Genomic DNA, 144,179 nt, shown 5'->3' with positions numbered 1-144,179 from the left:
GGCTTGAATTTGGCCAAACGATTGTCCATGGACAGTTGGAGAGTGAATGAATGACTGTGAGTTCCTTTTCTCTTTTTATCAAATAAATAAGAATTTAAATATATGTTTACATGATCATGAACGTGGCTCAATATTCATTCATTCATTCACTTGTTTAGCTAACAAATCTGTACTAAGTTCACTGCACACCACACAATGTTCAGGGTACTAATAATTCGATGTTGAACAAACCTTAAAAAAGCTAATGATAAATGCCATGAAGAACACTAAAACCGACAAATGAGATGGGACTTCAGCAGTGAGAAGAGACTGTAATTTTAAATATAGAGGCCAATAAAAATTCATGACTGAATAAATACCTTCAAGCTAGATGTAGAAGCCTGCAAGATAAAACAGGTATTTGGGGATGTGCCAGATATGTTAAGAAATACTGTTTTAAAGAACAAACAATATGCATAAGTTTACTGTTCACAGATTTTCTGAAACATTCATGGGTACTTTTTATAGATTTAAAAAAGAATATGTACTTATTGTAGAACTATCATAGCTATGATTAAGTACTTTACTTAAAAAAAACTCACTTAGGATTGTATTTGAGGTTCAAGCCAGAAAAAAAAAATGACTCAAACAGAACGTGAAGAAACAGAATCCAATATATTAATGAATTTCTTTAAAAATAAATAAAAATAGGATTTAACAAAAAGACCTGTATGACCTCAGAAACATCATAAGTATTTTCGCTAATATTTTCTCATTCAGTGAAACTGTCAATTGAGATTGCTGAGTTTGTTTTGTGGCTTTTCATTTAAGGGAATGTATAGTAGCTGTGTAATGGAGACTGTCATATTTAGTAACATGTGATTTAACTTCATGGCATTGTAAATTTCTATTTTTCTTTCTATTGTTGATTTTGTATCATGACTTTTCATTTAAGGGAATGTACTGTAGTTATGTAATGGAGACTAACATCCAGATGTGAGGATGCAGTGTGGTATGCATTTCTGTTTCCAGACAAAGATGGACTAACAGTGAAACTGTTTATATTATATTTTGACAATAGGATTCTGGACTCTGCCCGCAATGATGGACATATGACTGAGTATGAAGAACTATATGTTAGTAATGATATAAAGGAACTAGGTGGGGGGGGAGGGAATTGGGGAGAGGATAAGGGAATACGGAACTGTATCATAAAATGATAACAATAACAATAAAATGTTAAAAAAATTTTTTAAAAGAAATTAAATGTTTAAATATGTGTAAATCATCATAATGCTGTTACTCCTACATCTTAGATTATGAAATAATGGCCATAATGTGAAGCTAGTTACAGATAGAAGGTATACAAGTCATTTATGTCGTTAAACCCTATCAGGAAATTTTATGTTTTTTGTGAAAGCACAGGGGTACCATGACATAAGAATAACACTAAAAATTATCCTGGAGAAGTATTAAAGCTACATCTTCAGAAAAGATGATATGTTAGACCTGAAAGCATCTTTTGGATTACCTATCTCTGCACAACATTATACTATAAAACATAGTAACGTTAACATACTGTGCTCTAACAGGTCTGTGCTTAATGAGGTACTCCTCCAGAGTGTTTTTTTAATTACCATTATTATTATTATTTACTTATTTATTTGAAAGGCAGAGTGACAGCTGGATGGAGAGATTGCGAGAGAGAAAGAGATCTTTCATCTGCTGATTCACTCACTAAAATTACCCACAGTAGTGGGAACTGTGCCAGGCTGAAGCCAAAAGACAAGAATTCCATTAGCGTCTCCCATGTGAGTGGCCGGGACTCAAGTACTTGCATCTTTTCTCTCTGCCTTTCAAATGATGAAAACATGAAAGTAACCTGTAAGATGTATGTGTTTTAGTACACAGATTATAAGTTTAATGAAATGTTCTCAAAATCTGCATTTTTTTACTAATATTTTAAGAATCTTGTTTGTTAAGAATCGACACACTATGAAGAAAAAAGGCCACCAACAGTTATATGAAGACTTAAAACCTTCTTATCTTTTACAAATATATATCTTTATGAAGTAGAAATTGCTTTATAAACTTCAACCAAGATAGTATTGAAAGAGATAGAGGATAAAAGTTTTGAGAGCCTACGTGTCCTCTTTCAGGGATATGCACTGCTAATTAATATATGCATTGATAGCAACAGGTGATGGCCCGAGCACTTGTTTCTCTTTAACCAACATAGGAGATTCAAATTGAGTTCCAAGCTACAATCTTTTTTTCTGACTTAATCATGGCTATTATGAACATCTGAGGAGTAAATCAATAAATGGATGATATGTATCTTCCTGTTTTTGTCTTGATGCCTGTGTCTTTAATATATATGTCCTATCAAATTCATTTGAGTTAATTTTTAAAATATTTATTTTACTGTTTTTATTTGAAAGGCATAGTTACAGAGAGAGTGAGAGATAGAAAGGTCTTCCCAACCACTAGTTCACTCCCCAATTGGCAACAGCCAGAGCTGAGCTGATCCAAAGACAGGAATGAGGAGCTTCTTCGGATCTTCCATGTGTATAGAAAAACTTCACCATTTTTAAGATATCTTTGTGGATATTTTTCTGTCCCCTATATTTAAAGAAATTTATTTCAATGCAATTTTTCAGACCAGGGCAAGAGTTCCTCATCCTTTATCTCCAATCTTAATTCTTTTATTCTGCTTGCAATAAAAATGGTTTTTGAGAGGCAACAGGATTTGTGGGAGGCTAATTTTGTTGATAGATAAGCATAAAGAACAAAAATTTATTTGTGAATATTTGCATTGTTATTATATATACTCATTGTTGATGCATTAAGAAATTGTAAGATTAGGCCTAGATTATTGTAAAGATAGACCGTTTCTAAATAGCATTGAAAATGTAATGATTAAAATAGAGGGTACCAAGGTAAACCTGAATGTCAGAAAAGCAATGAATGGTATTTTTGTTGGTTTTATGTTTTTCAATTTTTTTTAAATTCTTTCATTTGTGAGTACTATTTGTAGGCTAAGTATTTTCTAATACATTTCATGAGCCATACTTAAACTACAAAAGTTGTACATTGCTTATCTGAAATACAAATTTAGCCTTCTACTCTGCATTTCACCTGATGGTCCTATGTACGGTCCTTAAAGTTGTTAAGAATTTTCAGGAGGGAAGTTTCAAAAAGTATCTAGCCATATCTAACATTTGAAATTCAAATTTTATTAACTACTGAGAAAGTGATTACAGCAGAAAATAAGCTGGTGTGACATTTTCCATTTGAGAGACATTCTGATATTTGGTAAAAGAATGGAGAAATGGAAAATACAATGTTATAGTATATTGAACACGTAGTGTCTTGGCAAAATTGTTCATGATTTTAGATGAATGGATTTACCTTTGTTAAATAAACTATTTAATCATTTATCACCTTCTTAACATAAGTCCTCATGAAACAAGGAAGGAGAATGATTGGAGCATTGGAAATCCTAACAATTTTAAGAAGGGTTGAGGTAATCTAGACAAATCCTTTATGTGCTTTTTATATTTTTGGTACAAATCTGAGGCTCCAGTTAGGAAACAAAGTTAACTGAGAATCTAGAGAAATTAGAGTGGTGTCTTCTGGAAACTCCACCTACAGGAAGAAAAACTGGATTGTAGACAAAATTTAAAGCCCACCATACCTAAAACTTTTTATACTTGTCTTTTAAATCAAGCAAGAGGAATGTTAGCAAAGTTTTGCCAATGCAAATGTAACCTTATTTTTAATTTTTCTTCCCTTTTATTTACTTATTGTTTTTCTTATAAAAGTTTGCTCTGAAAAGTATTTGTCTAAGGAATGTCACAAAACTCTCTCTGAGGTTAGCTTTTACAATTCCTACAACAACAGGAAATATAGAAAAAAATCCTGAGAACAAAATTAGTTTGGTTAAATTGAATCTATTTCTAAATACCATGACATTCTACTAGACATCCTAAGCCTAGGTGGATTTTTCTTTTTAGTTCTGCAGCTGTAATTGATTTCATTAGATGGATGTCTACTATTTGGAGGTTTTATACACTATTCTTATAAATGCAAAATGTTAAATCTGTATTAAACTCTATATATTAACTGATGAGTTAATTTGGAGTTTGTAGCTACTTAGGTTACGTAAACATTTTCTGGTTACCAGATAAAAGAATTTATAGTTAAGACAAGTTTGTAGTTGTAGCTCTCTCTGCTCCTTCATTGTGAAAAATGCACTTGGCAAATTTTTCTCGTGAGAAGTGCTACGGTTTGGTCTATATCATGTTATTTATAAAAATGTATTTAGAACATAAGCTCTTTGATTGGTTCTCATTTTTATTCAGATATTATACTCCATACCATAAGAAGCAGGAGTGCCAACAACTGCTATTTTTTATGGTTGATAAAAAGAAGTGCTACAGTGGAGCTAAAAAACAAATGTAGCTGACTTGCAGACAGCATCGTGTGAAGAAAATTTCCACACTCTTTTTGATTACACAATGTGAGAAGCTTACCAACAAAGGTGAAATATTCCCTCTTCTATTTTAAACTCTGCTAAAAATCTTTCTACTTAGAAAACAAGCATTTTTATGTTTCTGTGTGACACACAGAATTTTTTTGAAAGATTTAGGAAATCAGAAGAAATACTTTGCAGTTCATAGAAAATACAGATCACCAATACTCTTCCTTTGGCATTAGAGCATATTTCGAATGAATTCCACATGAAACCATTTATTCTGAGCACAGGTTACTTATGAGCCCATTTTACTCCAATGTTGGTTGTTCAAGAAGATAAAGACAAAGCACTCTGTCACTGGACAGGATGTACTGTAGTATCTGGACCTAAGTAACATCATTCTCTCTTATTAGCCATGGCCCTTGAAATGACAATAATTTTATTATCTTTCCTCATATGGAAAGAGTAATGTACAACTCCGCCAGGTGGGAGCAGGTGAACAGCATCATACCAAAATTTCAAAGATTGTATGAAAAGAAAAAGCATAGGAAGTTAGAATATTCAAAATATAGTTTGATATCTATTGGCAGAAAAAGAAAGCAGAACCCCAACTTCATGGCATTTATCATCTTTGTAAATGACAGACATAGTTATAAAATTAATGAAAAATATTATAAGGTATTTTAGTATAATATGTGCATCTAATTTTTAGACCAGCTTGTCTTAAGCAAGGCAAGCATCCCAAAATTCATAAGTAAATATATATATATAAAGATTTCATTATTGCAAAAGTATATTTCATTCAAATCTACAGACAAATGAAAACAAAGAGAAGATAAAAACAAAGTATCTGCATTGCAAATGCTTTTTGAGACAAGTATAGATAGTGGATATACAAAAGATCCTGGCTAAAATGGTGTATCAGCCATTAAAAGTAGAAATACAAATAATCAATTCGCAGCAGAGGGAATGAAGACTATAAATGCATTAAAAATACTGAAGAGCTCTAACAACAAGAGGTAAGATTTAATATGATAAAAAAATTTCCATCAGAATATTATAACTACTAAATGACTAATATGAACGGATGGGCTCAAATAAAATTAATGAGTATAAATATCTATTTATCTAGTTATTTACTTGAAAGGCAGAGGATCAGAGAGAGAAGGAGAGGCAGAAAGAGATCGAGACATCACCCATCTGCTGATTCACTCCTCAGATGATCACAGTGGTCAGATCTGGGCCAGGCCAAAACCAAGAATCAGGAATTTCATCCAAGTCTCTCAAATGGGTGGCAGGGATCCAAACACTGAAATATCTTCCACTGCTTTCCCAGGCACATTAGCAGGTACTTGGAACTGAAACATAGTAGCTGGCTGTCAATAGGAGCCTCTCTATGTGATGTCGGCATCCGACTTCTGCATCACAACTTCAACTCCTCATAAGTGTAAATAATACTTCCATCACTTGCTAATTTTGTAATCTAGGGCTAATTGAAAAGCTGTCTTTCTGAATCAGCAGATTAATCTGTAAGACTGGAAATGATAATAGTTCCTTTATTACATACTCATTTTCAGTATTATGTCCTTGCAATAGCTTGTGGCACATTACAGATCTTACGAATTGGCTAATGTTGTTATAATTGTTAGCAGGACTGGTAGGGCATCTGATACTCAATGTCTGGAAAGCAATCAAGAAGCAGCATTTTTAAATTATAAATCTACATTTTCTTTAAGCTAGCAGTCTTACATTTGCAAATTTATGTAGTGATTATTTCTACATTGATTGTGGCAGTAATAAAACTGTGACTTTGAAGCCTATCAACAGGAAAATGTTCCAGTAATGCATGGTATATTGGTGATGAGATATGATGCAGCTATTCAAAATAAAAGTGAAATGTATGGAAATATTTGAAAGCATGTCCATGACATTTTGTTAAGTAAAACCAGTATATAAAAATATGCAATATAATGTCATGATTTTGACAAAGCATGATAAGTATTTATTTATAGATATATTTTTATAAGGAAAATAAATATGTGGAAGGAGATGCATTAAGGCTTTGATTACAGTTCATGGATAGGACAGTGTGGTAAAAGGCATTCTGTAAATTGTACTTTGGTCACTTCTGGCCTGTTGGAACTGGAACAATATAGCTCCATGAAGAGAGGGCCATGATAGTGTTTATGCACTGGATTCTTCTTATATCAAGTATTTTTCTAAGAGAATTTTTTAAAATCAAGTTTTCAATTTTCTTGAGAATATGTGTTGAGGCCAAAATTGTGGCACAGAGGGTAAAGCCAACTCTGGTAACATTGGCATCCCACAGAGGTGCTGGTTCATGTCCCAGCTGCTCCACTTCCAATCTAGTTCCTTGCTAATGATCTGGGGGAAGTAGTGGAAGATGACCCAAAAGTCCTTGGACCCCTGCCACCCATCTGGGAACCCAGAAAAAGTCTCAGGCTCCTGGCTTTAATCCATTGTGGCCATCCAGGGAATTAAGCAGTGGATAGAATCTTTCTCTTCCCAGCCCTTTCCCAGTAGCTGTGCATTTCAAATAAATAAATAAACATTCAAACAAAAAATATGCCCCAATCTAGGCCATTTTATAGCCCCTGAATCCATTCTTAATTTTTCAAATCTTCTGTACTATCTTTTCAGAGGTAAAATACACAACTTCAAGTACAGTCTTACTATACTGTCAGGAAGAATTTTCTATACAGAACAATATGAACATAAAGCTAATGTGATGGATGAGCAACAGTTATGATGCCAATTTCAAGTTCATGTTTAATCAAAATTAATAAATGACAAGGTAGTTTAATGATTCATGTTCTGCATTTCCTTTTTATCATTACCAACTCAAGGACATAGGCTTTTATATTGAGGACTCTACAGATACGAAAGGTTTTCAAATGCATTCTCCTTCGCACAGTATATTAGTTCTGTCTACAAATTTTGAGGCAGAAGACCTGAAATTTTTAAAAGCAACATACTGAAAGCTTCATCTGTGCTAAATGTAACTAAAGCACTCTAAAAGCCTAAGCTAAAAAAGATTATAATGAAATTTCTTGGCTAGGATAATTCTGTACCTGAAAGAGCCAGAAACCTTTTTGAGGTCTTTTAGTGTCATATTAGTTAACAACATTTTCTGATGTTGCTCCTTCTTAAAGTGCTGTACAATAAATCTAATGCATCTGTGAGCCAAGTAGCAATTTAAACAGGTAAGACATACTTTATTTCATAACAGATGCAGAAATATCAAATTGCACCACTTGCCCTGATATATATTATAGTCACATTTGATAGAATTCATAATATATTTTCTTTTGGACCCATATTAACATGTAAAATTCTAAGGAAACAATGTAAACAGCTTTGGGTTGCAAATATAGACTTAGTTTGTGGGAATTTTCCAGGTAAAATGATATTATCTGTCAGCTCTAGTTATATATCTTTATTCTTTTCAAAAACAGAAAATAAATATGATCTCTGGACATACTGGGATTCCCATACATTGTCAGCACTTCATTTTGTATAGTCTGTTTTTGTGCTTATGGCCATGTTTGCCTTTCCTGTGTCAGACAAATGGAAGTCTGAATGAGCTTATCTTTCCCTGACTTCCTGACAATATAACAATAGTTGAATAGTGTAGGTAGCAATTGGACACCAACTCCAAGTCTTTCAAAAATTCTAATCACATCCAAAACTACATTCTTTTTCATGACAATTGCTCTTCCAATACTTGTAAATGCTTATTTGACATTAGAAAATCCTGAACACACACAGAGGCACACACAATTTCAGAGAATATATTTTACTACACAGAGGTTAATATTTTTAATACAAAAATTCAACAGTATAATGCAGCTTAGAATGAAACAGCAAATTGGAGATCGCTCTCTTTCCAGCTGTTTCAAATAAATAAATCCTAAAAAAAGGACTCATAATTGAAGCCTATGGGTCAAGGCACATAATGCTTTAAGACATTATAATGATTTCTCATGAAAATTAAAGATTTTAGAATCAGATATTTGTTAAAGATTTTTATGCACTCCATGAAGTGAGTCCTAGTGACTTGTTTTTTTTTGTTGTTTGTTTGTTTGTTTTAGATTTGCTTTTATTTGAAAGACAGGATTTTACAGAAAGAGGAGAGACAGAGAGCTCATCCATCCACTGGTTCACTCCTCAAATGGCCACAATAGTCAGAACTGAGCTGATTTGAAGTCAGGAGTCACAAATTTCTTCCTGGTGTCCTACATGAGTGCAGGGGCCCGAGGACTTGGACCATCCTCTCTGCTTTCCAAAGTCATATGCAGAGAGCTGGATCAGAACTGCAGCAGCTGAGACATGAACCAGTGCCCATATGTGATGCCTTTGCTATCAGGCTGAGGATTAGCTTGCAGCACCACCATGATGGCCCCATGGAATTTTTTTTTTTAAGTTTATCATGAAGTAAGCTTATAAATGAAGTAAGATAGGAAGTGTTCATATTCACTAAGTTTGGAAAAATGAAACTATTCAGAGTGCAAAATAGAAATAACCACTGAGATTTATAAAGCTGTTTCAGTGATAGTCATTGTTTGGAGCAATCAGTATATTTAGTAAGAATATATTTCTACTAAAGTAAAAAAAAAATCCTCTAACTTTCAGTAGTCTTAAAGGTGTGTGTGTGGTAATTATATTGAGAGTAATATGAAAATTGAGAATTCAGTTATCTTTGTATCCATGTCAGGATTTAAAAAGACATACATTGAGTTCCTGGAATAAATGGGGAGAATCCATGTAAGCAGGCAAAGATTTGTGGAATCTTGAAAGCCTTTCTTCCCAACTGCAACTTTTTAATTTATGTCTTTCCAGCCTTTCACCTAGGTTCCTTTCTATGATATCCCATTATCAACATGTGTTTCTGGCCACATGTTGACAAACTGATGATGATTAGTGCTATTGCTTAGTAAGTTTGGTTTACTGTTGATTTCACAGTTATCAGTTACAATGGTCTAAATCCCGTCGCATTTTATTATTTAGACTATTTAATATGGCTTTAATTAGATTCTAACTACAAAATTATATTTTGTATATATATATACTCCCACTGTCATGAGAAGCAGGTCAATAGTGTAAAATGAGTACTGGGATATAGATAATACATTTGCTACAAGGAAGATTAAACTATGATTCTGTCTTCTGAAATGGATTGATGACTTTGGGCTACTTTACCTGTCAGGTACATTATCATACAGGAGCCATCTGGAGGCAGTGCAACAAAGAAGTTATTCCCATGGACTCAAACAGGCTCTCTTGATTAAAACCCTGACTCTGCTACTTAAAAATGTTGCAAAACTGGACAGCTTATTTAATGTCTTTCTCCTTCAGCTTCCTAACTTGTAGAACGGAGATAACAATAGCATCTCAAAGGGACCCAGGTCTCTTGTGCTCTTTCTTCTACACCACACTGAAGTACCTTCTAAGAAAACTCACTGAGATAGGCAAAGTAATATGAATTATGAATCATTACATGAGAAAAAATTTTTTTCATCATCAAAATAATGAATAAATCCATGTAAAGCAGGGTTGTGAAAAACTCATCCTGCCGCCTCACTGGGAGAAGCCAGCTATTTCCAAGAGATTCCTTTGAAACTTCTTTTTAAAACAAAAAACAACAGTGATTATCTGTCAAACCACAGCAGACAGGAAATGCCAAAGATGTTGACCTTCCACGGGAAGCATGTGACTTCCTTTGTTGGCAGTGTAAATCTGGGAACCTTTATAGGAAGGACATGAGCATATCTTACTTATCATGAGGCTCCATAAGTATCCAGGTTTAAATCATGTAAGACTTCACAGAATACAGCCATTTAGTTTCAGAGCATGGAAAACAAATTAGAGAGAGTGAGATTTTTTTAAATACGTATTTTACTCAAATAATGGAACCTAGGCTGTGGTGAGATAAACAATAAAATCAGAAAAAAATACACGTGGTTCTGTAATAGCCAGATCAGTGAATTATTCAGCCAAGTGAGAAAAGAAAATGTTAGTTTAAAAACTCAGAACAAAAATTGAGAATCTTACTATCGACATTGCAATGATAAATGAAATAATTAAATGAAACCATCTACTTTTAAAATTATGAACAGATTGTTTATGAAACATTTTTGACAATGACTAAAAGTTGTTCAATATGGGAGCAGGATCATGAGACCACTGCAAATTTCAATTGTTCCAAGCTTGTCACCATAGACACTGGTAAGATACCTAACTCAAGTCGTACTGGCCTCTGTCCAAAGTGACCTTGTCAGTTTTCCAGTTATAAATATCTATGTGCTGGTGAAACCCAAATCTCTGATTCCAGTCATAACTTACCTAAATGGAATTTGTATGTCCAAATGCCCAGTCATCTGGTTAGATGATTCATAGTTTTCTCAAATTTGTTCAAAACGGTAATTGATGTTTTCCCCTATTTCTGCCCATCTTTCACATTAGAGTATATTGGACTATCATCCACCCTGTTGATCAAGACAAACCCAGAAGGCTTCTTTGATTCCTGTGATTTCTTCACTCTGTCACACCCATATCTAAATCATCCCTTGGCTTCTGGGTTTTATCTCTGAAATATGTGCCATCTAGTTCTACATTTCATTCCTTCTGACACTAACATAGTCTAAGCCACTATCATCCGTAGTCTGGACTATTCCAGAACTCTCTTGCATGGTCTCCCTGCTTCTATGCTTCTAATTTTGTCATTATTTGATCCATTTTAATAAAAAAAAATTAGGCTGAGTGCTTGATCACTGGTTACGATACTGCTCGGGATGCACCAACATCCCATATCAGAGGGCCGGCTTTGAATGTGAGCTTCAGTTGAGATACAGCTTTGCATTAATGTACATGTTGGGAAGTGGGATGTAATGGCTCAAGTGCTTGAGTCCCAGTCACTCATATGGGAGAATTGGATGTGTTTCTCAGCTCACTGTCTTCAGCCAATCTCAGTTGCAGTTGTTGTGGGCATTTGGAGAGTGAAAGGACCGAGCGACCTCTTTTCTACTTTATCTCTTGAGTAAAATATAAATCAATAAATGAAAATATAAATAATATGAAATTACCCCTAGACCTGAAGTACCTTTAATTTTCATTCCAATGAGAATGAAATTAAAACTCCTTTTTGCATCTTGCAAAATACTACTTGATGTGGTTCCTATTAATTCCTTATCCACATTTGATACCAGTCCACCTTTTACTCCCTATACTTCTGCTCTCTCTACATTAGTTTTCTTTCAGTTCCTTGAGCCCTACCAGGTTCACTCCCACTTAAGGGCTCTGGCACTATTCTTATTTTTCTCCTTCTGTTGGCTCCTTTCAGTTTCAGCTTAAATTTTACCTTTCAGTAAGGCTTTATGTATTAACACTACACCTAAAGTAATTCCTATTCATTATTTTCTGTAACACATTCTGTTTGATTCTTCAGAGTAATCATAATAATTTGTAATTATATTTCAATGATTTATTTGTTTATTGCTGTCTTTACCATCAGAACATAAGCTCATGAAGGCATAAGACTGTCTGTATTATTTGCTGATGACCTTTCAATGCCTAGTGTATTGTTAGCTATAAGTAACAAGTAACAATTATCCATTGAGTGAAGATATAATCATTCAGGTGCTTTAATTTATAAAATAGTTCCCCAGAAGCCAGAAAAAATATCAATCCCACAGTAATAAAATATTTCCTGGGCAGAGATGATCAAATGCAAAAGAAATGCATGAACTTCCAACAACATGATTCACTGAAGGTCTAAAAACATAGTTGTTTTGAAAGATGACCTCAGGTCATGTACCAGCATGCTATCATACTTCATGAGAATGGACCCTAACGCTCAGATTCTTCTTTAAAGTGGATTATACTTGGTAAAACATATGCTTTTCCTGTAGGTTTGGTCTTTGTGTATCTCAAAGTCCAATAATAATAAGCAATTGCCTTTTCAAGCAGTTTGGCATCACCTAAAGGGGAGAATGGAAAAAAGGACTGGACACAATATTTTATTGCGAACATGAACATCATGCGAAAACTATTATTTGTTGAATGAAAATGCAAATGAAAGCACAAAAGAACAAGGCATTCATAGAGCGCTCTAATTATAACATTGGCAAATAACTCACTTTATTTCAAACTGTTTAATGACCTTCAGGAAAGTAAAGCATGATTCAAAACTTAAAAAGGAGACTGAAGGCAAATAGTACTTCCAGTTGTCAAATTCATTTGAGAAGATTAGGAATTTAACTAAGGCAAAGCAATCTGCTGCTGAAAACATTTTTGCATATGCGAATAAGATGGAATCAGGCAGAGAAGTAGTGATTTGGAATTTTTTTATTCTTCTTTTTACCATTATTTCATTACTGCAGTATGTTCTTGCTGTACTTTTAATTAAGTAAAACTAGGAAAATTTGAGATAGAAATAAAGAACCTAGAGTGAATCAAAAGATGTTAATTATAATAAAACTAAGGAAACAGAATAAAATCCATCTTTGTTTTGAATCATTATACACATAAATATTTTTTCTTTGAATCAGGATATATGCTCATTTTCCATCAATATGTAACTGCACATTAATTTATTACTATATATATATTTGCAAATATTACTGCTGAAATAGACATGATACATAAACACATAATTCAACAATAAGGAATAATCTCTAGCCTCCCACATAAAGTCAGACAATTAAATGTATCTATTAAAAATTATATTGTATCATATCACATATTGGGTTTACTTGTTAAATAATTAATATCTTGATTTTGACTAGGTAATTGATGTCTTTTTTACCATAAATTAAGACTTTTTTTTTAACTGATAGCTATCTTTAAGATAAGAAACCTTTGTTTCATTGTAACAAAGGAAATAATAAAAACCATAGATACAATTAGTGAACATTAAAATTATACTGATCTCTTTCTGTTTTCTTATGATTTTCTCTTTTTCTTTAGAAATACTTGGGGTTTTTTTGTCTTGTTTTTTAAGATATTATTTTATGTGAAAGGCAGATTTACAGAGAGAGGGAAGAAAGACCTTTCACCTACTGGCTTACTCCCCAAATGGCCACAATGGCTAAAGCGGAGTTGATCTATAGCCAAGAGCTTCTTCTGGTTCTCCCACTTGAGTACAGAAATCCAAGCACTTGAGTCATCCTCCACTGCTTTCCCAGGCCACAAGTGGGAAGCTGGATATAAAATGGAGCAGCCAGGACTAGAATCAATATTCACATGGTATGCCAACAATGCAGGCAGAGGATTAGCTTGCTACACCACCATGTTGGCCCCAAAACACATGTTTTTAAAGAGCTTTACTTTAGAGGTTGTACAGCATCAGCATCTCATAGGCGTATGTATTAGAGTCCCAGCTGTCCTACTTCCAATTCAGCTCCCTATTAATGTACCTGAGAAAGCAGCAGAAGATGGCTGAAGTATTTGGACCCCCACCACTCATGTGGGATTCCACAAAGAAACTCCTTGCTCCTGACTTTGTCCTAGTTCAGCTCTAGCTATTATGACCATTGTGGAGAGAATAAACAGATGGAAAGCCCCTCTCTATCTCTCTCTATAAATCTGCTGAGAGAGAGAGAGAGAGCAAGAGAGAGAGAGAGAGAGAATTGAGAGATCCTCCACCTGCCGATCCATGCTCTAAGTGACTTACAGTGGTATGGACTGGGCCAGGCAGAATCCAGGATCCAGGAGCTCTGTCCCTGGCACTTACATGACTGCAGGGGCCCAAACACTTAGGCCATCTTTTGTTGCTTTCCCAAATCATTAACAGGAATCTGGATTAGAAGTAGAATGGCTAGCACTGAAACTGGCACTCATGGGATGCCAATGTCATTGCAGGCAGCAACTTAGGCACAACAATGACCACTAGAAACATATTTAAATCATCCCAAATAAACATTATACATTTGTTATGGTCTGAAGTTCCCAATCGCAACTTTCAGCCCGTTTGTGTTTGAATAGAACTGTTTCATAAGTGATATGGCCTTCTTCTTCTTCTTCTTCTTCTTCTTCTTTTTTGTTTTTATTAATCAGCTTGCCACTTTAATTACCTCTGAAGAGTTTCTAGATAAGAAAAATATTTTGACTTACTTTTGAGGTTCACAGTTCATGACTGGGTGGCCCCAGTTCTGGAGTCTACTGAAGTCTGACAATGGCAAATGTTTGAGGAAGAATGTTCACATGGGCAATAAGGAAGTAGAGAGAGAGCTGAACTCAGTTCAAACAACCAATATTCTCATAAGATTGCCTTTTGTGGGCAAACCTCCAATGGCTCCCGGGCCCTTATGTCACACATCAAAATGAAATCAAGTGCCCACCCTTAATCTATCAACTCTGTGCAACTCATCTTCATGAGCTTCGGGAGTCAAATCCTCTTGAACCCATAGTATTTCACCTATAGTTTCAATAGTATACCTTGTAAAGATAATTTTTGAGCATTATGCTAATTTGGGACTATGTAATGTCAAACTTAGTGAGTGCATTTACCGTTAATATTATTATGCACTTTACAAGGCCCATATTTTTCCAAGGTGATAAACATAACCTAAAATTCAGATAATTAGCAAGTATGCCTCTGCAAGCACAAGGCACTATTTGAGGCAGAAAGATGAACAGGAAAAAGGCTTCATCATAAAGGGGCTAGTTTAAGTTGTGCCAAGCATTTTATTTTCTCACTTCCACTGCTGGAGAATTTATTCTCTTTTGGATGAAGACATGCAGACATTGTAAATTTTACAAGTTCTCAGATTTATGAATACTTTAACGACTACTAGTAACATTGAGACAAAGTGTGGGCCATAAGAGTAGGCCACTCTAGCACTTATCTCATCGATTCTATTTTCTCTTGTTAATTAGAAAGACAAGTTCATCTGATGAAAATGAGCAAGAGAGGTGGTAAGGTGGTTGTAGAATTAAAGAAGTTGGGAGAATCATTTAATTAAAGAAACATACTGAGACTATAAACAGCATTGCAGGATCACTCAAGCTGGTCAAGCACAGTTTTATAATGTACAATTAGGTTGGAATGGAAGTTATTGAAGACTAGAGGGTAAAGCTAGTTATTCATGGGGGCATTCAATGCATCCATTATGACTCAGGAATGGCAAGCATGTTACTTCTCTTAGTCACAGGCTAGATCTACTCAATACCAAGTGAAGGAATGAAGCTGACAACTTGAATAAGGTTCTCTGCAAAAGGAAAATGAAATGATTAATAGAAGTTGGGAAGGGAGTACACAGTTAGGATGCCACTTGAAACTCCTGCATCCTATATCAGAGGGTGTGTGTTCAAGTCTTGGTACATCTTCGGATCTTAGGAGGCTATCACCTCTGGTTCTAGCTATGGTCTGACCCAGCTCTGGCAATTGATGACATTTGGGAAGTAAACCAAAGACTGACTGACTCTCTCTCTCTCTCGCTCTCTCTCTCTCTCCCCAAATAAATGAAGCAATTAATTGAATTAATATTTTCAAAGATGAGTTTAGGCAACAGAAAAAGATGTATAAGACATCAATTTATGTATATACATTTTAATTTACATAGCTTTTGTTGGCAATTTAGGAATCTAGACTCTGTACAATATGTTTTCTATGAGAAATATGGAGACAAAGATAACCAATCTATTTATGTACTTTTTGAATGCTGTAAAGTGAGCAATGTGTGAAATGTTGTAGAATGAGGAGTGAGCAACTTTTTTTGAAAAGCACTAGATATTAAACGTTTTTTACTTTGGGGTTATATGCTTTTTGTTACAACTACTCAAGCACAGTATTGTACTGAGAAAGCAGCTATAAACAACATGTAAGTAAATTAATGTGACTCTGTATCAATAAAACTTTGTGGATATTGAAAGATAAATTCATTGTCTTCTTTACTACATGTGTCACAAAATAGTATCAAATTTTTTGCTAATCATTTAAAAATGTAAAAATTGGAGTTGTAGTCCTGGTGTAGCATCAGCTACTTCCTGCAGTCTGGACATCCCGTACAGGTGTTGGTTCGAGACCTGGCTCCTGCTAATGTGCCTGGGAAAAGCAGTGGAGGGTGATCCAAGAACTTGAGTTCTGCCACACACATGGAAGATTCAGTAGAAATTCCTGGCTTTAGCATCACCCACCCTGGCCGTTGTGACTTTGTAAGGAGTGAACCAGCAAATCGAAAATCTTTTTCTCTGCCTCCCCAACCTCCTACTTTAAGAATAAATAAACGCAGGTTTAAAAATGTAAAAAAGTATTCCTAGTTCAGGGGTTATATGAAAACAATAGATGAACTAGGTATGATTTGATGTGAGAAATGAGTGACTCTTATCTTTTTTTTTAAAGATTTATTTATTTTATCGGAAAGACAGATATACAGAGAGGAGAGACAGAGAGGAAGATCTTCCATCTGATGGAGATCGGCCACAACGGCTGGAGCTGATCCAATCCAAAGTTGGGAGACTCCTGGTCTCCCACGCGGGTGCAGGATCCCAAATTCTTGGGCCTTCCTCGACTGCATTCCAAGGTCACATACAGGGAGCTGGATGGGAAGCAGGGCTGCCGGGATTAGAACCGGAGCCCATATGGGATCCTGGCACATGCAAGGTGAGACCCTTAATTGCTGATCTATCGCACCGGCCCCAGTGACTCTTAAGCCTTATCAAGCTAACAAGACTGATAGTTCTGTTCATAGCTCAGTTTGTCATGTCTAATCTTGTGGCTTGGATTGTGTGCCCTCAGCATTTGTTACCACCTTGCCCTATAGCCTGAAATGTAAGCATAGTTGGATTTAAGGCTTCCAAAGTGGTGACTACGTTACAATAAAACCCTAATTCAATCTGACCAGTGGCCTTACCAAAAGAGAAAATTTGACTTCAGGATGTACACATACAGAGAAAACAACATGTGCAGACACAAAAGAAGATGCCAATGTGCAAATCAAGGCAGAAGGCTACAATCTGAAATTAATCATCTCAACACCCTAATCTTGAGCTTCAGAAGTGCAAAATAATCCATTTATGTAGTATCAGCCACCCTGCCTATGGGATTTTTCATGTCAGCCCAAGCAAGCTGTTATTTCCACTTGGACACTGCTATAGTCATAGTTCTTCTTGTTAATCTGAAATGTCTTTTCAAATGAATTTAACCCAGGCTTTATTTCTAGTTTCTATCACAGCATCTTTCATATTTGTGTTGACCTGCTCCAAGGTGAAGAACATTCACCAACAACATATAATCCAAACATAAGAGTGATATCTTAAAAAGAGAGAAATTTATTTATTTTTACTGGAAAGTCTGATTTTACAGCGAGAGAGAGACAGGGAGGAAAAACATATCTGCTGGTTCACTCTCCAAGTGGCTGCAGCGGCCAGGGCTAAGCCAATCTGAAGTCAGGAGCTTCTTCCTGCAAGAACGCATGGTCATAAGATACTGGGCCATCCGCCACTGCTTTCCCAGGCCAAGAGCAGAGAGCATGATGAGAAATGTAGCAGCCGGGATACGAACCGCCACCCATATGGGATCCTGGCACATGCAAGGTGAGGACTTCAGTCACCAGGCTACCGCACCAGCTTCGAAGAGTAATATTTTAAATCCATCCCTTTTAGCTGATATTTTACTTTTATCTAAAATTACATTATTTTATATATCTCAGTTTATACTTATGCTTTGTATTTTGAACAATACAATACAGTACAGCATGTAGACAAATATTTGTGAAAGATATGGTTCCTTCTTGGAAAGTTTTTCTTTACTAATATGCTTTCAGGCAACTTTAGAGTGACGCCTTACTGCCAAGTCAATGTGAAGTAAGGAATCATACATCAATTTTGATTCTGCTTTCTTGACTCGATAAAGCTAGCAGAGTTGAAAACAATCTGCAATTTGATGTTAAGTAAAAACAGTCAGACAATGTCATTTATGTTGACCTACACTGTAATTCAAAGTTGGTGCTTTTAATGATTTATTAGTTTATGCACTGAAATTAGTCAGTATTCATATTTTTTTTGTGGAAGTAGTAACAAAATATTGCTTTGCTAAGCATTTTTCCTCTGCATATTTTTGAGGAAGTCTATTTGTTATACAATAGATGTTCAGTAAGAAATCACAATTATTATTACATATAGTAAGGAGAGGACAATAAGCCAGTATTTATTTCCTTTGCTAATTTATTTGTTATGATTTCTAGCTTTCTTCGCATAAATTTTAAATCATCTTATTAGTTTTAACAGTAAATTTTTAAAATTATTTCAACTTGAAGATTTCAACTTGGTACAATTCCAAGGTAAATTTTTTTAAACTACTTTTCACTCGAAGACACTCTCATAGCAATTGGCAGATAGCCAGTATGACTCTCTATGACTCTGTGCCAATATCCAAGATAACATCCTACTAATAATACTTACCTCCTACTCTGCGTGCCTTTCTGTTGTCATTTCCCATATTTAACAAGACTTGTGTGTGTGGTGAATAGGATATTATAAAAATCACATTGTCAGACTCAGTGCAATAACTGAAATTCTCACCGTGCATATGCCAACATCCCATGTGGGAGTTGATTCATATTCAACCTGCTCTACTTCCCATTCAGCTCCCTGCTTGTGGCCTAGGAAAGCAGTAGAGGATGGCCCAAAGCCTTGGGACCCCTGCACCTGTGTGGCAGACTTGGAAGAATTTTCTGGCTCCTGGCTTCAGATTGGCTCAGCTCTGGCCATTGCGGCCACATGGGGAGTGAAATCAGTGGATGAAAGATCTTTCTCTGCTTCTCCTTTTCTCTATATATCTGCCTTTCCAACAAAATAAATAAATCCTTTAAAAATCACATGGTGTGTCTGCTGAAGCTAAGCAATAAAATACATCATAGCTTCTGCCATGCTCTTCTTTCACGTGGTCTGGTCAGAGTCCACCAACAGGCTGTGAAGATCTGTAGTAATACAAACAGATACAAATGCGAAAAACTGAGAGTGTCATGTGCCTTTTGCGCTCAAGTTTCCCTCTGAACTCTTAAAACTAAAGAGGGGAGAAGAGCACAACTTGGCTTCAGAGATGAGAAAATAATCTACACAAATTTAAAATTCGTAAAATATGATCTAGCAAAATGTTTTTACTACATGTACCAAATGGAAAAATAGCATGATGAGGGAAAAGTATTGCAGAAGGAATCAGGAGATCTGGATTCTAATTCTGATTGCCAAAAAGAACTCTCAGTTCTTTTGAAGACACTAGACTTTGGTTTTATAAGTGATAAGTCTTGTTTAACCTAGATAGGCTTTAATTTTCTCATGCTTTCATTGTTAAGCTTCCTGTTTTTTTCTGAATCTATCACTTCAGAGTTAAAAACTAATTTGGATGAAACCCTGTTTTAAAAGAAACAGAAGTAGAAAAACAGAAAGACTTCAAAATAGAAATAACACAACACATTGCTTGATATTTTAAACTGATGGGATCTGTACTCGAAAACGTACAGAGACTTTAACCCTTTTATAATTTAACAATAGCTTGTTACTGTTTATGAGTGAGGAGGCTTCCTTTCTTTTTCAATTTTCAAATGTATTACTACACCACAGCTGTGCAGATTGTGTCTGACTGAGGTCTGTTGGTTTATTTGAGTTACAGAGAAAAATGGGAGAAAGAGAGAGAGGAAGAGTGAGCGCATACGCCATCTGTTGCATTCATCATGTTCAATCCCCAATTGGTTGCAAGGCCAGGCCTCAGGCAGAACAAAGCCAGGAAGCAGAAGCTTCTTCTGGGTTTCCCACATAGGTGGCGGGGGCCCGACCACTTGAGCCACCTTCTCATGCTTTTCCCAGGCCATTAACAGTGAGCTGGATAGGGTGTGGAGTAATTGGAACATGGACTGGTACCCATACAGGATGCCAGCCAGATTTCAACTGCTACAACACAAAGTGTGCACGCAATTAATTTTTAAAACAAACATTTCAATAGAAGCCAGCGTGTGACATGAGATGCATATCAAAGCATTTAAATTTACAACCTGTAGTATTTATAGAATTGTGTTTGTGCTTTTTCACCTGTTCAGCTTTATTTTTTTTGACGAGCGCTTAATGAAATTTAACACTAACCAAGAGTGGAGGATGACTGCAAAATCCATTCCACAGCAGAGCACAGTTGTTCTCTTTCCTTAACAGAATATCTACCCTCTCACAAATTACAAAACCAAATGGATTGTAAGTAAAAACTCAATTCCCCAAAGCAATACAAAGATATGTGCATGTAGGAAAGCAGCAGTAGAGGTGACATATCTGGCACAGATGATGAATATAATGCCTAAAATTAAATTGGGGAGAATGCTTAATCATAATCTACTGTATAAATAGTACTTAAAGTGAGGATAAATTCATAAAATAATTCATAAAATTATTTTAAGAGGGAGAGGTGATAGGTACTGCTATTAAATTAATTCATCTTTAATTTCAGGCAAACCAGTAAAAGCACGAAACGCATGGGACAAAAACACACACATTCTCAAGCTGAAAATGTTCAGTTAGTGAAAGTTCAAGTCATCAGCAGCTGACGGCTGTAATTTAGTTACTGAGAATAAATAACAGAGTGCTAAGCAATAGTTTGAGGTGATTGAGCTACATCTTAAACATTCCTGAAACGAACTTTCTGTATTGCTAGGTAGCTCGATAATCGTTTCCTGCTCCCCCTCCCCAAGGAAACTGTAGATAATTCTTACTAAAGAAAAGAAACTGTCACAATAGGACAACCACTTATAAAGGAAAATAATAGAGGTTATGTCTCGTAAAGATTTACAAGTTTTCCTAATTGCCTTTTTATTTGTTTGAAAAGCAGAGAGAGAGAGAGAGATCCAGAGTGTTTTCCAGTCTAATAATTCACTCCAGAAATATCTCCAACAGCCATTTCTGGACCAGACTGAAACCAGGAGACAGAAATTCAATTCAGGCATCCTAAATGGGTGCCAAAGACCCAAGTACTTGGGCCAACACCCACTGCCTCCCAGGGGGAGCATCAGTAAGAAACTGGATTGGAAATGGGATTGGGACTCAAACCCAGGGACTCTAATACAGATTGTAGAAGTCCATGGCAGCATCTTAATCACTGTACCAAATGTCTACCCCATTATATTTCTTACTTTTTAAAATATTCATTCATTTTGATTGGAAAAGTATATTAGATTTACAGAGAGAAGGAGGGACAGAGAGAAAGATTTTCTATTAATTGCTTCACTCCCCAAATGGCCTCAGTGTCCAAAGCTGAGCTGATTAGAAGCCAAGGGATTCTTTTGAGTCTCCCACGAGGGTGCAGAGTCCCAAGGCTTTGGAACATCCTCTACTGCTTTCCCAGGCCATCAGTAAGGAGCTGAATGGGAGGTGAAGCAGCAGGGGCAAGACTCAGTGTCCGTACAGGAATTCGGCACTTGCAAGGTGAGAATTTACCCACTGAGCTACTGTGTTAAGCTCCCCACTGTTTCTTTCCTCAAGTGATAAAAGAAATTTCTCTATTTTGTGTCACTATAATGAAATACCTGGCATTGATTACTTATAAAAAAAAAAAACAGATCCCCCCCCCCCAATCACCAGCCACTGACATTTTGGTCACCACAGACCCACAGACTCACGGGGGCCTGAGGGTGTGAGATTGCAGGGGGCCTAAGGGATAACACCAGCATGAATGAGTAGAGACCTGGGGTGGCAAGAAAACAGAATGAGCCCAGAAATTATCCTACATGCTTGGTCCTGGGAGGTGTAGAGTGAGGAGAGGGAAGGGGAGGGGAGGGGAGAGCCCTAGGTTATCATGCTGGCTTGGTGTACTGTTGGATTGGGCTTGGGAAACTTTCAATGGGCTAGGAACTTGAGTGAGAAGAGGGGTAAAGTCCAAGGCCAGCACAAATGCTAAGCACTTGAGACCCTAATGGATGGGTAGAGCTCCAGGCCAGCACACAACCACACTGAAAGACTGCACTTAAGAAGGCTGAGATGGGGCACAGGGACTCTTAGATTCCCTAGGGAAGGGGGTCTGGGGGATCTGTGGGAGGGAGCACCCTTACGGGAATATGTTGCAGGTGAGGAATAACATTTTAAGGACTCCCATCAAAAAGGTCACTGTATTTGCAGGTAAGTGAGGGGGCTGAGACTAAGCAGTTTGCAGAAGAAGACTGGAGGACCTTTATGGGTAAGACTGATGCACCAACCCACATGGGAAACCTGAGCTTGGCTGGTTAGCATGAATCACCACTGATCACCATTCACTGACACACACTAAAGCTAGGGCTGTAGGCCTACCTGGCAGGGCTAGATCACAGTACCGAACAGTGAGAGTTGGAACAGAGAACAGGTCAGTTTAGGCTGGGGCATGAGATTAACTACCACATGAGAAAACCAGATATAGGGGCAGATTCTATAGGGGATATATGGGCCCACCCCTATGGAACTACAATTTTTGCTGGTTAACTTAAGAGCTCGGGTGGTGATGAGTATGACCAGGGATCCCTCCAAAACTAATGGATGCTGTGGTTGGATACAGGGCTGCAGGTCTAGGCTGCAGCACCTGCAGATGCACTCAAGAACAGGGTGTAGGGCATGCTGGGACATAACATCTACAAGCTCATGCAAAAGCTGAGTCAGAGGAAGCAGAATATGCTTCCTCATGTGAGATCTGGGTCTGGGAATGGGCCTGGTGGGGAAAGTTAGAAAATTCTACTGGTGGGCCATGGCTCCCACTGTGGACCATAGCTCCCACTGGTGAGGTGATTCAGGCCTGAATGTTTGTCAGGTAGGGCAAGGTAGCTCCATCCATCAGAGAGTACATGTGTTGGTTCTGGAGGGAGGCAGACCAGGCAGGGCCAGGCCAAACCTAAGCACACTGGCATGTGTAGGAGTCAGGGAGGAGTGCATGTCATGCCAGGCTATGATAACACAAATGCCTAGTTACATGAGCCAGGAATGGGACCAGACTAGGCAAGGCTACACTGTAGCATCCACCAATGGGATTTGGAACTATAAATTGGTCAGGACAGGAGAGGCTAGAGCATACGATGACAAAAGCCAAGACATGGGATGGGTTATGCTTAACTAGGTCAGAGCAACTACTGGCACATACAGAAACTGTGGGTGAGAACAGGCCTGGTTGGAAAGCTAAGGAGATGCCCCAGTTGGGCTGTGCTTCCTTACGACTGGTGAGTGCGAGAGAAAGGATGGGGGCAGTTATTTTGGCTGAACATTGCCGCAGTGTCCTTTGGCATGGATGTGGACTGAGTCTGTAGTTCACCACACTGGGCTACAATCCAGCACCATCTGTGCTCATGAAAACAAGAGTGGATGTAAGTTGGACTGGGCTGGGTCTCTGCCCCTGCTGAACCATGGAAAAGCTGTGTCTGGGCAAGGACCAGGTGTGGCTGGGTTGTAGTAACCAACAGTAAGAACCAGAATGAGCTGATAAGGCAAGGCCTCTGTTCCTGTGAGAACAGGACATGAACTAAATAACTCTGGGCCAAGGAATTACCAGTGATTGTGAGATCTGCCACTGGGAAGAGACATGATGAAGGAGATTAGAGATCCTCTGCCAGGATGCAATCCCTGTAGGTGAACACAAAAACCAAATCTGGGAACAGACCAGACCAGACCAGGTTACAGTGCCCACTAGCATACATGTGGATCAGGTCTGGGGATTGGCCAGGTTGAGCCACTTTGTATCACCCAATGGTTGATTTGAGAACCAGGACTGGATGCAGAATGGGCCAAGACACGGCGCTGGCTGGGCTAGGGTACAGTACTCACCAACATGAGTTGGAATCAGGTGGAGATGGGACTAGGCCAGGCTACATCACCTACCACCAAATGCCAAGGTGAGACAGGCCATACCAGACTGGACCACAGCACCCTACTAGCATATGAGACAGGGGAAATGGCTGAAAACCTGGTAGGGGGAAGCATAGGCTCCCCTGCTGGGTCACTGCTCCCACTGATGTGCATGAGAGCTGGGACTGAGACAAGACCAGGCTGGTCAGGTCTACAACACCTATTGGCCTGCATGTGAACCGGATGAGGGATAGAGCCAGGCTGGGCTAACCGTCTATATCCACTGGTGGTGCATGCATTAGCTAGGGTAAAGGCAGGTTGTTTGGGTTTTGCTGCAGGCTCAGGGTGCAAGTGCTAGGACTAGGGGAAAATTCCATTAGGCTAGACTACAGAACACCCTGGAGAGTGCAAGATCTGGGACTTAGAGTGGGCCCAGTAAGCAGACTGTGGGCACCTCTCTAATGGGCTATAACTCCCTCTGATGAGCATGAGAACTAGGCCTGGGATAGGCCCTGAGTAAATGATGGTGTCACCTGCCAGCATGAATGTGGGCTGGATAAAGGGCTTGGTTGGATTGAACTACACTTTGATGCCCATTAATGTCTAGGAGAGCAGAATGGGATGTAAGACAGACTGGACCAGACTGCTACACATATTGGCAAGCACAGGAACCAGGGCTAGGGGAGAGCCTGGTGGGGGTGATTCACCATGACTAGGCTCCAGTTGCCACTGGTGTATGTGAGGACCAAGTGTATATTGGGCTGGATTGGGCTCGGCTACAGCATCCATTGGTTTGCAAAAGAGACGGCGCTGGAGACAGAACTGACTCAGCAACTGAAACCACCAGTGTGTGTGTAGGCTGATTTGGGTGACAGAGCCAGACTCTGCAGTAGCAAACACACACAACAGTCGGGTCTGGGATCATCTCAGATGAGGTTTCTTTGGTGATCCTCCCAACTGAACCACTGGATTCAGAACTCTAATCACAGGGAAAATTGCAGAATCTGCAGTCTATCCATGGAATGCATGTTTCAGACCTGGACCTCCTGCAGCAGAGCAGTGGAATGCATGCCCCGATGTACATGAAGGATGTGGCAATCCATTGTAGCCCTGCAGAGGATGCCCGGCACCATGGGAAGAAGGACAGAATGAACTGGTCAACTACTCTATCCAAAAGTTGACAGCAAATATCTGGGCAAATAAAAACTCTAAGGTCAACTGTGTCAGCCATCGGACCTTGGAAGGATTTCCTCATTCTTGGACTGGTGAAACTGACAGCATTTCAGAACGATTAAAACCACTTAAGCACAACCCTTGGAGCATGCCCCTCATAAGGCATCCTGGGATGATATCGGATAGCCATTCCCCATGCCCAGGTACTGAGGTAGTTGGGAGGTTGGGTACGGTTTCTCCTCTTATCTCCTCCTTTCCCCCAGTTACAGGAGGAAGAAAAAGAAAATTTAGAAGCAATGGTCTCATTCACTTGTCCTAACCCTTGACCTTTTCCATCCTGATCAGCTATACAAATATCACCAAATATTAAAAGAAAGAAAGAAAGAAAAAGAAAGAAAGAAAGAAAGAAAGAAAGAAAGAAAGAAAGAAAGAAAGAAAGAAAGAAAGAAAGAAAGAAAGAAAGAAAGAAACTTTAAAAAAAAAGAGGTATTTGCTCCTTGGCTTCATCATCTCATAGTATGAATGGCAATGGTAGGAATACCTCCAGGAACAAGCAAGAAATTGCATTTAAAGCCATGGGTACAAAAAGTACAGAGTGATTAGTGTCCAGTAGTCCCTTTCTAGGGGACATACTACATGACTCAAGGATCTGCCACTGAGGTCTCAACTCTTAAAGGCCCACACCACTTATCAATTGCTCTACCCGATAGCAAAATCTTGGAGATAGTCTTTAACATATGAACTTTGGGAGGACATAGTTAAACCATTGTCTCGCAATAGATCATATCTAAATTATACCAGCCTTTTCTCCCATTTTTGAAGGTCCATGGGCATTTTGAAGATTGCAGTTGTTCCTTGCAATGCTGATTGGAAACTTACATAGTATTCTTTATCACAGTCCTTCTCAAAGTCTTCAATGTGCTAATGCAATTTTTTCATTTCTTACAAGGTAATATAATATGAATCATTCATAATATAAGAATAATAAATAGCAACAGAATCTATTTTGAAAAAATCTAGTCCAAGACACAATGTGTGGGAAAGTCTAGTAACATTCATCTTACAGAAATAATTTGAACTGTCCACAGTACTTACAACTCCAGAATTTTTGTATAGATCAAAATATTTTTATGTAGATCAAAATATTTTAGAATTATCTTGAGACCTTTTTGCTCATGTATTATTAAGAAGAGTGTACATTATATAATGCAATATATCAATATATACATTATATATCATATATAATATATGCTATAGTATATGTAGTATATATTATATATTATACACACATATAAAAATGAAATTAAAATGTTGCTAGTTTATATACAACCAGTTTCTATACACGTTAAAATGGTTTTAGGGTACTATTAGGATGATGGCCCAAGTGGTTGGGTCTTTGTCTTCCATGTGAGAGAACTGGATGGATTTTCACACTCCTGACTTTGATTTCACCCAGTCTAGGCTTTTGTGGGCATTTCAAGGAGTGAATCGCTGATGGAAGATATTCTCTCTCTCCTCTCTCTCTCTCTCTCTCTCTGTCTCTCTCTCTTCGAAATAAATAACTAAATAAATATATATACAAAGGTATGCTCTTACTATAAGCCTGATTAGGGAAAGCTATCACTTTACTGTTCACAAAATCTTACATTTACACAAGCTCCATTTCCTAAGTCTCTACGTCTAATAATAAAACTTTTTTTTATTATTTATTTATTTGTATTATTTATACAAACTTCACTTTTTTCACAACACAGATTTAGGAGCTTGGTAATAATTCCCACTCTACCTTCCCTCCTGCCCACATTCCCATCCATCCTCTTTCTTTAATTATTTTTTTCTAATTTCTGCAATGGCATACTTGCATATTACTTTACAATCACAGGCTTAACATTCGTTTAGGTAAAGAAACCAGCATGAAGCATGTAGAATATTAAAGAAAATATTTCTTAAGAATATAGACAAAGATTATAAACAATAACCCAATCCAAAAATGTTGATCTTGCTCATAAAGATTACCTTTATTTTTATCCTGTCTTAATTATCACAAATCAACGAATATGTACAATGTTTGCCTTGTGAAAGCTTGCTTAACTATGCTAATCATGATGGTTTCCAATTGCACCCATTTGTTGCAAAAAAAAAAGGGGGGGGTTCTATTCTTTATGGCTGAGTGTATTCCATGCTGCACATACATTTGTATTCTTTTAAATAAAGATTTATTTTCTATTTATCGGTACGTTAGATATATAGAGAGGAGGAGAGACAGAGAGGAAGATCTTTTGTTCGACGATTCACTATCCAAACGGCCGCAATGGCTGGAGCTGCGCCAGGCTGAAGCCAGGAGCCCAGAGCCTCTTCCTGATCTCCCATGTTGGTGCAGGTTCCCAAGGCTTTGGACCACCCTTCACTGCTTTTTCAGGCCACAAGCAGGGAGCTGGATGGGAAGCACCTGGGAAACGAACCGAAATCCATATGCAATCCTGGCATGTACAATGCAAGGATTTAGCTGCTGACCCATGGGGCTGGGCCCTGTTCTTGGAACTTAACTCTCCAGTTGTACTGTGAATTTTTTGAAATAGCCATCATGCTCAAATGAGTTTGAACAGTTGCTTATTAATATGATCTAAGAATTGGTCTGTAAGGTAAAGAAAAAGAAAATCATTGAAATCACTGTAGATGTTGAAAAAAGAGAGTGATGAGATTTAATCTGATCTAGAAAGATGAATGTGACAGTGTATTAAAAGCTCAATGAAGTAGTGAAGGTTGGAAACTGGAGATTGATTTGGAAGGTGTGCTCAGGCTGAGAATGCAGAGTGACTAAAATAATCAGGATGCTGTAGTTTCTTTTTTTTATATAGCAGTATTGTTGTGCTAAAGAAAATAAAGGTTTTGCCAACATTGTTAGAATATCTATTAGTGTGCTCACTCCGGCAGCACATATACTAAAATATCTATTAGCAAATTGTAGTTAAATATGGAAGGGACTGGGCATATGTGCACATATACATATGTTCATTCCATCTATATTCTAATTCATATTTCATGCTTAAATATTTGGTTTCTGATCCCATATTCCTGTTGATGCCCACCTCAGGAGGCACCTGGTGATGCTTCACCTGGTTAGGTCCCTGCTTTGAACACAGCAGCCCAATACTGAGTTCCTAGCTTCTGGCTTTGATGTGGTCTGACCATGGCAGTTTTAACTGGGGAGTGTGAGTGACTCAACAGATGGCAGGCCTCTTTATCCCTCTCTCTCTCTCTCTCTCTCTCTCTCTCTTAAATAAATGCGGGGGAAAGTTAGAAAATAGAGAAATTTGTATATTCTGAAGGAAGGTAGTATAACTATGGAACAAAGGGAAAATCACAAATTTCAGTGATTACAATTCTATATAATATATAAAATCTTAAGAATAAAACATGCAATGATTATTCAGCATCTTCCAAACTTGTTGAATTAAGTTTATTTGAAGTATTTTCAAACTGTTTAAAGATGGATGTGCCTTTTATGTGATCAAACAATAGCTTTGAAAATTTTTATCAACTTCAATCCATAAAGTATTTTCAACTTGCGCCCACAAAGTTTGTTTTACCTAGCTATAAAACATACATTATTGGAAACTAATGATAAGTGACATAGAGATAAGTTATATTTCAAATGATTGACAATTTGATGGTCACATAATTTTGGTAAAGATATCAAAGTACAATTTACAATAACAAGGTTTTTTCATTGATGATAATTGATACAAATTCACAGTTTAAATAATCTTGATCATCTTTAATTTTTGACTGATTTCTATCTACATTTCTTTAAAAAAAAACAGTTTTTGCTCCTCCTTAATCTTCTATATTCAAGTGAACTTTAAAAGAAAACTCCCATATGTGTGGAAAATCATGTAGTATTTGTCTTCATGTGTCTGGCTGGTTTGATTTAATACATTGACCACCAGTTCCATTTATCTTGCTGCTTTTGGTGGCAATATAATATTTCATTCTGAGTATTTGTATAATTTTTACTCAATCACAGCTGATTCTATATCTTGGCTATTGTGAATAGTGATTCACAGATACAAAGGAATGAATTCCAATAATCCTCAGCAAAGTGGGCTGAGTATACTTTATGAGAAGTCTTTTGTTGGGGGGGGGCAAATAGAAGAAAGAAGCAGACTGCTTCACGCATAAAAGGAGAAATATTAGCTATTGATTTGATCAGTACATTTGTATGAATTTTCTGAAATAGCATACGGTTTAATCATCAAGTGTTAGTCAAAATTTTAATAAAATGAACTAAGCAAGAAAGGACCAATAAATGGAAATAAACAGATCATTCATACATTGATGAATGGATGAAGGAAATGTGGTATATATGCATAGTGAAATAAAAGGATGAAATTTTACTATTTTTAACAACTTGAATAGAAGTTGACATCATTATGTTAAGAGAAAAAAGCCAAGCATAGAAATAGAAAAATCACATGATTTCACTTGTATATGGACTTATAAATAATAAGTGATTTCATGGATGCTATAGTATGATTGTCTTTATCAGATGCTTTGGACCAAAATGAGGAGAGATACATAGTGAAAACATTACTAGAAGATATTGCGTTATAGCGAGGCAGGCATAAGAAGTTCTGAGGTTTTGTTGTACATTCTGTGACTATAGATATTAACAGACTATTTCTCTATAAAAATCAAATAAACTAGGTCATAGTATTTGGGATTTCTTTCCCAAGAAGAAATGTTAAGACTTTTGCAAAATAGATATAATTACCCTGATTGGACAATTGGATGTCACATATTCTGTAAATCAGCTAAAAATCACTTAGTTCTCCATATGTATACACACACACACATATATGTATATATACATTGTGTATACATAAATATGTAAATGTTACTTTTAGTAATTTTTAAAGGAGTTAGAAATGCTAGCCTAATTTGATTTTCATGCATTAAATACATGTATTGAATTATTGTACCATATCCTATTAGTATGCATGATTCAGCTAATTTTTTAACTCAGTTCTACTATAATCTCTGGGAGAAAGCTGAAAGGAAAACATGGTAGACGGAGGCCAGGAACAGATCCCATTTTCCATAAGTTGCAAAGATCTTAGAAAAAGCATGATGTAAGAAAAAAAAAGGGTTAAAACAAATATGATTATAAAGCAGGGAGAATCTTACAGAAACCTCAGGGACTACAACTGAAATTCATCATGATAGGTCAGGACAGCATGACCAGCTAGGGTGAAGAGAGAGAAAGGTTGACTCAGGGTGAAAAAAAGCTGCATAGAAGAACCCAATTTAGATCACGATTTTAAAGTGGCAATTTATCAAGCAGTAAAAGAGTTCAACGAGGCCAGAGAGGTTTTGATGCTTAGGTCTTTTCTGCTGTTGAATCCTAATGTCATCTGTCATTACTTTTGACTATGTCATTTGGGGAATACTTTTAAAAATCCTTTTAATATTTTGTTTATGAGAGAGTGTGCTTTGAATAATGAAAAATAGCTTCTTTACCTTTCATTTTAGCAAATAGATTACCAAGAACTGCAGGTGAATTACCCATAATTGAAATAATTTAGTCAAGTTTAACTGCAAGTAGACTTTCCACATGTTTGAAAATTAAAATATACAAAAATTCAATAGTGGTTGAAAATTAAAACATAAACTGAGTTTGGAAACTGCTTAGAATAATATAGAGTTGAATGTTTGGCAGCCCGCAACCAAAAAGCGATGCTTCATTGGTTATATAATTTTAAACATGCTTCCCATTGGTGCCAGTATGGTGTCCCAGAACACTAATCTTCTACCTGTGTCACCAGTATCCTGGCTGCTCCATATCCCCTCCAGCTTCCTGCTAATTGTCTGAGAAAGCAGTGGAGGATGGACCAATTCACTGGGACCATGCACCTGCATGGGATACCCAGAAGAAACTCCTGGCTCCTGGCTTCGGATCAGCTCTGCTCTAGCTGTTGTGGCCACTTGGGGAGTAAAGCAGTGAATGGGAAGATCTCTCTCTCTCCCTTTCTCTCTCTGTATCTCTGAATTTCAAGTAAAATAGATAAATCTTTTAAAAATGTTTCTTATTACAATTAATTACTCTGCAAGTTCATATATGTATCTCATGGTATCAATAAATCCGTTTTCCCAAATGGATGATTCATGATGCCTTTTAAATTTCTTTTTCAGGCTCACTGGATTTTAAGTGAAAAATTACTCAAAAGTAGAGTGACATAAGAAAAAATATAGATTTTATTTTTGTAAAAGATTCACTTTGAAATTTAGGTTTACAGAAAGTGAAAAGGGGAAACAGGAAAAGAGAGATCTTACATCTGCTAGTTCTCTCCCCAAGTGACCACAGTGGCCAGAGCTGGGTCAGGCCAAAGCCAGAATCCAGGAACTAGCAGCTTTCTCTGGGCCTCCCCTGTGGGTGCCGAGGCCAAAGTTCTTGGGCCATTTTCACTGCTTTCCCAAGCATGGTAGCAGGAATTGAGATCAGAAGTGGAGAAGCAGCACCCACGTGGGAGGTTGGAGCCACAGATGGGGGTATTACCTACTATACCAAACTGTCAGCTCAGCACAGACTTTAGAGAGCAAGAGTATTGTGTACACCTCCACTAGTATGGGAAAGGAGCAATGAAATTTAAGCACCAATTTTAGGAAACTTCATACAACTTTCTCAAAGGCATTTCATCTCTACCCTCCACCAAAACATGGCTCTCTTTGGTGCTTGCTAACCTGAGGTGAAAGATACTGCTCACTAATTTCCACTTAACAGTAGGTATTTGATTTCTGCAAAACAAAAACATTTGAGATTTAGAATGATAGAATAACTTTGGCTTAATCCATTCCTCTGTCAATCCTCTAACATGCTTTTCTCAAATGTCTGATTTAAATAACTGAGTTATCCATTAGGGCATTTAATTACTCTCTACAGTTTCCTGACACTATTCATATAGCCAAATGACCCATGTCACTTACGCAATTTCTCGTAAGATCAGTGGTCAGTGCTGTAAACACTGTAACACAGTGTAAAACACTGTAACACAGCTATAAAAGCACATAAAACACTATAAAACTGCTCTTAAATCACTGTAAAAATGCTGTAAAAAAAGTGCTGAATTTTCATGCGAGTTTCATTATTTGAAATTATTTCAGCTATGCTTTTAGTTGCTATTGCGCTGTATATATTTTTAAAGTCTTGTGATATGTTTGACATAATCCACCTATTTAAAATGTACTATTGAAAAGATTTGTATCTAAAGATGTGGATAATCATCCTTTTTCTCTTAGTATCTGTTGAGCACGCTCTGCAGGCACTAAGTGGAAAGCAGGAGAGTGGAGGGCCACAGGTGCTGCTCTAAAATAGGAATGTAGAGGTCTGTTATTGCTAGCTCTTTATTCCCCCATTTTATTTTTTCTGTTTCAATGGTGCAAAAAAGCTCTTTCTTCTTTCCATAACCAATTTTCCTGGGGATGTTGTCTCTACCCCTGCCTTCCTTGTATTCTTAGCTCTGGGTGCTTTTTCAGCACGTTAGCATTTTCTCCATCTGTAGCATCTGTCAGACTGCTCATTTGTCAGACTGAATTTCTGTTTGGGGGCTCTTTGACTTCTTGTGCGCTTTGGGCATACTGCCAAATGAAGCTTTCTATTATGCTTTGTTTTGTTTCACATGTTGGTGACTCATACAGTGAAAAAAAATCTCAGCTCATTTCACATTAAGTAATCAACAGCTGTCTTAGAGTAGAAACTTACATCATATTTAGCTCAAACCTGATTTGAAGCAATGATCTAAAGAAAGAATATGGTAAAAATGGTCCTACCAGTAAGTCTCCTAATCATTTGTTTTCCTCATACACTTGTGAATGTTAAAAAAGTATTCTATTTAATGCTGAACTTACATCAAAAAACTGTAAAACTTGTCATTAATCCATAGAATGTAATGTTATTTTGAGTTATTATGTCCCGTTTTTAATTACCAAGCATTCTCTCCCTCCTCCAGTAAAGTACTATGCCATATATGTACTATTGTTAGGTGAAAGGGAATGCAAACGTTGAATCTTAATTTCACTTTCACTTCACAGCCATTGGTACTATTATTGTGCTAATATAATTTTCTTGATAGTGATTCTATCTCATGCATTTTGTGATTTTGAGACTGACTTTCTCTAGGACGTTGAAAACATTTCAATAGTGGAGATATTCAGATATTTTGCATAAGCTGAGTCTGAAAACTATAGAGGGAAATAACCTCAAATTAAATTGGATTATTAGAAATTGTGGAAGATGCTTGCTATAAAAAATAGAATTTATATTGTGGAACATTATTATAACAAAAACCCTGATATTAGACTAGTTATTATTACTTAACAATTGGCAACATGCAATTGTATCTCTCCTCATCCTCTCTCATCTACACTAAAAAGAAAAAAGTTTAATTCAATATTTTTCAATTAATGATAATCCCACCTACTTCAGCAGGAGTCCCTTGGGACTGAGCTACATTTATCTGTAATTGTGTGACTTCCTAAACGTGTTTTCGCTAACACTAAATATACATATGTGTGTGCATATGTATATGTATATATATATGAATATGGTAACATCAAAGAAAGCATTAGTTTAGGTAATTCTCTTATTTCTATCTCTTTCAAGATAATTAAGTAATGATATGATTGTGTACATTTAACCTATATGTTACAAGGAAAATTTTTGAGTATACTTAATATTACACCTATCATGCTTATTCCTGGGCACCATTAGAAATTTAAAAATAAAAGTGGAAAACAGAAAAAAAACTAAAATAGTTCAGAAACGTTACATTGATAGGAACAAGAGAATTAGCAGAAAAACAGAAATTGTAGTAAATCATTTTCTCGTGGGAGCTGGATTCATTTTGTGTGCCTCCAAAATATTCTCCATCTCTAAAAGTGAAATGTTCTTAGTTGAATATTTTCAAGTGTTTCAAATGTTTTGTGAAACCTCACATAATATTTCGTAATAAACACACCGCCCATCCAAGGACACTTAAATTGAGTAAGGCTAATTATGGCAAGTAGGGTTAATGCCCAATGTGGCTTTGTAAGGGACTACAGTAGGGACATGAAAAATACAACCTATAACTTTGTCATTAAACAGTCAATCTTAAAGGAAAACACAGTGAAATATTTTAAATATATGTATGTATTTGTCTTACAGTATAGAAACATTTCACAAATGTTTGTTTAAAGTAAAGCCTCCCCCCATTAACTATGTAAAGATTGCCAAAATATAATAAAAATAATAATAAAATAAAGCCTCATATAGCCTAACATTTGCAAAGAATGCTGTAGAGCAGTTACATTTTATCTTTGGTATATGCTGAGAATGGATAATTAAAGTCACTTGAAAACCCTTTTCTAAATGTTCTTAACCATTGAAAATAGCTTTTAAAAAGAATGACTTACTTGTCTTGTATTATGTTAATGCAAAGCAATGTTATCTAGTGATTCTTTATGTAAAAAAAAAAGTTTATTTTTTCCTTCCAGAATAACTCAAAGACCTCTGCCACATTCTTTGAGAATCAAAGTGACTAATCACTGTGTCTGTGATCTGAGCTCTGTTTATAAATCTCAAAAGAATATTTCATGATTTCTATTCATGACATGACATGAAAAACATACAGTAAGACATATGTTCCTAAATCAATTAATAAAATATACTTATATGTCATAGTATACAGAAATGAAATATCAGGGGAGAAAGGAGTTTCAGAGTTCCTTCAATTATAGTTTCTGCTTGAATGTGAGCTTAAGATTTTTTAAATTTTATTTTCAATATTGATTACATAGTTGAGAGGGATGCCGATCCATGAGGGTCTCTGATTAGAGAGGGAGGGTCAGATATCATAGAAGGTGGCGGGCACAAAGCTTTCAGTTTTGTTTGCTTGAATTTGTTTCACTTTTTTTGTCTTTGGTGTTTTTAAAAGAAAAAAAGTCCCTTCACCTGTTCTAGTATTTCTCACCCTCTCTAATATTCCTATTTTTGGATGATGTTGTTATGGGAGCAGTCCCACATATTACAGAGTATTGCAGTGTCTACCTGGCCTCAATCTTGTAGTTAGCAGTAGTACCTTTCTGTGCTTGTGACTACTCAATACGTCTTCAGAAATTGTTAAATGTTTGGAAAAATACAGCAGTCGGGCATTAATTAATTAAAGTGACCTTTACAATATGAGAAACAAGGTCAAGATGACTGATGACTGCGTTAAAGCTGGTATTTCCATCTTCAATCACTCTTTCAATAAATATTCACAGAATACTTACTATCCATGAAACATTTTGATTAATTTTAAAGATACGATGAGCAAACAGAGTCTTTGTTCACAAAGAAGAGGCTACAACACTAAACAAATAATTATAATCCTATGTAATAATAGCTTCCCTGAGGGAGTGACATTAAAATAGATAATTGAAGAACAGATAGTCATTGGCCGTGAGAAGATGGTTAGAATTTATTCATGTTTTTAGACTATATATTTCTGCTGATGGGTATGTATTCTGAATCAGTTGTCATCACAATAGAACTTATAAATTAGTGGGAAACGCAATTATTTTCCTATAGGTGCTTCACAATATACCTCCTGTGAGTTTAATACCTGAAATCAAGGCAAATGTAAGGTAAGGATCATTTGTCTTCTTTTTGAGCAAACAGAAGTTTGGTTAGTTTTCAGGATCACAGTTTCAATTGAACAATAAAGTTTTAAGAAACCATTTGAATTTTTTTTTTTAGTTTTTTAACATTTATTTATTTTTATTGCAAATTCAGATATACAGAGAGAAGGAGAGACAGAGAGAAAGATCCTCCATCTGTGGACCCACTCCACAAGTGGGTGCAATTGCTGTGGCCGAGCCAATCCAAAGCCAGGGGCCAGGAGCTTCCTCCAGGTCTCCCATATGGGTGCAGGGTCCTAAGCCTTTGGGACATCCTCCACTGCTTTCCGAGGCCACAAGCAGGGAGTTGGACAGGAAGTGGAACAGCTGGGACATGAACCAGCCACAATAAGGGATCCCGGCACATGCAAGGCAAGAACTCCTGCTGCTAGACCACCACGCTGGGCCTACACATTTGAATTTTTTCTTTAAGATTTATTTATTTTTATTACAAAGTCAGATACACAGAGAGGAGGAGAGACAGAGAGGAAGATCTTCCATCTGATGATTCACTCCCCACATGACTGCAACAGCCAGTGCTGTGCCGGTCCGAAGCAGGGAACCCGGAGCCTCTTCCGGGTCTCCCACACGGGTGCAGGGTCCCAAAGCTCTGGGCCGTCCTCGACTGCTTTCCCAGGCCACAAGCAGGGAGCTGGATGGGAAGTGGAGCTGCCGGGATAGAACGGCACCCCTATGAGATCCTGGCGAGTTCAAGGCGAGGACTTTAGCCACTAGACCATGCCGCCAGGTCCCACATTTGAATTCTTACACATATCTGGTCATTAATGGTCTCAACTAGAGGCCATTATGCTCAGTGAAATTAGTCAATCCCGAAAGGCTGAACACCATGTGTTCTGTCTGATATAAGGCAAGCTTCATGCAAAATATATGATCAATATATTTTAATACTTTTAATACTGTTTTTGTTGCAATTCATGGGTTTTAATATTTTTGTTTTTCATTTCTTCAAAGCAGTTTATTTTATTAAATACTTTATTGACTCACAGCTCTACAGTAACATCATTTTCTCCAAGAAGTTCTTTTGTTTTCTTTTTTATTTCTTCATCAACATATTGGTCATTTCATAGCATGTGATTTAACTTTATGGTGTTATAAGTTTTTTAACTTTATTCCTGTTGTTGATTTTGTTTTATGGCTTTTAATTTAAAGAAATACATAGTAATGGCAAGATAGAGACTTTCATGTCCAGCTGTGAAGGTATAATGCAGTACACATCTCTGCTTCCAAATCAAAGATGGACTCCCAATGAGATTGTTGGATGTATCTTGATAATACGGTGCTGGACTGTCTGCCATTGTCTATACCAGCAGTGTCAGGACATATTTAACTGGCAAATTGATGAAGTTATGATTGTTTTTGAAAGGCTATACTATTGTAATCATATGGAGGAAATCAGTTGTGGGGAGAGAATTTGGGGAAGGGGTAAGGGAAATCCCAGAATCTATGGAATTGTATCATAAAATTAAAAATAAAACAGAAGAAGGGAAAAAATAAACCCAATAAAATTTAAATAAAGTTAACCATTTGATGAACTGTAAAGAATGCTTTTTTGTATAGCCACATTTCTCACAGAAATGATAGCATTAATCAATTTCTATTCTCTCATTATCTCACTGTAAATGTCCGTTCAATATAGTTAGAGTATTGAGGTACGTTAAGGTGAAAGACATGCTGCTACTGCTTTGATGCTTGATTTTATTTTCATCAGTTTTTGAATTACAATTATCATTTAAACACAACATCTGTTTATAAAATACCAAAGTTTATAACAGATACATAGCCCCAGATCAAAACTATTTTGGAGATTTCCAACTAGCATATGTACATTATGAGTGACACAATGTTTTTATTATTTATGCTGTGCATGGCCCTTATAAAGTTTTCAGGCATTATAATACAGTGTAGAGTCAAAATTAATACTATTGTCTTTGCTAGAGGAAAAGGCAAAGTGAGGTAAAATGCAATTTTAAGGAGTTTGCTTGAGCAAGGATTCATGAATCAGTTTTCTCCAAACCAAAGTAGTTCAAGAGCTCCATTAATGGAACACAAGAATTAGGATTTCATTGAAAAATAAGCAACAACAGCAAAAAACAACAAAAAACAAACAAACAGGAAAAAACAGAAATACAGAAAAGAAATGCGTGATGTGAGACCAAAAGAACAGCAAATAAACAAATTACTACAGATTGTTTCTATTCCTCCAAATTCAGATGATGCAGCCTTAACCTTCAGTATGTTAGTAGTAAAAGGTGGGTTCTTGGAACCAGTGCCTGGTATAGTAGGTTAAGCCTCCACAGCATCCCCTGCAGGTGTTGTTTCTTGTCCCAGTTGCTCTACTTCCAATCTGGCTCCTTGTTTATGGCCTGGAAAGCAGTGGAGTATCGCTCAAGTCCTTTGGCCCCTGAACTCATGTGGGAGACTCAGAGGAAACTCTGGCTGAGAGCCTTGGATCCTTAGATTGGATCAGCGCTGGCCAATGCAGCCATTGGGGAGTGCCCCAGCAGATGGAAGCATACTCTCTCTCTCTCTCTCTCTCTCTCTCTCTCTCTCTCTCTCTCTCACTCCTTCTTCTCTCTGTAATTCTGCCTTCCCAATAAAAATGAAATAAATTTTAAAAATATGAGTTTATTAGAGTGGAGCCCCTTATGGTGGAATTATTGTCATTATAATAGAAAAGAACCTGGACTTGCTTCCTCTACCATAAAGACACAGTAAGAAGAAAATCCACCATGAGCCAGAAAGAAAACACTAGCCAAGAACGTAAGCAACTTGCACCTTGACAATGGACTTTCTAACTTCAGAGCAATGACAAATGCATGTTGCTTAAACAATTTAGTTTATGGCATTTTGTTGTAGCAGCCAGAGTAGACAAAGTCATAAATGTCAAATTTTATCTTTTTCATTTATTTAAAAATCAGCGACAAAGAAATCTGCCATCTGTTGATTCACTCTCCAATTGGCTTCAACAGCTAGCTCTGAGCCAGGCAAAAGCCAGGACCAGGAATTTTGTCTTGATCTTCCACGCAGGTGCAGGGGCCAAAGCACTTGAGCTATTTTTCACTGCTTTTCCCAGGCCATTAGCAGGAAGCTGGATTGGAACTGGAACAGCCAGGTACAAACAAGCATCTTTATCAGATGCCAGTGTGGCAGGCAATGATTTCATCTGCTAGGCCACAGTACCAGTTCTCCGTGTCTATAGGTTTTTTTTTTTTTTAATCAAGAACAAAAAGCTCTCTTTCTCATATTTCTGACTGAGAGACTACTCTATTTTCTGTCTTGAATTACACTTGTCTATACTTTAAAATTACTTTGTTTCATTCTCAGGTGATAGCCATGTTTATCAGCACACACAGAACAGTTTAATGCTATCATTAAGATGGATTGTTCACTTTTGGAAGAATGCTTTATTCATCTTTTTTGATGAGAGAATTATAACCTCTTTCAACTACTATAACTCTTAACTACCTTCCAGTCATCGCAGTGTCTATCCACCCCATCAGAAAGCAATTCACTTACACCGGAAATTAATTTTATGTAACTATTCATGAAACATAAGGATACATTTAAATAAATCCTCCCAACAAAAAACTAGTCTGAAATGATGGTTTTGTCATGAGAAATTGTATTTTTACATCGCCAATTTCTACATGGTTGCATATTCCTTATATTTTAAATAACTTTTCTTCACAACATCTCAGAAGCTAGAGGAAGGACATAATGGTCATTGGCTTCTTTTATAAAAGGAAAACCCTAGGCTCAAGATGCAGTTATAATTTTTCTCACATAAGAAGTCAGTAAGAGAACTGAAAACATAATCACTTCAAAGATTTCCCTCTAGATGACTACACTATTTCCAATTTTTGTCATTATTTACTCCAGATATCTCTGAAACCAGAGTCTGATAAACCTAGGCTGTTTTTTCAAATGGTATTTTTCTTAGGACATCTCAACTATAACCAATAAGCCTCTTGTGAAACACAATTTTTTTTTAAAGATTTATTTTTATTATTTTTTCATTGGAAAGGCGGATATACAGAGAGGAGAGACAGGGAGGAAGATCTTCCGTCCCATGATTCACTCCCCAAGTGAGCGCAACGGGCCGATACTATGCCGATCCGAAGCCAGGAGACTCTTCCGGGTCTCCCACGCGGGTGCAGGTTCCCAAAGCTTTGGGCCGTCCTCGACTGCTTTCCCGGGCCACAGGCAGGGAGCTGGAAGGGAAGCAGGGCTGCCGGGATTAGAACCGGCGCCCATATGGGATCCCGGGCGTGCAAGGCGAGGACTTTAACCACTGCACCACCGCGCCGGGCCCGAAACACAATTTTTGCATGACAAAATGAACGCTAATCAGATTTGAAAGAACCAAAACTGTAAATTGAACTTTTAAAATAATATTAGCTTCTGTACATACTCATTTGCTCAGCCTTGATAATAATTGAGATTTCCAACTACCTGTGGAAAGCTTCAGGTGAGAGTTCAGATATATATGCACAGCTTCATCTGTTGTCATAATTCATGTCTCAAGGACAGTGAAAAGTTCCATCTTCATCATGCGTGTTCTGTGAAGTTTTCCAGCTTGCACCTTAGTATTCCAAAATGTAATTCCTGTAAGAAGGGTCTCACAAAATACACTGACCCGGTTGCCATTCAGGTAAAACAATGTCACATCTATGCAGCTGTTTGAGTTTTCTTTAAATCCTCTGTCTTCGTAACCATGAACTCAGTCCCCATAACTCTGTTCCCCATAACAGAACAATATTGAAACTACCTAAGAGTTTTACTATGTCTAATTCCTTTACATTTGATACATTCAATAGCAACCTCTTTTATCCTGTGTGTCAGTTGAACTTTACAACCTAGGTTGAGATTTTGGATTTTCACTAAGGCATTCCTTAAACCCTCTCCTCTGATACCTCTTTGTTCTCTCTCTTCCCTCTTTGGCAGCCTTCTTTGAATAGTCTGAACTGTTCATAAGCTTTACAAGAAGATTAATTTTAAATTGATAAATATTCACTTTAGGGATATAATGTGGTATTTTAACATGTACATACATTGTAGAAAGTTTGGATCAGGCAAATGACTGTATCTATCACCACAAATACTTACCATTGCTTTGTGATGATAAACTTTAAACTCCTCTCCTTCAGCTCCTTCAAAATGTACTTCATCTTTAGTTATAGCCACTGTACCGTGCAAGAAAACACTACAATTTATTGTTTTTGTCTAACTGAAATTTTGCACACTTCTCTCTTAACTTTTGGTAATCACCATTCTACTCTCTGCTTCTACTAAGGTTTAACTGTTTAAGATTCTCCGTGAGAGTATAAGTGAGACTGTACTGTATTTGTCTTTCTGTACCTGCCATATTTTATGTAATCATAATACTGTCTGTTTTCCATGTTATTATAAAGGACAGAATCCTCTGGATTTTTTTTCCCAGTTTAAGAAACAGTCCATTTTTGTACTATGTTGTGGTTAAAAGTCCATCCATTCACTGTTAAACAATTAGGATGCTTCCAGGATTTTAGATAATATAAATAATATTTTAATGAACATGAAAGTGCACATTTATTTTCAACATACTGACTTCAACTTTTTTCAACATCTACCCAGTCATGGGACTGCCAGATGAAGTAGTGTCTGTATCAACATTTCGGGAACCTTCAATCCATTTCCCAGAATGGTTGTGTTTATTTACTTTCCCACACATCAGGTATAAAGGCTCCCTTTTCCCTACATCCTCTCCAACACTGCTGTTTCTGTTTTGTAAAATAGCCAGTTTTACTATAAGTGCAGTGATACTTCACTGTGATTCTGGTTTGCATATTAGAGACCCTGAGGGTTTCTTCATATATCTATTGATAGATTATATTGAACATTGTCGAATATCCATCCCCTCCTTGACCTCTGAAGTAAAGTCCATAAGGAAATTTTCAAAACTCATCTTGTATATATCCATGCCAATATTTCATTGAGACAATAAACTCAGTCTATCCAAGCTAAGCATGCCATTTCATATTCTCTGCTCTCCAAACTGACCTGGTCAGTTGTTCCTACGTTCCTCTTTACCACTTCCTCATCAACGTCTCAGTTACCAAAGGAAGAGATGGAATAATTGTTTGTGGTTCATGTCAGAACTTATTTCTAATCAGTCATCTGATGCTACCTCATGCTTTTTTTTTTATTTTCTCCCAGCTTCCTATTCTCATAAATCTGATTCATGTCTTTGTCATCCCTTATCTATGCGAGCACAGCAGCCTCCTGCTTTTCGCTTTTCCTCTCTTCGCTGTAACTCATCATTGACAATGTTGTGATGCTTACATTTCCTTCAGTAACATCACACTCTGAAATGTTATTTGTGGATTTTATTATACTACTTGTGGCATCTTGTTTTAGAATTTCGCTAAAATTAAACAGAATTTCACCCATTTGATCATAAACCTTTTGACAGAAAATTCACTATAAATATCTACCTTTACCAGGTAATAGATAGATGATAAAAATTTCCAGAGCTAAATTGTCTATGCAACTAGGGTGATATTAGAAACTCAAAATCGAGAGAATGCTAATATCTATGGAAATAATGTTTATAACATATTTATATTCAAAATTTATGCTGAATATTTATCTGAAGCTATTTATAAGAAATCTTTATGCTTAATTCGACTGCCAAACCTAAATCAAATCATCATAAACAATTTATATATTGTTAGGACTTACTGATGCAAGATATGTTACCAAAAAGTGGCACACTACATTTAAATTTCTTCTATATATTGTGATTATGAAGATATAAGTAATAAATGAGCATCTGCATTAGTATTTTTGAATACATTTCTTAATACTAAAGCATTTTGCTTAAAAATAGCATTTTGGGGCCCGGCAGCGTGGCCTAGTGGCTAAAGTCCTCGCCTTGAACTCGCCCGGGATCCCATATGGGTGCCGGTTCTAATCCCGGCAGCCCTGCTTCCCTTCCAGCTCCCTGCCTGTGGCCCAGGAAAGCAGTCGAGGACTGCCCAAAGCTTTGGGACCCTGCACCCGCGTGGGAGACCCGGAAGAGGCTCCTGGCTTCGGATCGGCATAGCATCGGCCGTTGCTCTCACTTGAGGAGTGAATCATTGGACGGAAGATCTTTCTGTCTCTCCTCCTCTCTGTATATTTGACTTTTAAATCTTTAAAAAATAGCATTTTGTAGACCTCATTTATATTCTGAGAAAACTGAACTTAACATTATTAGAGCCTCTAGTTCTTTCTCATGTGTCTAACCACCCAGAATCCATGTTCATCCATGTGGGTATGCCTATCAGTAAAGGAATGTGGCTATATGTTTATTTCAGGGTTTGTGTGATTATCTGTACAGTTTCATAGTGTTAGTACAAAAAAAACCTTACTATTTAACTGAAGTTATTGATTCAAGTATTTTTTTTTTATCTATGGCGTGTGATTTGGTGAGACTTTACTGAAATACATGCATGCCTCACTCTGTCAACATCTTCGCAGGCAGAGATGAAGTAGCTAGCCTTTGAACGTGCCTTGCTGAGAAGGGTAGGATTAGTTGCTAAAAGACAGGATTTTGTTGAAAATACCACACAATGCACAACTGATGCAAACCTGTGTGTACATGGCACTTCATGAAGTTCTTGGAAAGGGAATTGAAAGCTAATTTTATTTTTGTATGAAATGTTTTAAATCACAGATATGTGATGTTCTCAAAAATTTTATGTAAATAGCACATTATTTAAAAAAACAGTATGGATTTCTAACATGTTTGCAAAATAGACACTTGTCTTTTAACTTCAGTTTCTACGAACGTTTTAATTACCTTAGTACGTATACATATATACACACATAAAACCACTGCCTTACAATTCTATGCTACATTTTTTCTCTTTTCAAGTTTTCATCTGAAAATGAGGAAAGAGACTTCAGTCTAAAATAACAAATTACTCTGGTTTTATTGTTATAGTTAGATGTAAAATATAAAGTTGATATTTTTGTTAGTTCGATGATGATGGTGCCGATTTTGTATAATTTAGATATCCTTTCCTGCACAACATATTTGGGAAGTTGAAAACTAACAATTTACATTCTTAGTTTTTCACTTCACTTGTTTTGGAACTGAATTTAACTAATTTTAGTATGAAATTTCATTTTGGAAAAATCAAGATTTTTATGTTTCATTTCTTTTTAAAAAATATTCATTGATTTGAAAGGAAAAAAGTGAGAGAGAGACTTTTATCCCGTTGTTGACTGTCCAAATGTGTGCTGCAGCCATGGCTGGGAGGCTGGGAGAATCCCAACTCAGGAGCGTGGAATTGCATTCAGGTATTTAACATGAGTGTCAGGGGAGCAAGCGCTTGAGCCGTTATCTACGGCCTCTCAGGATTCTCCATCATCAGGATTGTGGATATAATGCAGAAGGGCTGGGACTCAAACAAAGCAGTCTGATATAGGATGTGGGCATCCCAACTGATAACTCAGCCACTGTGTCAGTGTCCCCCACCAACGCTACCAAGAATTTACTTATTTATTTGAAAGTCAGAGTTACTGAGTTACGGGAAGAGAGAGAGATAGAGACTCTTCCATCCACTGATGTACTCCCCTAATGGAACTAGCAGCCAAGAGCTTCATCCAGGTCTTCCACGTGAGTGCAAGAACCCAAGCACTTGAGCTGTCTTCTGCTGTTTTTCCAAGCCATTGGCAGGGATTCTCACCAGCAGGGATTTGGGTGGACAACAATTGTTGTCCATATGGGATGTTGGTGTCAAAGGTCATAGTTTTTACCTGTTTGCCTCAATGCTGGCCCTGAATCTTAATGAATTTTAAAATAAATTCTAACTATAGCTGTAGATATTTGTGATCCTGTTTCAAACACAACTAAACTTCAGTTTTCTTCCTCATATTCACTATGAAGTTTGAAAATAGAGGCATAGCTGATGCAATATGAAGCTCACTATTAAGAAGTTAAATACATTGGGCCCGGCGCGGTGGCGCAAGTGGTTAAAGGTCCTCGCCTTGCACGCCCGGGATCCCATATGGGCGCCGGTTCTAATCCCGGCAGCCCTGCTTCCCTTCCAGCTCCCTGCCTGTGGCCCGGGAAAGCAGTCGAGGACGGCCCAAAGCTTTGGGAACCTGCACCCGCGTGGGAGACCCGGAAGAGGCTCCTGGCTTCGGATCGGCGTAGTATCGACCCATTGCGCTCACTTAGGGAGTGAATCATCGGATGGAAGATCTTCCTCTCTGTCTCTCCTCTCTGTACATCCGCCTTTCCAATAACAAAATAATAAAAAATAAATCTTTAAAAAAAAAAAAAGAAGTTAAATACATCATGAGGGCAGGCATTTACTATAGCAGAGTGTTTACATTGATTCCCAACTCTTTTCTTGATTCCAACTTCCTGAGAGTTCATACCCCCGGAAGCAGCAGCCAGGGCTCAATAGACTGGTCCCTGCCCCCCACATGGGGGATTGGGATCAACTCCTTAGCTGTCAGCTTTGATGTGGCCCAGCTGCAGCTCTTGAGAGCATTTGGATAGTAAAGCAATGAGTGAGAGTTTTCTCTCTCTTTCTCTGTCTCTCCCTAATAAATTTTGAAAAGCTAAAAGGCATTACAAATTATATAATTAATCTAAGCAAAGGCAAAGAATTCACTTTCTATCATATGAGCAAATGTTAATTTTAAAAGTCAGATTTTTTAAGTTGTTTTATTAAATCAAAAGCATTTCAGGTATTTTATGGAAATGGAATTAAAAGATAAGCATATTTTGCTACCAAAAAATGTAGAACCCATGTACAGTCTTTAAAAATATATAATTTCGGGGGAGCCCAGCACAGGAGCCTAGGGCTAAACCTCTCACCTTGCATGTGCCGGTTTCCATATGGGCGCTGGTTCTAATCCCAGCAGCCCCACTTCCCATCTAGCTCCCTGCTTGTGGCCTGGGAAACAGTCATGAACGGACCAAAGCTTGGGACCCTGCACCCGCGTGGGAGACCTAGAAGAAGCTCCAGGCTCCTGGCTTCGGGTTGGTTCAGCTCTGACCATTCTGGTCACTTGGCAAATGAATCATCGGCGGCGGGGAGGGGGGGTAGATCTTCCTGTTGTCTCTCCTCCTCTATGTTTATCTGACTTTACAATAAAAATAAATAAATACATCTTAAAATGTAAAAATACACATGTTTTTCTGGGCTTATTGAAGGCACCTAACATGTATGGATTTCAAATTAGTCAACAAGTGTAGGTACTATGGTGAATTGATACCTCTATAGCTCATTTGGTAACTCCCAAAAATTTTTTATTTAGCGCCTTGATTGTGTATATCATTGTGTTATTGCTGTTGTTTATTCAATTTTCTATTTTACTTATTTAATTAGCAGAAATGTAAAAATCATGTGTATTTGTGGGATAATGTGTGATGTTTTGCTACATATAAACAGTGTAATGTTCAATCAGAATAAATATATGTATCCTTTCAAGCATTTAACCCTTTTTATAGCAAAAACATCCAAAAACCCTATCTTCTAGTGTGTTTTTTTTACAGACATTTACAGAAAATTAACATTATTTATCTTCACCAAAAATTGACAAGAACTCCGGAAGTTCTTTTTTTTAAAGATTTATTTTATTTTTATCTTTTTAATAAAAGATTTATTTTATTTTATACAGAGAGGAGAGACAGAGAGAAGATCTTCCATCTGATGATTCACTCCCCAAGTGAACTCAACAGCCAGTGCTGCGCCGATCCAAAGCCAGGAGCCTCTTCCAGGTCTCCCATGCGGGTGCAGGTTCCCAAAGCTTTGGGCCGTCCTCGACTGCTTTCCCAGGCCACAGGCAGGGAGCTGGAAGGGAAGGGGGGCTGCCGGGATAGAACCGGCACCCATATGGGATCCCGGGCGTGCAAGGGGAGGACCTTTAACCACTGCGCCATCGCTCCGGGCCCACTCCAGAAGTTCTTAATCCTGGCTAGCTATGATTCATCAATTAGTCTCACTCTCTCCACTCCCTTTCTATCCTCTGGTAACTGCAAATATATTTTCAATTCCTAGTGTGATCATGTGATATTTATCTATCTGTTCATGGCATATTTAATAGTCCCTGTTCCATGCGTGGTGTTTCAGATGGCAAGATGCCATCTTTTTTTTTAATGTCTGTGTAGTATTTCACAATATATCTATGTGCAACACACTACCATTATCTGTGACAGCCTGGACAATAAAAAAATCGTTGACAGAAATGCTAGATTTCCTGTTACATTTCTTGGACCTAAACCTAGATTTTTCAGAAAATTTTGAAAGGCGAGAGAAAGTGCTTACCACAAGAAAATATCTCATTCCAGGATGAGATCTTGCTTTTCTTTTATAGCTCACATGGTAAGGTGGTTACCCCGAATTGGTTTCTGCACATGGAATTGGAAAGACTTGTTTGCCTGATTCAATGGTTCTCTACTAGAAGAGACGCAGCTCTTACTGAATGGCTCCTTTAGAGTGAATGATGCTTAAATCAATTGGGTGTTTGTTTTGCAGTACAACATTTGATAGGATAATTTGTATTGTGCACTGATGTAAGCTTATTTGATTAAATAATTTATATCATATTCCAGTGCTCTCCTAGCTGATTGGACGATCATTGCTTAAAAACCCCTGAACACGGCTGCTCAAGGCCGCCCCCCTCTTTCACTTGCAGTGGTATGGGACAGTTCACTGATCGGTGCTTGCCAGTGAACAAAGACTCTCGAGCTTCCAGGATTCCGTTCAGACTCTTTGGGGAATAGAATTGATTAACTTGTAACATGATCCGTTCAGCAGTTGATGCACACTTAGGATGTTTCCATCTCCTGGCTACTCTAAACAGTGCTGATATAAAGATAGAAACGTAAATGTACATTTTTTCAAAAAAAATGTTCTCTAATGAAATATATTTTCATTTAAAAATGTCTTGTTGATTATCATAATTCCTGCAACAGAAAACCATACATTGAATGACGTATACTTTCCAAATTTTCATTGGCTCTAAATATAAACTTCTGTTGAGGATGCATTATCATATCATTCTCACCAGACAATTAAAAAGCACGCAAAACCAGTTTTGTGTTTTGTCACAGTAATACCATTTTTATGTGGAATGTGTCACTTATTGAGACAAAACAGATGCTTTTGTACTCAGTTCAAATATTAACAATGAAAATTACTTACTACTGTACTGAGACAGATATGAATGCTAAAAACAATTCCTCTAAATGGCTGTAAATGGAAGAGATGTTACTGTAATATTTTCACTATATTCTTTGATCTCTTGCAGGGAACTGTGATCATAAGTCTACATTAGTTATTTTTTAGCCTTTCCCACATTTTTTGTACTGACTTTCAATACAATGATGTAGCACATTGAAATATGACGTGTTCAGCATACAGGCTTTTGAAATCCAAAATTCCTTTTGTTTTACCACCTTAGTGCTGCTCAGTGTGGCTCATGTCAAGTGAATCATTCCACCTAACGGCTATGATAGACTCTTTATGTGTAACTTCTATCACATAGAAGATTACGCATTTGGATAAGCTATTTTTTGAAAGTGGTGTAATCAGATAATGATAGGAAAGAAATAAAACAAAATAATATCCAATCCATTTGAATTATGTTAATGCCATGCTTTCAGCAGCTGACTGATTCACTTGCTGGCCAAGTTTCTGCTGAGAATACATCAAGAGAATCAATGACTGTCAAGTTGCCCTGAATATTCAACATGTTTACAGTCTAGTTGTATAATCAGTGATTAGTTTAGGCAGTTATTTTGGCTGCAGAGCTATTTTATATCTTCCTTTCCTCCTAAGAGTTTAGTACTTAATAAGAAAGTAAACTTTCTTGGGCCCAGTGCCGTGGCCTAGCGGCTAACATCCTCGCCTTGAATGCGCAAGGATCCCATAGGGACCCCAGTTCTGATTCCAGCAGCTCCACTTTCCATCCAGCTCCCTGCCTGTGGCCTGGAAAAGCAGTGGAGAACAGCCCAAAGGCTTGGGACCCTGCACCCGTGTAGGAGACCTGGAAGAGGTTTCTGACTCCTGGCTTCACATCGGCACAGCACTGGCCATTGAGTTCACTTGGGGAGTGAATCATCAGATGGAAGATCTTCCTCTCTGTCTCTCCTCCTCTATGTATATCTGACTTTGTAATAAAAATAAATAAATCTTAAAAAAAGAAAGTAAACTTTCTTAATATAAATATAAACAAATTTGCGATAACAAATTTGATTATAATCTACTATTGTCTTATATTACATAGACTAAATATTACTAGGTGCAAGGTAGACAATATGATAACAGAAAAGAAATGATGATTAAGACAGAATATCTATTCTCACAGATATTACCTTTTTTCTGCTTCAGTGTACGTAGATCCCTCTTTTATAATTGTAAATTTAGACAAGATCAATGCTTCATTAATTAATTTATTTTTTTATTGGAGAGGCAGACTTTAAGAGAAAAGGACAGAGAAAAAGATCTTCCATCTGCTGGTTCACTCCCAAAGTGACCGCAATGGCAATAGCTGAGCCTTTCTGAAACCAGGAACCAGAAGCTTCTTCCGGATCTCTCAGGTGGGTGCAGGGTCCCAAGGCTTTAGGTTATCCTCTGCTGCTTTTCCAGACCCCAAGCAGAGAGCCGGATGGGAAGCAGTGCGTCTGGGACACTAAAGGCGAGGAATTTAGACATGAGGCTATTGCGCTGGGCCCCATCTTTATTTCTTAATCTTTGTATGTAATAGAGTCATTGAACTTTTGATTACCACGTGAATTTAAAATAACTTCTGAAAATAATAAAATGTTAAGCTAAAAGTGTAATAATAACTAATTAATTAACTTTTTAAAAAATCAAGAAGGTATCATTTAAGTCTAGTAATATGGCCAAAGTGGTACTTCTTGTTATCATGAATACTATTTGCATGTGTGTTCTAACCTCTCATTCACTCTAATACTTACCATTTGTCTCATCAGCATCCAATATCGCACTGTAGGTTCAGTTAGTCTAAAATACGGAATCTGATTCCAAGTATTTTACTTGAAATGTTTCTTACCTAGGTAACAGAAAGGCAATGCAGATGTAGTTGTCAAGAATTATTGATCTCTCTGGATCCTATGAGAAGAACCATTTCAGATTTTCCACAATTATTTACATGCTAAATATGGAAAACACACACACCAAAGAGAAATGTTTATAAATGTCAAAACTGGGTTTATATAACCCTCTGTAAAATGAATGGAAAGTTGTAACTCATGTAAAATTCAATTATGCATCTGACAGTGTATTGTAATAACTTCTACATATGAGAAAAGCCTAGACAATAGTCAAGATTTACTAAAGAGATGAATTTATACAATGTTTGCATGGTGGGGTGGGAGGAGATTCTAAAAAATTAGCTTCACATTATTGATTACTGTTTATAGGCCTTTCTATCTTCCTGTTGAACTATGGACTTTCTACACTTTCTTTCTTGTTTCTAAGATTTATTCATTTTTATTTGAAACACAGAATTACAATGAGAAGGAGAGAGAGGTCTTCCATCTGCTGGTTCACTTCCCAAATGGCCACAATGGCACGAACTGAGCCGATCTGAAGCCAGGAGCTAGGAACTTTTTTCTGGATCTTCCACATGGTGCAGGGTTCCAAGGCCTTGGTCCTGCTCCACTGCCTTCCAGGCCATTAGCAGGGAGCTGCATCAAAAGTGGAACAGCTAGAATATGAACCAGCACCTATATGAAAGGCCGGCACCATGGGCAGAGTCTTAGCTTACTATGTCAATATGCCAGTATCCAATGTTTTACTTCCGTATTAGAGCCATTAAGCCTTTGACTATAATATGTGTTAAAAATATGTCATCTTAACAACTTTTTTTTAGAAAAAGAAAGAGTGCTCACCTCATGTGATTATTGAGGTTGACAAGTTCCAAGATCTACAGTTGACAAGCTAGAGGCTCAGGGGAAGTAGGGTGGAGTTCAAGCCTGAATGCTAGCAGAATTTATTTTTATTTTTTTTTTATTGTTGCTTACATTATATTATGTAGTACAGTTTTATAGGCGCTGGGGATCCCCCCCACCCCTCCCATACCCCTCCCCCCATGGTGGATTCCTCCACCTTGTTGCATAACCATAGTTCAAGTTCAGTTGAGATTCATTGCTTGCAAACACCTGCCTAGCATAAAGTTCAGCGTCTTATTGTCCAGATAAGTTCAGTGGCCTCTTGGGGAGACCTTCTATGGTCTGAAGATAGGTCTAACAGAGTAAAGATCCGGTCAGTTAAAAGCCCCAACAAGGCCTCAGTATCATTAAATGCATGAAGTTGCGTTTCAGTTCAAGTCTGAAGGCCTGAAAGAAATTCACATTCCAGTTTGAAGGCAGTGGGGCAGGAGGAATTCCCTCTTGTTCACAGAAGAATCAGCTTTCTGTTTTAGTTAGCCATTCAACTGATTGGATAAAGCTCATCGAATCAGGGAGGGAATCTGATTTACTCAATGTGTCAATTCCAATTCAAGATCAATCCAATCATCCTCACAGAAACACCAAGAATGATCTCGCACCCTACACCCTGGTCAAGTGGGCACAGTAACTAAGCATTATCTAGAAAAAAGGAAAGAAATAAAAAGAAAGAAGAAAGAGAGAAAGAGAGAAAGAAAAATAAAAGAAAAAAAAAAGAAAAGAAAGAAATATTTTCCAAAATGCAAAGAGATTCATTTCACTAAATTTCCAGGATGATGATGATGATGATGATTATTATTATTATTATTTATTGGAAAGGCAGATATACAGAGAGGAGGAGAGACAGAGAGGAAGATCTTCTGTTGGATGGTTCACTCCCCAAGTGACCGCAACAGCTGGAGCAGAGCCAATCCGAAGCCAGGAGCCGGAGCTCTTCCAGGTCTCCCACGCGGGTACAGGGTCCCAAAGCTTTAGGCCGTCCTCGACTGCTTTCCCAGGCCACAGGCAGGGAGATGGATGGGAAGCAGGGCCGCTGGGATTAGAACTGGCATGCATATGGGATCCCGGGCGTGCAAGGCGAAGACTTTAACCACTATGCTATTTTGCCGGGCCCCATTTCACTAAATTTCTGAGTAATTTGCAAACCATTGTATGTTGGGGCTGATGGAAGTTGAGAAATCTGCTTAGTCTCCCCATACAGTATATGAGGAAACTGACAAGAAAAGAAGTGACTTGTCTAAGTTGACACAGCTCATTCACCATTAAGTCACAATTAAAGCCAGAAACAAACGAATGCAACATTCTTTCTAAGGACACCACCCTTATGCATGACATGAGAGTTGAACGAAGTTCAATGTCAAGATTGTATTGGTAGATGAATTCCTGATATGTGGCAGTCTGTGGTAGCAGCATTTACTTCTGTACAAAATAGTAATTCTGCTTCAGATCGCAAAATACCTGGGGCAGAGTTATTACTGCGAAGTATACTGTCATTTAGAATTAATTCAAAATATGCCCTATTGCATTCTCTCCTAAGGGTGTCTAAGCAATGAAACTAAACCTCTAATGTTGCCTGTGGAAGTAAAGGGCATGATAAGGAGATGTTTATACTGGCATGGAGCCAAAATGAACCGCTCATTTTCAAGCTTTGGTCATTGAGAGGACATTTCTTGTAATCTACCTAGCTTAGATATGCACTGCTCTCCTCATATGTAACCTTAAATACTACACCCTCTAATGGGCCATGTGACGTGTGTGTGTGTGTGTGTGTGTGTGTGTGTGTGTGTGTGTGTGTGTGTTTGTGAAAGAGAGAGAGAGAGAGAGAGAGAGAGAGAGAGAGAGAGATCTGTGTCTTTGTAAACAGATGCATGTGCAGGACTGTGGATAACCAACACTTTATTTTGTTTTTGAAATTGTTCAGTTTTTGATATCAAGGTTTGCATAGTGACATTCACACATTCAGAGTTTTGGATGTAATTAATAGCAACAAATTAGTGTGAAGGAACTGATGGCAAGACAGTTTTACTTCTGAACTACTTTTCACAATCTATCATAAGAATCCCCAGAATAGATCATCATGAATTTCTCTGTCTTTTGGGACAAAGTGGTGCAGTTTTAGAAATGAGCTGCGGGTGAGATGACTGCCACACGGCAAGATTTGAAGGGGGGGGGCGGGGGGAGGAAGCGAGAAAGAAGTGAGCTTCAGCACTCACTCCGCTTCTGCTCACTTGTCTGCAATTTCAGCTGCGGCTCCAAGTGCTTCAGAACGCAAGATGAGCTAGACTGTAGGCAGCCCAGTTGAGAGGGCTGCGAGCCTGCAATCCGGGCAGCTGGAGAGTGTTGCGGTAGCTGCTTTCCTGTGCTAAGCTGATTTACTTGTTTAAGGTCTGACCTCATCATCCTGTCAGTATGGGTTCCCACCTACACGACTAGCGACAGCTTTCTGCTTCGGCTGCAAGGCTAGAAGTATTCTCAGTGTTCCATAGGCAGCGGGGGAGGGGAGCAAAAGCAAGCGCGACTGCTCCCCTGGCACTTGTGCTTTTGTTAATTCCCCGAAGAGGCAGAGAAACACGAGATAACAAAGGCTCCGTTTCCTTTCTCTGAGAGAAGGCTTTTGTCTTGCCTCCTGCTACGATGTCAGTGTCCGGCAAGAAAGAGTTTGATGTGAAACAGATCCTAAGGCTACGCTGGAGATGGTTTAGTCATCCTTCTCAAGGTTCGCCCAGCACTGGAAGCTGCCTTCAGCAGGAAGGATATGAGCATAGAGGGACCCCGGTTCAGGGCAGGTTGAAGAATCACTCTCGGGACAGAAACGGACTAAAGAAAAGCAACAGTCCTGTCCACCACAATATACTAGCACCAGTGCCAGGACCGGCCCCTGCCTATCAAAGAGCCCTTCAGAATTGGCACCAACAAAACCTGATAGAACATCTTCAAGCAAATGAAGATACCCCTAAAGAAGTTACAGGAGAGAATTTGTTCAAAGAAGCTTATGAGAAACGCTCGCAGGATCTGGAGATGATGGCTGAGGACAATCTAGAAGATTCTACAGCAAGGTAGGAGTTTTTGGTTGTGCTGCCAAAAGCCGTACAGCCTAGGTTAACTTATCTTGGAAAACATAATCCCACTTAGAGTTTAAATGGGAAGTATGATCATAAACTATGAATCTATATGGTCAGTCAGGGACTCCAAGGAACCCTATTTCTGATTCTCTAAAGGCAAAGTGTAATGATACATATATTTTGGTATCTAATAGGAATTATTTTAGGGTGCTGAGTTTCCTTCTCCTAGTCCATTCCATTCACTTAAGGATTGCACTCTGATATGTTTACCGTGATTGCTCATTTTCTACAAGCATCCTTTGGGACTTACATGTCCAGATGTCTGCAATTCTTTGTACAAGTGTCGTGAATCATTCAGAACTCCTTCTGACTTTGTGAGTTAGGTCAACTCTGACAAAATAAAAGTGCAACTGCAGCGTACATCCTGATCTCTTCCTTAGTTCATAGTTGCCATAGGGACTTTTGAAACTATTCGGAATTTATATGGGAATATATGACAGCTTCATTTGACATTTGAGATTCATAGCAACAAATATTCCACATAAAGTAAGAAACATAAATATCTCTTACAGTAATCAGATTCTAAAGTAGGAAATGGGGCATAACAGCTATTGCCAGACATTAAAAAGAAAAAAAAGTGACAATATATTGTAGCTTGTGTGTAGGTTATTAAACATCAGAGTTGTGTCTTTACTCTTGTGTCCACTGGTATTGTTTGAGGGGAAGAAATTTGTGCTTTGCTCTCTAATAATGTGAAATATGATTAATCTAGTGCATCTGTTCTTCTCTTCTTTTCTTTATGGCTATCAGAAATGTCTATATTCCTAAAATGTTTCAGACACCATTAACAAGCTTTTCAATGTAATTAAACCATAGAAACACCACAGAAAAGAAAATGTTTCTGATGTACTTAAAATCACTCAATATTTGACATGAAGCTATGCTGATTTATTGGAAATCTAGATATTCAGTATGCTGTGTCACTAGGGGACAGGAAAATTTCCCTCTTGATGTAACTTTTCCCAAGGTGTTTGCTGTGTCTTGCTTTCATAAACTCAAAGCAATATTAAGACAACATAACCATACTGAGGCAAAAGGCAAATCAATAGTGCAAAGTGACATATTTATAGAATTTAGCTGTCATGAAGTATAAACATGAAGTCTTTGTGAATGACTTTGAGTATAATATAAATTGTCCTTATATAGATATAAGGTATAAAGTGTGTATCTTAGGGAAATGCTATATAATTGCTGGGATTGCCAGCTGCATTTGGAACACCTGACAGGATTCTCAGAAGAGAGGCAATCCATACGTTTAGATTTAGCAGGTTTTCAAATTCTCTTTTCTCAGCATGAAGAGTAGTTTTAAAAAGTATTGACGTTTGCCATTCTAAATACTTTTATTTCTGTTGTAGGGAAATCTAAATTACCTACCATACTCTCTTAAAAAAAAGTCCTAAAGAATCTGGGAATGAGAATTGCAGCTTTTGTGTATTTACAATTAATTAGATGAGAGAAAAAAATGCTGAATGTCAGCTATACAACATTATATACAATTTTGAGAAATGTGTTTCTCTTTCCTTTGGTTTCTTGATTGACTTTTTATATATTTTGTTTTAATTTTATTTCCCTCCCTCTCCCCAAGTTCCCTCCTCCCAATGATTGCCCCCCTTTTATTACAGTAATATAATCTTTCATAAGCAGTCTCATGTCCATCATTCTGCTGTTTAAATGTATGTTTACATGGTAGGTTTGGACAATGGCAGACTTTTTCATGTTCTAAAGAAATGTTTTGCTAATTGTCCTATGGTTTCTGTGGAAAGTTAATGTCCCCTGAAAATTAGTACAGGAAGTGCTTTTACTGATGTGTCAAGGATATGTTAGGCAGAAGGAAAGGGGTTATTGATTAACTTATTGAGTGGGATGCAGTCATTTGTTCTCCTCTCATTTTCATTCTCAATCTCCTGTCTTGGTCAAGGAAAATTGGAGTTTTCTGACATGGTTCCTCTAATGCTTCCTTTCTCCAGTGAGATTGGAAAGTAGGGAGAATAGAGCTGGATAAGTTGGCAAAAGTCTCTCACCCTCTCAATATTCACACTTGAAGTTTTCAAACAAAAAAATTGCAATCAATGTGGAGAATTATCACACTGGAATGAGGTGAGCTCTGGCACTCAGGCCAAACTAAGTGACTTTGAGTCATTCCACTTTCTACGTATATAGACAATAAATATAACAAGGACTCAATTACAAACATGCATGTGAGAAAAACTCACAATTTGTCCTAAAACAAGGATATGGAAACCAATATTAAAAATATAGTAATATGATATTTTGTGGATTTACAAAGCAAAGGTACTCATATATAATTAAATTATAAATGTGTATTGCATTAAGAAGCACCTCTGTATCATAATCCCATGCTGTGTATATGCACATCAATATGTTTATTATCAGAAACCTGGACTCAGTTGTAGTTTTCTTCTTGTCCTAGTTGTCTACTAACCTTGCATCTTCCCATTCTCATAACCACCGGCTTAAGCATCCTTTATTACAAGCATAATATCAAGAAAACTAACAAATATTTTATAATGTGCTATGATCATGTTTACTATATGATAAAATATTAAGTTAAAAAGTAATACACATTAGTCTTTGTGGTTTCTCATAAGTAAATGATTGGATAAGTACATAACTTGATGTTACACTTTTAACATTAATCAAGATTCTAGTAAATTGCGTTTGCTAAAACAACTGCAATTATTTCCTCACTTTGATTGAGGATGTAAAATAAAAAGCAGATGGGTCCAGAACACAGCCTGGCACAAAATTAGAGGTACACAGAGTTGTTTAATTGAAGAAACTTAAAGGAATTTTGAACATGTGCTCAACCTACCTGTTGGGGCTTTAGGTTTTTGCAGAACCAAGTAACTGTTCTGATATACGATTTCATATGTGTTTCCCAGTGCTACATGGTTAGACAGCACTCCAAATTTCTACTGCACTTCAGGCCTGTCCAATATTACAGTGAAATTTACCCAGAAAAATGCAGCTGTCAAGTATGTTTATGTCTTAAATAAAGATTGGATGAATAAGACTTCAAACTCATTAATTCATTCCAGAAATACTGAACAACATTGTATGCAGGGAACTCTTTTATTATTGATTCTGTTGATAAAACAGGATAAAAGCAGAGAAGCTCTTCTCATGGTATCCCCCTGCTACTGGGGAGAGAGATGTAATAAGAAACAAACCAAAGTTACAATACTGCATGGCTACAAACCATATGAAGGAAAATTAGAGGAAAAAGATTGATAGAAAGGGTGCTCCTTCAGATATGAAAGACTTTTCTGAAGAAGTAATCCTGGAGTAGAATTTTACATAAGATGAAAAAAGATACCAAAACAGGTGATTCAAGAATTTGGAGCAAAGGAGAGATTACTGTTCTTCTACGCGAGGTTACTTTAACCACCATCCATCTTTTTCTATCCGAATCAATGTCACACATACTCACAGAGTCCATTGATCAATGTTAAAGACATCCTTTAACTAACTGATGGAGTTTAAAAATAGGTAAACAAACATGTCCTGCTAAGCTGCACATTATAGTGATTTCAGTATCACATGCATGGCACATGGCCACAGAGGTGACTTTCCAGTCATCCTGAAACCATGCTGTCATTTTGTCCTCTAGGCATCTGGATATTTAACTTCTTGACCATATGCCGCATGGACAGGAGCCTATGTGTTTTGTTAAAACAGACACATAATAGTGTATTTGCTTTCTTAAGCAAACCATTCAGATAGGGTCAAATGCACTATGGATCTTCATCTTTTCCACACCCCCATCTGTGCTACAAAATCTATTTGAGAAACATTTACTCGTAAGGGAAATCCTGAGTCTAGAGGAGTAAAATTTATTGGTCGATACTTTTTTAACACAATAGAAAGTAAATTCTGAGGATATTCTCAAGAAGAATCTTGCAGAAAGAAATACCCTTGAGATGGCAGTGAGCTTGATGCGCTCAAACACAAATGAGGATGGTACCTCTGGACTGGAGTGCTCAACAAAGGCAGTGATAGGAGATGACTTTGGAAAAGAAACCATAATGAAACAAAGGTACTACAGCTTTAAAAGTAAGAACCTTTTTTGACAATACTGTGTCAAGCAGCAAGCACTTTCCATATCTTTTCTCATTCTGTCAAAGAAAGCTTTTAATGTGAAAATGGCATTCACATCTACAATTCATATTTATCCAGATACTGTTTTGTTGGATATCTCTTGTTGCTTATTTTTATCCCAGGCAAAAATAGTGTTGTTTTCTAAAGTTCAGGGCTAGGTTTGCTTCAATAGCTTTACACTGCATTATTCATCAGAAACTGTCACTGCAAGAGAAAGAATAGGAACAGTTGTTTATAGAAAGGTTAGCATTAAATCTTTTAAAACATAGTTTAGAATGGGGCTTAAAATACAAAATTCTATAAGTTGTTCAACTGATTTACTAAATTTAAAGCATACAAATCATTTAAATTTAATGCAGTGATTTCTAACTTATTTAGAGATAACATCTCTATTACTTGGTTTCAATTTCTTGTTTTTCCTGGCATCATTCCTAAAAGTGAGATATGGTGGTGCCTAGATCTCATTCCTGTATCAATGCATCAATTGGCACCATGGTTCATTAAGGTACATTTAATGCCTGGATAATTGGGGCTCTCTTCTGACTATAGCAATCTGTTGATACTTTAGGGTCACATCTCTTCAAGGTGTTTGTGGAAAATTAAAGAATGAGTTTATGTTGGTGCACAGAATGTTTGAGAAATTCATATACTCATAATCATAATACACATTTTCCATATTTTATGAAAATGTTTTCATGGAAAGAGTTCATATTTTAATTCCTCTTTTGCATGAACCTGGGCCCTTTGATGTCAATCTTGGTGAGCAGGATGGAGTTCCAGGCTCCTGAATAGAGCCGGGTTTAGCCCTGGATATTGTGGCCATTTGAAGAATTGAATCAGCTGATGGAAGGTGGATAAATCCCTCCCTAACCTCTCCCCCTTTGTCTCTCTCTTCCTTGATTGATTAATTTTTAAAATAAAACAGGGAAACTAGAGTAAATAGAAGTTATTTGGAACATAGAATAGTCAAGAAAAACAGCTTTAATCAAAATGTAGTATTCTACAGTATGTAGCTAATCACATCTTAACCACATCTTGTAGTGTCAGATAGTAAGACATGCTCACAAAAAAAAAAAAAAAAAAAAAAAGGTGCAGGCAAGTCCACAAGTCCAAGTGATGCAGGAACCAACTAAAGAGTGTTCCTAATGGTCATAATGGGGCAATTTAAACAACGTCATTGCATTGGATTATAGACCAAAATGTAAGGAGTTCATATTGATGTAGATGGATGACACATGACAAGAAGATTGATCTGCTTTTCAGAGTTCCAAATAATTTACCTAGGTACTCTGTCATCAATGTACTGGAGCAGAATGCTGAGCTAAAAGAGAGGGTTACCTGTAATGACTTATTTCCCAGCGGTGAGTTCTGCATAAAAAAAGGCCACGTTGCATCCACTTGCATTGTTAATGGAAAAATCCGACAAACAACACCTTCAGTATGTAATCCAAGTTAGCATCCGGAGCATTTAGTCACATCAACAGTATGTACAAATGTTCTAAAGTGATAAGGACAATATTATAACTATCTTCTTTATTCCCCAAACCCACTATCCCAAACACATTGGTAGGAAAAACAGTTCAAATATTAGATCATTCTACCATATACCTAGTTTGTAAACTTGAAACTACCAATGTTGTCAAAAACAAATAAATTTTGAGAAACCGTCACAATTAAGAGGAACCTAAGGAGACATTTTGAATAATCGTATGCTTGAGCAGAAAGTTGCGGGAATATGAATAAAGATAGAATTTAGTTAGTAATCATATATCCATATTAGTTGCTTAATCATAATATTTTTCATGCCAATGTAAGATGTTAATAAAGGAAGAACTGTGTGTGAGCTGTATGGGAACTCAAAATAACATTACAAAATTATTACAGGCTTTCAGTTTTTAAGAAGTATATTATATTTTGGCACAGGTTATTTTATTAATCAGGTTTTTAAAAACCAACACCAGAGGATCATCCGATGTGAAAATTGCATCTTAGTTCTTGGTCCTTGTGTATTTTCTCTGTCAAGCAGCTAAAAGATTACCAAGTCAGAATCAATGTGGGTGTTATAGTCTCTCTCTCTCTCTGTGTGTGTGTGTGTGTGTGTGTATACATATATATATAATATATATCTCCATATATGTATAAATCCTGCATTTTCGCACATAAAATAATACCCTCAAAGAAGTTCTAAGGAAGTTAGCTTAAGTTGTGGTTACACACATAGTAAGCTCTATTCGGAAGGCACATGAGACTGCAGTTTGGTGTGTACTGACTTTAAGGCCCTAGCAAATATCAACTTCGTAGTAGGGTATAACTGAAAAACCATTGCTTTAAAAAATGTTTCATTTGTGAGGGGGCAGAAGGCACTCCCATCACTGCTTCTTCAGTCTCTGATTGCCTGCAACAGCCTGCACTGAGCCAAGTTGAAACTGAGAGCCAGAAACTCAGTCTGAGCCTCTACCTGGGTGGTAGGGATCCAAATACTTGAGCCATCAGCTGCAAGGTGCAAGCTGGAATCTGCAGCAGAGCTGGAACTCAAACCCAGGCACTGTGATGCGGGATGCAAACCTAACTGCCTGGCCAAATGATTGCTCTACTTTCTTTTTTTATTACTGAGAACAACTGAGTACAAATGAAGTACCGTGCATTTCTTAGCATTTTCAAGCGATGTATCAGGTCTTTGATAAGGAAAACACAAAACAGCCTGCAAGCCTTTTTGTATTTCTTTTCATGGCTATCTATGATTCTCTTACAGGAGGAAAATAATGACACATATATGACAAACTTCCATCTGTAAGCACCTTTGTTTTCCCATACTAAATGAAATATGTAACAACTGAGTACATTTTATCGTGATGGTCGAATTTCATTCAGATAGCCTCACTAAACAGAATGGGAAATGTGCTGCCACAATAATTAGAAACATTTCATAAATATACTTTAAAAAGAACTAGCTGAATAGAAGTAAAAAAAATACAAAATGTTTTCAGTTATTTGATGTTTTAAGATGGAACTGGTAATCTTGAACTATTAAGCAAAGTCCATTGTGGAATAGTTTACTCTGGTGGTCTGTGTTGTGATTTAGAGGGTAAAGCCACTTCTTGCAACACCAGCACTTCATTATAAGTGCCGGATTATGTCCTTACTGCTCCATTTCCAATGTAAGTTTCTGATGATGAACCTGGGAAAGCAGTGGAAGATGGACCAAGTGTTATGTGACCCGGAAGAAGCCCCTGGCTCCTGGCTTCAGCATGGTGCAGCCCTGACTATTGTGACCATCTAGCGAGTGAACCAGTGATTAAGATCTGTCTGTGTCTCTCTTTCTATTTTCTCTAATACTGCCTTTAAAAATAAAATAAGCTTTTTAAAAAACAATTTTTTTCTGGAAACATTGAAAAAATGTATTTATCCTCAATTAATGTATTGACATAGTCACCATTATTTCTGCTGCAACACAGCAGTATTGATGATCATAGCTATTACTCAGGAAAGAATGTGGAGTTCTTTGTTACTCTTAATTAACCTTTCTCAGCCATTCACAATTAGTCACAGTGACTTATCTGTTGTGTGCTTTTGAATGCTACTATACAGAGTGTGCATCTTGCCCTCTTACCCTGTCTGTTGCTATTGATTCCTTAGGAGACATACAAAGCACCTTGTGATATTTTTACTAGCTCTTTAATTTAAATGATTGGTTATTGGTAATGCAAGTGCTACCATTTTTTAAATGGAAGCTCTCTGTTAAATAACTGTGACATATATTTCCTTTTCTGGTTAATACCTATTTCCATATCTGTAACACTGAGAAACAGCTGAACGAAGAGCAGATTGTCAGGAGAAATTGAATGCAGTTTTAGGTCTGCTGTAACATTCCACAAGGCAGCAGCTTAACTCAGGCATTAGTGTGCTTTTGCCTTTTCCTCTATTCAAGAAGTGTTAGCTCCTACTAACACGCATTATGCTTTCCTAGGCACCCAAAGGAATAAATAGATAAATAATGCTTGCCCATTACCATTAACCACATAGCCTCCCAATGTAGTTGAAGAAATGAAGTATTTTCAGTTAAAAGGCTTCATGGCCTCAAAGCTGAAGTGCGTAATAAGAAATTTTTAACTTTCTCAGTCATTAAACTGTATAGACACTCAAGGGCTAGAAAGTATCCTCTGGCCAGAGAAATCTTACAGTGTTTGATGGAGGAGACATGGTTTGATGCAGATATGCTTTTGAGACAGACAGGAGACAAAATGAAACCTAGATGGAAAGATAAGTACAGAAAACCTTTCTGCGCAAAAAAAGAAGAAAAAAAGCAGGGATAGCTAAAGTATACTGAAAAGATATATTTCAGCTTCATTAAAGTAGATAATATTCTGCAGAACAGCAGAAAATTAGGCTGAAAATGAAGTCAGGGCTAAATTATGGTGATTTCTTAAGATATAAAATAAGGAATATGTATTTTATTTTGGAAGTTAAGGGTTTTTACTCATTAATAAATCTGAACTATTTTGTGAATATGAATGTTTAATATAAGGTTCTATTTGTTTTACTCAGATTCTCAAAAAGTTCCATTTCACAAGACATAAGCACAATGAAAATCTAGTGAAAACTACTGAACTCTAAAATAAAGTAATAAAAACAACATTAATGTCATTGAATTTCCTGAGCAGCAGAAATATATGGGAAAATTTTAGTTGATGAGAATCTTGCAAGGAATGTGTCCTTAGGAAGTTAGAAGTATATAATTTTTACCTTTCAGACTAATTACTGAGTTGATTCATGCTAACTAATCCACCAAAAAGATTCCAGGTTTTTGAGAGCTTCCTTCAAGCGAATGTCTAGATCACGATTTCATAGCTGTTTTTATTAATAAATGATGAAATAAAATAAGTTAATCAGTGTTGCAAAGACAACACACACACAAATACTCATATCCATACATATTAGAGTCTGTGTATGTAAACACACATAATACTTTAGAATGCATTAAGAAGGCAAAGAAAAAATGTGTGTAGGTTATTGTGGTGCAACAGTTTAAACTGTCAGGAGTGATCCCCAGGCATCCCTTGTCGGACTGCCTGCCTCAAATCCACATTACTCCATGCTTCTAATCTTTTTTCCTGTTCCTGCACTAGGGAGGCAACAGATAATGGTCCAAGGGCCTGGATTCCTTCCACATATGTGCAAGACCAGGATGGGGTTCCTGGCTTCTGGCATCAGTCTGACCTAGCTCTGGTTTTTGTGACCATTGGGGAAGTGTACCATTGAGAAAATAAAAGATGCTTTGCCTGTCAATCTACCTTTCACACAAATAGATTTTTATTTGGAACAAATTATATCGCAATCAGGTCCTTGCCACCTCCATGGGAAATCTGTATTGTATTTTGGCTTTCAACTTTAGTATGGCTAAGCTAGGGCTGTTGTGTCTGTTTACAGAGTGAGTCATCAGATGGAAGTTCTTAGTATTTCTCTCTCTTTGCCTCTCTATCTTCCTTCCCAATTAAAAATGAAAGAAAAAAAAGGAGAAACTACTCAAATTTCCCATTGTTAGTAATAAGCTTTTATTATCTTCACTTTCAGGATTTATCAATATGGATTTTCCATAAGGGAAAGCAAGTGAAAATTGAATTGCAATGGATAAATTAACCAGAATCAGTATGCAATGTGGTTGAGAAAGTTAAAGGAAAATCATTAAGTAAAGGGAACTTTGATTAGGAGTCTCGGTCAGTAGACCTATTCAGAGCCTTAAGATAAGAGAACAGAGAGATCTCACACACACATACACACACACATACACACACACACACACACTAAAAGATGAAAAAGAATAGAAGTGCCACTGTTCCATCTCTAAGCTTCTGATGGTTTTAATGCAATAAAAGGAGACCCTAGTAAAAGGGGCTATTCTTGGGTGAATTCTCTGCCAATATTGTTAAATAAAAGCTTGAGATTTCACTGTGCTTCAGAATCATTTGGAAAACTCGATAAAGATATGCTTACTCAATGTCTGCCATCATAGTGTTTGATATTTTGGGGGTGTGTGTTTGGAGTGCACATAGAAATGTGAATTTTTAACTTTTTAGGTAATATTAAATTATGATTGAAACTTAAAAAAGCAAACACAAAACCCAAGACCTCAACAACTCCTGCCAGTGCGTTTCATCAACATTTCTAAAGGATCCTAACACATATATATTGTTAAAGTAAATCAAAAGGAAACTTAAAAAACAAGGAAAGCTTGAATCTGTGATTTACATTCACAAGTTATCAATGTTGAACAAACTGCTGCTTTAAAGACTACCATATCAGTTAAGTGCTCTGTCCCTCCTATGTGTAATCTCTGAGGTTCTGAGGAAGGCAGGTAAAGGAGTGAAAAAACTTTCATACTGTTCGTGTGGAGTCAGTAATATAGTTGAAATAGAAAAGAACACCCCCAATAAATATGTAAGGAGCAAACGTAATAGCAACTTAGTTTAGGGCCTCTGATAGTTGGCATAGATGCTATCCAGGACAATTACAGCCTGAAGAGGATTAATGATTCAAGACCTCTAGACATTTCAACATAGAAAGGTTAACCCAAGAACAGAAAAAACTCCACATGGAAATTTTTTATGTGTCATCAGTTTTTAAAAAAACAGAAGCAGGGCAGACTGCCCTCAAACACTTAGATGTTCAATTTGGATTTTCAATTTGGAAAGTTGGGCAATACTCTGTAATATGACACTCCATACATGCACATTGCCAGTAAAAACCCTGCTTGTATACTGGTACCCTGCCCAGTTACTTGTAACACCCCTCATCCCCATGATTAATCAGCTGCTCCTCTTTCTCTTCACTTCTGGTGGTTGTTACTTTACAGTTGTTGTTCTTTTCTATAATTTATGTCATTTCTAAATGGGCTAGTATAATAACACTACAAAAGTCTTAAAATAGTGCCATCCCAAGCTGAAAGGTTTAAAAAGAGGAATAGGAGCCAGAACTATGACATAGCAGGTGAAGTATGTGGGCACAGGTTCAAATCCCAGCTGCTCCACTTCCAATGCAACTCAATATTAACAGTCTGAGAAAAGCAGCACATGGCCCAAGTTCTTGGGCCCTTGCCATGCACATAGAAGATCTGGATGGAACTCGTGGCACCTGGCTTCTGCCTGGCCAAGTCCTGGCTGTTGCAGCTATCTGGAGGAGTGAACCAGCAGATGGAAGACCTATCTCTCTCTTTGTGTCTCACCTTATCACTTGCAGTGAAATAAATACATATTTTTTTTAAATGAAGCCTTTCTCTACAAGTGATGACTGATGAAGAAATCTTTTATTTGATAACTTTTCTGGAGCACTGGGCCCATCTTCAAGCACAGTGAAGGGAGCTCAATAACAATTAGCATGCATCTTAACACAGACAACATGGGCTTTATATCTATATAAAATATGGAAATACTTGAACTTGCTCCACATAATCTGAACAAATGCACAAGCTATAATAATTTTCATGATTTAGGCACATTGGTAAAGAAAATTCTACCCATTCTCTTGTTTACTTCCATTTTATCATGTCTGTAACAATTACATATTTACAGATATCTTAGCATTTTCAGAATAAAGGGGACTGCTAAAAATCGGTGCAAATGGGGAAGTGGAACTTAAAATTTGGAATGACTATGGCTAAAACAGATGAAAAGCAAAGATTGTAACAATTACATTTCTTAACTCCTGAACTTCTACCTCATTACTTCAACAGAAAATTTGACTTTCTTTTGATTCAACTATGTGTACTCAAGATAATGAAACCAATAAGTAATTAGAGTAGGTGAATCACACAATTTCATGAAATAAAATATTTGAAATGATGTGACTTTTTAAATCAGATCACCACAACATGAAAGATATAGACATTTTAAAATATTGAAATTCTAATAGTAATTCATCTTGTATCACTGTTTTCAGAAAATTTCTGAGCTGCCCAGTCATTTCAGGAGTAAATGCTATACTCTGTAAATTGTCTGTGATTTCATAGTCTGTTCTCTTAGGAGTTCAAGATCAAAAGATAACCCTGCATGGGAATTTAACTGCTCATTTTGTTTCTGCCCAGTAGTAGGAGGAGTAATCAAAACCAGAGTGATGGTGATGTTTAAAAACAGTGTTTATGGTGATGGTGTTTTTATCCTAAAGAACCTTGGTTTTGCAACTTTAATAAAAATTGTGGAAATAACCCTAATACTATTGGAATTGGTTATTGGAAGTTACCAACAATTACCCTAAAACAATCTAGTCTCTATTCTTTTATTTTCCCTTCAGAAATAGAAAGCTTATGATAAATATGTGTATGTGCATGTATGTGTCTAGACGCTCTATGAGAACATTTGAAATTCTGTAATTTTCTTACCTTTACGTCAAATGGCAAGAGTTGACACTAAGTTCTTAAAATTCACTTTTTCATCCTCTAGATAATTTAGTTCTTTGATGACAGCTGTACACTAGCCAGGGCCTTGCTGTCACAGATTTTTACTTTGGCGTTTAGTGACTTGCAAAGATAATTGAATAAAAAATGATGGGTTCTACTCCAATTTTATGTCATTAAGGAGAGTACCTGCAAAAATATCAAAGTTAATGGCACATCTAATATTGCTTCCGTTGAAGCACAAATCACGTACATTTCCCCTTGCCAAAAGTACTTTGCTTTTAGCATTCTAGGACACCATGGATGTTTACAGGTTTATGAGCAACCCAGTCATTATTAGTGAAAGCACAAATCTGAAAATCCGGAGAAGGTTCATATGAGGTATGCAGTGTCAAAGCAAAAATGTTAAACAAAAACTAAAAATGCTTCTTTTTTTCTTTTTGAATGAGTTAATATGATAGTACAGCTAATTTAACTTGAGAAAAACTGAGTAAATAAGTCTTTATTTTTTTGAAGATTTATTTATTCATTTGAATGACAGTGTTATAGAGAGGAATAGACAAAGATCTTCTACCCTCTGGTTCACTCCCCAGATAATTGCAATGACCAGCACTTGGCCAGGCCAAATCCAAGAGTCAGGTACTTCATCTGGGTTTCCCACATGAGTGCTTGGGTCCAAGCATTTGGGCCATTTTCTGCTGCTTTTCCATATCCCCACATGCATTAGAAGGGAGCTAAGTGGAACAGCTCAGACTCCATTAGCTATCCATAAGTGTTGCCAGCATGGTAGACAGCAGCTTCTCCCACAGCACTACCAATGTTACCTCCACGCAAACATTAATTCACAGTCAGTAAAGAATTGGAAAAGAGGATTACTCTTGTTTGCTTGACTGACAATCATTTCATTTAAAATATGCATCTAATAAACAATTGGAAGCCTAATGGACTATTAAGTATTTTTAGTGATGAATGAGTTTATATCTCTAGTTTTTATAAGACTTCAATTTTTGTGATGGCTGCAAGACCATTAGTGAATTACACTGCAGCCTCTAAAGCACTGAACAGTCGAAATGGGATATTAACATCTTAGAGCACTGTAAAACCAGAGTAGGCTCTATTTATTGCATTCAAGCTTGTTATGAAGCTTATTTATGTTAATGTTGAGCCATCTTAATCATTCATGCTTGCTACCCCTATATTACAGAGTTATTTTCAAAAGGCGTATTTAACACTTGCACACAAAGAAGGAAAACACATGGAACTCACAAACTATGTATAGTGGAATATTACCACTTCTCCCTGCTTTCTTCACCCAAATAGAAAGCAGTTCTGGGTCTTGCAGGGACAGGCTCACATCACTATGAGAGATGTTATGCTATGCTCAAGGTTTCATCCACAGTGCTAGAAAATAATAAAGCATATTTATGAGTGACAGAATAACTGGTTTTCCCAGTCTTCTTGCTTTAGTTCACATATGACAATCAAGATATCAGTTACTTGGTGCAACTTGTTCTTTAAGAAGATGGGGGGGGGGTGTTGTTGTTGCTTTTTTTTTTTTTTAACCTAACAGAGTGTTAAACTTGTGACTGTGACACAAGATGAAAGCATGTTACTGTAAAATTAGATTTTAAAAGAAGTAAGGCAGGAAGGAGATATACACAGGGCATAGGTTGGGAAATATCAGTATGCTCCTAAATTTGTATATATGTGAAATTTGTCCATTTTATATAAACAAAAATATCCCTACCCAAATGAAGTTACATATTTTTTAAACAAGACATCTACTTAGCTACATCAAGAAGATACAAAACACAAAGAGATGTTTATTTGTGATATGAATTTGAATTTTAAAGAATGTATTCTCCAAATGAATTTTATCTTTATGTTAATGATTTTGATTTTTTAGCTTTTCAACTCTAAATTATGAAATTGATTTCATGTCCTTGGTTGCAAAGCTTCCACAATACCAATCAACATATTTATGTGGCTTTATATGCACAGATGAATACTTCCTCAAAAAGGTTAAATTTCAAAAACCATAAACTGTTTTCAAGATACAGTTCACTAAGTGCTTTTGTTTTACTGAGGAACCTTAAATACCTTAAGTGTCATTGCATACTTCTTGAATTTCACTTTATTATTTTTAAAACCTTTCCAGGTTATTTATTTAGTTTTGGCTTTTCCTTTCCCATTTAATATAACCATATTTATATAACTAATACTTATGCAGTCACTGTTCTCATTTGATAAAAATTAAATTTTGTGACCAGAAAGGAAGACATGAAGAACTTCTGTGGTGATTCATTGCTTATAGGTATGTCAAGTATTCCAAAAACTGAATAGGAGTCAGCATTAAGTCACTTATTTGATATTTCAGTAAGAAATCGTCAGGCCCAGAGCTGTAACATAGCACTCAAAGCTGCTCTCTTGGGTACCCACATCCATCACAGGTGCTGGTCTGAGTACTCGTTGCTCCACTTTCAAGCCAGATCCCTGTTACCATTTTCTGGAAAGACATCCAAAGAAGGCTTTGTGGCCCTAAGTCCAACTGAACATTCAAAAGAAGATCCTGGTTACTAGCTTTTGACCAGTTCATGTCTGGCTCTTTTGGGCAGAACTGTCTCTCTCTAACTCTGCCTTTCAAGTAAATATTAATTTAATTTTTAAAGAAAAATGTGTATCAGGGCACACATTAACCGTAAGTGGATGTGGGTGCTGGAAAGTCATAGTCCTTTCCTTCATGCCAAATAGTAATGTAAAAATCAGAAGTCTGGAAGTTTCTATAGATCTCTGTGCAATGCTAGGTATAATCAACGGTAACCTTTCGGTTTCTTTATTTCTTAACTCTGTATTTTTTTTCTGCTTTAATTACTTTTCTAAGAGAAGATAAATGAAAGTAGGAAGTGATTTATCTAGGGGCTCTCAGTTATAATTTTGCTTCAGATAAATAACTTCAGGGTGCAAGAGACATCAACATGAATCAAACTGATATTGCTAATCTGAACTCCATTTGAAATGTCTTGAAAAAATAGGGAATGTGTATCATGAAAAAATGCATAAATTTAAAAATATTTGCACCATAGTAATTTTTTTCTGCATGGATTTTATTTGCAATCCCTTCACATGTTAGGCTTGACTGTGTCATAAGTTTATGATTAAATCAGAAATTAACCATGTCATGAAGATCACATTTAAAAAGCCTGAGTTTGGACTGTATTGGCTATTAGTACTTGGTGTAGGGAGTAACTATGTTTATGTCAACTTTTATTCTATTATGTTATCTTTGTTAGCACAGGGTAAGGATATTTTAAATTGATGAAACTGTTCTTGGCAATTAACAACGAACTATTTAAAATACTACTATATGTAATCATATTCTTTAGAAATTTCCATTAGCAGATTCTATTCTCATTAATGGACTGACCTGGAAAATAACAATTTGAATTTACATAATTTTATTTCTTCTCAAGAAAGAGCATTATTTTGTGGTAACTCACTTGTACCCCATGATGAAATGCAATAGAAAGATGCAAACCCTGTTACCATGCATTACTCATGTAATTTAGATATATAATTTCACCTTTATCTATATCATTCAAGCCATTCAGTTACAGTTTATGGATTTAATGGAAGAAAAGAAAGAAAGGAAAAATAGGAAAGAGACAAACAGTGTTACGGACTTCAAGCAGCACCTAATCTTTATTTGAGTTCTTTTCTTAGGATACTATGGTCAATAACCTTTGATTTTCTCAGATTTCATTGAAAAGTACAGAGACTTGAAATACTAAACAAAGCCCATCAAAGAGTTTCATTTTATTTTCCTATTTTATGATGTTCATGACCAAATACAATGTAACAAAAAATTGAAAAGAGAGCATTGTATAGTAAATAAATTATTTATAATTTCCATTAAATTAGCAAATTCTAACAAAGCAATGTGACTATACATTTTATGTACAGTATAATACAAGTTACATGTATGTGTGTATATACAAAAATATATATGGTAATGGTTAGATTTTTCATTTTTTTGCTTTGGTTTATTTTCATGTTATTGTCTTTCAAATTTTCTACACTTAATACTTCTCACCATTATGCAATATCTACTACATTTTATGGAGGACAATAAGGAAAATAAAAAATTATTTCATTCAATTCAATATTTTTGTCATAACCTTCTTTTAAGTTGTAAAATATGCCCCATTTTCCAGTGTCTCTCATTCCTTTGATGTACTCATCCCATTTGGAAAAGTATTCCTTTCACCCTAAACATCACTTCTTAGTAATTTCTTTATTTTTTCCTTGGCTGTGCTTGTTGTTCCTCATTTTTCTTTCAATTTATCTATTTGTTTTAGAGGCACTGAGAGAGAGAGAGAGAGAGAGAAGGAGAGAGAAATAAAGACAAGGAGAGAAAATCACCCTCAAATGCTTACACAGGCCAGTACTGTGCCTGGCTAAAGGAGCCAAGAACTCTATCATTTTCCGCAGAAGTGGCAGGGGCCCAAGCACTCGGGCCATCTGTATTAGAGGCAGAGGAGCCAGTACTTGAATCAGCACTCCACTATGGGATGCTGCAATTACTTACGGTGGGCATTACAATGCCAGCTCTTCTCCACCTCTTTTTTTTTTTTTTTTTTTTTTTTTTTAGGTTTCATTTTGTTCCTAGGATTTTGTAATAACGCACAACCTGGTTTTTATGATATTCCTTTTAAAATTTCTCTGAGGCTATTATATCTGTGCATGCGAGTTTTACCATTGAAAGTTCATATTTAACAGTATCTTCATTAGAGGTTAGTAATGATGACAACCTCCAGCTTTGTGCCATTTAGTGAACTTCTTCACTAATATATTGATTAACTATCATTACCATCTATATCACCATCAATAATTAGTTGTTTTCTTATTATTTAATATTTTATTGTGTTTCCATGCTGATCTTAATAGTTCTCAGATGGCCAATATTATAGACTGAATTTGGCAGATGTTTGCTGAGGAGAGACCTGAAACAAAAATTGGAAATTAATACACTCATGTTCCCTGAATTCGACTAACTGTAAATGGGGAGGTAAGAACACACTTCCTGTAATTTGACTCAATGAATCCAATGACTATTTAATGAAATTTATACTAGGATTTTCAATACATATTGATTTACAAAGAGTATTTGAATGTGCATATTATGAAAAATGCATTAATGTAAAAATTCAACTTCAAAATAAAGTCATCTTTTAATTCATTTTTTTCTTGAACTCTTTGAATTCCTCTTTATGCATTTTAGACTTTGCTAGATCAAAGTAGTAGTGAATGCAATTTTAGCACAATATCATTATTCTCAATTATCCAAATATCAATTTTTGCATTGCAAATATTACAATGTCCTCATACACAGGTAATCTTGAAGTAGAGAATACTTCATTTTTATATTTTAACTTCTCTTATTGTCATATAGTTCACAATGTAGATTTAGGAACCTAATGAAACTTCCCATTCTGTTCCCCCTGTTACACATGTCCCACACCCACCTTCCTCTGATCTTATTTCTTTTGAATTTTTACAATACTTTCCAGTTCACTTTGGTATTACAAGCTACTCCATTAGGTGAAGGAATTCAACAACTAGAAAGTGAAAAAAAAAAAAAACAAACTTCTGTTCCTCAAAAGTATAGACAATGGCTATAAGCCATAATCACATCTCAGAACGTCAATCTCACTCATAAAAATCACATTTTTGCTCTCTATGTATTAATTACTACAAATCAGGGAAAACATATGATATCTGCCTTTTTAGGACTGATTCATAAACCATAATGATTTTCAGTTGCATCCATTTTGTTGTAAAACACAAGATTCTGTGATTTTTTTTTTTTTTGTAGCCAAATCCAAGATTTCATTTTTTATGGTTCGGTACTATTCCATAGTGTACTTATGCCACGTTTTCTTTATCCGGTCATATGTTTAAGGACATCTGGGTTGATTCCATTTCTCAGCTCTTTTGAATTGAGCTGCAATAAACACAGATACACAAAAATAGCCATCTCATATGCTGATTTCATTTAGTTTGGCTATATTCTGAGGAGTGGGATGGCTGAGTTACTAATAGTTACAATTGCAATAATTGAAACTCTTTTCTTTTTAAGAGTTATACCCTCTCATTCCTGAGATAGGCACAGAAACATATATTAGTGGTTTGCTTTCTGAAAGTAATAATCTTTTATTGGCTTTTAAAGTTGGATTCATTTTAGAATATTCGTAACTTCACTGAAGTTAATACAGTGTTAAGAAAAAACTTCTGACTTTCATTTAAAAAAAAATCCTGAGATCCTGAGACGGTGCTGTTTATCATCTCACATGGAAGGGGACATTGTCTCTTTTCCTAGTCAGTTCTATTCATAAATATGTTGTGTTTAATCCTGTAGGCAATGTTGGACAATGAAAGGACATTGTCAAGAATCCAGATAATAAAGCTATAAGTGGAAAGCTAGATGGACTTCATTTATTCAAAATTGACAGATAATATTATATATTTTAATCTTGTATAATATAGTATTTCAAAATATTTATACAGCTTGGAATGAATAAATACAGCTAATTAACAAAGCTGAATTGTAACTGACTATTGATTTTATGGAGTATTCCCCAGGTTATCTCTGAACCGTGGACCATCAAGGTGAACTTCCATAGAAATAGTTTTTGTTGTGATGAGAGAGCAAAAACTAATTCTACCTATAGGACATCTAAAGTAATACGCCATCATGAGAAAACACCTGCTTGATTTTCAGAGTTAGCTATGACTAAAAAACAGCAGTGGAAATTTTCCAGGATTAACTTCTTAAATCAGTCCTATGCATATTGTGGCAGTATAGCTAAAAAGTCAGGCATGAGCTTGTGCGTGAAAATATCTTTTTGCTGCTCTGGCAAATGCAAGCCAATTTTCATCTCTCTTTGATCTTCCTCATGCTGCTGGCTCCAAATATACTGAACACTTTGTAATGGTTTTCCATATCAGACAAAGTGAGACATTGTAGCTTATATTTTATTTGCTTAAAAATGTTTTTTTGGTCTATGCCAGTCTGTATTCAATCTGCTCAAAATATATGGCATCATTTCTTTTATAAAACTGTCAGGAATTTAAAAACACTCATAAACTGTCTAATATACAGAAGAAATGTTAGTTGATGTAAATAATGGAATTTATTATCAGTTCATGCTCTCCAATATAAAAAATGCCTACTGTTTTCTGCATAAAAGCTATTCGCGGTTTCATATGCACTTATAAGTAAAGTGTGTCAGTGATCTGAAAAATTTTTCTGCCCCATGCAATATAAGAAGATAAGATAGGGTGCATTCTGTAGCAGGGTCTCTGAATTCAAATACCAGTTTGGCTACTTCTTCACTGTTATGTCATCCAATGAGTAACTTAATCTCATATTTTCAGTTTCTCTCATTTGCAAAATGAATAAAGCACGTGTAAAAGTTTATATGACTATGTGGAAGATTAACTGAAGCAATAAATACAAAACTTGGAACATTGCCTCACATGTTAATGTTCAATGAGTGATAACATCATTATTTTACATTTCTGGGCAATTTTTTGTCGTAACTCACGTCATCATGTAGGTTATTAAGCATGTCATAATTTTTAGATGTGATGAAAAGCTGCCTAATTATTTTCCCATTACTTGTTCATTCAGTTACCAATTTAATATAAGTATAAATCATTGTCATTTTAGTAATTCTTTGATTTAACTTTTCATTTGCAGAGATTTCTAGATATAATTGCAACACAGTCAGTGACAAGCATCAATTCCTCATTTGCTAAGTAGAGCTTTTAAGTAGGAATTTTTATAAACAGAAATATAAATTTCTGTTTTCTCCAAGCAGTGTATGGAATATGAATAAAGGTGAAATGCATTTAAAATATTACAATTTGGATATGATTTGAGCTGGTCTTTCAAAGCATGCATCCCATGTGCTGAAAGTTTGGTCCCAATGTTGTGATATCGAAGGGTGGCAATTGCATTGTGACTACTTTGAAAGTAATACTGGTCTCACTGAGTAAATTGTTCTCATGAGAGCAGGTAGCTATAAAGTAAGCTCTCCCAATTTGTTTGAACCCTTTGGCAGTTAACTCGTTCCTTTTGTATTTTCCACAATGTTGTAATGCAGGCAGAGTTTCCTTGCCAGGATGTTGGTGCCATGCTGTTTGGACCTTCTAGCTACCAGAATCTTAAGCTAAACTATAGAAAGTACAAATCTTTAAGTGTTTTGACAAAGTTAGTCAAATGGACTAATACGTACATTTGTGTCTTCTTTGGAATGTGGTAAAATCTACCAAAATACAGAAAAATAGCATGATGAAAACTGTTGCATTCTTTCTGGATATTCTGGAAGCACTTGTAAGACATGAGTGCAATGAATGTCTCAAAACAAGACAGTTTTTATAAAACAGTTTTTGTAAAACAGTTTTTATAAAGGGGCAGCAAGTAACAATAAGGGAACCTTAAAATGTTCATAGGCTAATAAAATTAAAAGATAGTTTTGATATGAAATTTTTCAAATTCATGCATAGGATATTTTTATAACATGCTTTTCATAGCATTTCAAAGACCCCTTTTATGCTGACTTCAATTTTAGGGGGCACCAAAGTAAACTTCTCTTTTAATTTTTTTTCACTAGATTTTTGGCATCCTCTTGTATTTCAGGCCTTGCACATCAACAAATTTGGGTTGCAATTACTCCAACATTCACTTGAAAGAAAGCATACACAACGCGTAGTTGGATGAGTGTGATAGTGTTCCAATAAGATATTACGGCTGTAGAATTTTGAATTTTAGAATTTTGAATCTTCTTTTTTCCTTGTAATTTTAACCATTTCAAACTATAATTCATTCTTAGTTCTCAAATAGAACCAAAATGGATGGACAGCTGAAGCTGGCCTGCAGGTCATAGTTTGACCATCACTAGTCTAGTCTTGGAGCACTTTCTGAGAAGTCAACAAAATGTTTTTTTTACAACAGAAAACCATGAAAAAAATGTTATGCTGTCACAGTTTTAGTTAACATTCTTTACAGCTTGGAATGTTCCCATTCTGTGAATCCTGCTCATTTTTCAAAAATGTTTAAATTTTACATTCTGTTTAGATTCAACTCTATATGTCAGAATGATCTCACTACTGTTTGCGAAACTAAAATACCTCTGATGGTGAGAGTTTTTGCACTGATATACAAGAGTGTCTTTTTTAACAGCTATAAATTCTTCACGTATCTAGAAGACAAGTAACACTAAAGTACAAATTCTGCTGATTATACTTCATTCGTAAGTCCAAAAAGCTTATAGACTGTAAAATAGATGCGTACAAACAACTGCATTAAAGTTGCTTACAATCTGGTAAACAGCAAGAAACATAGCAAATAACTACAATGCTGCTGGGGCATTGTAAATACAATAATAGCAGTATATCCAACAAGTCGTAGATAATATATCCTTAAAGTAAATCATAAAAACAGTGTAGAAAGTTGTACCCTTCATCCCAGTATGTTAACTACTGATGCCTAGGGTATGTGTGAGATAATCTTTAAGAAATAATTAGGTAGATAGTAGCAATAGATATATTGCTATTCCTCTGTGTATATCAGAGAGATTTTTGGTTAAAGTAAGGCCAGATACTCAGTGTGTTACTGTCCAACATTAATTTTAGAGCTTGTGATAGTGTTATTTCACTTTTACTTTAATATTCCTTGTGACAGCATATGTCCCATAGATAGGCAGACTTTAATTTAAGGAGCACTAGAAAAACATTGTGTGGTCCAAATATTGTGTCCTTATCCACCACACTAATTTCCACATTTATTTTTGGAGATTACTTCCTTTTTTGCAAGGAGTCATTGTCCTTTGTTAAGCTGTAAATAGTCATGGTCTCTCTATAACAGTGCTTTCAATAGAAACGTGATCATTTACAGACTCTGATATAATTTTCCATATGTTGCTCTTTTTTTCCTCTACTGTGGCAAGAACAAAGTAAGATTTGCTCTCTTAACAAATTTAAGTACAATATATAGTATTTTCTTAAGTATTGGTACAATATTGTACAACAGATCTCTAGAGCTTATCTTACTATTTTTTTTAATAATTAAGAACATTGCCATAACTTTATTTTTTTCCATCACATAGTATGAATGTATGAATGCAGACATATGACAGTCATTTAACACTTTATTTACTGGAAAGGCAGACTTACAGAGAGAAAGAGACACAGAGAGGAAAATCATCCATGGTCTTATTCACTTCCCCAAATGGCCATAATGGCCAAAGTTGAGATGTTCCAAAACCAGGATACAGAAGCTTTTTTCAGGCCTCCTACATGAGTTCAGACTCCCAAGGCCTTGGGCCATCTTTGACTGCTTTCCCAGATCTTAAGCAGGGAGCTATATCAGAAGTGGAGGAGCCAGGACTAGACCCAATGCCACAGGTGAAGGAGTAGCCTGTGGAGTCACCACAATGACCCCTAGATCGTATTCTTACAAAGCTGAAACATTAAGGGTGATTATTTTATGCAGCAATTAAAGCTGCCACTTAGGATGCCTGCGTGCTATGGCTGAGTACCTGGATTCAAGCATTGGCTTTGCTCTGAGTTCATTTTCTTGATAATGGACACCGTCAGAGGCAGTGGATTAGGGCCCAAATGCCTGTCTGCCTGTTACACACGTCACAGGCCACAATGGAGTTCTGGGTTCTTGGTCTGGCTTGTCTGTTACAGACATTTGGGAGTGAACCAGTGGGTGAAATGCCTCTCTATCCTTCTGTCTGGCATCAAAATACAATACAACAGTCATTGCACAGCAATCCTCCATTACCCTACCCTCCAGCTTTGTAAAATGCCACCGAATTCCTTATCTTTGTGACTTTCAATATCTACATAGTTCATGTAAGTATAATATGGCAGTATTTCTCCTTCTGTGACTGGCTAATTTCACTTATAACAGTATCCTCCAGGTTCAACCATATTATCACATATATCAGGATTTCTTTGTTTGTCTATAGTTTACTTATCCATTCATGATATTTTAATTAATTTATTATTTATTTGAAAGGCAGATTTTACACAAGAAGATAGATGGAGAAGCTCTTCATCCATTCAGTTCTTGATAACCATTCAGATATTTTTATATATGTAAATAATTTAAAAATAAATAGTGGAATACTGATACTTTTCAAGATTCTGATTTCAGTTCTTTTGGATTATATATTTAGAAGTTGGATTTCTTGACCATACAGTATCTTTATTTTTAATTAATTTAGAATTTGTTAATTTATTCATATTTATTTTTTCAATTCGGCTTTTAAAAGACAGGCAGAGATGGAGAGAGGGAAACAAGAGAATGAGAAAGGGAGAGATAGACATAAAAATGAAATTACAAAGAAATCTTTAATCCACTGATACAGGCCCCAGATACCTGCAACAGCCAGGGCTGGGCCAGGCCAAAGGCAGGAGCTTGAAAAGCAATGTGGATTGCTGATGTGGGTGGCAGGGACCTAAATATGTGAAACATTACCTGTGTTCTTCAAAGGTATGAATTAACAGGAAACTGGATCAGAAATGGAGCCAAGATTTGAACTGGATTCTCAGATATAAGATATGGGCATCCTGAGTAGTGTCTTAATCTGTGTGTCAAACCCTTGCACTAGTTTTATTTTATGAAGAGTCTTCATACTGTTTTCCATAGTGTACAGCAGGGTTCCAGTTATTCTGTTTCCTTATTGATACTTGCTATCCTTCGTTATTTTGATAATAACCACTTTAACATGTGTTGTGATTTGAATTTCTATTGCTCAGTTGAGTGTCTTTGAATACTATTTTTTCATCCACTTAAAAAGGAGGAAGAAAGAAAGTATCTTCTATCTGCTGGTTCACTCCCCAAATATCCACAGTAGTCAGCACTGGGCCAGAACAAAGCCAGGAGCTAGGGAGTCCATTTAGCTTCCCAATGAGTATCAGGGATCCAATCAATTGAACCATCATGCGCTGCCTCATAGGATGGAATCATCAGGAAGCTGGATAGGCAGCAGTGTAATCAGGACTCGGGTACTCTGATATGGATGCCGATGTTGAAGCAGGGTCTTAATCTCATTGGTCACAACAGCTGTCCCACAGTGTCTTTTATCTTCACCTATTGATCATTTGTAAATAATTTTGAAGAAACACCTATTCAAATTGTTTGCCCATTTTTTAATGTTTTGTTTCTGCCATTGACTTTTAGTATTTAAATGTCTTACATACTAACACTTATCAGATATGTTTTATAAACAACTGTTTATTATACAGGTGTGCACGCATACTCTGAATGGTTTTCTTTTGTGGGAAGAAGCTTTTCTAACTTGATATCTTCACATATAGGTAGTTTGCTATGCTATTGAAATTTTAGCATCTTATCAAAAATAAAATCATTGCCTAAACCAATGTCCCAAAGCTTTCTTCTATGTTTTATTTTTCAAAAGCTTTATAGATTCAGGTCTGGTACTTATGATCTTACGGGCTTATTAGCATGGAACATTGCTGACCACCACACGCTGATCCACAGAAAATAGAGCTGGAGGCCTGTCTGGCAGGGCTAGATCCCAGAACCTGACTGAGTGTCAGAACAGCAGACAGGTCACTTTATGCAGGGCCATGACATTAGCCAGCATGCAAGAGAACCAGGTTCAGGGGTAGATTCCTTGGGGGATTTGTGGGCACCACTCTATGGAAGCACAAATCTCTCTGGTTAGGTTAAGAATGGGTGGGGTCGGGCCCGGCGCGGTGGCGCAGTGGTTAAGGTCCTCGCCTTGCACACCCGGGATCCCATGTGGGCGCTGGTTCTATCCCGGCAGCCCTGCTTCCCTTCCAGCTCCCTGCCTGTGGCCCGGGAAAGCAGTCGAGGACAGCCCAAAGCTTTGGGACCCTGCACCCGGGCAGGAGACCCGGAAGAGGCTCCTGGTTCCCGGCTTCGGATTGGCGCAGTGCCAGCCGTTGCGCTCACTTGGGGAGTGAATCATCGGACGGAAGATCTTCCTCTCTGTCTCTCCTCTCTGTATATCTGACTTTCCAATTAAAAAAAAAATAAGAATGGGTGGGGTCCTGTGAAAGTGCAGTCTCCACTGGCACACTCAAGAACTGTGGATGGGAATAGGCCAGACTGGAGAGCTAAGGGGGCGCCCTAGTTGGGTTGTGTTTCCCACCAGTGAGCACGAGAGCCAGACTGAGGGCATCAGGCTGGGCTGGGCATGGCTATAGCCTCCTTCAGCATGGATGTCTACTGGGTCTGTGGAGTGAAAACTTGGCTACAACCTGGCACCCACTGGTTCTCTGTGCGCCAGGGTGTGTGTAGAACAGGCTAGGCTAAGTCTCTCACTAAACCATGTGAAAGCTGTGTGGCTACGCTGCAACACCCAACAGTCAGAACCAGAAAGGGTATGGACTGGTTGAGCAGGGCTATAGTAACTGTCAGGACAAGAGGTGGACAAAGACAGCTTGGGTCAAGGACCCACAGGTATGCATCAGATCTGCCACTAGGAGGAGACCAGACAAAGGAACCTGGGAAACTCCTTTGTAGGAACATAACCCCATGCAGGTGAGCACAAGAACCAAGCCAAGGAGCAGCCCTGACCATGCCAGGTTACAGGGCCTGCAGGTATATGTGTGGATCAGGTCTGGGGACAGTCCTGGCTGGACCAGTCCATAACATCCACTGACAGATACAAGAACCAGGACAGGGTAAGGTGGGATCCAGGTCAGTCCTGAACCCCAGCCATGTTACACTGGGGCAATGCGATAGTGGATACTGAGGTGAGAAGAGCCATACCAGCCTGGGGCCACATGATGCTGGGTTCATGAGCCCCATGGGCAGAGGATCTGGTAGGTTACCTGGCTCGGATTCTTTGACCCACATGAACAGTGGATGCTGGGTTTGTGAGCTCCCGGGCTGGGAGATCCAGTGGGATTCAGGTCACCTGGCCTGGATTCTGGGACTTCCTACAAGGTGGGTGCCGGGTTTGTGAGCCCTGAGGGTTTGGAACCAGGCAGGACTCAGGTGGCTGGGTCCTGATTCCATGGCCCACCTGAGCCGTGGGTGTCTATTTCATGACACTATGGGGGTGGGGGATCTGGCAGTGCTTAGGTCACCTGGCCCAGATCATGGGGTCCACCTGCAAGGTGGATGCCGGGTTCATGAGCCCTGGTAGTGGAGGACCCAAGGAGGCTCACATCACCTCAGCCTGGTGCTTGAGTCCTGCCCACGAGTTAAAAGGCGTAGCTGTGGATGCAGACCCTGATGCACACGGAGAATATGCAGCCCATTTGGTAGCATCACAGAGGAAGGAGAATTAGAGCAAACTGAACAACTACCCCTGCAGACAAGGAAAGCAAATATCTGGGTGAATGGAGACTTGAGGTCGACTATGTCAGCCAATGGGCGTTGGGAGGACTTTATAGATTTATCCAAGTCACTTGATCAGAACCCTCGGAGCATGCACTACAGTGCGTCCCTGTGTTGATATTGGGTGGCAGTTCCCCATCCCTGGGTCCTGGGACATTTGGGGAGCAGGGTGTGGCTTCCTCCTTTGTCTCCCTGCTTCCCTCAGAAATAAAAAGAAGTGGAGAATTAGGAGGCAATGATTTCACCCACATTTCCCTGATCCTTGATCTTTCTCACCATGGTAAACCCTAAAATTACCATCAGATAGATAGATAGATAGATAGATAGATAGATAGATAGATATTTAAAAAAAAAGCTTTATAGATTCAGGTCTGGTATTTATACTCTTAATCAACCTGAGTTTATTTTTGTATGTATTGTCAGCAAGGGATCCAATTTCATTTACTACATATTTTCCCAACACCATTTGTTGAAGGGATTATCTGTTTCCTATTATATAGTCTTGATATTCTTGTCAAAAATCAATTGGACCTGAATCAGAAGACAGAGCACTGAATTTTGCGAGATTGATCAGAGACTTCACAAGAAACAAAGATGCTAAAGTGTAGAGCGTTTATTTACCGGCCAGGATGGCAGCCAGACAGCAAGACGCTGATTGACTAACAAGACACCAAATCCCTAAAGCAAAGAGGTTTTAAACCTTAAAATCACATCCTATTTGACACAGGCCTCCCGGAAAGCCAGAGGGATTACAGCGACATAGCGACATAATTAACAGTCTCATTATTTATCTTTATGGTACTGGGCAGTTGGGTTGCAGGTGGTGACCTTCCCCTTATCCTCAGGTTAGCTCTCAATCAGATACAAAGGTTCCATTTGACAGCCCAGCCAAAACACAGTTCTTTCATATGTTTTTCTTTCTTTCTTTTTAAAAAAATATTTATTATATTTATTGCAAAGGCATATTTACAAAGAGGAGAGACAGAGAGAAAGCTCTTCCATCCACTACTTCACTCTCCAAACAGCCACAGTATCTGGAGCTGAGCTGATCAAAGCCAGAAGTCAGGCACCATGTGGTTTGTTCTGGTATTGTCAATATGTGCATGTTTGTGTTTTTTCCTGATGAATCTAGTGAATTTATAATTCTAATGAATTCTACCTAAGATGTGCTTTTGATGCCATTATCTCCACTTATGTACGTTTTCCCTTTCAGTAATATTATTTCACTGTGATAATCTGTTGTCTGAAAATATGAAAATATTAATTAACATGGGAAATTCTAGAAATAAACATTTCATAGTTTAAATTTTGATGCTGCTCTGAGTGCCATGATGAAACCTCACACAATACCGATCCATTGTGTTTGGGGCATGAATCATCATTTCATCTGACTTAGCCACTTAGTGTATGTTGCCAGCCGTTAGTCACTTTGTAGCTTTTGCAGTTACCAGAATCTCTTGCCCCAATCACACTGAAGACGGATGGCAACCTTGTCATGGCTTCAGTCCAGAATCTGGACCTTATCACTAATCTAACCACCACCAAACTAGACACCACCCTTCAAGTGCCTGGAAAAATAGATGAGACTCTAATACTCTGTTGGTCTTTGTGCTAGTTTAGCCTTCATTTTCTGATGGCATGGATTTGATATGTCAGCCATGGTGAAACCTTAGGGTGTTCTCAGGCCTTTACATACCAGGTAATGTGTATTCTAGATTTCCAAGTATTTGGGTAAATGTGGCAAAAGACTTGTTACCTTCTGTATCTCACCTGTTCAATAATTGTAAAACTAAAATCATGAAAAGAAATGCTTTTTTACCTCTCTGAAACAAAAGAATAGTAGTATATCAAAGATTATATTTACTTTGTCTCTACAGGAAACTAAAGACAATTTTAATTGATACCTTGCATCACTATGGATACTTACAATGAATCTGCTCAGGAATTTATCAAACTTTGTTTCAGTTCATCACATTGTATCTTCATATAAGATATGATGCAGATTTCTACATACTTACAGGCAATGTTTATATAGAAAATATTTTGGGTGAATTTAACTATACCCTTTCGATCATAGACATCAAGTCATAGAGTGGAGTTGAATATACATCCAAATTTCTGCACAAAGCACCTTGAGTGATGCAGCCATACAGCTGTTGAATCAGGAACCTTTTGTTTCTTCTGTCTTCATGTGTTCAACTGGGAAATCTCAAAACTTGTACTTCATTCCTAGCCATTCAAGTTTATATTTGTCTATTACTAAATGGAGAGATATATTTCTACATTCTGTGTATAATACCATTCAGTTAGCAACAGACTATATAGCTTTATATGAAGTGTGTCTCAAAGGATATTGAGAAGTAAATTATGCAAGAAGTGGGTGATAATTCTATTTCCAAACACAATTTGGATGTATCATCAATAATATTGCACCTACATTTAAAGTGTAGGTATGGGAAGATGGGCTGAAATCATTGGGACATTTCAAGCTTTGTTTCCTCTCTGTAAAATTCTGCCAGGACCAGTTCTAATTTACATCGTAAGAATCCTGAAACTACCAACAGTTCCTCAGGCAACCTTCCACATTTTGAAATAGCTTAAAGAAGCAGGATTGTGCTGACAATTATGCAGATACTAGAAAAATTTAAACTATTGCTAATCATTATTCATTTGCATTTAATCTCCAAAATTAATTAAGAGAAAATACAAATTAGGCAAGATTTTCTATAAAGAGAGATTGTTTGTGGATAAGACTAGTTTTCTAGAGAACACCTAACTGTATTTAAAAGTGATTGTGTTGTTTCAGTTTATATAACCACTCTATACAGACTGCTGCCTCATCAGTGACAGTAGCCTAATGAGAATACAGTTGTTGAGAGGATTAAGTAAGTTATTTACATATAAATATATATAGAATACTTAGAAAATTATTTCTCATCATCACTTGTTAGTGACCATTCAATATTGACTGGTTATAATGGATTTTTATTTTTTGAATGTCAAAAAGGCAGAGAGAAAAAGACTAGCACACACACAGCAAGAGAGGGAGAAAAAAAAAGAGTGAGAGAGAATCTTGCATTTTCTGGTTCGTTGTACAAATGCCCTCAACAACCAAGTGTGGGCCACATTCAAGCCAGATGCCTGGAAATCAGTCTGAATCTCTCAAATGGTTGGGAGTGATCCAATGCCCAAATCAGTTGTTGCTTCCTAGGGTCTGCATTATTAGGAAACTGGAAGAGAAAGCAGAGTCAGAACTGGAACTTCATCATTCCAAGGAACATTTTCACTATTGCACCAAATGCTTGTCTCAACCATGATTACTACTGATATTGCACTGGCAATAGAATTCATTCCAGAAAAAAAAAAAACATAAGAAATTGAAATTCAGATTTCTATTGTTACTTTAATTTGGAGGATAAAAAACCAGCATCAATGTTGATTGAAATCTCTGCTTATATTCTGCAGTGGCATGGGTATTAACTCAAACTTTTCTTGTAACAAAATCTCTTCAAAGATGACATTACAATTCCATGCTTGAAGTTCATTGATTTTTATGATTCTTGATTTTGTTCCTAATATTTATTATGTAATTTTCATTAAAACTGTGAGAAAAAAGAATTGAGACTTACAGAATACATATAGAAATAAGATAGCATTTACTTCAAGTAGCAGAACTCTATTAGTTCATGTTTCCTTAGCATATGTGAAAACTGTGGGTGTCGCTAGCTTGCAAACATTGCTTCATGGGAAACCGACTTTAAGATCTGCTACAGAAGTATTGAACTGTCTATGCATAGCCATACCTCCCTGAATGCGCCCGATCTTGTGTGATCTTGGAAGCTAAGCAGGGTCGGGCCTGGTCAGTACTTGAATGGGAGAAGTATTGAACTGTTCACATACATTATGCTGCATGACACATTCATATGCTGCCTTGTACATGGTAAGCGCCTAGTATTTGCTTAGTTGCACTGTAAATTCGACACTTAACATATGATTGTCCAGTGGTATTTTGAAAGTGCCATCCTCACACCAAATGGTATTTGCTGCCAAGAGCTCATCTCATAGATGAGAACACTGGATTTATCATGCTTTTCCTCTGCAGAGAAAGTTAGAGTGTTCTTTCAGATTTAGCTCTGTTTTGGCCAATTGATTCTATGCATTTTTGCACTACAATAAACTCGTTTCATTCCATTCTTTGAACTTTTTGAAGTACCGTCATGTATCAAAATTTAAATTGTGTTTCTCATATACTAGAATTTTATTTTGGCATGTAAATTTTTTTCAAAATATTGCAAAAGCTTAATATTCACTTTATTTGGTGTTTTCCCTTTGTTCTTCATCAAGTTTTCAGTGATATCAGTTTACCACCTGTTTAAAGAATCACAGATTCACAATTCACAATTTTTTAAATTAATGAGTTTGACAGGACTATTATACTAGTGAATGTCAACATAGAATGTTAATACAGTGGTATTTTAACATCTTATTTGGTAAAACCAAATGGTAATACGACCTTTTCAGAATCACCATGGAAGCGTTTATTCGGTAAAGCAGCCCAACTGTTTAATGGAAAGATTAAAGAGTTTTACAGTCTATGTCCTTTAATGTAAGCTTATTTAGAAAGGGATAATACATAATGTGCCTAGACAAGCAGTGGAGGGTAGACCAGGTGCTTCATCCCCTGTACCCATGTGAGATACCTAGAAAAAGCTTCTTTCTCCTGCTTCAGCCTGGTCCATTCCCAGCCACTGTAGCCACTTGGGCAGTGAACCAATGGATGTCCCTCCTTTCTCTATGAGTAGCTCTACCTTTAAAACAAAGAGCACATGCATTTTCAAACATACATTTATTTTTACTGGAAAGTCAGATATCCAGAGAGGAGGAGACAGAGAGATCTTCTGTCTTATGGTTCACTCCCCAGTGGCCACAACAGCTGGAGCTGAGCTGATCTGAAGTCCAGGAGCTTTTTCCAGGACTCCCACGAAGTTTCAGGGTCCCAAAGATTTGGGCTGTCCTCCACTGCTTTCCCACGCAACAAGCAGGGAACTGGATGGGAAACAAGGCCACCAGGACAGGAACCAGTGCCTTTATGGAATCCCAATGCATGCAAGGTGACTTTAGCCACTAGGCTATAGTGGCCTGATAGTGGCTATAGTGGGCCTGATCATTCTTTTCAAAAGAAAGAAGATAGTACATTAATCTAGGCAAGAGATTATTTTTAATAGATCATTAATTCTATAATCTACCACATTTTTGATAGCTACTGAAATTGTCACCTTAGTTTTTGGCCAAATAAGATGGGAAGGAGGCAAAATTAAGATTATTGTGAGATTAAAAATTGTGTGAACATAACATAACAGATTCTGATAATCTAATTTTCGTAGTTTTCCCATCAGGAGGCTGTAAAACTGCTAGATCCTTCTCTACTTTCCTGTTGACTACAGTGGGTCCCTAAAATGTTTTAACTCATGAAGAATTACAAGTTACAAAGGATAGCATATTGTAATACATGCATTCATGCGAGATATAGAAAAAATAACGGTCCTTCCCTAAATCACGGAAAATGAGACTCACACATATTTAGTCATTGTACTTTAATGTAACATTATTTCCTCTGTGGATTATAAAATGTAACATAAAACTATAATATGAATTTATATGTAGGAATATTTGTTAGTTCTTTGATTCCATATGTTCCTCCTGGCAAATGATTAGACTTCTGATTCTGTATCTTTTCTTCCCAATTCCTGCAGAACTCCCTAATGCCCAACTAGATCAGAAGACATGGCCTTATCTAGATATCTAGATGGCAAAATCAGAAATACTAAAAAAAAAAAAAAAAAAAAAAAAAAAAAAAAACACATTTCCTCGAAGCATTCAATTCAGCCTAGAAAATGTGTTTTGCACTTCCCAATTCAAATTAAATCAGTATTTGTGAATAGAAACAATTATTGACTTTTAAAAGCACAGTACATGTATCACACATGTATTTACACAGCAATCATTTTGAAAATTGCTGTGAAGGGATCCTTTCTACAACTGTAAACCCAGACTACTTCAAACATCCGAAATAGATACAATCAAATTCAATTAATTCTATAAATGACTTAGAAATCTGGGGGGGGGGAGGGTTGGGGAATGGCCTACAAAAGAACAGTGCAATTCTTAAAGAATCCCAGACACAGGCTTTGAGGATTTTACCGCCTATACTGCTTCGCGTAAACTATTTCGAGATGAGTGAGAGGATGTGATTGCTGTAGCTTCAGCAACTCTGCTTTGGATACTCACCCATCAGCAGCTCTAGTTTGAATTGAGCAATAGCTATCACTACTCCGTGAAAGAAAAATTAAGAAAAGGACTTAAAAAAATTACATAGCAAGTACTACAAACTCCGTCCTATTCAATTAAGCATGATCATTACATTTACTTTTCCTTGCAGTTTACTTTCCAGCTAACTACAAATCAAAGATTTAGTGTGGAAGTCAAAACCAAAAGACTTCATCATAAATCTGGAAACACTATTTCAAACAGAAATGCCATTTATTTTTTATATGTACCTCTTTTAAAATCTGATACAGTTTTTTTTCTTTAAAAACATTCATACAATAGGGTATATAAGCAGATAAGAAAAATAGTTTCTGCTGATGTGTTGCACAGCACAGTGACAATAGTTAATACTATATTCCATGTTTCAAAACAGCCAAACAGAAAAAAATCTTCAATGTTCTCAATACAAAAAAAAATTGATGAAGATTTGAGGTGATGGATACGGGACTAGCTTGGTTTGATCATCCCACAATTCATACAGTTCTCAAGACATTGCATTACATCTCATATACAAATGAATGTTTATTAGAGACAGATAAATAAAAACACCTAAAGATGTTTATTTTTGGATCACAGAGAGTGTCATCCATTCAATAGCCTTCTTTTCCTGAAACAGTTTCTAAAAGTAAAGATCTAAAATGCTAAAATTAGTAGGTCACCCCAGGAAACAAGTGTGCCTCTCAAATGATTTCTAAGCCAAATGATTTTCAAATCCCTTGACTTACTGCCTTAAAATATCTTCAACTAATTTCCAGGTCACTAACTTGCAGTTCTTTCAAGATAATGAAGTTTAATAAGCTTTCCAAGGTTAATATATTTTATCAGAATTCTGTTGCTTTTTTTTTCTAAGATTTTCTTTATTCAAATGCTTTCAATTTTAATATTTTTGCCATTTAAGTTTTAATGGAGGGCCCAGCACCATGGCCTAACGGCTAAAGAGCTGGGATCCCATATGGGTGCCGGTTCTAATCCCACCAGCACCACTTCCCATCCAGCTCCCTGCTTGTGGACTGGGAAAGCAGTTGAGGACAGCCCAAAGCTTTGGGACCCTGCACCCACGTGGGAGACCTGGAAGAAGTTCCTGGATCCTGGCTTCGGATCGGCATAGCATCGGCTGTTGCGCTCACTTGGGGAGTGAATCATGGGATGGAAGATCTTCCTCTCTGTGTCTCCTCCTCTCTGTATATCTGCCTTTCCAATAAAAATAAATAAATCTTTAAAAAAAAAGTTTTAATGGAAACATAAATAAGATATATATTGGGGCCAGCATTGCAGTGGAGTGAGTTAAGGTCCTGCTTGTACCCCATGTGGGAACACAACCCTACATATGAAGGCTCATTTCAAGTCCCTGCCGCTCCACTTCTGATCCAGCTTCCTGCTAATGTGCACCTTTATCCTAAAAAAAAAGAAACTTTACAAACATAATTTCCATATCTGAAAAATGTGGATAAAATTTAACTCATACCCTGTGAATATTAGATGATCACATTATGAAAACAAATAGCGTATTGCCTAGCTCATAACTGACACTCAGTATTCTAAGATTATCATGTTAGGGCCCGGCACCATGGCCTAGCGGCTAAAGTCCTCACCTTGGACGCGCCGGGATCCCATATGGGTGCCGGTTCATATCCCAGCAGCTCCACTTCCCATCCAGCTCCCTGCTTGTGGCCTGGGAAAGCAGTTGAGGACGGCCCAAAGCCTTGGGACCCTGCACCCACACGGAATACCTGGAAGATCTCCTGGCTCCTGCCTTCAGAGAGGCGCAGCACTGGCCGTTGAGTTCACTTGGGGAGTGAATCATCAGGTGGAAGATTTTCCTCTCTGTCTCTCCTCCACTCTGTATATCTGACTTTGTAATGAAAATTTTTAAAAATTTTTTAAAAAGATTATCATGTTAGTAGCATAAGAGGATATGTAATTTTTCATTTCTGATAGTGTAGACAAAAACGAAAGATTGCATTATATTTGCATGGAAATTTGTGCCATAATTGAAATAAGCTACAAAGCATACATTTCATTATAAAAGAGATTTAAATTATGTAAATCATGCACACTGGATTCAAAGTATACATTCTGATACATTGCAGCTCCTAAAGAATTAGGTCATAACTTAAGTACCTGCTAAGGCAAGTACCTGTTACGGTATTTCCTACTCCAGTCTTATGGTGGGAAGGGGCTGCTTTGCTATTTTAGCAATGTATGTATTTGTAAATCTAACTTTTCCTTGTGTAGCAAGCAAATCTTTTGCTTCCTTTAAAGAATAAATACTTGGAAGATATTTGAATATTTTGACTAAAAAATTATTAACTCGACAGCCCCCTTTTTATTTGTAGTATACTTATAATGCATATAGACAAAGGAAATGGTGAAATCTTTACCTGAGTCATAGAATGAAGAGAGGTTACCAGTACAACACACACACACACACACACACACACACACACACACACACACACACACAGTTTTAGCTAACATTTTCTGAAGCATTCTGTCATTAAAAGCACTATTACTACATTTCGTTACTTCTTCCAATGATTATTTCTCTTACGTTAAATTTTATTCCACAGCTAACAAAGACAACAGAAAAAAAACAGCTGGAGTATAATCCAATATGAAGCCTTACTTTGATTAAATAACATACTTAGCTTTTAAGCAGTTTCCTGAGAAATCTTTTGAAAAATATATTCTTTTATCTTTATCTTACTACTTTGAAAGCCACAGTGTTATATTCCACAAAATATCTTTATTTCATTCTCCATGTAAACCCCTCGGGTATAAGTGAGATTGCAATTTTTTTTCATTTTAAATTTTGTTTTTTTTTTTAATTTCTTTTTTTTCCTTTTTTTAATTGCTCTTACTTTTATTTATTTATTTATTTTTTATTGTTGCTTACATTGTATTATGTAGTACAGTTTCCCCCCACCCCTCCCATACCCCTCCCCCCATGGTGGATTCCTCCACCTTGTTGCATAACCATAGTTCAAGTTCAGTTGAGATTCATTGCTTGCAAACACATGCCTAGCATAAAGTTCAGCGTCTTATTGTCCAGATAAGTTCAGTGGCCTCTTGGGGAGACCTTCTATGGTCTGAAGATAGGTCTAACAGAGTAAAGATCCGGTCAGTTAAAAGCCCCAACAAGGCCTCAGTATCAATATACAACATTATGGAATTAATTGACATAGTATTGGGTAAACAATATGTTAAAAATAATGCAAGTTCCATTCTTCGAAACATCTGGGTTGAGACAGTATCAATGACACATCTCAGTCTAGGGCTTGATGTAGAAGTAGAGCATTGGTAGCATGGCTTTACTTAACATGGACAGAACTATTGTAGGTGTATCTGTGCAGGCATCACTAACTTCAGTGATGTCAGACACTTCAAAATGTCACACCAAGCTAACGTGAGAAAAGCTTGGGAAAGACGATAGTAAAAGCGTTTTTCCACATAGTAGAAGAAAGATCACTGTCTCCAATGATAATGATAAAGAGAAAAAATGTTCACAGCTGGCAGATTCACAAATAAGTACAATTCCAAACATTTTGGTATTTTGGTATATTCTGCTTTTGACTCAAATGGCAATGTGCCTAATATTTTAAATGCAATACTCTATCGTCCTTATAGTTTAAGTACTTCATGGAAAATGCAGAAAATAAGTTTTAGTAAGAACTTACCCAAAATGAGCCTTGTGACATCATGTAGTAATGCTTACTGATTTATCTTCATTCCTTGTACATGATTGAACTAGATACCATAATTAGTAGTTACACTCTACAGGTGTTCATTTTCTATAAGTCACTTAAGTTATTTTAGTAGAAATACAATTGTACATGCTGCGATCATATTGGGCCTATTTATACATGTAAATTCTATAAGCAATATCAGGTAGTTTTAAGAATATGATCAGCAATAATAAGATGTCTTTATCTTTTAAAATAATATTGTTAAAGGAAGATCAATTAATTTCTTAGACTTTATGAAACAAATGAAAAATAGTAGCCTTATGACAAAATATGTTCAGAAATCTTCAGAAGTCAAATGAGTCAGGTGGCCATTTTGTACAGTGGTTAAGACATGTATCTCAGAATGTCTGGTTTGAATCCCAGATTTTTTTTTTCTGTTTAGGATTTTCTTTGAAAGGCAGAGTTACAAAAGAGAGGGAGAGACAGAGAGACCTTCCTTCCACTGATTCAATCTCCAAATAACCCTGGTGGCCAGAGCTAGGCCAGTTCAAGCCTGAGCACCTACTCCATCCTCCACTGCTTTCCTAAGCGATAATCAGAGAGCTGGACCAGAAGCAAAGCACTCCAGGGCTCAAACCTATAGCCATATTGCATTCTGAAAATATAGTTGGTGACTTAGTACGCTATGCCGCAGTGTGGGCTCATGAAGTCCACTTCTGATTGTTGTTGCCTGCTAACGTACACCCTGGGAGGCAACAGGTGATAGCTCCTGCTCTCCATTCCTTGCCACCTTCCTAGGAGAACTGGAATGAGTTTGACTCCTGATTTCAGCCTATCCACGTCAAGTCCTGGCTGTTGTGAGCATGTGGGATGTGAACTGATAGATGTCTGATCCCTGTTTTTCTCTCTCCATCTCTTTACCATCTATATAAAAGGAAAACTAACAGATATTGAAAGAGAAAAACAGCAAATGTGTTTTATTTAAAATACTGCTCCATTAAACAATGACTAGACATTGTATACCTTATTTAAAGCTGATTCCAGGATTGTCTTCTTCCATTTACCTCACTCTCAATTCCCTCAGGAAAACTCAAAGTTAAGCAATAGTTGCAGAGGTGTTTTGTCAATCTAAGCCAACTTAGTGCATGACCTTAACATCTAAAAGGTTTTTATTTATATATAGCTTATGTAAACACTACCCATTTTAAACTGCTTAACTTTTTTCCAAAAATGTTTGGCCCAGCATGAGGTCTCTTGCAGTTAAATAAGTCAAGCCAATTAAATACAAGCAAACAAACAACAACAAAAAAATTTGCTGGGCCCGGCACGGTGGCGCAGTGCTTAAGGTCCTCACCTTGCACGCCCGGGATCCCATGTGGGCGCCGGTTCTAATCCCGGCAGCCCCGCTTCCCATCCAGCTCCCTGCCTGTATCCCGGGAAAGCAGTCGAGGACGGCCCAAAGCTTTGGGACCCTGCACCCGCGTGGGAGACCCGGAAGAGGCTCCTGGCTTCGGACCGGCATAGTATCGGCCCGTTGCGCTCACTTGGGGAGTGAATCATCGGACGGAAGATCTTCCTCTCTGTCTCTCCTCTCTGTATATCTGCCTTTCCAATGAAAAAATAATAAAAATAAATCTTTAAAAAAAACTGTGTTTCACAAGAGGCTTATTGGTTATAGTTGAGATGTCCTAAGAAAAATACCATTTGAAAAAACAGCCTAGGTTTATCAGACTCTGGTTTCAGAGATATCTGGAGTAAATAACGACAAAAATACTAAATAGCTGAGGATCGAAGATTTTTCTTGTACAATCAGGAGCAAGAGACAAGAGTCTGTGTCTGACTGATGTGATACCAAAGAGTCACAGAAAATGTCCACCGTTGTTGCTTGCAACTTTTTCTATTTCCCATCAATGTTCTACTAAAAACTCATTGACAGAGCAATTAAGCCAACCAAAAATAAATGCATAAAAGGCATCAAAATTATAAAATAAGAAAATGTATCTGTATCCTCAAATGACATGATTTATTTTGAGAAAACCCTTAACTTACAAAAATTAAAAATAATAATCAGATTTAATAAAATTGAAGGATTAAAAACATGAAACAGTATATTGCATACCAATATAAGGAAACTTAAATATTTCATAGAATACAAAATTAAAACCCTTTTTTTTTCAAAAATATTAAGACATGTCTTAATTCTTTTTTTTTTTTAGAGTTATATTTATTTTCATTGCAAAGTCAGATATACAGAGAGGAGGAGAGACAGAGAGTAAGATCTTCCATCTGATCATTCACTCCTGAAATGGCCACAATGGCCAGTGCTGCGCCTCTCTGAAGCCAGGAGCCAGGAACTTCTTCCAGGCCTCCTATGCGTGTGCAGGGTCCCAAGGCTTTGGGCTGCCCTCGACTGCTTTCCCAGGCCACAAGCAGGGAGCTGGATGGGAAGTGGGGCCACCAGGGATTGAACCGGCGTCCATATGGGATCCTGGCATGTTCAAAGTAAGGATTTTAGCCACTAGACCACCACGCTGGGCCCCACATGTCATAATACTTCAAAAAGTTCAGAGAAAATAAATGTGTCTAGAAAGGTATGCATGCATTTCAAATGTCTCCACAAAAATACAATTCTTTTTATCAACAAATTTGGCAAGTTCTCTCAAGCACTCAAAATTAACAATGTAAAAGAAACCAAAAACTTAAGTTTACTTACAGTGCCATAAAAATAAACTTAGAAATAAACCTAAGAGGAGATTAGCCATTAATTGTATAGGATAGAGAAGTCTACACAATAAAATGTTGCTTAATATCCACTGTAATTGTTATTTTAAAATAAGAGGGGGTGTGAGAAATAAAACTGTTGCTAAGCATGTATAGAAATTGAGACCTGTGTTGTGGCACAGAGGGTTAAACAGTCACCTGTGATGTAAGCATCCCAGGAGTGCCACATTGGGTCCCCGCTGCTCTACTTTCAATCCAGCTTCCTGCTAATGTGCCTGGCAAAGCCACAGCAGATGGCCCAAGTGCTTGGATCCCTGCCACCCTGTGGGAGACCTAGAGGGAGTCCCAGGCTCCTGGCTTCAGCCTGGCCCAGCCCTGATCATTGCAGCCATTTGGACAGTGAAACAACAGACCTCTCGCTGCAATGTTTTATATAAATAAATTATAACTAAGACTGTACAGAAATTACACCCTTTCACTTATTTGCTGAATCGGAAAAAATGCCATCAGTGTGGAAAAACAATATGACAGCTTTTCAAGATTTGAAAGTAGAATTTAATGACTCAGCTATCCCACTTCTGCATATATGCCCCTCAAGATTGAAACCAGGGACTCGAACAGATACTTGTACACTGACATTAATAATAATAATATTATGCACAATAGCCAAAGGCTGGATGCATCCCAAGTAATGCAAATGGATGAAAAGATAAATATTGTACAGTCTATAAGTACAATGAGAAATCTTCATTTAGCTTTTAAAAGGAAGGGATTTCTGGCACAAGCTAAAACATAAATGAACCTTGAAGCCACAATATATGAAACAAGCCATCCATAGCCATATGATTTCACTCATCTGAGGTGTTAGGGATACTAAAACTCATACAAGTGGGAATTAGCAGTGTTTGCCAGAGGCAAGTGGTAGGTATCATATGATAAAAAAAAAATATGTAATGGTTTCCATGAAAATCTCTGACCTACCATTACAATATCTACAATACAGACTAGAGAACTGTAATTATGAGCTCTGGGTACTAAGATTATGTTAGAGATCGGTGGACTAGTATTGCTGTTAATGGCGGTAGTGCTTGGCTTCTTTGTCTCATTATATTCTCTTTAAATGTTAACAGTAGCTTATTTTTTCCTATGTCATAGTTTTTAATGTGCTTATTATATGTTGCTTGATATATGATGATCTGTTTAGTTTTCTGTGTTTAAATTTCTTGTTTCATTAAGTGGCATAAGATAGAATAGCCTATGTCCTCTGAAATCTAAAGACTGTACTTGAAATTCATAGCAATAGGATTTTAAGATTCTGTAAGTCTGCATTTTAATTTTGAAATGTATTTAAAATACACAGTTCATTTTTATGCCAAGATAAAGATGTTATATATTAGTTGAAAATTAAAGACACTCTTTTTTGTGTTCTTATTCAAAGTAGGCTAAAGAAAATCCTGAGAATGAAGCTATTTCCTGGCTACAATTTCCGAGATTCTACCTTTAGAAACTGCTGGTCTCTAGTACATGGGGCATGTGGATAGTTAAGATATTAAAGTGCTGGCTCAGCTCATGTTAGTTCAACTGGTACTAGAGCAGGGAACTTTTAGGGTAAATGCAGCTAAATACATGTTTTCCAGTTTATGATGAAAAATGATTGATTCTTTTCTAAGCAATTGCACAATAGATCATCTGGAGGATGCTGGGCAAATTTTAAGCTATCCATACCTTGTGCTAAGGAAAAAACAGGTTAAATTTAGTAGCTTATTTCAGAGAAATAGTTCTAGAGTTTAGTGGCACATCAAACTAGGCTTCTATGTATTAGGTACAGAGGCCACTGTGCAGCCAGGTGCAGCCATGACAGTCAGCAGATGTGATTTTTTTTAATGTGATATTTTAAAAGAAAACGGGGGCAGGGAGTGGCAGCGTGGTAGCATAGTGGCTAAAATCCTCACTTAGCATGTGCCAGGATCCCATATGGGCAACGGTTCTAATCCCGGCAACTCTGCTTTCCATCCAGCTCCTTGTTTGTGGCCTGGGAAGGCAGTGGAGGACAGCCCAAAGCCTTGGGACCCTGCATCTGCTTGGGAGACCTGGAAGAAGCTCCTGGCTCCTAGCTTTGAGTCAGCTCAGCTCTGACTATTGCAGCCACTTGGGGAGTGAATCAGGGCATGGAAGATCTTCTTCTCTGTCTCTCCTCCTCTCTGTATATCTGACTGTGCAATTACAATAAAATAAATCTTAAAAAAAAAAAGAAGAAGACAGGAATGGATCAGCTTTCTGGCATAGTACTTGGTTCTAATATGGCTAACCTCAGCTATCTGCTCCTATGAAAATGCTTGCTAGCTGATTGGCCTAAGGTGCCACTTAGTTGATTGATTTGTAATGCGCACCACCTGAGTTGATGGGAAAATCTGGCTGCTGCGTGTCAGTGGAAGCTTAAAAACCCCTGACTTAACAGAAACAACCCTGACTTCAGCCAAGTGGTAGAGTTGTTGACGGAGCTGCCATTGCCCAAGGTTGGCTAATAAAGACTCCTTACATTCTACAATTGTGTCTGGTGTTACCTCTCACTCTCTGCAACATTTTGGAGACACCGGCAAGATAGAGGTCCCCAGTCAGAAGGCAGTGGCCAAACCTAGCTTGGCAGTCTGAGGAGGCCACTGAATGACCTCTTAACATGGCCTCAGCAGCTGATCCCAGCTTCCTGGCTCACAGCACTCACGCTGAATTTAGGAGGATTCAGCTGGCTGGCCTGTCACAGGTGAATTTACCAATAGTGGATTCATTGCCGTCTCTTTGTTCTTAGTTCTCGTCTGGGACTCTAAGAAGGCAGGACTCAGCACAGCTTCTTGATTCGGAGGTCTACAGGAGACGTTGCCGCGGCGCACTGTGTTGGATCTGGGTTGTGTGAATGTGGCGGCTGCTGGTGTCTGTGAGATTTGCTCTTAATTGTGTTTTGTTCTGAGTTTCATTTTTTCTTACTCTGAGATTCATTTTTGTCTAAACTTGGGACAGATTCAAAGTAAAACAGATCAGATGTTTTTAAGTCTCTTGACATATTTGGTAGGTTTGGTTCCTTTGACTTTGAGATTTCCAAGATGGGTCTCTGGAAGATCTGAAAGTGAGAGGAATGTGAAAGACGAAGCTGTATCTTCTGGTAAAGGTCACAACTAATTTGGCTGTTTGGATTGTATGTAAAGTATTGCCAAGACATGAAGTCAAGGAAACAGGCCTTGAATGAGCCCTAAAATGTAAGAACAGGGAAGTAACAATCAGGTGGTTACACTGGTAGCAAACGACTTAAACCTGATTATTCTGAGGCTGGAGCGATTAAGAATGTAGTGAGCACACCTGGAGGACACACCACAGAACGTCAACTGGCTTTGTTACATTGTCGAACATTGTGGTTCACAAATGTATGTCTCCTTGGGTTGGCATTCTGTCTTTGGAAGTTGTCAATCTGTGATTATGTGTACTTAACAAATCATGCAGCAAAATTATAGTACACCTATTTATGTAAAGCTATGTGTTACTTCCTATTGCAATAGCATGTCCCTCCCCTGTGCCTGGAACCAGCATTGTACTGACTTTCACTCATGTGCAAGCTACAGAGATCTGTGTATAAACTCCCCATTTGAAGTGCGCCACAGTAGATGTAAACACTGAATAGTACTAATTCTGGCTATCTATAATGTTCAGGCAAATGCCTCCTTCCTAAAGTTGTACTCCTGTTCACATGAACTGTTACTTCCTCAGCAACCTAGCATTATTAATCTCATCAGTCTTGCCATTGGTAATGGTTAGCCAGAGTTGGCCAACCTTTGGGAGGCCTGGGAACCAGGTCTAAAAATCTGTCCTGTTGTTAGTCAAAGTTGAAAACTTGATATATTGTTTATATTATCTTTGACTTTTTCATCTATTGCTTGTCAGAATTCTATATAAGTGCAATTGCTAGCAAGGTAATGCAGCCCTAGCACTCTCAGATGGTAACCCATGTCTGCTAGATGACAATAAGCATCAGGTGAGGTTAGCCTAAGGCTCATTTCTTCTGACACCTGTGTTGCTAAGTGTGGCTTAAAAGCGTATGTAACACTGACTCCTTGTTAGGTATTTCCCTCCCAACGTGAGACAAGATCAACAACTGGGCTAAATCCAACCTGTCAACAAGGGACGAATAGAACGTGAACATGATTGATCAGCTTTGAGTTTGGAAGTAGATCTTGATTGCCAGGAGGGCATGAAAATCTAAATGGAGTCACTGGTGTCAACCCTAAACCAAACTGACTAAAGCTGAGAGGTTATGAAGGAATGGTTCTTATGTGTAATTGTTGATGATAACTGTCACAAAAGACTGCACAACTGTACCCTCTAGAGAGGGTCACCACTTCATGATGGCTCAATGGCTAAGTCCCCTTACAAGCATTGGGATTCCATATGGGTGCCTGTTCATGTCCCAGCTGCTCTACTTCTCATCTAGGTCTTTGCTTATGGCCTGGGAAAGCAGTGTAATAATCCACAGAGGAACCCACAATATTCCTTGTGGAATATTGCTGACCATGCTTGAGTCCTAAACCTCCTAACTAGGTGGAAATCAAGGTAACAATAGATTCTACCAAAAAGATATTGTACCTCTGGATATAAGACTGAGTCAATAATTTGACTCAAGTGTCAGAACCTCAGTGGGGAATGTGGCATGGTGCAGCTGAGTGATGACACTACATGGCATTGAGCAGATACATTTTCAAAGAGGACAGGTGGGACCAGAGCCGTGGCATTGTACTAGGTTTTGAATGTGGTTAACTGCAGTTATCTGCTTCTGTAAACAGGCTTGCTAGCTGATTGGCTTAAGGTGTAAGTTGATTACCCACCAAAACTTTGGGCCTGTCACTTCAGTACAGAGGCAGGTTTAAGCTACCATTACTTATGAATACAGTATTAAGACTGAATTTAGAAAAGATTGTTTAAAGGTTAGGAAGATTCATAAATGGATGACTTACATGCATTAAGAAGGTGGAATAAGAGGACAGGGTAATAGCGTAACAGGTAAAGCCACAGTCTGTGAAAATAGCATCTGATAAAGGCACTAGTTTGAGTCTGGCCTACTGTGCTTCCACTCTACATCCTCACTAAAGTCTTGCGGAAAGCAGCATAAGATGGCACAAGTGTTTGGGCATCTGCCACCATGCGGAAGATCAGCACACAGCTCCTAGGTCCTAGCTTCAGCCTGGCTCAACCTTGACCATGGTGGCCATCTGCGGAGTAGAGCAGCACACAGAATGTCCCTTCATCTCTCCCTTTCTTTCTACAACTTTTTTAAAAAAGAAGAATGATGTTATCTAGGAACAATGAGTCTCAATTTTTGGTGAAGAAACTTAAAACTGATTCTAACTGGTGATAGGAACTTTTTACATAGAAGAAGGACTCCAATGAAACTGTCAAATACACCTTGACACCAGGATACTAAACTTCTTGCCATTGCCTATATTTACAATGTCACGATATATTTAAATAGCAGAATGGTGGACATCTGGCTGCTGCTGGACTATACCATTGTGATAATACAGGGAGAAAACTGTATGAGTGTGTGTGGGTAGAAGATGAAATCCCTGTGCCTATGGTGCCATATCTGGGAAAAGAAAAAAAAATTAAATGGAATTTTAATGTGCACAGAAATTTTAATTTGCACATTTAAAGTATACAGAAACAAGAAAGGTAGAAGAAAAATTCTTAATCATGTTCATCTAGCCATCAAATTTGTAAGTCTCTATGTAACATATTTTAATACTCAGAAAAGATAGAAATACATTTATTACTTTTTACAAGACTGTCAAAAATGCAATGGGAATCTCAGGCTTGAGATGCTTCCCAAATACTGTTGATAGGTAATGAGCATTTCCATGGAGAAGCTTCAGGTTATTATCAAATTTTTTTAGCTTCTCTTAAATCAGGTGCAAGGGCTTCATGCCTAATATTATCATTGCACTTGTAAGAATAAAAGATTTACATCTGTACAAACAACCATTATTATCCTACAGGTGAAACGTGGATACTTATGGCATTGTTGCAGATAGAAGCACTAATGTGACATTTCACTTTAATGCAAGAATAGACAGTAATTAAAGTACACTATGATGGGGGAGTGAGGCCAGCGAAGTTGGGTAACAGGATCATCCTTTGTCTACAAGTGCTGGCGTCCCAAATGGGTTCCGGTTTGTGTTCCAGCTGCTCATTCCCTTTATAGTTCTCTGTTTATGGCCTACAAAATCAGCAGAGGATGCCACAAGGCTTTTGGTCTGTGCATCCCTGTGGGAGGCCAGGAAAAAACTCCTGGTTCCCAACATGGGATCAGCTCAGTGCTAGCCGTTGTAGCCAATTGGAACATAAGCCAGTGGATGGAAGACCTCTCCCCATCTGTGCGCACTTCCCTTTCTGTGAAAAAATTTTCAATAAAAAATGAATACAGCTTTTAAATATATAAAATTTTTAAAATGGAGAACAAAACTTCACTTTAATATAGTTCTTTCAGAAGTTGTTGTGCCTAAAATTTTCCAACGGGGACATGCATACTCACAAGGAGAGAAGTGTCATGATCTTTACAGTACAATGTAGTAATGTATATTCTTACTCTCACTTTCCTTTCAGGTTAGAAACACAACATTCTGAAGAAATGAATGTTTGCAGATCCGAGGAGCAGTTCCACGCTGTAAACCACGCACAGCGAACTCTTCGTAGAATGGAGAACTACTTGAAAGAGAAACAACTTTGTGATGTGCTACTTATTGCAGGACACCTTCGGATCCCAGCCCATCGGTAAGCATTTGTTACGCAGATGAAAAATTGGTGGATAGGACAACTGTGAATAACGTAGAATTAGCACACTGGTTGGCTTTTATTTTCCTATGTTGACAAAGCATTAGTAAAGATAATAAAGTACTCTGTGAAATATTCCAAAACCGTTTTAAAAAGTACAGCCAAATATTCTAAAAGGAAAAGCTGCTCTTTGCCGTTTCTAACACAACTACACTAATTATGAGATTTTATGCAGAGAAGAGTCTTCACCACTGTTTCAAACTGGCGAATGAATTTTGTGTTTCAAGAAGATTGTGAACTGATTCAAGATCCTATAAAACACTCTTATTTCCAGGTTGGTTCTCAGTGCAGTGTCTGATTATTTTGCTGCGATGTTTACTAACGATGTTCTTGAAGCTAAACAAGAAGAGATCAAGATGGAAGGAATAGATCCACATGCACTTAACTCCTTGGTGCAATATGCTTACACAGGTAAGTGTCTGCCGTGCACGAACACTCCATATGTCTAGCACACATTAACATTACAGTTGTGACAACTGAAGGATAGATCACTGAAGAAATTTTCCTTTAACAAACAGAAAGATGGAGTGATTCACTTTCAGTAATATAAAAAATTGAGACAGATAATATGCTACAAAATAGTTTTCCCTGAGGAAAAGGGGATATTTTAATACAATTATAAAAACATGGTTCTCAGAAATGATGTGGATATTTTCTGCTTTAGTAAAAAAAAGTGGAAGAGAAATTTCCAATTGGACACTTGAGGTTTAATGAGTATCTTCCTCTGGCATAGTAAAAGTCTTATTTAGCTACACTATCAAAGCTAACAGGATGAGTAGATGAGCTTGGGGGTCCAAAAAGTATTTTGACATTTTTTTCTGTAATCATTGGGAACTTCTGCATGGGTGAGGAATATAATTTTCTTTTATTAGGCAAGTAAAAGGCAATTGTGGAAAAGACTTTGTAAAAGGATAGTGTGTGTGATAGCACCTCCTTTTGGAGTGTTTCATTCAAAAACAAGATTCATCTTTACTTGAAAGTCAGAGCTATAGAGAGTTACAGAGAGAAAGAGAGGGAGAGACAAGCAGAGAGACCTTATATCTGCTGGATCCCTCCTCAAATGTCTACAACAGTCAGAGCTAGGCTAGCCTGAAACTGCGAGCCAGGAGATTCTTCCACATCTCCCACATGGATGCAGGGACCCAAGGTCATGGGCCATCCCTTGTTGCTTTTCCATGCCATTAGCAGGGAGCTAGGTTGGAAGTGAAGTAGCTGGGACTTACACTTGAGCCCATGTGGGCTGCTAGCGTGGCAGGCAGAGGATTAAACTGATATGCCATTTCAGTGGCCACAAGTGAGTAGAGACACAGAGAAAGATCTTCTATCTGCTGGTTCGTTGCCCATATGGCTGCAATCGCCAGGGCTGGGCCTTGCTGAAGCCAGGAGCCTGGAACATCTTCTGGGTCTCCGAAATAGGTCCAGGGACCTAAGCACTTAGGCTATCCTCCAGTGGTTTTACAAGCATATTATCAGGAAGCTGGCTCCAAAGTAGTGCTTTAAAATTTAACTTATCACCACTCCCTTATTTCAATTCCCATCTTCCTTCTAACAAGGCATTACGCAGAGAGACAGAAAGAAAGATGAAAAAAAAAAAAACCCTCCTAGGGACACATTAGCAGAAAGATGGAATTGAAAATGGGGCCAAGATTCAAACTAAGAACTATGACATGGGACTTAGGAATCCCCTCAATTCTAATTTTTTTTTTTTTAAATTTCTGTTGACATTTTTAAAATGGGAAATGAGATGGGGAATTTTTGAATCACTAGTCTTCTTTTTACTTTTCTAGAATTTTATGGGCTTTATTTTTCCTAGCTAAAACATTTTAATCCTTGGAAAACATCCTTCCCTTCCTAATGAATCTGTTTTGTGAATTGTGTATGGATTAAGAGAACCTAGCATGATGGCTTGTTTATCTTTTTTTAAATATATGCTTCTTTATTTTGGAGGCCTAGAGAAAGAGCGATTGTTTGCAGCTTCTGGTTCACTTTTCATGCCTACACTTTTGGGGATGGGAGCCAGAAAGTTAATCCTGGTGTCATGGATGTCAAGGACCAAATTGCTTGAGATATCATCTGCTACCACCCAGGGTTCACAGGAAGCTGGTTTCCTCAACTAGAGCCAGAACTGACACTCAGACACTCAAATAAGGAATTTACACATTGGTCCTAAAGGCTGTCTTAAATGCTAGGCAGGGTGACCACCCCTTTTATTCTTTAACTAGATCAAACCTGTAGCCAGCTATTAACAGCCTTTAAACTTTTGCACATTGGAATAGTCATAATATGCAGATGTTTTCACAATGTATACCAGACCTTTATAATCTAAATACTCCTGTGATTCAGTTTTCCTCTTAATAGCCAGGCAAAATGTTAATATTTGTAGCAGGTGAATCCTTATATGTAAATACGAAAAGAGTTCATGCTTCTCTGGTTCTTGTGAGCCGAAAGAAGCGCTATCCTGCCACAATCTAGTGCAAGAAGCAGCACAACAAATTCTGCAGATGGACTGCATTCCTTTAGGATATAGTCTACTGGTTGAGCTAAGTGGAGAGTATCAGCTAAAGTGTGTTGTTTTCCTTATGCATATGCAATCGTATGAGACAGATATGAAAGTATTTTAGAAGTAAAAACTTTGAATAATCTGTAGCTTAAAATTACTATTTGAAACATTATTTATAAATTATGTACAACTCGACTAAAGCATTAAGTATAGACCAGCTTATTTTTTTTTAATTTCTTTATTTTTGACAATCTTTACATGGTTAGTTAGGACACAAAGGCTCAAGGGCTACAGGAAAGTGGGTAAGACTATTATTCTGGCTTCGTTTTTAAATAACAAATTCTTAATTTACTTTGTAATCACAGGTTTAATACAGCACTAGGCAGGATGTTGATCAAGAAAAAAACTGGAAAGAACAGTGTGTTGCTAAAAATAATATTCAAATCACGTCAATTTCCTTCTTATACTTCTTTGTATTCTATATTAATATCCATATGCTACAGAATACACATAATATTTGTCTTTTTAGCACTAGCTTATTTCACTAAGTGTAATGGTCTCTAGTTAAATCCATTATGTTGCACAATATCATATTTCATTCTTTTTTAAGTGAGTGATATTCTGTCATGCGTATATATACTATATACCACATTTTCTTTATCCAGTCATCGGTTCACAGGCACCTGGGTTGATTCAGTATTCAAAAGAGAGTCCTTTACTTGAAAGCAGAATTGGAGAGAGAAATTGCCCATGCACTATTTTATTTTTCAAATGGCAGCAAAGTCCAAGACTAGGCCAGGCTAAGACTGGGAGCCAAGAACTCTCCTCCCATTTCTGACATGTGAGAGGCAGGGATCTAATCACTTATGCCATCTTCCTGTGCTTTCCCAGATGCATTAGCAGGAAGCTGTATCAGAAGCGAAGCAGCTAGGGCTCAAACCAGCACTCATATGGGATGCCAGCAACACAGGTGGCAACTTAACCACCTGGGTCACGAGGCCAGAATCAGAGCTATATCTTTTAAAAAAAATAACTTACAATGTTTATTATAAATCAACAGTAACACTTGCCCCCAAATGATACAAGTATATGAACATAAAGAGACCACAAATTACTTTGGAACTCATGTCTATAAACTCATTACAGACAGTTTAAAGAGAATGTGTTCGTTTATAACAACGAAAATTAATATGCAAACAATTCATCTGTAAAATCTTTGCAGCCTTTTTTCTTTGTAAAACAAAGCCAGAGGTGAATTCCAGGAATAATATTTGAGCAGAGACATCTTTATTGGATAATAAGTATAGATAAAAAATGGAGATGCAAAATCAATGTTCTTCTTACCAAAATAATAGACTTATAATTACAGTATTCTTTATATATGCTAGAATATTTGATTCAACACAAATGACAGTTACCTGTAGGGCCAATTGTATCATTCTTGCACAATGTGACACAATGTTCCATGAATAACAAAACTATTTTTCTACCTTTATTTAAAAAGCACTCCCGGGTAAAAAATTATCTACCTATAGAATACAATGTGATTTTTCTTTTATACATAAACATTATGAAATGGTTATATAAGATCTGAATGTTGGCCAACCAAAGTTGATAAAGAAATTATTGCTTACATTGCAAGGATGGTATTTACTTCTCACGTGTTGTAGTTAATTTTGATAATCCAGATAGTTACCAACAGTCAGTGTATTAACATTTACTCAAATATTTATTTATGCATATAAACCTCAACACAAGTTCTCAAAATTGCTACTGTTCACTAAAAAAGCAGAGATTTACCATAAAGAGAACTTCTAGAGGTCAATCAGCTGTCATGTGCGTCTTATTTTATGAAATGTATGCTCATTCTTTACTTTTTGAATCATCTAGGTGTACTGCAATTGAAAGAAGATACAATTGAAAGTTTGCTGGCTGCAGCTTGCCTTCTACAGCTGACTCAAGTCATTGAGGTCTGCTCCAATTTCCTCATAAAGCAGCTCCATCCTTCAAACTGCTTAGGGATTCGATCATTTGGAGATGCCCAGGGCTGTACTGAGCTCCTGAACGTGGCACATAAGTACACCATGGTAAAAAAAAATTAATTACTTCAAATTAACTTGTGTTAAAATGTCAATGTTGTAAAAAAAATTGTAGAAATAGACATTTATGAAACTTGAAGGTGATTAGCACATCATATGTGTTACAGAAACATATTTGTCATGTTGAGCTGTACAAAAGCATATTTTTCAGGCTTTGAATAAAAAAGATTGAATTAAATCTCAAAACTTGGGGAAATAAGCACTATCCAAAATTGTGCATGTATATTTGAAACAAAATCTACACTATTAGCAGATGTTCATTACCCGATGTTTTTGCAAAATCAGAACTGCAGTTTCTAAACTGCAGAATTGCTTTAGAATTAAAATTTCAAAAATAAACAATTATTTTTCTAATGAAAATGAACTGTTCAATAAGAAAAAATTTATTGAATTATCTTTTTAATGACCTAGTAAAAACTTCTGTTTCAGTTTAAAAAAATAATTGAGCAACTTGCTCAGTATCCTAGTGGCTGAAGTACTCCCATATGGGCACCAGTTCTAATCTCGGTGGCTCCATTTCCCATCCAGCTCCCTGTTTTTGACCTGGGAAAGCAGTTGAGGACAGTTCAAAGCCTCGGGATCCTGCACCTGTGTGGGAAACCTGGAAAAGGATTCTGATTGGTGAAACTCTAGACATTGTGACCACTTGAGGAGTGAATCAGCGGAGAGAGCATCTTCTCTGTCTCTCTGTATATCTGACTTTCCAATAAAAATAAATAAATCTTTCAAAAAATTTTTGAAGCTCAATCATTTAAGCCAAACTAATAAAATCATTCTTAATTCCAATAGTAGTTATAATAAGGCGAATGAGCATGTTCATGTGTGATAATTATTTAAAAGCTACATAGGATAAAATCATCTTGCGTCATATGATAATTGCATGAAATAAACTGTTGGGAAGCAAGAAAAATTGGACGGAAGATTTTTTTTTAAAGATTTACTTATTTTTATTACAAAATAAGATATATAGAGAGAAGAGACAGAGAAATATCCTCCATCCGATGATTCATTCCCCAAGTGACCACAATGGCCGGTGCTGAGTTGATCCGAAGCCAGGAGCCAGGAACCTCTTCCGGGTCTCCCACATGGGTGCAAGGTCCCAAGGATTTTGGGCCATCCTCCACTGCTTTCCCAGACCACAAGCAGGGGGCTGAATGGGAAGTGGAGCTGCCGGGATTAGAACCTGCACCCTGGCGTATTCAAGGCGAGGACTTTAGCCACTAGGCCATGGCACTGGGCCCAGACAGAAGATATTTAAAAGCTTCCCTGATGTAAAACAGAAGACAGCGAGTGACAAAAGAAATGGAACAGTCTGTAAAATCCAATCCTAAAATAAATATCTTATGTAAAGGAAAATTAGCCCCATTACTTCAAAGTTTTTTAAACAAAAGGTAATAGCACGTAAGTGAGCAATGGAGAGTCCCATGTAAGGATAAGTAAAGCAGCACTGTAGTAGTATTTTTTGCATAGATGTTTATAAATAATGCTTCAAATTTCTAAAATTGAATTCTGTAAAAAGTTCTTATAAATCTTTTTCCCTCTGCCCACTCTGGGTCATTGTTTGAAATTTGAAGTTTCAAGGATATTCTTAAAACAATACCATTATGCAAAGAATCACATCATAATGGTTAACATCTTAAAATATGTCACTTAATTATGCTATTTATAGCCCTGTGTCCTAAATACAGATGCCACATAATCTGAAGGAACAGCCGTTCTGTAGTTCAAAGGTTAGTTCTACCACAAAAGCCAAACATGAAAATTTCCTGTTAAATTACTTAAATTCTTGAACTAAGTATTAACAGTTTCCTGTCTGGTATCTTACTCTTGCACACAAAATGCATTCTGATAAACAGGTTGAATTATTTGTGTTGCTCAAAATGAACTCGTCTTCCCTTTCCTATTATGTGACCCAAACTGAGTGTTAAAACAGGATGTGTATAAAATACAGGGCTATGGTCTTCCTTAATCCTCCTTCCTTGGTTATTTTAGTATCTATTGTGAATACAGTAAAATAGGTAAAAGTCTTGCTATAATGACACTGTCGCAATGCTGTAATGGCAGTCTAAAAGTGTGAATAACACTAATGTCTAAGAAGACAAAGGCCCTTCATAGCGTTGATCATAATCTGTAAGGCTAAAAATTATGCATGGATTTAAAAAGCTTTAGCACTAAAGGAAGCTTAACCTTTAATCCCTTTTTCTGTTAGGTTTTGGAAGTGCGCTCAAAGTGTCAAACAATTTGTGCATTTGATTATAATCATATTGCAGTTTGAGTAAAGCAGATTGCCCTCCCTAATCTTAGTGAACCTCACCGAGAAGCACCCTCCCAGAAACACTCAGAATAATGGTTGACCAAATGTCAGGACACTGCATAACCCAGTCACATCAATCATTAAATAGCTATCTGCTTGGATGAAACCTTCCACCAGGATGTTCTCCTTGTTTACTGAATTTTGAAACAATTTAGATGTAGATTTGGAAAACGAACAGTGAGGAAAGGACACAAAAGAAGGTTCGTGGAAAGGTGTATAGGAAAGTGTTTATATTCACATTAGAGGCCAAAAAAATGCCAAAATCAAAGTAAGGCTAATGTTTAAATGTTTCTCTACAGTACTATATGCTGGATGGCCATATACAGATACTTTTTATTCATTCTCATCTATTGTCCAATAATTTTCATTGCTGTCTCATCAGATAGTAATTCTAATGTCATAAAAAATGTGTCAGAAAATGTAGTTTCCAGTTGCATCTGAGTATGGGCATGATATAGGTAATTTTAATAACTTCTTAACCTTCTAAAATGCATACTTAAGTATGAAAAACGATATTATCCCCAGTGATCTTTAAGACATATGCATTGAGATTTCTCTACCTTTCATTGGTAAATACACGCAAAAGAGAATGAAATATAAGTTTTCCAAAATATTAGTGCAGTTTCAGAATCTGTATGTAATTGCAGTGATAGCTAATTGTAAGTTGTATATTAACCCTATCAGGAAAACATTTATTGTGAAAACCAATTGCAACAATTGAACTAAGTGTCACAGACTTCTAAGTAAAGACTTTGCCACTAAATTGCATAATAATGTCAAACAGCTCTTTTCATCTACTTTTTCGTGGAGCAGTTGTACTTTTCACAAGTCTACAGTGCTGCTGACTTAATTTGAAATAATTTGGTAAAGTGTGACATGCTGTGCAAGTACATGATAGTAGTAGACATAGTAATGGTATTAGCATTATATATCAGAGGATTATCAACCATAGACTTCTGCTACAATAAGAGCAGCAGTTTTATCTCAGTTGTTTATCTTAATTCCAGAAGGATTGTTTGTCTAAATAGGCAAGTTAGTTTGGACCTCAGGACATTAGAGTTTAATTACTGATATGTGTATCAGCTCTGGTGATTGCTATGTGGATAATTTCACTATTAGCCTAACTCAATTCTGCAATGACTAAGTCAAGAGCAGAACAGAAGGAGTGATTTGATTTTTCCAGAGGCCTCAATAAATCAGAGGCTGTCTTAAATGGCTCCCCAAGAATATCTGATTATTATACAACATTGTGTAGTAAACATAATTATCTCCATCTCTGAAGTATATTTTGTGCATGTAGGAGATATTCACTGTGAAAACTTACAGAAATGATCATTATGTTGTCAAATAAGAGTATATAAAATTATATACTGGAAAATATGTGGAATTTAAGAAAAAATTACTGCTTTTTGCAATTTGATGCTTGAAAAAATGAAATACAACGATGAAAGAGAGAATTGAAATGTATAAAATGTAAATTCAGAAACACCCCATAGAAATCCCTTTTCTGTACTGAATTTGTAAATTGTGATCCATTTTAAAAGGATCTGTTTCCCTTTGTCAATAGATGAGTGTTTTCCCTAAGAGTTATTCAGCAATCTCTTTCACTCCTCTCGAAAAATTCAGTCTGATGTCTCTTTAAATGCATGGCCAGAAGTAATTCACCCAGGCCTCCAAGATAGAAACCACTTCTAAAATTCCGTATGTTCTTTTAGGGGTTTGGCTAAATACCAACAGTATGGTCAGCTCTGGTTGCCTCGCTGTTGTCCCACATAGCAGCTGAGAAGAAAAAGCACCGTATGGGGTAAAACATTCTGCTCACGTGGCCTATGAAAGAGTTAAGTGTTTTCCTTACGCCAGAGAAAGAATTCCCAGTGGAAGTATTTAATCCTTCAACTTCAGAAGGCTTCCCGTTCTCCTGTGTGCAATAACACATACTATAAATAGATAACTATGTCTTTCTGCCATTTTCTGATGTTTCAGTGAAATGTTTTAATATACTTACTTTGTTAAGAAGGTTCTAAAGTATAAACTTGGACTGCATTTCCTTCCTTTCCTAGGAACACTTCATTGAGGTAATAAAGAACCAGGAATTCCTTCTACTTCCAGCCACTGAAATTTTGAAACTTCTGTGTAGTGATGACATTAATGTGCCCGATGAGGAAACCATCTTCCATGCTCTAATGCAATGGGTAGGACATGATGCTCAGACTAGGCAAGGAGACCTGGCAATGCTGCTTTCCCATATCCGACTGCCATTACTTCCACCACAGGTATGGAAATGTACCCAGGTAATAGAATTAGAGTTTTAAACCACCACAAGGCATTAATCCATTCCTTATTCGCTTAGTTAATCAGAGAGTATTTCTGGTCATTGAAATGTTCAGTGGTTGCTTAGCAGAGGGATCTGTCCAACCTTAAATTAGAGGCCTTAGTAATGGAGAAACAGGAAATGTGGATTAGAAAATAATTGCAGATGATCCCTAAGGCTTGCTCTTTCATCAAAGTACTTTTCACAAACAGGCAAAAGGACTAAGCCAACTCTTTTTCTTCCGAGCCCATTTTCTGGGCCAGGTGTTAATAAGTACTTGAGCCTTCCTAAGGAAACCCTATGAAGGAGTGATATCCTGGATAACACCTGCTACCATGAGTAATTGTCTGCTGTCATTGAAATCATGTTATACTTTTCAGATGCACCAGAGTAGCACTGTAATGGCAGCCTCCTGCTGCATTCTAAACTGTTGAATTATGACAACGATGATTTTCAATAACTATCGGGGATAAGATACAAGTTTAACTCACCTCAAGTTAAAATTTAGGATCTGAGGTTTATAAGTGCTGTGTAGTTTTGTTGTAGTTTTTGTTGTAGTTTTGTTGTAATTTTGCTGTAGTTTTGCTGTAGTTTTCCTCTAGTAAATTAATGAGTAATAGATCTAATTTACACTATATAGTTACGTATGCATATAAATATGTTGAACATATGTATTCCAGATTTATTTAGTCTGTACTAAATTTTCAAGTCTCATGTAGTTTAAACAGAAAGACTTTGGACACACTGGATCATAGTTTCATTTTTAGTTAGAATGCTAATTAAATGTTAATTCTTAAAATAGATTACTGATTTGCTTATGATTTTCAACATATAATGTATTTTTCTAACTTTTAGCAGTTAATTAAATTCCCTAGAATTATATACTTAAGAATGAATACCATGCATTACTGGCAGATCTTAAAAACATTCTAAAGTAGACCCCCTGATATTAAGTATATATACATATTTGCTATAGTCATATTTTACTGTTTAATTGATTCCCTAATCATTACATAATGCCATTCTTTGTATCTTTTAAAAGTTTTTGTATTAAAGTCTGTTTTGTCTTATGTGAGGATGGCTATACTTGCTCATTTTTGTTCGCAATTAGCATGGGATATCTTTCCCTATCATTCCATTTCCAGTTTGTACATATCTTTTTCAGTGAGTTGTGTCTCTTGTAGGCAACAAATATAGGGGTCTTGTTTGTTAACCCACTAAATCTGTATCTTTTAATAGGAGAAATTGATTGGGTCCTGCAATTTTTCATAAATATTCCTGTTGTGTGCTTTGTTTTTCCTTTGTTCTTATTAGGAAATTTTCTGCCTTAAAGTTGTTAATGTGATGACTGTCTTTCTCTGTTTCTGTGTCTAGTACACCCTTGAGTATCATTTGTGAAGCTGAATGAGTAGTGAGAAGTTCTTCCAATTTCCATTTGTTTTGGAAGGCCTTTACTTCATCCTAATTTGGGAGAGCTTTGCTTGGTACAGTATTCTGGGTTGACCAATTTTTCTTTTAGCACTGGGACTATGCCTCTCCATTTTCTCCTAGCCTATAGGGTTTCTGGTGAGACATCAACTGTCAGTCTAATTGGAGATCTTTTGAAGGTAATCTTATATATATTTTAGAGTCTTCTTTATGCTTTGGAAAATCTGACTTATGTGTTGTGAAGATCGTTTCTGATTATGTCCCTTTGTTCTATGTGTTTTCTGTATTGGGATTTCACTATCTTTCTCAAAATTAGGGATGCTATCTGCTATTTTTTGGTTGAATGGATCTTCTAGCCCATTTTCTCATTCCATACATTTGGGGATTCCTAAAATAGGTCATTTCATCCTATCCTATAAATATCAGCACACAATTTTTAGTTTTTCTAATTGTCTTCCTTTTTTTTGTCTGAGTAGGATATTTACAAAAATTATTCTTCTAGTTCAGACACTGTTTCTTCTGCCTCATCAAGTTTGTTTTTTTTGAGATTTGCCATTATGTTTTGTATTTGGCATATTTAATTCTTCATTTCAAATATATTTTTATTTTTGTTCAATATCATAATATATGTAAATTTTTATATTATCTCAATTTGTTTCTGTGTGCTTTTAGTAATCCTGTGATCTTTTTTCCATTCATTTTTAGCCATTTTGTCAGCCTATTTATCTTCACTTCAAATATTAAAGAGTTGATGTGTTCCTCTGGGGGGGTCATATTTTGTCTTCCTTGTTCATGTTTCTTGTATTTCTGTTTATCTTTAGGCATTTATGCAAACAATTGTTGATTTTATCCTCTAGTGGCTTTTATTTTTAAATATACCTCTGTTTTTAAAAAAAGAATATATACCTCTGTGGTTCAGTGTAGTGTTTGTTTTTACAGTGAATATCTAGAAAAATGTGCTGGGTGTGGCCAGGGAATGCTGAGCAAATTTTGACCATGGGGAAAGATGAGGGTGACATCCAAGTAGGGTGTGTTAGTTCTCTGGTTTCAGGATGGGGGGATAAATCACATCAGTTGCTTGATCACAATCAAACCTCCTCTGTGCCAAAGAGATCGATGCCAGAAGTTAGCCCAAAGTGGCTACAGAGTCCACCCTCCCAGGCACATGAGCCACACAAATGATCTGCGTGATTCTCAGTGACACCTTGGAATCCTTTGCAATGACCCATTGCAGAAACTAGGTGGACGCTTAGCCTCTGAAACCAGACAAAGCATTTGTGCAGAGACCCAGCTATACATTATGGCCTGTTGTGCTGTCACAGAATTCCCATAGTCAAAGCACGTAGGGCTCTCACAGTCATTGTGAGCAGGACATTATCACTCAGAACCTTCTGAGTCTATCCCATCTGCGGAGAGCCGGGCTTTCCCAAAGCCAGCTGCCTATTACTGGTCCATCTTGGTAGTTTGAGTCCAGGTGCCCGTGACAGGTGAGAGGAGGGGAGTGCTTTACAAGCCTACCTTTCAGTATAGACTCAGACACTGTGAGGACTGTGGATTCGTCGCTCTGATAAAATCTAGTTGAACGTCTTGTGCAAGCTACAGTCGCTTCTACTCACATTATCAACATTGCACTGAACTTCCTCCATATGGTCTCCAGGCATCTTGAGCAGAAGAGATGGGAAAAAAAGCAATGTTGTCTCTCTCCCCAGGATTAGGTGGCCACCCCAGTTCAGGCTGGACTCAAGGTCACTGAAGTCTGCCATTGCAACTATCCTTCAGACATCACCTCCAGTGACACAGGCTTCCACTGACCCAGCTCACCTCACTCCAAGAAGGCTTTTTATTCAGCCACTGGCAGGAGTCACTGGTGTCCCCACTCATTGCTGTGTGTTGGTAGTGTCCAGACAGTTCCATGGCACCTCTCTTCTTTAGTATTTCCACTACAAACTTCTGTCCAACTCTTTCCTGAGAATACACGTCCTCTGCTTTTCTTCTGTTATCATCCTATGATCAAAATCAGCATGTCTCCCCTACTCAGCCATATTGGATCCTCTCTTTTACTGTAACAAAAGGAATTTCCAGCCCAATTACCAAACCAGTGGTATGTTAGCATCTCATATGGAGTTTCCCTTCTGCTTGGAATGTGAATTGTGTGAGCTTTTCATGACAATTGCTGTATTTAGCAAGTGTAATCTTTTCAGAACAAATGTACCTTAAGCCAGTATTTCAGAAATGAAATCAATGAGGAGAGTGGGGATGAATCGGTAGTAAATATTTTAGAAAATGTTACATAGCTTAACTTTAAAATATGTTTCTAAAAGCCTATGCATTAAGGTAATGACTTACCTTAGTTTAAGTTCATCAGGCAAGTCAAAATAGTGATTTAATTGAGATGACAGGTGGAGTGGGAACAAAGATGGAATAAGAGTAACCAGTGCACAACAGGGAAGTTTGGAGCCATTTTAAGCAAGTGAAATTAGCACTTACATCCCAATCAGCTGCTTGCTATTCTTCTCAAGGGCCAATCATAAAGTGGACCCAACATTTCAAGGGAAGCAGTCTGGCTCTCAAAAACATTCCTAAACATATTCTTGACTTCAACTCATCCCAGGAAAAATGCTTTTCCTAGATTTGATCATTTCAGTTACAATGCTGTTGTCTGCCAGATAATGATAGTAAGAGAGCACTTTTGCTGCTATGTTAGCTAGTTACAAGTACATATGCATTAATCCAATGTTTTAAAGATGTATTATATAATATTGCACAAAAATGATTTCACAATAAAGATGCAGTTCCACATCGGTGATATTGTTTTAAATATGTATGTTTGCATGACTACAGCCACTACCCCCAACATACCTCCTCAAAGGTGCCAGCTTGCAGCAGCTACATATAGTATGCTGGAAGGTGCTTGCTGCGTGCAGACACAGTTGTTCTATGTGATTGTTTTCCATAACATTTTTGTGGATGCTTTTACATTACTTCAAATTACATATGTACATCTTTGTATGATGAGCAGTGTGGCAAATGAACACATCATTAGTAACATGCAGGCTTTTGCTCATTTCAATAAAATAAGTGAAAAATACAAATTCTAATGTAAAATCTTAAATAATCAAACTTGCATATTTCAGTTAGGTCCAATTTTCTCCAGACTTATATAAACAACAGTACGTTCTTTTTAATGGTGATCTCTTGACTCACTTGCTTTTCATCATTCCTTTTCAGTTGTTGGCAGATCTCGAAAACAGTTCCATGTTTAGTGGTGATCTAGAGTGTCAGAAACTACTGATGGAAGCAATGAAATATCATCTCTTACCTGAGCGGAGACCTATGATGCAAAGCCCTCGGACAAAACCTAGAAAATCAACTGTGGGGGCCCTTTATGCTGTGGGAGGCATGGGTGCTCTGAAAGGTAAAAAACAAACTACTTCATTTAGAAAGTATCTTTATGCAAAATAGGAAAGATATCTTGAACTCTTTCTTAATTGATAGAGTTGTATTAAAACCATGTTAAATGAGTGCATTTTTAATTTCCATAAATAGTATGCTCTATGACATTTTCTGACCTCAGTATTTTTTTTTCATTTTATGGGACATAATCCTTTAATTTGTGCTGCAGAAACACTTAATAGGTCCTTATTTTTAAAGGAAGCAATTTTAAATCTCAACATTTGCTCTGCAATATTAACTCTTTTCAAGGGCTATTTAATTTAGAGTTTTTTCATAAAAGGAAAGAAATGAGGCGGTCCAAATGTGTTTTTGACTGAAGCAGAAGAATGGTCTGTAACTTGCTATTAGTTTCCTACTTGATATTTAAATACCAGTCACAGTAATTCTTAAAGTGTTGCTAACAAGATCACCAATGCAAATTTGGGATATAATTGCATTCTTAAACTAAGAATGAATCAAATGGAATAGAGAATGGTCTTTTAAGCCATCATCTCTGAACTGAACTCTTCTTAGGATCTTTTTTTTTTTCTATAGTTCTATCTCATTACATTTGATTTCTTAAATTGTTTCTAAAACAAGGAGGAAAGAATTTTACAATTAGGAGTTTGTCGTATAGAAAGCAAAGCTGACATAAAGATAAATGTACAAGTTCAAGGACTTTGAATTTAAATGTAAGTATAATTGGGTGTGATTTATTAGTTACTATAATTACTACAAATAGACTGATATGAAATTTAATGGGAGAAGAAGAGTGTGTAGAACATGGTACTATTACATAATTTTTATTTTATAAATTTAGAACTATTATGAAATAAAATATTTAAAAGACAGTAAATGCATAGATTAATCATACACAGAAATTTCATTAGATGCCTTACAGAAAAATCATATGAAAATCAAAGTTTTATACTAATGGAGACCTATTTCCTTTAACATGTATAAATGGAATTTAAAGAATATATAGGAATTATATTAATTAATCATACATCTTATCTCATTCTATTTTCTGGTGCTATAACAAACTAGGTGACACTTGACATTTGGTAGATTTGTTTTTAAGATTTATTTATTTTTTTTATTGGAAAGGCAGATTTATAGAGAGAAGGACTGACATAAAGATCTTCCATCCAATGGTTCACTCTTCAAATGGTCACAATGACCAGAGATGAGCTGATCTGAAACCAGGAGCCAGGAGCTTCATCCAGGTCTCCCACGTGAATGCAAGGGCCCAAGTTTTTGGGCTGTCCTGGACTGCTTTCCTAAGACACAAGCAGGGAGCTGGATGGGAAGTGGAGCAGCCTGGATGAAACTGGCTCCCAGATGAGATGCTGGCATGTGCAGTTGGAGGATTATTTAATTGAACTATCACCCAAGCCCCATATGCTGCTTTTTCCTTAATGCCACTAATAAAAAGGAAATTAAAATAGTGACAAAATTAATTTCCTCCTCTTTAATGATCTTCCAATCATTTGCAAAACCAAAATACACTTAGGATTAAAAAGACTAATGAATAACATATTAAAGTAAACAGGAATAAGAAAAATATTGAGCAAAACAAAGAGGATAATGTTTGCAAAAACAGTATTACATTGAAAAAGTAGACCACTTCATAGTCTTTCACAAAACCACAGCTAAAAATTCCCACATGCATGCCTTTTCTTATGTGTATTGTTTCATTTTTTAAGATTCTTTTTGAACTTTTGTATTTTGATGTCTAGAAAATACAGTACTTCCTCAGACTTTAGTTTCCTCTCTGACTCATACAATAAAGTCAGCTCCTGATGTTAAAAATAGATGTCACACAAATGGCTGGAGTAAGCTATAACTCCTACAATGTATCAAAAAATAATCATCAGAAGCATCTAAGTATGATCAAAGTCAAAATTTAAAAGTGGTCAAATGATAAATCTTGAATGTTTCGCACATATAAACTAGAAACTATTAAAAACAATTATTTTTGAAAGGCAGTATATCAGGCAAGGATGTAAAAGCTAATTTGAAGCATTTATAAATAAATATGTTCAAAACTATTGTGTGCACAACTCTGCACTTACTGCCACAGCAATTCAGCAGTTCGGTGGCTTTTGTTCTGTGTTGAACAGATGATAAGTGGGTATTAAGAGTTTAGAACTGAATTGATGCACAATATGTGCAAAACATCAAAGCTAAAAATCAGTATTAAAAAACAAAACTTCTAAAACAGTTGATTAAGGACCATAACACTAATGCACCAAATATTTCTGAAGAAAAGCCAGCAGAAAACCAGAAGATAGGATTATGAATGTTTTTAGCAAAACACATGCTAAATGTTTGAAGGGATAGTTATAGTTATCCCACTTGGACATTAGCAGTGTGTACATGTGTCAAAACTTCACATGCTACTCCATGTGGATGTCCAACTTCTGTGTTGTTCTTAAATTTCTTGATAAAAATAAAAGCATAGAAATGCAAATATCTGCTTCAGGTTTTGCCACCAGTCATAGAGCTGTGATAGTAAACCAGCCTAAGGATTTGCATTTGCATTAGTTGAAGTTTTGGTGGGGGTGGGCACAGGGCCCTGAAAAAAATCAAAAATCAAGATTTTATAGTCATAAATGCCTGTGGTGGCAAACGAAGAAATGCATGATAATTCCCCCCCATATTACTATAATGATGAGAAAATTAATCTGGCATGAAGCAGATTTCTATATCTTGCAGTATAAATCTAAATATGGCTGATTAGTATAACTTGGTGTAATTTCCTGACTAATTATTTCACCATTATTATTTCTATAATTCTTATAATGAGTTTGGTGTAACTTTCATTTACTGATATAAATTGGTTCTTTGGTGAAACCCACTAACAAAGAGAAGTGAAAATTAAAATCAATAGCAGCAGTATGAAGACAGAATTGGAGTGACAGGCACATGTTCAGAGATATATGTGGATGCAAACAGAATGAATAGAGATAAGAGTTTGTTTTTTTTTTTTAAAGATTTATTTATTTTTATTGGAAAGGCAGATATAAAGAGAGGAGGAGAGACAGAGAGGAAGATCTTCCATCTGATTATTCACTCCCCAAGTGAGCGCAATGGCCGATGCTATGCCGATCCAAAGCCAGGAAATTCTTCCGGGTCTTCCACAGGGTGCAGGGTTCTAAAGCTTTGGGCTGTCCTGGACTGCTTTCCCAGGCCACAGGCAGGGAACTGGATGGGAAGTGGAGCTGCCGGGATTAGAACCGGCATCCATATGGAATACTGGTGCGTTCAAGGCGAGGACTTTAGCCGCTAGGCCATCATGCCAGGCCCTGAGATATGAGTTTGTAAACGTTCATGTCTTGATGGTTTTGTCTGAAGGTATTTAATACAGAAAAGATAGATGATCTGATTTAGCCTCTCAGTAGCAAATACCATCAACAGAACAGGACCTGATTCATAAATTGGAATTAAGCCAAATCCACATTATCAGTGAAATATGCAGCAGTAGAAGAGGAATAAGTATGTTTCTGTGCATTCTGAAAATTTGAATGTGAAAATTCAAAATCTTGAGACAGGGCCCGGCGCGATGGCCTAGCAGCTAAAGTCCTCACCTTGAATACACCAGCATCCCATATGGATGCCGGTTCTAATCCCGGCAGCTCCACTTCCCATCCAGCTCCCTGCCTGTGGCCTGGGAAAGCAGTCCAGGTCAGCACAAAGCCTTGGGACCCTGCACCCATGTGGGAGACTCGGAAGAAGTTCCTGGTTCCCAGCTTTGGATCAGCGCAGCACCGGCCATTGCGCTCACTTGGGGAGTGAATCATTGGACGGAAGATCTTCCTCTCTGTCTCTCCTCCTCTCTGTATATCTGACTTTCCAATAAATAAATAAATCTTTAAAAAAAATCTTGAGACAAACAATTGTCATGAACTCTCCTCTGGTCATGATATAAAATTAGAGCAAGGAAACAAAATACTGGTTCTACTATCCTGAGACAAACTTTCAGAAGCAGCACAGATCTGATACATACTTAAATCTTCTTAAATTTTGACTTGATACAGCCCCATATCACAGAATTTCAATTGGCAACACATATGCTTCCTATGATATGTATTTTTGTCATAAGCAATGCATTATGTCCATAATTTTCCCAGTAAAGGGAAAATGGGGATGTGTTTTTGTACATTTCTGTGTTTGAATTTGCAAAACTAGTATTAAACTCCCAAATCAGTCACAGGTCATTTTACGTATAGTATGGTGTGAACAGTAATTCTATCATTTCACACCTTGCTTATCAGGTAGGAACCTTCCTCTATAGAAACAGCTATGATGAATAACTGAAAGAATTGCCTGTAACAGTTTATTTTGGCAGTTTTAAACTTGATGTTTTGGTAATTGAGTCTGAAGTAAAATATTGTTAGTACACACAAAAAGTAATACCTCAAAGTTTTATACTCTTACCTAAGATCCTTTGCATTATCATCATGGAAGATTATGTAAATAAATGCTACGAGCCCAATAAAACAAGTTTTAGCCTTAAATCTTTACTCATTTGTCTTTTAAATACATGCACACATACCTCTCAAGCAAACACAATGAAAGAACATAAGTTAAAATGCTAAATGGTCATGAGTGATTGGAACTACATGAACAAGTAAATACTTCATAGTAAAATTTAGCGTACGTATTTTGTCATGAGAGCTTCTGTTGAACACTTTTGTGTTAGCATTTCTGGTTTATAGACAAAGAAGGGATTATGATTACATAAATTATAAAGAATACTGCATAACCTACTTTGTTCTGACTCTACCTCTTGGATCAAGAAGTGGTAAAATATTGCCAGGATGCAGAATCCTCAGTGTGCTTAATCTAATTTTCAACCACTGATATTACACTGTAAGGAAATGATGCTCAAATATAATGGGAACGGTTCCAATTCAAAATTGTAATGCAAGTTGTTTTATCATTGTTCAAAATCACTTTAACAGGTACCACTACAATTGAAAAATATGATCTCAGAACCAACAGCTGGCTGCATATTGGCACTATGAGTGGCCGTAGATTTCAGTTTGGAGTTGCGGTTATTGACAATAAACTTTATGTTGTGGGAGGAAGAGATGGTTTAAAAACATTGAATACTGTGGAATGTTTTAATCCAGTTGGCAAAATCTGGACTGTGATGCCTCCTATGTCAACTCATAGGCATGGTTTAGGTAAGAACATCATGTTACTATGGTTTCTTGACAAGGTATGCTTAATTGAGATTTTTTAAAAGATTTACTTTTATTAAAAACACAAATTTACAGAGAAAAAGGAGAAGCAGAGAAAGATATTCCACCAACTGGTTCAGTTCCCATGTGGCCACGATGACTAGAGCTGAGCTGGTTCAAAATCAGGAATCAGGAGCCAGGAACTTCTTCTGGGGCTCCCACATGAGTGCAGCACCCAAGTACTTGAGCCATCCTCCACTGCTTTCCCAGGTCATAAAAAGAGTGTTGGATGTGGAGTACTTGAGACATGAACCAAAGGATTCACCTGTCCAGCCACTGTGCCAGCCACTTGAGTTCTTAAAACTTAAACTGTTGTGCACTCCTGTTATTTAGTCAAATCTTAAGCAAAAATGTTTCTAAAATGGTTAAGAGCTGAAACACATTGTAACAATCTGATTTTTTTTCCTATTGCAGATGTCATACTTCTTATTGCTGTCTACCTTGAATATTTGAAAGGAGTTCCATTTTAGAAAGGAGAACAGATTTTAGAAGGGATGCCTGAGAGAACTTCAAAATGTTAATGGAAAATGCATACTCTGAAAAAAATTACAATGCATTCATTTTAAAATTCTCACACCAAAATGAATGTACCTTTCAATTCAAAATTTTCACAATCTTTTTAAAGTATCCTCATATTGTGAGGAATATATAACTATGAGCAGTTGTCTTCTAAATTCAAGTTAGTGAAAAACGAACTTACTGTTGGACACATATTGTTCTAGTTGGATAAAAAATATACCTTTCAACAGGAAGGAAATTTGTTTCAGTGAAAGTTTTAGGATATATATAATATTATATATTATATGTTTTATATTAGATATTAGATATTATATCATTTTATATCATATATAATAATCATGTGATTATAATATGTAATATATGTAGCAAATATAAATATATCATATCTTATATATTACACATGATATGTGATATATGATGTGTCATATATTATATATCACATATTATATATTACACATATCATATATTATTTATCACATATATCACATATCACATATGTCATATCTTACATATTTCATGTTACATATCACATGTATCATAAATCATATCACATGTCATATATTACATATACTGTATATTACATGTTACATATGACACATATTACATATGCCATACATTACATATTACATAGATCATGTATATTTCATGTATCATATTTAACATATTACATGTATCATAAGTCACGTATTACATATGTCATACATTGCATGATAAATATGTCATATATCACATATATATAACATATTGCATGTGTCATAAATCATATATTACATATATCATATTTAACATTACATAAATCATATTTAATATATTACATATATATGATATATTGCATATACCATATATGACATATTACATGTATCATAAATCATATATTACATGTATCGTATATCACATGCCCCATATGTCACATATTACATATATCATATTGCATATATTATATATTATGTATTGCATATATAATACATTATATATGTCATATATGGTGTATGTTATTGTATATGGTACATGTTATATATAATATGTCATATATTATATGTATTTTATATTATATAATATATTATAGTATTATACAATATAATTAATCTTATTATATTATAATATGATTATACAATATATATTCTCTAGATAGATAGATACGTGAAAACAACTTTGACTGAAAAGCTCTAAGTTTTACTCAACTCAGCAGATCCCAAGAATTTTTTAAAAAGATGGAGTAGGGCTTTGGGGACATAGACAAACTGATTCTCCTGAATAATTTCCAGGGTACATCTCTGCTCATACTAGCCCCCATTTGTTTTCATTACATATTTGTTAAACAGAAAAAATTACATTCATTAAGAATTGCTTTTGCACAGCTGAATAGCAGCAGATTAAGGACCAGCATTGTTTTCTCCAATTATTGTGATAAATTTTTTCTGCCAAATGACACTATACAATTAGTTCAGTTGTGTCAGTATAATTCCTACTCATAACTTAGAAAGCAAATCCTACAGAGAAAAAAATAGCTAGCTTTTCCCAAATCAATGTTAGTAAATAGTTAAGAGAAGGGATGAGGATATATCACCAAGAGGCCGATTGGAATGGTAAAGAAGGTAACGGCAAAAGGCAATTATGTGAATTCTCAGAGAAGAGAAACACAAAAGGACTATTAATAATATCTAATAGAACAAATTTCCAACTCAACCTCATGAAGACCTGTCTAGTTATTTATATCACACGAATCTATTTTGTCACTGTATTTTTAATATGATTGTAAAGGTTTACTATAGTCAGCCTACAATTCTAAGGTATAGCTTAGAACAAATATCACATCTTACCTACCCTGTACATAAAATTTAAAAAACTACATTGAAATTATACCAGCGAAAAAAATGCAGCTTCCCATTCTTATTACATACCAACAAAAAAATCCGCTTCACTACTTCAGATGACTTCAGTGCAATGAGGATGATACTTTTGATTACCACAGTTAGGACACAGTTTCTAGGGGGTTGGAAGAACATATTTAACTATATAGCAGACTCACAAAATACTTTCGGTATTTCAGAAGCAAAACACAAATTTTCCATTAATCAACTGCTTACAAATGGAAGCAGTAGTCACTCTGTGGAATACTTGGGTGATCCCATATAGTGTTTTTATTCTTTAGGTGTAGCCACACTTGGAGGACCAATGTATGCTGTAGGTGGCCATGATGGATGGAGTTATCTAAATACTGTGGAAAGATGGGATCCTGAGGGACGCCAATGGAATTATGTGGCCAGTATGTCAACTTCTAGAAGCACAGTTGGTGTTGTTGCATTAAATAACAAGTAAGTCCAGACATGCATGCTTTCTGCTTCCCAGCTAGTATAGTACGGATCTTTGGGAACATGATCCATTTAAGCCAGGCCATTCTTGCTATCAATGATGAAAAACCTTTTTCTTGTTTGTTTTGTTTTGCTCTTTGTGAATCCTCCACTTGCTATGCTGGGACTCTTTCCTGTCAAAGAATCAAAGTACATTTCTGGGACCAGCAGCATTAATGTTGCTTGATAGCTCCTCAGAATTACTGAATCTTGGACAGGCCCCCAATTTTCTGAATCAGAATCTTCATTTTAACAAGTTCCGTGGGTGACTTATGTCCCTACTAAATATGAGAGGGGGATTTTTACTCAAATGAATTAGTTTGTAGTCAAACCGATTCTAGTTTCCCTCCAAGAAACTACAACTTCTCTCATTAACTTAATCTTAATTCATCAAAACTGGTTTGAGAGTATTGATAACAAGGAAAAAGGCTTTTTTTAAAAAAAAATCATCTCTCTCCTGAGCAAACATGTAGTTTCCCACTGTAGAATTCTACCTAGTTTTACCTTCTTAAATATTCAAATTTATGACTTGCTGAGTTGGAGTCTATGTGACAAAAGTAAGATATATATACTAAAGCATGGTGATATTAGAGGTTCCTGAGAGCTAAAATTAAGCAACTAATTATATCCTGTCCAGACATGGGAACCTTTGGGACAAATGCCAGAATATAAGAGGGATTTGAATGATAAGTTTCAAACATAGGATCAGGTAGTGGCAAAAGACAGTCTTATGTGTGTCTGCATTTAACATGGCTAGAGCCAATCTCCATCACAGAATTTGGCTCAGTAGAAATTTCAGCACATACTTGCTTTGGCATCTCACGTAAGAATAAACAAGAAGTATCTATAGTTAATGAGATTTGTAATGCTTTAGGAATACACTCTCAAATTTGACCATCTCTGCCCGCTTTTTAATGATACCAGTTGATTCAGCAAGGTCATCCTCTGTCTATTGTTGAACAGTCTGAAATCATCAAATTGGACTTAATTATGCTTTGTTAGGTTGCTATTCTTAAAAATTTAGCATGAAAAGCAATTACAGATACATGATTGATATTTATCTTCTTTATTCATGTAAAATTAATTTAAAAGTATGTTAAAAATACTGCCCATCAGAAGATTTAGCATTTCAAATTTTGAGAAATGCAACAACAAATATCTCTTTCAAGGAAGGATTCAGTCTCTAGATTTTGATTCCTTAATTTATTCTGTGAATGCCTCCTTACTAATACTATTTTTGCCCTAAATAAATTTGTGAAAACAACAGGGATTCTGATTTTAGGTATTGTACCTGGCTATAATTTTAACATTTGGGGGAACTATTTTACCACCTTATTTGAAATACTGTTCTTTTCTATATGCAGTATTCCCCATGAAATAATTTAATTTATTGTGCCAAAGTAATTTAACAAAACAAATGAAGGAGGGAGTACTTAGGTAGAGTAGTTTGAACAAATCTCTCCTATCTCTCTGTACCTTAGCAAATTTGGGTTTTTTACTACAAAACAATGAGGAATGAGAGCCTAAAAGCAGAAATTTCAGAAATTTGAAATGCTTTTTGTAAATTTCTCACGTATTCATTGTATGCATTTTCTGTACATATACACACAGTTTTACATTCTTTTTTTTCTCCCCACAGATTATATGCTATTGGTGGACGTGATGGAAATTCCTGCCATAAATCAATGGAATGCTTTGACCCACACACTAACAAGTGGAGTCTGTGTGCTCCAATGTCCAAAAGACGTGGAGGTGTGGGAGTTGCTACACACAATGGGTTCTTGTATGTTGTAGGGGGTCATGATGCCCCAGCTTCTAATCATTGCTCCAGGCTTTCTGACTGTGTGGAAAGGTAAGATGTTCCTATTTATTCATGCATGTGATGATGTCATTACCTTTTTTTCAGAAATGAAACATTTTTGAACTGGCGAAAAGCAGACTTCTACCTAAGTGTTAATCTTAGTGGACTCGTTCTTAAATTTTATGCTTAATCTTAAGCCCAACATATTTTGGAAAAATTTCTCCTTGTTCACTTAGATCCAGAGTAAATGTGTGTGTGTGTGTGTTCTCTCAAGGGCATTCTCTCATTGTGCCACCGCAGGTTAACTTGTCACTGGTAATGCCCACAGGCCATACTAGGTGTTCTTCACATGTTGACTACACTGCTTCAGATCCAGCTTCCTGGTCATGTATTCTGAGAGGCAGAAGGTGATGGCCCAAGTACTTGCATCTCTGGAGGCCTGAATGGAGTGCTTGGCTCTTCTTTCTTCTGGCACAGCCTTGGTTGTTGTGGGCATTTGACTGCAGCTGCAGATGGAGACTCTCTCTCCCTGTCTTTGCCTTTCGCTTTGTCTCTCTGCCTCTTTGTGCACGCGTGTGTCTTCCCTCTCTCTACCTATCTCTTTGTCTTCCAAACAAATGGACAAATAAGTCTCTAAAAATACTAAGACAAATGATGAAAAGTGAGGCAGTTTTGTGCTGAGGTATATCATGCAATCCAATCAAAGACTCAAATGAACATATGTCTACTTCTCCCATCCAAGCACTAACCAGGCCCGACCCTGCTTAACTTCCAAGATCAGATGAGATCGGGTGCGTTCAGGGTAGTATGGCTATAGACTATATGTCTACTTCTAATCTCAAGTCATCTTTCAAAGAGAGGACTAAAACATAAAAAGAAATATTCCAAAATACATGTTAATAATCTTGTGAACGATGACTCTGGTGCAGTAAGTATTTTGTGAAGTATTGTCTCTTTGAGGTTGTGATTTGCTTTTGCTGCAAGGATAGCGGTGTTGATTATCAAATACTATTGGCCATCTATATATCTTTGTTTAGTGTAATTCCTTTATTTGAAAAGCATAGAGACAGAGAAAAAGAGAAGGTGTTCTTATCTGCTGGTTCGGTCTCCCAAATGCTTACACACAGCTGAGGCTGGGCCAGGGCTGAAGCCTGGAGGTGAGAATTCAGTCCAGACCTTCCATGTGATTGATAGGGGCCCATCTACCTGATCCATCACTAGCATGTCACTATCTCTCAGAGTGTGCATTAGCAGGAAATTGGAGTGAGGAACCAGAGATAAATGTGGAAGTCAGGTACTCTGATGTGGGATACTAATGTCCAAACCAGTAGGCTGGAAGTCTAGTCACTCTATATATTCTTTAGAAAAAAGATAAAGAACTTTATCATTCAACAGCAAAAGACAAGCATCTGAACCAATTTTTAAGACTGTAAAAGCAACTTGAACAGTTGCCTTTTTGCTAACTTAACAATATTCTTTGTTGTACATTTTAAGAACTGATTAAGTCAATTTTGTTTCTTGCTTATTGCATTCTCCATATTATATGCAAAAAAAAAAGTTTGCCAAATCTAGTGTCATGAAGCTTTCCATCTGTGTTTCCTTCTTAAAGTTTTGTAATTTTGACCCTGAAATTTAGGTCTTGTATCCATTTATGTTAATTTTTGTATATGGGGTAAAGAAACACCTATTTTATTTTTCAACTGAAGAGCCAATATCCCCTTAAACATTTGTTGAAAATATTCTGTTTTCCACATTGAATGGCATTGACAAAACAATTTTCTAGGTATATGAGATATATTTATTTCTGGGCTGTTTATACTTGCATTATGGCAATACTTTTAAATAAAATTGCAAAGTTTATTTCATCTTAAATTTTTGGAAACATCTGAAGAGGTTTGAAATTTCTTTAAATGTTAGGAAAAATCCATTAGTAATGTTGTCTATCCTAGACTTCTCTTCATTGGGAAGTTTTTGATCACTAATTTAATTTCCTGTGTTCTTCTATTCACAATTTCTATTTCTTCGTAATTCATTCTTATTAATTTGTATGTTTCTAGAAACGTACCCATTTCACCTATTTCACTCAGATTGTTGGTGTACAATTACTCCTAGTAATCCCATAATCCTTTCATTTTCCTGTAAAATTGATAGTAATACACTTTTCCAATTATTCTAATCAATGCAAAGCAATTGTACATATTTATGTCATACAAAGTGATAATTAAATTCATGTATACAATTTCCACTAACTATATGTGGAAAATTAGCACTTATATCCCCTTTAACATTTATCATTTCTTTATGTTGGAAACTCTTGAAACCCCTTTAGAAGATTCATAAATAAATTATGATGAATGATAATTTCCTATGATGTTATAAGGCTAGAATTTACTACCTCTACCAAACTGTGCTTTAATATCCATTTCCAATCTTTCTCTCATCCTCCATTCTTTTTTATTTTCCTCATTAATGACCATTCTCCCTTTCTTTACTTCCATGAGATCAACTTTAATTGTTTCCCGATTTGAAGAACAACATGTAGTATATATCTTTTGGTTCCAACACTCATTTCACCTATTTGAGTCTTCTCATTTTCTTATTCAATTTGTATTAAAGGTTGTATATTTATTGATCATTTTAAAGGATCAGCTTTATTGGTTTCGTGGTTTAAATTTTGAAAAGATTTATTCATTTTAACTGGAAAGGCAGATTTACACAGAGGAGAGACAAAGAAGATCCTAAATCCATTGATTCACGCCCCAAGTAGCTGCAATGGCTAGAGCTGAGCCCATCTGAATCCAGGAGCCTAGAGCTTCTTCCGGGTCTCCCCCCAGGGGCACAGGGATCCAAGGCTTTGGACGACCCTCTGTCACCTTCCCAGGGCACAGATGTGGGAGCTGGGTGGGAAGTGGAGCAGCCTGGACACGAACAGGTGCCCATATGGAATCCTGGCAAATGGAGGAGGAAGATAAGCCTATTGAGCCATTGTACCAGGCCATATATTTTGAATTTTAAAACTTATTTATTAGGGTCATCATTTTGGTATAGCAGGTAAAGCTGTCACTTTCAATGCCAGCATCCCATATGGGTACCAGTTTATGTTCTGACCATTCTGTTTCCAATCCAATTCCCCCAAAATAGCCTGTAACAAGAAACAGAAGATGGTACACGTGCTTGGTACCCTGCCATCCATGTGAGAGACTGGGAAGAAATGCCTAGCTCCTGACTTCAGACTGCCTAGGCATTGACCATTTTAGCCATTAGGGGAATAACACAGAAAACGAAAGATCTGTCTCTCTGTCCCCCTCTTTGTAACTTATACTTTCAAATAAATAAATAAGTCTTTGAAAAATAATTTGCTCCCTTCTGCTGATTCACTCCTCAATGATTGCAACATTAAGGACTGGGTCAGGCCCAAAGCCAGGAGCAAGGAACTACACACACAGTTGTTTCTTCTGAGTGTCAAAAACCCAATTGTTGAGCCTTCACTATTGCCTCCCAGGGTCTGCATTATCCAGACTCGGGAGCCAAAGGTATGTATCAGATGGTGGCATGCAAATGTAGAATGTGGACAGAGAAACCCCTAAATGAAGCACTCACCTCTTTGACTTTCTCTGTTGTTCTTTACTCTTTGTATTATTTGTATGTCCTTTAATCTTTCTTCTTAATCATTTCCTTCTACTAGTGTTAGGTTTAGTTTGCTCCTTTTCCAGTTTCTCAGTTATAAACTGGCTGCTGACTTATAATATTTCTGTCTCTTAAAAAAAAAAAAAGCAGAGTTACAAAGACAGATGGTGAGACAGAGATCATCCATCCTCTGATTCACTCCCCAAATGGCCATGATGGCAGTGGTTGAGCTGGGCCAGGCTGAAGTCATGGGCCTGGAACTCCATCCAGGTCTCCTACATAGATGCAGAGGCCCAAGTACTTGCGCCATCTTCCACTGCCTTTCCATGCATCTTAGGAGGGAGCTGTATAGGAAGTGCAGCAACTGGGACTCAAACCAATATCCATATAGGGTATCAACGTCCAAGGCAGTGTTAATCCATTGTACTGAAGAAGCCAGCCCTCATTTCTCTCTTTCTAATGTAAATATCTGTGGCCATAAATGTTTTTCATTTACCAGTTTTCTTTCTTCATAGTATAAAATTTGGTATGTCATGCTTTCTTTTGTCATAAAATATATTTTGATTATCCTTATGAGTTTTTGAACTTTGATTAAGAATATATTCTTTAATTCCATGTATCTTTCAGTTTCCTGTCTACACTTGATTTCTACTTTCTTTTTATTGTCACAAAAGAGCACCTTGTATGTGTTCAGCCTTTTTAAGTTTATTAAGGTTTATGTTGTGGTATAACATTTTATCTCTTCTGAAAATGTTTCATATTTCTTAGATAAACATGGCTTCTGCTCTAAGGGGTAGATTGCCTAAATGTGTTAGGATCATTGGTCTGTAATGTTTGCTTTCTGTAGCAACTCACTGATACTCTAATTTTTAATACATTATTATTAAAAGTGAGGAATTGAATCTTCCTACTTTTATTATTGTGGATTTTGTTTCTCCCTATAATTCTGTTAATGTCTGCTTCACATATATAGTGGCTCCAGTGGTAGTTAACATAAGTTTGCACTTATTTTTATATATTTGTATGAATTAAACATTTTTAGTATTATATAACATTTTCCCCTTATCTTTTGTAACAGTTGCTGTCTTCAAATCTATTTGGTATAATGTTTATGTAGTCCCTCTGCATCTTCTGACGTGTCTTTGCACTGATTATCTTTGTCTATTCCTTCACTTTTGATTTAAGTATGCCCTAAGATTTAGAATCTAAGATCAATTTCTTGTAAACAATACATAATTGGATACTGTTTTTTAACAATGCATTCTTCCAATAAATGTCTTCTGATTGAGGATTTTGAACACATATCCATTTAAACTAATGCTAATAGGAAAGAACCCAATGTACTTTGTTTCCTGTTATCCTATTGTCTTCTGGTTTTTATTTCTTCCCTTTCAGTTTTTCTTTGTGTTTAATTGACACAAACTGACAAGTTGTGATTTGCCTCTAATTGCTTTGCTACAGTTACCCTCTAAGTATTTTCTTTGTAGTCACCATGATGATTACATATAACATTTTAAAGATTTCCTAGTCTCTGTTAAGCTAATACCAACCTAACTTCTGTCACATCAAAACATTTTAAACTACTTTCCTTAAATATAATACGTATACTATTAATGTTACACTTTTCTGTTTCATGTACCCATTACCATGGTTTATAATTTTTTGGCTGCTGTCTTTTAAAACTTATAGAAAGATAATAAGTAGAATTGTTAATCAAAATTTCTACAGCATCAGTTTATATTTGTTCATGTAGTTACATTTACCTGAGAACTTTATAATTCCATGTAATTTCAATTTATTGCCTGGGTTCCTTTTGTTACAACTCAGTTTCACTAGGGATGATCTAGTGGAAATGAACTTCTATACTCATAATATTTAGTTTTGCTGGATACATTAGTCACATACAGTTTCTGACACGTTTTCAAATGCTTTTTTTTTTCTTTTAGCATCTTTTTTTTAAAGTTGTAGTTTTGATGATTTTTAAATAGTTAATTAGAGTGCAAAGCATCAAGAGCTAGAGGAAAGTGGGTGAGATAATTGTTTCCACATTCTCTTTTTTCCTTCCTTTATCTGGGGGAGGGGGAGAGATAAGCGGAGAAGCCACACCCAGACTCCCAACCATCCCAGGGTCCCCAATGTAGGGCATGCTCCAAGGGTCCTGCTCAAGAGGTTTTGATAGCTCAGCAGTTCTGCATTGCTGTCGATCCTGTCACTTATCAGGATGAAATCTCTCCAGACTCCACTGGCTGACATAGTCCACCTTAGAGTCCCTGTTTGCCCAGATATTCAACTGCCAACACTTGGCTGGGGTAGTTGATCAATTTGTCCTGTCCTCTGTCTTCTGTTATGGTTCCAGGTGTCTTCTGCAGGCTCTGATATACTGTCTATACTCCATGTGCATCTTTCAGCATCTTAAGTGTCTTCTCATTACCTTTCATCTTTCAATGTTCCTACTGATAATTTAGAGAATTCTGTATTAGTGTGAATTTACTTTCCCTGCTATTAAGATTGCCTCTTTGCCTTTACACAATTAGATTATAGGCTATAGTCTTTTCAGAGATTTTCAGTTATTACTACAGCAAATATCAGCAATAATTATTTGAAGTAACACATAAAGATTAAGTACTCTTTCTCTTCTGAGATCGTCGCAACATATGCACTTATCTATTTTGTTAGTCCCTTAGGTACTATATTAATCTGATTCCCATACTTAGATTTAGTCTATGACAAGCTACTGATGAAGAAATGAAGATTTATTTAATTGTATGGTATCGGAGGTTCACAGTCCAAAATCTGGTGGTCCTATCTGATGAGTAGTAAATGGTGGAATGTATGCAGAGCAAGCCGGGACACACTGAGAGAGCAAAGAATTTATAATCAACCTTTTGAGAATGCCTCCAGTGACCAAAGGACCACCCGTGAGACATGCCATCTAAACACTATAGTTGATTCAGGTATTCATGCTTTATCAACAGCACCACCCTGAGGCCAAGTCTCTTCCACTTAAACATTTAGGAAAATATGAAAGCAATAGCCAAAGTGTAGCATACTCTGTTCCTTTTCTGTTGTTATTTTTGCTCCTTAGACTACAATCATTTCTAATCATCGGTCGTCAAGTTCATTTATCCAGTCTTCTACATCTCAAGTCTCTTACTGAACTTCTCTAGTGAATATTGTGAGACAGTTATTTCATTTTACTTTCAACTGCAAAATTTCTGTTTCGATATTTCTTATAAATTGTTGCTTTTTCCACATTCTCATTACTTAATTTTATTTTATTCCTGAGTTCTTTCCATTCATTGTGGCTTCCTTTTAACTCAAAGCATGAACAAGGTAGCCCTTTCAATTGATTTGTCTTGCAAGTAAGATCCTTATATTTTGTAAATATTTGACAGAGGTGGAGAGACAGAGAGGTCTTCCATCTAGTGGCCAAACCCCAGTTGCCTGCAACTGTGGGGACAGTGCCAGGCCTAGAATTCCATTCAGGTCTCCCATGTGGGTTCCAGGGGCTTTTGACTGAGTTCCCAGGTTCATTAGTGGGAAATTGAATTAGAAGTGTATTAGAAAGGTTGGGGAATAGGGACATGTGAACCTGTGTTGTGGCATATCAGGTAACACTGCTACCAGTCTTACCAACATCTTCTATGTGTGTCTGTTGAAGTCCTGGCTGCTCCACTTCTGATCCAGCTCCCTGCTAATGACCTGGGAAAAACAACAGACCTTGTCCCAGGCTTTCAGTATTTGCACCCATGCCAAACACATTGGAGACTCAGATGCGACTTATGGTTCCTGCTTTCAGGCTGGTCAAGTGTTGGCCATTGCAGCCATCTGGGGAATGGACTAGATGGAAGATCTCTCTGTCTCCCTATCCCCTGTAACTCAGCCTTTCAAAATCAATTTTGAAGAATCAACAAACAAAAAGAAAAAGTGGAGCAGCCAGGACTTGAAATCACAAGTAGCAGCTGATCTTCCTGTACCACACTGACTCCTTCCTCCTGACTTTTTAAGTATTTCTAAAGATTCATCATGTTCTTTTAATTGAGCTTTGCATTTTTTCCTTTGCATTTTCTTTCATATTTTGTTGAAAATGGGCATTTTAGATAATAAACTTCTTTCCCAACCTTACAGTTTGGTTTCATGCATGAGGGGGCCATCAGGGATTCATAGGTCATGTTCTACTCCTGGAATCAGTGAAACAAGAGGATCGGGATTTTTTTCAGGCTTCTCTTGGTGTTTGCATGTTCTCTGATCTTGCATTTCATTTCCCAAATAATAGCTAATTTTTAATCAGTACTACTATTATGATTATTAATTTTATCTCTTTATTGTTATTTTCCTTGACAATGCTTAAATGGCTCATGCTAAAAGCTTAATCTTCAAAGATTAAAATAACTGATTTTAGCTGATTTCTGGCATAGCAAATTAAGCTACATTGCATGTCACATTGCCTCTGCCTGAGTACAGCTTTTATACCTAGAAGGCAGCAGATGGTGTCTCAAGCATTTGAGTCCCTAACAACTATATAGGGATTGGGATAAAGTTATTGGCTTTGGGCCTGCTCAGTTCATGTCCTTTTCTCTGGTTGGTTTGCAATGCTAGTGGCTCTCACTTGTTAGTCAGTGATAATGTGTCATTCAGGCAGTTTTGATTTTGGCAAACAGTTCCAGTCAGCTTGGGGGTTAGTTACCTTTTCCTCAGACCTGTAATTCCAGGAAAAGAAATCCCTCAAGACCAGACATCAGGATGGTATCTATTGAAGAATGAAATGTTCCCCTGTGTCTGGAGACCTTGAAGGGCTAGCGGCTAAGGTCCAGGTAGGACCAGGTGCACCATTCTCAATTCAGGATATCAATTTTCATGTGACACCTTAAGACACCTAGAATCTGCATTCTAGGCACTATATCGGACCCCAGTTCATTATGAAAAGCAGTCACAAATGAACTGAGTTTTTAATAATTTCCACACAGGCAGAGCTGCAAAATAAACTTGTCAGTGGAAAGCAAATTATTTGAACATTTTGGAAATCAGATAATCCTCATTTTCTGTAACTTGGACTTTTTTATTTCTGCTGCTATTGTGTCCTAAAACACTGTTGGCCAGCCCACTACCTTAGGAGTCTCTTATCCAATTACTTAAGATAATCATTTAAATTAAAGGTTTCTAAATCTATCACACTAGTTGGGTCAGGGATTATCATTTCTGTAACACTAATGAGAAAATTGAAGCAAAGAAGTCAAACAAATTATCCCAAATTACCCTAGGTGGGAATATAAATCCATGACTAATTCTCTTGACTTTCAGGCTCAATTTTATTTCCATAAGCGTACACGTATTTATATTCTAAGTAAGGAAGACTGAAAAGCTAAAAAGAAGCTAAGTTATTTTCATTTGAATGTGTTGCAGCTCTTTAATGATCGCTCCTCTGTGTCTATAGATGCTTGTTAGGTTGCCAAAACTCCGTCTTGAAAAGATTTAACAGTCCTGTCATTATTCAAGCAGTAACCACATAATGTGAACATTAGCTAAATTATGAGTGTTGATTTTCAAGAGCATGCTGAAATGTCTTGAGTCTTTGGGCAGAAAGCTATAAGAAAATCCTTTTGTGAGTTTCGGCTCACTATTCATATTTATAGGTGTACCCCAATTACTGGCTGAGTATAACATCAATTAGTAGTAATTATTCTAAACATTGTTCTTAACTTGATCACAGATGGCTTTTCCGGTTCTGGATTTTGTTTTATTACAACATTGGCATTTAAGGTGCTCTGATAAATAACAATAACATATAAGGGCATTAAGATTACCTCAATTATTGCTCAGTTCAGCTAGTATTAAAATATTTCTGGGGAAGGTTTTTGATATAGCAGGTCATTAACATCAGTGTATCTGATTTGAGTCTAGATTTCTCCATTCAGAAACCAGCTTCAACTCCTTGTTAACGTACACCCCTGGGAGGCAGCAGGCAGTGGCTCAACTACTTCTGTCATTGAAAACCATGTGGAAGACCCAAATTCAATTCTGGGCTCATGAGTTTTGTCTGTTTCAGCTCTGGCTATTTGGGCATTTGGAGAGTGAACCAGAAGATGATTCTTTCTTGGCCTTTCTATCTACTTGCTACCTTTCAAATTATATATGTAATTTAACAAAAATTTTTTTTTAATTCCTGTTAAGGAAATTTCATATGTAAGCTGAAAGAAGACTAGAATGTGATTTAAAAGGCAAAAGATGAAATTAGATGATATAATTGCAACATAAATAAATCAGTGGAATTTGATAAATAGGAATGCATTTTCAAAAATTTTTTCATTGAGCTTTAACAAATAGGTCAATATGAAATCATTTCCATGTATAATTATGTGAGTTTCTTGTTTCCTCACCCCTTTTTAGATTTCAGTGTTATATATTATTTTAAATAGACTTCAAAATTTAAGAAAATAATCCTGTATAGTATCATGGGAAACAGCCTTTTGAAACTAGTGTCCCAGGCAGTGAAGAACTCATTAGTAGTAGAACAGAAGCACGCAGAGTTAAATTTATTGAACAGGTGGAAACTGACAACAGCTACAGTATGGGTTATATCCTGGGAGGTACATATCTCACATTGCTGATGGCAAGGAACTTTTCTATCACTAATCACTAAAGATGTCCTTATTGATGAGGGTTTTTATTGGGGCTTCCTTATTGTCAAGACCCAGGTGACCTCAACAGAGAGGACTTTAACTACCATGACTTACTGAAGTGTTGCTCCTTCTGATTATTGAAAAGGGTATTATTATTGTTAATTACATTGCATTATGTGACACAGTTTTATAAGCACTGGGATTCCCCCGACCCCTCCCCAAACCCTCCCCCCATGATGGATTCCTCCATCTTGTTGCATTACCACAGTTCAAGTTCAGTTGAGATTCTTTCATTGAAAGCATGTACCAAGCATAGAGTCCAGCATCTTATTGTCCTGATAATTTCAACCGCTTCATGGGGAGACCATCTCTGGTCTGAAGGTAGAGCCTGCAGAGTATCATCCCAATTGATTAAAAGCTCCAACGTAACATCAGCAACAATTTATAATGTTATGGAATTAATTGACATGGTATTGAGTAACCAATATGTTAAAAGATGCAAGTTCTTAACCACATCCTGTGACTTCTTCATTGACTTTTCAATTTTAGTTTGTATACAACCGGGTTCTATACATCTTAAAATGGCTATGGATTACTATTCAGCTGTCTTGTGTCTAAATAAGGAGTTAACCTCAGATTAAAATGGGAGGGCGGGGAGTGGTTGCAGAGCAACTCCTATGAAGATAAATAAAAACTCTCAGAAGGGAAACACATGATAATCCTGACGTTATTGTAACTGAAAACAATATTTAAGACTAGTGTAATACATTCTGTAAAGACCATAAAGACCATTATATTAAAGCATGAACTTTATTTTTTTATTTACATATTTTTTATTGCATTTCATTTTATAAAAACGTTTCATAGGCTCTGATGTTCCCCCATCCTCTCCCCGTGCCCTCCCCCCATGGTGGATTGCTCCACCTTATTGCAGTATTACAGTTCAAATCTAATCTTGTTTCTTTCAATGCAAGCATGTGCCTTGCATAGTGTCCAGTATCTTATTGCCCAGCTGAATTCAGCAGTTTCTTGGGGAGACCAACTCTGGTCTGGAGACATAGCTGGCAGATTATTGTTCTGACCAATTAAATGCCATAACATAACATCAGCAACAGTTTCCAACATTATGGGGTTAATTAACATTGTATTGAGTGACTGATATGTTGGAGAGTGCGAGTTCTTAACCGCATCCTGAGACTACTTCATTAACGTTTCAATTATAGTTTGTATACAGCTGGCTTCTATCTACCTTAAATTGGCTATAGGATACCATTCAGCTATCTCATGTCTATTTTCATTTTAGTATTTAGCAGTTTATTGTATTGAAGCATAATTTTTACTGAACTTGGCAGATTTTAGGATAGTCTAAACTTTAGCAAGGCACGTGAACCCGTTGAGGCATAGAACACTCTTTCTTACACAAATGGGATCAAGCAACTCAAGTATAACCTTGAAGAACAAGGAGTAACAAAAACAAAAGCTTTCTAAGCAGAACACTGCATGAAAGGGGCATTTTCCATATAATGATATGCTCTCAATGTTCGAATGTTCCCAAACATAAGTGGAGTATTGTAAAAAGAAATGTGTGGGATCAGAGAGGAAATACTTTCTTTCAAATGCTTTGAGAGACCTCTGGTGGTTAAAGAGAATTTTTCATATACCTATTTTTAACATTTACTTGTCAATCTATACCTGATATGAATGGGATAATGTTTGTAATTCCATATTTTAGAGTAGTTGGCATTTTATTTAAGCATACTATTTTCCATTTATTCGTACCTATTATTTTCATTTATTTATATCTATTGTTTTCTGTTGTAACACTACCGCGCTTCCTAATCGTTTCAAGGTATAATCCAAAAAATGACTCCTGGTCAACTGTGGCACCACTGAGTGTTCCTCGAGATGCTGTTGCTGTTTGCCCCCTTGGAGACAAGCTTTATGTGGTTGGAGGATATGATGGTCATACTTATTTGAACACTGTTGAGTCTTATGATGCACAGAAAAATGAATGGAAACAGGTAATCTATAAAAATGTTCATATCAGTATATTTCATCTTTTAAAAAAAGATTTTAAAATGTATTCTTGGAATAAATTCCCTTTTCTTCCTAAGACTTAACCAACACAAAATACATATTAGGTATTTTATCTTAAAGTACTACTAACTGACCTAATTGACCATGAACAGAATCCATCAATACTTAAGCAGAAGGGAAAAGACAATTCTCTTGGAGTGAAGGAGATTGAATATTCAAGAGATGTACCTTAGCCAACTTTTTTATGTCTTTTTGTGTACTTGAAAGCCAAACAGTAATGTCTTCTGCAAATGTCTGATTTTTTTATTGGTTGCTGCCCAGGAGAAAACCTTCAGTTTCCTTTGTTTAGAAACATTGTTTAAATCACAATACTTGTAATTTTCTTAATCATTCAAGGAATGTGACATACAACAGGGGATCAGATTTGAACGCTTTCAAAAGCACTGGTCATCTGATGGAACAAATTCCAAGAAAGATACAAAAAGGAGCAATGAAAGGACATCTTGGAGGTTCTAAATGAGAATTGTACTGTTTGGATAGTTTTGCCGGTAATAGTCCTAGGCAAAATTCCTGCGGACATTTTTGTTAACCAAACAATAGATTATTAAAGATGAAACACCAAAAATTCTCTACCAATCTCCATGATCAGGTGAACTTTGTGTTTAAGTACGTAATTTCACTTTGCACTGACTCGAGCTACTCTATATTCTTCAGGGTAGAGCTAGCTGCTGTTTTAAATATGTAAATGTTAATAATATTTGCTAGTGAGTTTCTGTCTCCTTCAAAAATCTGATTAATTAAGGATCTCAGAAATCCTCAAATCCTATTATACAGGTAATTATTAACTCTGTATCCATACTTAAAACACACCAGAAGTGAAAGATTCAAAAGAAGAAAAAAAGAGGTTACATCAAAAACAATAACCAAAATATTTTGGCTGAATCTGTGGAATTTGCTTTTCGTAAGATTACAGAGGAGTAGCTGAGAGTCCTAAAATGTATTTTGTCTGTATCATTGTTTATGTGATCCTGAAAGGAGTTAGAGACCTGACAGATTATAACTATGCCAAATTCCTGTCAGTTATTATTTCACTTAAGCCTGAAAAAATAGCCTTAGGAGATAATGTAATATTAGGTGTAGTTTTTTAAGTGAGAATATTAGCACACTAAAACATATGTAAGATTACCTGATCCTTCAGTTCAGTTCCATGTTATTCTAACAGCTATTCTATACTATTCTTTGGAGTTTCCCTTACCTTTATACCAAGTGCTGGTTGGACAAGATAAAGCAAACTTTTTCAACTTCAACATTCCATATTATGCTGAAGACAGACATCAGTCTTTCTCTTCTTCTTTTTGTTGTAGGAGGTCCCTATGAACATTGGAAGAGCTGGTGCATGTGTGGTGGTAGTAAAGCTGCCCAAAAGCTGTCTGTATCAAATGGAATCAAACTAGAGAATTGTATAAAATGTACCAGGAAGAGAAAGAAGAACCATGTTCTTTTCTACCACAAGACTACGACTAATCAAACTCAAAAACTGCTGTGTTTCACTGTGTAGTTAGTTTCTCTCATTTGTGAAACCAATGCAAGTTTGTAAACATGTGTGACATGTGAGTGTTAAGTGTATGTGTTATCAAAACTGATAATGAAAAGCAAAATCTCCTAGTCTAGCTTTTACCTTGTTACTATAAAATGTTAAAATACTTCATGAAAATTGATTGATAGTGGCCAAAGTAGGAAGGTTATAAAAACATTAGGGATTTTTAAGAGCCTGAGAAGTTAAAAAGTCCTATTTTTTTAAAAGCTTTCTATTATCTAGAATATAACTTGATATGAAACAGATCAACTAAAGCTTAAAATATGAAGTCTGATTTGTCAGATACAATTCTATTAACCAAGCAACATCCTACAAAGATATATAATATCCTACATTTACCAAGAATAAGATTGTTTTCACTGTATTGAGAATTAAAAAAAAATGACTCACTGACAAAATAATGCTAAATATACTTTCTCAGAAGTTTCATAAATTTATACTTTTTCCAATAACTATCTGCCAGTGTTGTCATATAGATTTGGTATTTCTTGACATACGATGTTGTTGGGCTAGCTACCAGGCAATTATTACTATAATTTTATATCTACAGCCTTTATAATAAGCCATTGGATATAAGAAATTTAAAAGGTAAAAAAAAAAATAAAGATTTTAATAAAGTGACCTAGGGTGAACTAAATTTAGAAAAATATTAGATATGTATCTATAATACATTTATATCATCAGCTTTAGGGTGTCAGGGTCTCACTGGTTTAGAAAGTAATATTCTTCTCATTTATGTCAATTATCTAAACAACTACCATGATGGTAGACAAAATAAAAAAAACACATTACAATTCTTAAAATACATTGAAATGGAAAACATGTTATAAAATGATAAGAGATGGAAATAGCAAAGCATTCAATACAAGTGGTCAATTCTACAGTTATCTTTTGTGTGTCGATATGTGTGTTTCTGCTGATGTTATGTTTATCCAATAAAGAATGTCAAGAACATATGTACTGCATAAGACTTTTTAAAGAACAAGCTAGTTTAGTGTTTTAGCTTTAAAGTCTTCATTTATTCCATTGACATGCAAAATTAAGATGAAATATTGGTAAAGCTTCTTCATGAAAGTAACTTTCATGTAAATGTACAATTTTAGAATTTCTACAGTATGTTCTTTTAACCAGACTTTCTATTGTACATTGTGAAACCAATAAATGAAATACAGAGAAGAGCTGATAAAATGCAGTACAAACATTTCAGTTTTTAAAAAGGAAAATATAAGTTGTACGAAGCATTTGTTTTGTTCTTTTTTGAAGAGTTATTTATTTTTATTGGAAAGACGGATTTACAAAGAGAAGGGTAGATCCAGAAAAAGATCCTCCATCTGTTGGCTCACTCCCCAAGTAACTGCAATAGCTGGAACTGAACTGATCTGAGGCCAGGAGCTTCTTCCAGGTAGCCCATATGGGCACAGGGTCCCATGGCATTGGGCCATCCTCTGCTTCTTTCCCAGGCCAAAAAGTAGAAAGCTGGAAGGAAAGTGGAGCAGCCAGGATGGGGACTGAGACCATATGGGGAGAATTAGTCAGTTGAGCCATCATACAAAGGCATTTGTACCATGAGCAAATGATTTTAAATAAAATCTATTTCCTCCAGTTATAAAGATTATGCTTTTACAGTATACCAAATGCAGGGTAGATGTACTTTTTTGATATTATGTTTTTCTGGTTACTAAAATATTTTTACAGAGCTATTTATTTGAAAGTCAGAGTTACACAAAGAGAGGAAGAGACAGAGAGAGATCTTCCACTCGCACATTCACTCCCCAAAATAGCAGGAATGGCTAAGACTGAAGCCAGGAGATTGGAACTTCTTCTGATCACCCATGTGAATACAGGGACATTTGCATCATATTTCACTACTGCTTTATAAGGTAAATTGCCATGTAGTTGGATCAGAAGTGGAGTTGCCAAGTCCTAGACTAGTGCCCATTGCAGTTGTCAACTTTCCCTGTTTTTTTAAAGATTTATTTATTAATTGGAAAGTCAGATATACAGAGAGGAGGAGAGACAGAGAGCAAAATCTTCCATCCCATGATTCACTCCCCAAGTAGCCACAATGGCCAATGCTATGCTGGTCCGAACCCAGGATCCAGGAACTTCTTCCCAGGTCTCCAACATGGGTGCAGGGTCCCAAAGCTTTGGGCCGTCCTCGACTGCTTTCCCAGGCCACAAGCAGGGAACTGGATGGGAAGTGGAGCTGCTGGGATTAGAACCGGCACCCATATGGGATCCCAGCACGTTCAAGGTGAGGACTTTAGCTGCTGGGCCACGCCGCCAGGCCCGACTTTCCCTGTTATAACCACAATGCCTACTACCAGTTACTAAAATATTTTAACTGTAAATTTTCCCCACCCTGTTATACCTGCTATTATGTAGAATTCTAAATAAAGAACTTTAGATTTTTCCATACCTAGAAATAGAAGTGGACACAGACAAAGGCTATGGTCTGCACAGTCCTAGCAGGTCTTCTGAATCACGCTCCAGGAATGGGGAACATCCAGCCTGCATGCCATGTATAGCCTATGAAATCATTTTGTCTGGCCCTACCAAGGTAACCATAGGCAGGACTCGAAATTCAACAAATACATAGCTAGATATTCTTTAGGGTGATGACTTTTTATTTCCCACAAATAGCAATATAAATATCCAAATTGGCCTTGGAGGAAAATATGCCTCTAGTTATGTAATTCAAACTAGAAAAAGAATTACCTGAATTTGCATATCCAGCATACAGATTTGCTTATTAAGATAAATACTGCTGTAAGCCAGTGGATAAGAAAAAGATCAAACAACCAATCACAACCTAATTTGGTAACGTTCTAGTTAATAGCTAAATGGTATTAGAAGGAAGAATGTCTTATGTTAAGCCAGTGGAGGTCCAAGGCCGTTGCTTCAATGATCTAATTGGTCCTGTTTCACTTGGATTCCGTTTTAAATCTTAGGCAATGTATTTGATTCCCATGGCTACCAAAGCTCAGCCAATTTAGAAAATCATTTAAGTGGCAGTCAGATAGAAAGGGAAAGATGGGGACAAAGAGCCATTGCAGTCCCAACTTTGTGGCAATACGGACAGAGCTATTTAAACAAAAAATGGAAAGGAATTTCTTTATTGATCTATTCTCTCTTTTTTTTTTAATTTTTAACTTATTTTACATTATTATCATCTTATTATACAGTTCCATAGGCCCTAGGATTTCCCTTATCTCTTCCACAAGTCCCCTCCCACCTTCCACTGAGTTGCCCTATATTATTACTATAATCTAGTTCTTCATACACAATGATTTTTCCATCATAGCAGGCATGCACAATGACAGTCCAACATCCTATTGTCAAGATAAAGTTAACAGTTTCATTGGGAGTGCATTTTTGATCTGGAAATAGAGACACATACTGCATCATATATAGATATGATAGTCTCCGTTACACAGTTATTGTATATCCCCTTAAATGAAAAATGATGAAACAAAACAACAGGAAGAAAAAGAAATTAACAACACCATGAAGTTAAACAACATGCTAATGAATGATGTGTCACTGAAGAAATGAAAATGAAGAATCTTGAAGAAAATGATGCTGTTGTGTGATCAGGGAATTTAATGAGAAATTGTTTTGAAGAGATGAAACAAACAAACAAAAAAAATTCAAAATCCATGAGATATAGTTTCCGTTGATCTTTGTTAGTGAAATGTGTCTCCGGTAGTCAACAAATAGATGGATTTTGTTTATTTTAATCCAGTCTACTTATCTATGGTGTTTGATTGATGAGTTTAATCCATTTACATTCAGGGTTAATATGAATGAGTAGCAATTTGGTCCTGTCATTTTGGCAATAGGTTGTTAATTGGCTTATTCTTCTATTGTTATTTTACTGGGATGGTCTACACATTTGCCTTTGGTTTGGCGAATGCTATTCTACTTCTCTGTCAAGAGAACATCTTGAAGTATCATGTGTAGGGCAGGTTTGGAAGAGAAATATTCTTTAAATGTTTCTTTACTGTTGAAGAATTTTATTTTATTTTCAAAGACAAAGGAAAGCTTTGCTGGGTATGTTATCCTGGGCCAACAATTTTTTTGCTTTTAGAATCTGGAATATGGGTGGGTGCCAGGACGGGATCGCTTCCATGCTCAGAGCGTGATTCCAGCCAGCACATCCATGTGGTAACCTGTCCCTAGATGGCCAATGTGCCATTCGGCACCAGACTCTGCCTGCTGGCCACCCAGTGGCCTGCTCTGGGGTTTTGGGCCCTGAATTGCTGCTCAGGCATCTCCATGTCAAGTTCGCTGTACTTTTTGGATGTCAATCAATCCTAAGGAATCCCAACAACAGAGTAACTTTTCCTTTGAAGGTTCACGAGGGTAATGAGACCTAATAGGTTCAAGGTGAGGGACCAGATGATCTTTATGGATAAGATTGATGTACCAAACTGCTTTAAATACTGTGTAGTACTTGTAATCACCGAACATCAGTCCGTGCAAAAGCTGAAGTTTGAGGCTTGTTTAGCAGGATCATATCCTATTACCTGACATGTTGATGGATCAGGAAATGGGTCATATTAGGCAGGGCAACGTAATTAAATAGCACATGAGAGAAACATATCTGGGGGTAGATTCTGTGGGGGATGTGTGAGCCAAATCCCATGGAAATACTAGCCCCACTGGTTAGCTCAAGAGTTGAAGGGGTGATGGATTAAACTAGGTGTGTCCAAGGAGCCTGCATCACTCACAGGTAAAGGAATCCACAACAGTCTGGACTGGTCAAGGCAGCAGCACCCGAATGTGAATCCTAAATATGGTGTTTGGTGGACCGGGCTGCAACATTCTCCTGCTCATACAAGGCCAATAGGAAGGCCTGACTATGCCAGACACTGGCCTAAAATCCAATGGCATGTATTAGAACTGGGTCTGGGAGTGGGTCAAGTGGAGGAACTTGGGAAACTCGCCTGGCAGGTCATAGCTCCCACTAGTGAACACATGGTCCAGAACTGGGGGTTGGACAAGCTGGGAAAAATAGCTCCAATGGCTGGCTAATATGCGGGTTGGTAATGGACAGGGTGGACCAGGCAGGACTGAACAAACCTTAGCCTACAAGCAAAATTAGAAATCAGGATGGAGCACAGGTCATGCCAAGCTAGACTCTCGCACCTACCGGTCTGCATGAGCCAAGGACGCTAAGCCACAGTGTGTAAGGCAAGGGCTGGGACAGGTAAAAGGCTGTGCCAAGCTGAGTCAGAGCAACCACCGGCATGCATGTGATCTATGACTGGGAACAGGCCCAGTTGGGGAGCTAGGGAGACACCCTAGCTGGGTGGAGGTTTCTACCAAGGAGCACAGGACTGAAATGGGGGTTGCGTTCTGATCAGGATACGGTTGTAGTCTCCATTGGCACAAGTGTGGACTGGGATTGGACGCACCAAGCTGGGCTAGACTCCAACACCATCTGGTGCTCTGGAGGACCAGGGTAGATGCGGGATGGACTAGGCAAGGTTTCAAACACCTACTGAGCCATGTGTGAGCCATATGTGGGTATGAACAAGCCATGGCTG

At 36.9% G+C, this 144,179-nt stretch overlaps 1 protein-coding gene across 1 annotated transcript; it reads left to right on the top strand.

The window, feature by feature from the left end:
- The first annotated feature begins 53,589 nt into the window (after positions 1–53,589).
- KLHL4 (kelch like family member 4) lies at positions 53,590–138,484 on the top strand. The gene is made up of 11 exons (XM_040999580.1): positions 53,590–54,157; positions 100,515–100,682; positions 101,017–101,153; positions 105,133–105,329; positions 109,716–109,928; positions 114,623–114,809; positions 119,794–120,018; positions 122,747–122,909; positions 124,585–124,797; positions 136,843–137,014; positions 138,395–138,484. The coding sequence occupies exons 1-11, from the start codon at positions 53,736–53,738 to the stop codon at positions 138,482–138,484; spliced, it is 2,187 nt and encodes a 728-aa protein (XP_040855514.1). The 5' UTR covers positions 53,590–53,735.
- The last annotated feature ends 5,695 nt before the right edge of the window (positions 138,485–144,179 follow it).

This window comes from Ochotona curzoniae, unplaced genomic scaffold (assembly GCF_017591425.1).
Source record: "Ochotona curzoniae isolate NIBS_2020 unplaced genomic scaffold, NIBS_Ocur_1.0 scaffold_1852, whole genome shotgun sequence".
Lineage (NCBI taxonomy): Eukaryota > Metazoa > Chordata > Mammalia > Lagomorpha > Ochotonidae > Ochotona > Ochotona curzoniae.
Note: the sequence above shows the minus strand (reverse complement) of the source record. Positions and strands in the feature narration are given on the sequence as shown.

Excerpts from the sequence above, each read along its gene's own strand:
- KLHL4 (XM_040999580.1), top strand. The coding sequence starts at position 53,736 with ATGTCAGTGTCCGGCAAGAAAGAGTTTGATGTGAAACAGATCCTAAGG. Across the intron at positions 105,330-109,715 it reads TGGCACATAAGTACACCATG|GAACACTTCATTGAGGTAAT; the intron begins GTAAAAAAAAAT and ends TTCCTTTCCTAG. Across the intron at positions 122,910-124,584 it reads GTTGTTGCATTAAATAACAA|ATTATATGCTATTGGTGGAC; the intron begins GTAAGTCCAGAC and ends TTCTCCCCACAG.